At 40.6% G+C, this 131289-nt stretch overlaps 6 protein-coding genes across 7 annotated transcripts; 3 read left to right on the top strand and 3 right to left on the bottom strand.

Annotated features, from left to right (window-relative positions):
- Positions 1-26543: 26543 nt before the first annotated feature.
- olig3 (oligodendrocyte transcription factor 3) lies at positions 26544-27414 on the bottom strand. Its single transcript, XM_034152596.1, is given in 2 exon segments — positions 26544-26723; positions 26725-27414. Coding segments are annotated over 2 exon segments (870 nt in total).
- Positions 27415-43019: 15605 nt separating this feature from the next.
- On the bottom strand, positions 43020-45233 carry si:ch73-52p7.1 (uncharacterized protein LOC100321084 homolog). The gene has a single exon (XM_034151829.1). The coding sequence runs from the start codon at positions 45208-45210 to the stop codon at positions 44434-44436; it is 777 nt and encodes a 258-aa protein (XP_034007720.1). The 5' UTR covers positions 45211-45233; the 3' UTR covers positions 43020-44433.
- Positions 45234-54132: 8899 nt separating this feature from the next.
- On the top strand, positions 54133-72675 carry ifngr1l (interferon gamma receptor 1-like). Its single transcript, XM_034152547.1, has 7 exons — positions 54133-54404; positions 66234-66351; positions 66945-67126; positions 68074-68264; positions 68662-68827; positions 70121-70236; positions 70332-72675. The coding sequence occupies exons 1-7, from the start codon at positions 54338-54340 to the stop codon at positions 70650-70652; spliced, it is 1161 nt and encodes a 386-aa protein (XP_034008438.1). The 5' UTR covers positions 54133-54337; the 3' UTR covers positions 70653-72675.
- A 2812-nt stretch (positions 72676-75487) lies between these two features.
- il22ra2 (interleukin 22 receptor, alpha 2) lies at positions 75488-81074 on the top strand. Its single transcript, XM_034152546.1, has 6 exons — positions 75488-75576; positions 76961-77081; positions 77321-77502; positions 78129-78271; positions 79142-79299; positions 80429-81074. Exons 1-5 carry the CDS (start codon positions 75513-75515, stop codon positions 79289-79291), a joined length of 660 nt encoding a protein of 219 aa, XP_034008437.1. The 5' UTR covers positions 75488-75512; the 3' UTR covers positions 79292-79299; positions 80429-81074.
- A 79-nt stretch (positions 81075-81153) lies between these two features.
- map3k21 (mitogen-activated protein kinase kinase kinase 21) lies at positions 81154-102716 on the bottom strand. 2 transcript variants are annotated; one of them, XM_034152544.1, is made up of 11 exons: positions 101008-102716; positions 91428-91608; positions 91136-91284; positions 90052-90227; positions 88417-88657; positions 87889-88011; positions 87234-87329; positions 86373-86523; positions 86080-86174; positions 84897-85730; positions 81154-84792 (listed from the first exon to the last, which is right to left on the bottom strand). In XM_034152544.1, exons 1-11 carry the CDS (start codon positions 101795-101797, stop codon positions 84443-84445), a joined length of 3186 nt encoding a protein of 1061 aa, XP_034008435.1. In that variant the 5' UTR covers positions 101798-102716; the 3' UTR covers positions 81154-84442. The 2 variants fall into 2 exon arrangements, with proteins under 2 accessions (XP_034008435.1, XP_034008436.1); XM_034152545.1 differs by lacking the exon at positions 87234-87329.
- A 1018-nt stretch (positions 102717-103734) lies between these two features.
- Positions 103735-130663, top strand: pcnx2 (pecanex 2). The gene is made up of 40 exons (XM_034152542.1): positions 103735-104186; positions 105383-105585; positions 106401-106518; positions 106638-106674; positions 107935-108437; positions 108561-108755; positions 108908-109405; positions 109495-109690; positions 110289-110439; positions 110543-110685; positions 111071-111149; positions 111349-111484; positions 112139-112281; positions 112640-112793; positions 113120-113152; positions 113490-113661; positions 113838-113948; positions 114458-114549; positions 114833-114942; positions 115321-115429; positions 115904-115996; positions 116134-116284; positions 116906-117047; positions 117133-117310; positions 117956-118064; positions 118329-118458; positions 119811-119869; positions 120150-120365; positions 121082-121335; positions 122574-122807; positions 123379-123482; positions 123741-123885; positions 123987-124217; positions 124916-125073; positions 125765-125881; positions 127615-127793; positions 128384-128550; positions 128635-128709; positions 129441-129617; positions 130259-130663. Exons 1-40 carry the CDS (start codon positions 104034-104036, stop codon positions 130430-130432), a joined length of 6429 nt encoding a protein of 2142 aa, XP_034008433.1. The 5' UTR covers positions 103735-104033; the 3' UTR covers positions 130433-130663.
- Positions 130664-131289: the final 626 nt, after the last annotated feature.

The following is a 131289-nucleotide window of genomic DNA, read 5'->3' as shown; positions in this document are numbered from 1 at the left end:
GAGTTTTCTTTTGTTTCTCTCACCTCGCATGTTTTAAAGGTGTCTGGATCACGAGTCGTGGCTGTACCTGTTGCTGAGGTCCTTACTACTTATTACTCTTTTGACGGCATCCTGAGGATTGTTGACATCAACCTGGATCCATTTAGATTTTCTTCGAATTTCTTCTCTTCTCATTGTCTTTTCTAGCATTTTTTGACTGTCTAAATGTATTGTCTTTTGAATTTAAACGACACCCATTGCACGTCTGTCCGTCCTGGGAGAGGGATCCTCCTATGTTGCTCTTCCCAAGGTTTCTTCCATTTTTCCCCATTAACTGGGGGGAACTTTGGGAGTTTTTCCTTGTCCGATGTGAAGGTTTAGGGACAACGGGTGTCGTATTCTGTGCAAACTGTAAGGTTTAAATAGTTTTTATGGTATTTTTGGTAATTAAGAATAAATACACTCACTTTAACTATAAATCCTTCAAGGTATTGGTTCTTGTGTTACTGTTTCCATTTTTAACACTAACTAAAATGGTTTGATTGAAGAAAACCGCTACTCTGAGAAAAAACATGGGTTTTGTTTCCTCTATTCTTGTCTTTTACAGATTACATTTTTTTTTCAATGGTGGAAAAGAAGTTAGCAGCAGATCATTACAGACAGGTCAATTTCTGACTGAACGGGTATATCAGGGGTCAAAAACATGCATTTAAAAAAGTTTTCAAGTAGAAGATGTACAGTACAGCTTACCTCTGCACCTGCACCTTGGAGATAAAAAAATAACCATTCCTAAAATCAGTTCAGCCTTCAACTTGACCACACTGTCACTAAAACAGGGATTAATTTGTGTGAGGACCTCCATCACGGTCAGAAGACACATTTTACAAACATTACAAAATATAGGATGAGAGGATCTTTCCCGAAATAACCAGGTGTGTTTTCTCCTTAATAAAATAAAAGCAGAACTTGTTGTTAATACCAAGTGAATATATGCTTTTTTAGTTATTTGGGCAACATTTAACATGAATAAATAAATGATCAATTAACCATAGAAGCAGTACAATACATTATATAGTGTGTGTGTGTGTGTGTGTGTGTGTGTGTGTGTGTGTGTGTGTGTGTGTGTGTGTGTGTGTGTGTGTGTGTGTGTGTGTGTGTGTGTGTGTGTGTGTGTGTGTGTGTGTGTGAACGGCCATTATCAAAGGTCTCTCCTATTATTTACGGCTTTTGTAGCTAGTTAATGTTTTAACCATTTATTTTATGTAAGTGTCACATCTTCACATTTTGCTTTCACTAAAGAGTTCAAGTTTATCGTCATAGTTTTGAGTTCAAAGAAGTTGAAGATGAATATAGGCATTAAATACGCTTAGTCATTGTGTTAGTTTTACACCTCTCGTCTAGCCAGGGCTTTGATGAGCCATCAATAAATCCGCCGGAAACAAGTGACTCTTTTTTCCAATTGAACGGTCAAGCATGAAGTTCAGCCCTGGGACAGCCTTGTGCCTCACTGCGCCAGTATTGTCAATTTCCTGACTGCGCGAAGACATACAACCTACATAACTTATTTTTTTAACAGCAAGGCCCTTTGAGAGTGTCCGTGGCTGAACCATATTTAACCTTTCTGTGTCAGACCACCCGCCAGTGGCTGGGCCTCTGGACGCCATTCACCACCGCAGTGGCACAGACAAGCTATCCGAATATGATATAGAGCTGGAACACAGACGAACAGCACAATTTATATCCCACGAAACGCAAACATCTTTAGAAGATGTGTTGTGTGCCGCCTCACAAAGGCTCTGTAGGCCACAATGCCACAGCAGCGGTATAAATTACCTTCAGTTAGAGGTGGTGGGTTTTATGTAGAGAACATCTACACCATGCTCTTCCCATGATAAAAAAGAAAACTTTTCCCAGGGGGGCTTGCTGAGGAGCTATATCAGTGATTATTGTCATTTTTGATAATGTTTGGTTTGGATAGTGAAATATTAAAAGCACAAAACTATAAGTGACATTTAGAAGTGCATTTGTAAACTCAACGTGAACATCTATAGAAAAATAAAACACAAACACTACAATTGTACACGCCACTAATGATTGCATATTGTTTTCTCAGCCATTTCAACTTTTAAAACATTTAAAAAATAAAGATTTTTGGAAGCCCATGACATCTTTAAATGTTTCCCCACAATTGATAAGCAATTAATTGATTAGCAAGAAAAGTGACTTAAAGGTGGGGTATGTAATTTATTTCAGAAACACTTTTTGTTATATTCCATGGAATGCTCTTAACATCCCGATAGCAATGAATATATTAAATGCTTTGACAATAAATCCATACATTTAATCTGTGGAAGCTGTAAAAAGCACGACCAATCATCTGAGCCGGCCCGGCTAAAATAACTGGATGGCCTACCTGCCTGTCAGCCTTCCATCTCGTGCACAAACTTATCTCGTGCCCTCATTGGTCATGTGCGCGTTCGTGTGTGTTGGAGGAGGGGCTCTGTAAGGAAGTGGCAGATTTTTTCCGGTTGTGTATTTTCCAATTCTAGCGCACTCGAGCTGGTTTCTCCAAAATACCCTACCCCACCTTTAAGTCAATAATTGATTGTAAAAAATAGTTGCCAATTAACTTTCTGTCACTCAACTAATTGATTTATTTTCATTTGAAGACACATTCAGATGTCAAATTAAAAGTATTTTATTGACACGCAGACTCAATCGTTTCCTGCATTTGGTCAATGATTATGAATAAATTAAAAATAAATAGAGATTCAATAGGTTTTAGAATCTTATATGACTAAATTATTCACTACTAAATAAATGGAGCTATTCCAAGAAGAAATGTTGAATGGCAGTCTCCTAATATTTCTTTACTTTCCTACCCAGTCTATGGCACTAAGCCCAATTCTTTTTTATTAGAGATATAAATAATCGTCTCTGCACATGGCAAACGTTACGCAAACAGGAGTAAGCAGGATGGTGTGTTCATTTCAATAACACAAGATATGACCATGTGCAATTGTGTGGCTCATGTGTGTGTGTTCAGTTTTTGGACCACAATGCAACAGTGAATTGTATTTTTTAATCAAATGTTGATAAATATATAATAGTTACATCACTCTTTACTTTTATTACGCAGCACCACTCTGTCAAAGATGCCTTTAAAAAACAGATATCCAACAACCAGAGCGTTACTTGGATTAGTGTAATCACTAAATTGTAATCCTTTACACTAATTATTTCTAAAAAGTAAAACAATTACTGTGACAAGTTAGTGACTCTGAGGTACGAAGTAAAGCCTTACTGCCAAACACTGCGGATGCATACACTCTGTTATTCTGCTTTTAGAATCAATGTATTGTTGGTTTTACTCTTTTCATGGGATTTGTTGACCATAACAAACAGAAAAATGTAATAAAAGCAGATTATCCTTTAATGCTTGTGCAGAGAAAAGAAGTGTGTAATCCATGATCCACGCCTCTTGTTGTGAAAGTGGTCAAATGTTCCAGTTTGACTTTAATTCATCAGTCAGTCGCTCTCTCTCTGTCTTTTTCTCTCTTTTTTTATCACCGTGCTGCCTTGTCATGACCTTTGCAGATTGACACTCAGCAGTCCCAGATGACCACAGGACTGCGAGACAATCCCAGTAGGTTAATAATTACTCCCAGGCCACAGTGAGGGAAGCTTGACCCCAAACACGGCACAGCAAGGCATGGGCAGCCCGCCGCACCGCTGATAGATGAGCGACAGCTACCGTGGCGTCTCTCAGTTGTGTGTTTTGAAAAGCAGAGTGGGCAACATACCTTCAAAGTGTTCCCAGATTTGCACAATTGTCAGAGTACAAAGATGTTGGGAATGAGTGGGAATGTCTGAATATAGGTTCATAAGCGACGGCACAATGGAAAGGAATTTAGGGCGTTAATACCTTCAAAGTTTCGCACAATTATACACAAGACATTGGGAATGTGTTGGAGGCACATTAGTAAGGAATTTAAAGATACTTTTATTTCTTTGCATCATCACAATTTTCAGGAGTTTGGTGCTAAAATTGTCCTGAAGTACAAATCAAACACTAATACATGTTAATATTAAAACAGGTAATGTGGAATGAAAAAAGTGAAATCTTTCCTTTGCTGTTGTTTATGTGCATGTGTGTTTTACGGAGAGACTACTGCATGGAGATATCAGAGCTGCATGGAGATGAAAGTATGACAGAGAGAAAGTCCAGCAGAGAGAAAATGACAGAGCGACGCAGAAGCAGTGAGGCAGAGGCCGTGGCTTTTCTCAGAGATGAACATTAATAATACGAGGAGCCACAATAGAAGCCCTGAGATCAGAGAGATCACCTCCATTGTCCCGCCATCTCCTACTGACACCGACCGCTCTGCTGAAGGAAGAATAAGAAGAATAGAGGAGCATAACCTGACCGCTCTCCATGCCCCCCTTTCAAAATACATAATGGCCTGTGGTCCTCTGTGGTCTATGCCTTTTAAGAGTGTTGTTTAAGACGTGGTGTGCAGGGATGCAGAGGTAAAGGCCTCTTTTAAGCTCAAAGTCACCACTGACTGATCTCTGTCTGCAGACTTTGAGACATATTGCTAATTCACCACGGCAATATCAGAAAGTATTACTATAAGTTTTGTTCACTTTTAGTTGTGCTTTGATTGATCCTTCTACAACACTATACAAATCTATGAAGAGAAAAAGCCTATGTCATAACTCTCCTACGAGTGTAGGAAAATACAATGAAATTAAATAAAGATTTTGGGTACATACATACATTGTACATTTTACATTTTGAGTTTGATTTAATTTGACAAAACATCAACATTTCCCAACTAAATGAAAAATGCATGACCAGATTCAAATCGTGGTTCCCACCTGTTATTTACAAAGGGTTGTGGCAGCACATCTGCTTTAAAATAACTCAATGAGGTGCCTTTACGCCTGTTTCTAATCTCTGAGCGAAGATTAAGAGTGTACATTTAAACAGTTTGGCGTGGGAAAGCTGGTATATTTTCAGGTAGGCAGCTACTGCATCTCTGTTAACTTCTGTTTTGGTCGATTGTGTCTTTATAATAAAGACTTAATAACTTGATAACTCGATCAAAGATGATATTTCCCTCTGAGTGGGGTAGAAGTATTACATATTTAAGGACAGTACAAGCCCCTGAAAACTGTGCTTTACTTCACATAGGCCTATTTAATTTAAATCATGTCTGGGGAGATGCGTACACTTTTGAAGTCTCATTGACGCCCTGAGGTGCTGCAGAATATCACCAGTGAAAGGTGGAGCAGTGTCGATAGAGGGTGGTTTAGCGGTCATTAATCATACGAGCGGACAGTCTCAGATTCTGAGTTAGACAGGTCTGAGCCACTGAACAACATCCTTGACCCTATCTCTGCTTTTATTCACTTCATTTTCGTGATTTAGAAAAATAATTATAATTTGTTTCTGCTCACACTTGATGCAGGTTTTTCTTGCATCTTCATGGCCGAAACATATAGTGTGGATACATTTTGATTGATTGATTAATAGCTAAAAGAAGACATGTGTTTCTTCCTCTGACAGGACCCCGAATTACAAAGGGCAGGGTCCCAATTTAGCTTTTATCACGTTATTGGCGCCTAAATCAGTGTGAGGCCTAAAGCAATGTTGTTCTTAGATTGGGTCGTGACCTCAAGGTGGGTCACAGGAAGATTAATATGGATTATTTTAGAGTGGTTAGCATCCGCAACAAAGATGGAAGTGGCAAATACAGTTCTCATGTTGTCAAAAGAAGTCCATTGTTAGAGAGACATAAAGAAAGTTGAATAAAGAAAGGAGTTGTCACTTGAGTTTGGAGCTGGTGATGCTTTCCTGTCCCCTTTCCATTATTATCTGTCAGTCTGCATCTTTCTTCCGTCTGTTTCCTCTCCTGATGCTTTCATGTTTCTATCTTTCAGTGTTTATTCAAAGTGTGTTGGACCTAAAGGCCTCCACACTCCAAGTGTTAAAGCTCAGCCTTCCGTCTAAGCATATACACTTTGGCAAATAAAGAAGATGAATGTGTACAAATCTGAAAGCAAACAGCTGAGGTTGTCAGCACCGCGGGAACACGATCGGGGCCGAGTGAATGATGATGTCGCTTAGCTGGCTGACAGATCACTTAGCGAGCTTGAGGAGTCTGCGTTCAGATTCTCCGCTCCTCTCTCCTCCTCTCCAGGGACGCAGCGTTCGTCCAGAGCCATTTTTCAGCCAATTTATTTCTTGATGTGGTCTAACCTGGGGCAACTCCCGCTGGGGAGGCTTTATGTGGTGATTAATGACGGGTATTTAGCCCAGGTACCTGAGGGAGCTGGAGCCCATCTGCACAACACTGACAGGTACAACACTGCACTCCAGGAGCAGACAGGACAGGACAGGCCGGCAGCAGACTGCAGAGTGGCAGGCCGGCGTGATGGGGGGTGTCACTGTGCCACCACTAACCATACATGTTACACAGTTTATTATCAAGTGGTTGACGTCTTGTTTAAACAGCTAGATTATGATACAATGCAACTATACTTTATTGTCAAGTGCAAAAGTCTTGTTTTTGCATTACTGCAGCTCCATTTGCAGCATCAACAATATTTAAGACAAGGAAACAGACATTAAAAATGACATTGCAATCACCAAAGACAATATTTGTACCTACATTTGATCTGGAATATAACTCAGGATAACATGTCACTGGTGCACAAAACAGTGTTTCAGTCTAACCTTATAAAATTGTGGGACCCTGCACATCTTATTAGATGGTATTCATTTGTGTTCACTGTTTTGGACATCCTTGAGGTTGGAGACCATTTTGTTTAAACAAAGTAACACCAATTCCAGATTTGTTTCCATTTCTTTCGTTCTTCTGTCTCCCTTTATCTCGGATGTTTTAGATAGTTACCCCTGCATACTTCCAGAGCATCACATGAAAGAGCAAGAGGACCCGCTGGATGAGGCCAGATGATTTAGACATCCATTATACGCTTGAACGCCTTGTCTTCTTCACTCCATCATGGACCGTCCCTCAGCAGAACAGGCCCAGATGCCAGAAGGACTCTAATGAGATTAGGCTGCGGACAGGTTGGTGGCCAGTAGCTGTCACAACTACTCTGTCTGTGTGTGGAGAGATTAATGTGAGTGTTTGTGTGTGTGTGTGTTTGCATGAAGGCATACTTGTGTGAGCTCATATCAGTGCATGTATGCGATACACCAGTGTGTGTGAGGGAGTGCGGCAAGCTGCCACATTGATGGTGATTAATGAGCGAGGTAATCCATAGTCTCGTTCTGTCAATGATAGACACATCAGCAGACCCCCAGAGCCTGATGAACAGACTGTGCAGCTCCATCAGACACACACACACACACACACACACACACACACACACACACACACACACACACACACACACACACACACACACACACACACACACACACACACACACACACACACACACACACACACACACACACACACACACACACACGAGCAGGTAACACAAATATGAAGAACAAACTCCACGTCAGTGTTTGTGACAGACTCCTGGTTGTCCTCCAGCTTATTATTGGATCAGAAACATCTCATTATGCCCAGATAATTGATGATTTATCTTTAACAGACAGCTAGTTTCACTTTTTTTCTCAGCCATTAATTGTCCTTAACCCCTGCATGCAGCCCTGTGGATGTGTACCTCAACACTCACAGCTAAGGCCATGGTAATACAATGCTAACGATAGGCTGTCCATAAAGCCAGCAGTCTGTGTGCACAATGCTTGAAGCCCTGTGGCCCCAGACTCCTTTGAAGCCCACTGAGATCAAAAAGCAATGCTCCATGGAGCACGGACTAGGTGAGGAGTACGAGCAGAACAAGAGACCAATGGTTGGAAGCGAGGAGGGAGGGACGGAGGACAATGCCTGCAGGACAGGGCTGCTGACTTCCGAAGATAAAATCATATTTTGAGGGCAGGCGTCCAAAACTCCCCGTCTGCCTCCGTCTCCCCTCCTGCCTCCTTTCCTTTCTTCTCTGAATATGGACAATGACTGTTTGCGTTTACAGAACCATAAATCAGAGGTGCCCATTGCCACAGAGCAGCTGGCACGTTTGCCAATAATTATAATTATTAATCATGCTGATTTCACGGTCTTCAGCGGGACGGCAGGAGACTGCACGGGACAGGGTGCGGCTGGCGCCTCCGGGATTGCAAAGCAGGCTGGGAAGGGAAGGGTGGCCTGCAGAAGAGTGGGGGAGGAGGAAGAGGGGGAGAGGAGAATAAGATAGGGATGGAATAGTAGCAAGGAGGGGGAATAAGTAAAGAGCAGCCACACAACATCTCCGAACTGATATTTACTCAGCAGACACAAAATATTTTAGAAGTCCTCAAAAAGAACAACAGCGATAGTCATTCCAACAAAACAATTTAAATTCAAGTCATGAAGAAAGAAGTCAGGTGAGGTTATGGAAGAACCATCAAACTTTAACTCATTGTTTCCAACCAATATGCAAATATTTTAATAAAGTATTTACTTTCCCAAAATCGCATCAAGTTATTTTTATTGCTGTCAGATCATCAAACACATGATTTTTTTTTAAATGATTCGTAACAGTTTGGGAGGGCATTGAAATGTGATGTCATCTCCGTGAGGCACAATATTTCCTTATTTTCCAAGAATACCCATCACGATATCAACTTGCTGGATAAACAAATAGCCAAAAACTGCAATATTGCACTTATTATTTTATTGATTAATTCATTAGAGATTATCAGAAGAAACTGCTCTTAACTTTTATCTAATCATTCACTCTTTATTGTGGCCTTTTGTTCCATATTCAATAAATTAATACAACACACAATTGGTGGTATATTAAATAGCAGAACTAAATATCACTTAATAAGTATATGTTTATTTATATGATAGTATCACCATATTCAACGTTTTTGGGATCAGAATATGGGTTTAACTTCAAGCTGTTACAAACAATGTATTTTGTTTAAAACTACTCTGTGACTGTTTTTACTCCCACGGCTCTCTCACTTCAGGTGATCGCTCTGCACATCGAGCCTCTGGAGGACTTGTGTTTTACAACTTGCCTTCACTCCAACAGCTGTTGTCATTTCCCTCCTCCTACTCAGGCCCTCTGCTAACCAGCTGCCTCACAGAGTCGGTAAAGCATTGTGAGGAACTGCCAGCTTGTGTCATCTGCCTTTCACTTCCACAATACTGTAAATACGCATACGATTGTATAATGAGACGGTTAATTAGTGGATTATGGTGTTTTTCTTGTTAAAATGTGTGCATTATCCGAAGCTAGCCCAGCTGGTTCCTAAACTTGTGAAAGAATTTGTTAATGTGCTTATTTCTGTTTAGTGTATTGTCGTACGTGATGTTCTCATCAGTGTTTTTACATATACATTACATATTGCACGCTGGACAGATGGGCGCTGCATAGGTGTGATCAGAGGAGACCTGAACCCTGTTGTCCTGATGGCCGGTACAAACTCAACAAATACCAGGAGACTTGAAGGCTCTGCTCAGAGGTCAACACATGTCCGGGCTGGCACCAACACACACTGAACAGATGTGTGATTCAGATCTGGGGACAAATAGCATCCCAGCAAAGTGCTTTATTCTCTCTTTAAAGTAGCTTCACAGCTTTTGGGTTGGTTATTTGATCCTTAAAGACCGCTCTGAAATTTAGATTCTCTCCTTTATTTGAGTATGAAAATAAAAGTCATACTGCAGCTCTTGTTCATATACTATATTAATGTATCAAAAAAGATTACAATGAGTTAATTAAACCAACGTTTACTTTTGGTTAAAGTTACATCAACATCTGTTGAATCAACGGCTGCATCACTTCCAAATCACTACATAGAGTATCGCATTTATAATCATGTCAAAAAAGTAAAGCTCCTTTTGAAAATCTTTGCAAACTCTTGTAAAATTGCCCAATTAACTATTACAACCTTGACCATCTCAAAGAAAATCCAGATTGAGGATTACCCTCTAGACATGACCTGTCACCTGTCTGAATTCTTAATGTTATGAATGTATCCAGAATATAGAGTATTGATGTCACAAAACCACAGAAAATGCCCATGGCATGTACTATACTTTGAGCTAACAATGCTACAATGGATTTTATCGAAGCCAAAATTACCGATGCAAAAGTGATCAGTGATGACATAAATTATTATGATCTTTTCCTGAAAATCTCTCTTACTGTTTTTAAAAGGTGTGTGTCCATTATAGAGGCAGTGTTAATTAACAAAGGGAATGTTTTGAGACCAGGAGAAAACTAATGTAGGGAGCCCTATCAAATAAAACGTATTTATTCCGTCATAATCAAGAAAAAAAGTCACAATAACACAAAGAATACATACTCTGATTTCTTAGTGTAAAAAAACAGCTTGATTGTAAAGTCAAAGTTCTCCTGGCAGTTTGTAATCCCTCCCTGTACCTCTCCCGGTGTCTCCACATGAAGGGAGAAAGTTGACAGCAGCTTTGATGGATGACCTCCAGTCAACTCTCCTTCTCCATCTCCTCCTCTCTCCGTCCCTCTCCTCTGGCTCTCCTTATCCTCTCCATGCATAACACAGCGTCCCCTGGGCAGACCGGGACAGGGGGCCGGTCTAGGAGGCCAGACCCGGAAACAAAGCTCTATCTGAGCCATTCGAATGCCCCCCCCCCCCCCCGGGACCCTGTCCTCCAGGGAGAGTGCTCCGCTGTTAATAAGCTGCTAATGAGGAAACAGACCTTCCTTCACTGCTAACATCAAGACAGATGGACGCACCCGACATGTTGGTTTTACACTTCCTACTGATATGACGGATTGGAGCACAGAGATGCTGTGATTGGTCCGTTTGGCTGGATTAAGAGGCATTGGATTGATTGGTAGTGATTTTAAGTGCTATTATTAAGAATTGAAGTAACTTAATTCCAAGAAATTAAAAAAGCAATATGATTGTGTGGTTGGTCATGGCTAACAGGTTTTTCTAAATGTATGTTTATTTAATTCCTTATGCTGCTGTATTGCACAAAATAAATCCAGAGATAAACAGGTGCTGAATCAAACCAAGGCAAAAAGCACACAAAATAGCTGCAAAATAAAACATTAAATGTGAAATGTTTGAATCTAATCTTTCTGAATCTTGCCGATCATAATCACCTTGCATGTATTGCTTGTTCAGCTTTGAAATGGTTATTTGACAATTCATGTGGAAGGTTTTAGCTGTTGCACAATTAAAATTGGTGTTAACTTTTATTCAATGTCCAAATCATTTATTTGCCTGATTCTTACAAAATACAACCAGGGCTGTTGTATCATGGAAAAAGGTATGTTAGCACCTTATACACTTCATAGTGTCCATTTCTATACCAACAGCTACTTCTAACACCTAAAAACGCTCTAGCAGACATCAACAGAAATACAAGTTTTAAAAATATAGCTACAGTCTGACTCTCTGACATGTGACTTGATTTAGGATGATAGCAAAACTATATATAGTTAAGCATGATTAGATAGTGATGAACAGAACATGGTAAAAGACTGGTGGCAAAAGCAATCATACATTCTACATCAATTATCCTGCATGTTATTAATTGTATGGTATAATCTGTTATTTCAATGAAAGCATAATGAATCACTGCATATTTTACAGACTGCTCAACATCACAGTCTGTCTCCATGTGTGTCTTTGCCCTCACACACTTTCTCCTCGCTGCAGCCTCCTTTCTCTCAGCTTGTTGGAGGAAGTGGCATGCTGTAAACTCTGCAGGCCAGATGTGATCCAAAGAGACAACTGATGGTATTAAAGACACCAACAGGACTAGGAAGTGTGCCTTTTCAAACTCTGCATTGTCTACTGAGGTCCATCAGTGCAACAGGAGGACTGACAGGAGGTCCGCACTCAAGTGGCACGCTCGCATTTAAACCCCTTCCCCTCTCTGAGGCAACAGGAGGCCCATGCAGTGCTGCCTGTGCCGGGCAGGCCGCCTGGCTGTGTCTAACGGTGGGAGGTGTCACAGACAGGTATTCATATGGATCTCTCTCCAGTAGACCCCAGCAGAGCGCCTGGGGACCGTTAATGGGCCCCTAACGGGATGACCAGCGCAGGGACGGCCCCCTCCGACCCCCCAGCACTCACAGAGAAGAGGAGAAGATAACAGATGGAGGGGTTTCTCCCTGTTTGACGGACAGAAGGAGAAAGGTGGTGGTAAACAGTGGGTGGGGCAGGGGGTGAGTGACAGCTCTTGGTGAGGCATCAGAAAGTGACACATCAGGGAAAGTGTTTCTTTCGTAGGCACCTGTTACTTTAGTTTGGGAAGTATTGCATAGGTTGCTTATCAATATTTCAGATCAGCACTTTTACTTCTGATTGTTTGTCTGTTTCCTGTCTGTTTTTACTTGTGCACAAAATAAAAATGGCTTTTTTGGATTAAATAATTTACATTTGATTGAATTTAAATGCATTGCTGGTTCTAATACACTTCAGATACCGTAGTAGTATCATTGGTATCATTTGCCAGTTTTCTGCTTGTGTCTAATCTCCTCAGTCCATGTTTTAGTTTCTTCAAAGTGTGAAATTTCACAACCAGATTTAGAGAAAGGCCTTGTTCGAGTGAAACTCCATTGTCTGTTTACAGTTTTTGTTTTTTTATACTTTCACATTTATGAAAAGGTTGTAAGTAGCTTTTTGGGTCTCTAGAGGAAGATGCACAAATCCTGCTTTGGGGCTGCTGAGGAAAAACATTTGGGAGTGTGGAGGATAGGTATAGTATGAGCGTACCATACTTCTGAGGCCCACCTCTCAGGTCTGTTTGAAGCCAGCATATTAACGCTTTATTAGCCACTAGCATCATTCACCAACTCTAGGTCAAGTCAGGTCAAGTGACATTGTTGGAAATATAGGTGCCAGATTTAGAAAAGGAATACAAATGTATGCAATAAACAATGCAGGGTTCTGTTGCATCGAGCAGGTCTGACACTGAAGACCCTAAACAACACTTTCAATGCAACACTTTTCTCTTTGGCTGTGGTTTAAGCCATTTCGCTCAGCAAGTATAAACTGTGTTTTATGTGTTGTATTGCCCCGAAAAAGTGTGAAAAAGTGTTGTGTGCTGCTCCTTGACTGCAACAGGGTTGTGCATAACTTGGCCGTTCTCCCTGGTGGAAGTTAGTGTCATGGTTACCAGCTGCTGGATTCCAGTGCAGCATCCAGCGGCTATTAGCACAGCATCTGCTGCCGCTGACATCCTCAATACAGCAAATCAGAGCAGTGCTGCTTTTATGACACTGTGTACTAGAGAAAAAGATTGCTGCACAAAGCTACTTTCCCTTAGTTATGCAGAGCAGGACTGTGTGTGTATGTGTAAGGCAAGGTAAAGCAAGGCAAGTTTATTTATAAATCACCTTTCAACACAAGGCAGTTCAAAGTGCTTTACAAGAAGGAAAGACATTTAGAGCATTAAGGATTAGTGCAGCGGAAACACATTGTAAAATGGTGTATGTGTTTTATCACAATTTATTCTAACTTGGATTAAGATTAAGATCCAAACACTGAATCGCAAATGTCATATAGTTGCAATCGCTTTGCACAAGGGAAGTTTTTTACTTTTTATATCATGGAGTATTTACATGTACTGGAGCTGGCAGACACGTTGTTCCATCCTTGAAAGAATTGCATATATTTGCTTAAAATTCAATGTCAGCTAGACCTATTGCATGTTCCCGTAACCTTAAAAAAGTTTGAAATCTGAAAGGCAGGGTTTTTAAGTCTTTGGGCCTCTACGTCGTAGATTGCAAAAAAAAGCTTTTTGCCTTACTCTCCACAACATCATCATACTGAGGGACTACCTAGCTTGCCTTCATATTAAGCACCAGAAATGAATGGAACAATGTCAAGTGTACAACTTATCTGACTGCCTACTTTCGTCAGACTCATCCTCAGTATCAAAGCTAGAATATTGTAAAAACCAATAGTGTCTTTTAGTCAGATTATAGTCAAAATGGCAGAAAAGACTAACAAAATTAATAACTTTTCCGTCAGTATTTGCTACTCTCAAGCTAGTTTCAACATAACAACAGGCATTATTATTGTGATAATAAACATCTTTGATAAGGAAAATAAAATAAAAAATCTTCCATATCCATTGAGGTGTACAGTAGAGCAACAAGCTGTTCAATCATCCAAAAGAAGCAAACTAAAAACTGAAAAAATTATTCAAATTAAACTTCCAATCATTTTGGGGAGAGCTTTTTTTGTCCCTCTTTAAAACAATCAAGTTTTTCATTGCTGTAATCATCTTTTAGTTGATTTGTAAATGTGTTTTGGTCCCCCCTTGTTTGGTTGATCATTTTGTTTTACAGAACTTTGCAGTACAAATCTAGTTATTCTTTGAAATATGCCGTAGTCAAGCATGAAATTACTCTCTGCTAGCAGAAGGGTTCCTTTCACACACACACACACACACACACACACACACACACACACACACACACACACACACACACACACACACACACACACACACACACACACACACACACACACACACACAGTTTAAATGTTTTTTCCAAAACCTCTGATTAAAGTGAGACACACAAGATTCAAATATTGCAGACATGTATGAATTTGAATATGAATTATCGTTTCTACCACACTACTACCTACTGCAGCACACACTTACACATACACACACACATCTACTAACACACACAGACACACACACGCTCACGCACACACATCCCCCGGCCTATTCCTGTGTCCTGTCTGATTGGGTGAGGTCTCGAGGGAGTCATTAAGTACAAAGCGTTAACATCTGCCAGACATTACCGAGCCAGAGCAGTTTTGATTTGTCCATATGATGACTCTGGCCCATACAGACGTTTGGTGTGTGGGTGGGTGTGTGTGTGTATGTGTGTGTGTTCCTAGTTGCCCACTGCTGCTGTCACTTCTGGTTTCACACCCATGATAATGCCTGTTTATAATTAGAGCTGTGCTTGTGTTTCCCTCTCCTCGCCGGCGCTGCGTTCACACTGCTTTGCCAAGGATGGCCATCTTCAGAGCAACACGGGGATCTCAGTGATTTTTGTGTTGAAGTGCTTTTTAAGGAAACTAAATGTCTTATTTCCCTTTGATTTGTGTAGAGCTGATGCCTTTCCAGCTATAAGGATGCTGCTGCCGCTGCTGCTGCCGCTGCTGCTGCCGCTGCTGCGTATTAAGCTATTAAAATGCTCAAATATTGCATCTTCTTTTTCCAAACACCAGATTACAGAATCAAAGAAACCAGAAGGACGTTTAACAAACATGACTAAAATAGCACATTACAGTTAAAATAGAAAGAAGCTCAGAGAGGTATAACGTATGACCAGAGTTAGCATCTTCCTTGTTGGCTAACATGTTAGCAGTTAGCTCACTAGCTAATGTATTTGCTAGCTTTAAGAAGTTCCTATAGTGCATCACTCTCTGATTTATTAAGGATCAAACCATTTCAACTTCGAGATAATGGTCAGATTGAATATGAGAGGCAAGCTTCCTTAATTTAGGTGATCCTTATTCGACATTCTAGGTAAATTAATAAACTCTCGTAGAAGTCAGAAGATTGATGCTTTCTGCACAATATTTTGATTAACTTTAACAGACATAGTACGCATAAAGTACAGTACAACTAGTTGGTTAAAACAAAACATATATAATTGTTTTACCTGGTGTGTCCACCAGTAGATCAACCTTGATTAAAATATATTTTTCCACATCTGCCCTAGGAAACTGAACTCAAATCTGGAAAGTTAAATCGGACAGAAATGTTATGGGTTTTTTGTGTTAGGTCTCCATAGGTCTAGCTTGTTTGTTTTTCATTGCTTTTATGTTTATTTTATGCATTCATATACAATATTAAATATCTCTTGGTTTGTTTTTTATTGGCTACTAAAAGGTGAGTTTCCCTCAGAGAGGCAATAACATGAAGTGACATCAAGTGAAGTGACACCATTTGTATCATATGTAGATGTACACACACACACTGATATCCGAGGTAAAATAAATGTGTTTTTCTCGCCCTCTCCACCTATAAACACCCCGTCCAGAATGTCAGAACGTGTTGACGCATTATTTACATGTTTGTTTGTTCTCCAACAAGCTGTCTGGGTGTTGTTAACGTTGATATTGATCAAAATCACCAACTGTGATGGAGTCCGCCTGGCAGCGCCATCAATGAGGTCCGAACGTGCCAGCTGAATCCAGGCCAAAGGGAGGAGGCTAATGTCTGCCTTAGCTTCAGCGCCAGATCGCAGAGAGGGTTCGGTAGCGGGCTAACGCCTGGGTTAACAGAACTGCCAGATCACATACTCAGACACAGACCTGAGGAAAAGGTTTGAATCCTCTGAGAAACCCTAAAGCTGATTGAGTTTCTTTGTTGAAGACCTTTTCATATATTTTTGATCAGGTCAGCTGGCACGTGGAATTGTAACATCTGGACAGACTGAGACCAGTGCAGAGGTGTAATATATATGTTACTTCTGCTGCCAACTGATGCACGATAGACAAGAAGAAGGTTACACTGGCTGTAGGGTGTAAACGTGTGCCGATGCCAAGCCACGTACCTCCAGTTTGAGGGGTGTAATGTCTGTTTTTAAACTGCTGCCAACAGAGATGTTAGTGCCATTCCCAAAGGGCTCTTTTTCAGTTCAGCTACAAAAGAAAGAAAAGCTAAAAAAGAAGGGTCACGTCAGGCAGTCATTCACTTTAAAAACAATGTTCTCCTTTTTGCTAATGGTGCGATACCATTAAAAAGTCAAAGAAATAAGACTAAGATGTTGTTATGATATAATTTAAATATAGTTAAATAAAGTAACCGTTTGGTATATTACAGACTATGACACCGAATAGTTTTCTTTGCTTAATTTAAATTGTATATTTGCCATGTTCACAAAACGTCTTATATTTTCTGATCAACTGGAAGGTATTCTTCATTAAACCCCCAAGTAATGAAAGCAACAGCACTGTTTTGACAGCTAAACCAGTTTACTGTAAATGGTCAAACTGATCTAAACAATAGGCTAGGTGAGGACAAATTAATTTTTAAATTAATTTTTGAACACCGCCCCTTACAGCTGTTGTACAGATGTGATTATAAATCTGAGATGATAACTAGCTTCAAATCCATGTTTAGAATAAAGACTGGAGGCAGCAGAAAACAGATAGCTAAAGGCAGCTGGCACACACTAAGATCATTTAAAAAATCTTAACTGATGTTGAAAATGTGATACAACCCAGTTCAATGTATTTTATCCACTTTTTTTTATGATTTTACAGTATGGTTCATACTGTGTGTGGAGCAGCGACGTGCAGTCAGGGGAGGCAGGGGAGGCAGAGCCTCACCTGTCATACTCCAATGTAACGGAAAAACAACTAAAGAAAAACTAAATAGTAATAATAATAAAATGTCTCCACTGATCTGTGTTGTAAGTGTGATTTCTGTATGATTCCAATCGCTTTTTATAGTCAAAATCAGCTAATTTGCCGAGCTCCGCTACGGGAGCGATGAGAAGTGAGGCAGGGACGTGCTCTGCCTCTCGTAAGCCCACAGTAACTTGCTGGAGCACGGGCACTAATTTAGCGCGGGCACTTATTTTGTGAGCGCGCTCAAGCCAGTTACTGTGGGGTAAGGTGAGGCACAGATGAGCTCTGCCTCACCTCAGAATGCGTCACCCCACAGAAACTGGCTGGAAAGCGGGCCCTAAGCGCATGCCTGTTACCATCTCACTGTAGGTCACCAATGTAATGTTTGTAGATCCCTTTATTACATTTATCCTCGCCATCCATAGTCTCTAAATAACTTATTTCACGTATATATGATATTTAAGCTCGCTGGTCTCATCATACAACGGCAATGAAAAAAGCACCAGGGGAGGCAGCCATAACCTCTGCCGCACTGAAGGGGGCGCACGTGAGCCCACAGGTTCTTGTTGCTACTGTAATTCTACGCAAACAACAAACTAGACTTTTGAAACTACAGGAAGATAAGGAGGACTTTTACAAAAAAGTAATAGAGATTGTTGTCCAGAAGGATAGCATGGACTTCATCTTCAAGTCAAGGTAAGACCACATTTGTAATGAAAATGGGATCTTACTAAGAAAGAACAATCCAATATTTAGATTTTGGGTATCCTTTTGTTGAACGGTCTGTTTAAAATGAATCGAAGCATCAGACTAAAAAAGCTTTTGAAAATAACCGAATATTTCGATTAAGGTCAAAATATAATATTTGTAAATCTGACTCAGTGAGTCAGTGCCTCACCAGCCATGAACCTCACCGCACATCACTGGTGTGGAGAGAGCAATGATATTGCCAAAACATGCACCAAACACAAACTGATTCTATCACCAAGTTAACAAGGTACCGATACGAAAAAACAACCTTAAATCTCGCGGTATCTCCCGCGATCAAACGTGACTTTGGAGTAAACAAACATGGCGGACGCCAGGCAGGAATAACGCGGTAGTTTTTGAACTTTTTTGCTCTTTCATCTCACTAAGAAAGAATATGAATGAAATAATAGAGATGTTGTGAACATGGACTTTACATGCTACAGGTGAGTAAAATCACAAACAAAACGTCTACCTTTTGCTTTGCGTTTGCTTCTATGGTTTGCATTTACCTGCGGTTTGTTGCTCTTCCTACCTGCTGGTTCCCAATTGGTTGTCGTTCTTTCCGATGGTGTGAAGTAATTAAGTACATTTACTCAAGTAGGCCTACTGGACTTAAGTACAATTTTGATATGCTTTTACTTTGAGTATTTCCATGTTTTGCTTCTTTGTACTTCTACCCCACTACAATTCAGAGGAAGAATAATACAAAGAGTTATTCATAAACAGGACATCACTTCGACCTTGAGCTTTGGGTGAACTCCGCTCCCACACATAGCTAGGAAGCAGCATTATGAAGACTCCACATTTTCTGTAGAGACTTTAGCGAAAACAAATTACGTATGATGGCGACAGAGTAGGGAAGGACTTCCACAGGCTGGCCCAATGCTGATTGGAGGATCATGTTGCCAAGAGACTTTTTTCAAAGTCTGTGCACCTACCAAAGAGAACCAAGTCTAAACCATGGTATCTCTTCATCTAGTCTTGACCAATCATAAATGTACGGGCAACGCCCTGTGTAATAAAAATGTATAGAGAGGCGAAGTCCCTCCCCTTCCGGTTGAGCTCCATGGGACCTTATTTCGGAAAAGTTATGTATTGAAGTCAATGGAGAGAGAAAGATTATCTTTCGATCCCGTTTGAATTGTGCCACGAATTACAGATATTTGTCAATTTAAAAGATAATTTTACAGGTCAAAAAAATAAAAATGTGTCGTAAAACTGTGAAGTAACATTTTTTTTGTGTGAAACCGCTCAATGAACTAAATCTCCCGTCTCGCACCACACACCAAGACGGCCGTCACGTTGGCACATTTCACTTCTTTCTTTCAGAATGAGGCGAAAAGTATTAAAAGAGGTGAAAATCACTACAAGTCTGGGCATGTTCAGAGCTGTACATACACACAAGGGGAGTTAGTCGGTTCTAAGAGCCAGCATGCAGGACCGGGATTCTGGGATTTGTAGTCTTTCTAGTTGCGTATTTTTGTAGTCTTATATTTCAACAGTTTTAAGACAAACTGTGACTTTTTGACATGGAAATTATTTTTTAAGATTGTCAAACATCATATGTGTAATTCGTGGCACAATTCAAACGGGATCGAAAGATACGTTTTCTCTCTCTATTGACTTCAATACATAATTTTTCCGAAATAAGGTCCCATGGACCGGAAGTAGATGGGCGTGACTTCGCCTCTCTATTGTCGCACGAGGCTCTTTTCCGGAAATAGTGGTTACAGATTACAGCTCTTCTGTCAAGTCTTTTTCTCTTTGCTTCTCTTGTTGAATGTCCTCGTTTTAAGTCACATTTGTTTGAAAGCGTCCATAATCAAAGTACTTACATGCCAGGCAAAGGCAAAATGCGATTTTTCTGCTCTAACAACTGACAACCTCTAAAAACATTCACTGTATCAACCACAGAAGGGCGTCATGTTGCCTTCAATGCCAAAACAACTTGGTCCACATTCAAATTTCCCTTCATTCAGGAACTTTTTGTTGTGTGCCATGTTTTCATTTTGTCTTCAGTGAAGGAACATAATCAAACAGGTTTTTTATTTCATTTTGGACTGGACCGTACAAAGAGGTGGACTGATCTCTCTATTTGTGTTGTCTGTTCTTGGCTTCAGTCGTGGCTCGCTCTCCTCACGACCATGTTTCACTTTGTCGCCTGACTCTCCCCGCTGAGAGAGGACTGTCACCCAGCGCTGTGCCAGGCCTGGAGCTGGCACACACACACACACACACATACATACATACATACATACATACATACATACATACATACATACATACAGACATACACACAATCTTCTCTCCGTCTCCCATATTTAAGAAAGGCAAAAAACGGTTCTGCTGTGTTTTCCCTGTGTCATCTTGCTGAGAGACTTGTTCCTCCGGGCAGATTTGAAGCATGTGGTGGCCAGAGATTTAGATAGATATATCTCTCGCATTAACACCTGCTCCCCTGGCCTGCTATGCTCTCTCCAGAAGGCCACCGCACACACACACACATACACACACACACACACACACACACACACACACACACACACACACACACACACACACACACACACACACAACTACGCTATGGTTCAGCCATGGTTGACAATCAAGGACAGTTGGTTTTGAGCAGTGTCAGGACAGTTAGACTCTCACGGGGAGTCTCCAAACTACAGGCGACTGGCACACAGACAAACACTCAGAGAGCACATTTACGGCCAAACACTGAACGCCATCTGTCAGTCACTGTAGGAGGACATTACTGCTGACACACACACACACATTCACATGCACATTCACACTCACATTCACACTAACACACACACACGCAGGCTCTTTCTGTCTGGCTGAATCTGTATTTGTGACACAAAATTCACACCCAAACTGGCTTGTGTCTGTATTTGTGTGTACACTCGTTTGTCTTCTTGTGCATATTTTGCCTGCTGTGTAAACACAGCATGTGGGTTTTGTCAGGAAGGTTGTCTGTGTGTTGTATTTTCTTTATTTTACGTGGCCATAATTAATAACGTTGACAGCGATCATGCTCACATGGTAATTTGCTTGATAAAAAGTAGTAAAATCCTTTATTCAAAAAGTATAATCAGCAAATTATACTTAATTATATAAGCAGGTAAGATTGGTTTATCTGATATATTTTCAATAAGTTCATTATATATTTTTATATTGAACATCTCGGGAAATTGCTAAAAAGGTTTTGTTTGACTAACAGTCCATTAACCTCAAAGAAATTAAATTGACTTTTTTCTTTTGAAAATTGAAATCCTCATAATAGGAAGCTGGAACAAGTGCAGGTTTGGCTTCTTCTTTCAATCAATCTCCTGTCATTCCTCCAGGTAAATGATTAACCAATCGTTATACATTTAACTGAAAGCAATAGACACATCTTACTGGAGATTTACCAAATAGTAGACTATAGGTCAAACTAGCCACAAGCAAATATTGATATACATTGTGCATCATAACCGACAGTTAAAAAATGTAAGTGGCAATTCTGATCCACTATGGTTCAGTCGTTTTTAAAGTACTTTTCCTTGTATTATTTCACAGCTTTATTTCTTTTTTACTTATGTAGGTTACGGACTGAAATCGTTTTTTAGAGTTCAAATACCTCTACCTCAGAATTGTATACAAGTACGAAACTTACAATTGTTGGAATTATATATTTAAGCCACTTTTGTCCTTTTCACATACTGAGAAATGACTTCATTACAACCAACTTACAAACAGCAAAGTGGTTTATGTATGTATATTTTGATAAATCTTCAATCATAAGTAATCAAATTAACTTCATCTTGTTTCCATTATGTATAAGTCCCATGATAACAGATGGAACAATAACACACACGGATGTCATTGTGCAGCCCCATCCTCTCACTTCCCGCGACCCTGCATGGACAAAGAGAAGTGTCAACACCACCTCTCTAACTGCACAATTAACATGCAAATGAGCCCAGTCGCTAATGGCGAAGGCAAAGCGCTCTTATGATGGAAATATGCTTTCTGTTTTGGCAGTATGGGTTAAACATTAGTCTGTGGAATCAGCTGAGGACAGGAGGGCAGAGGGCCCCGAGGCTTCCCTGAGGGCAGGAGGGGAGAGAGGGATAGAAAGAGGTAGAGACAGAGAGGGAAAGGCCTCTGCACCTGCTTCACTGACTACAACACACACACACACACACACACACACACACACAAGACCAGGCAGTTATAATCAGCCCTGTTCAGGCTGTCAGCCCGCTCAATAACTTATCCCCTCAACTGCTTTTGTTCTAGCAGCAGCTCGGCTGATGCGGCCGCTGCCCCTTATTCAACTGACATTTATTTTCAATTTCTGCCCTCAGGCACCGCTCACTGACCGAGCAAGTAAACAAACCAGCAGTTCACACACTCCACACGTCAGGACTCTTCAGACTCAATGCAGCGACAATCTGCCGTGACCATATCAGATGTTTATACAAACTCTGGAGCTTTAAAAGTATGAAATAGTCCTTACTGTTTGTACACATCTGACTGAAAAGCCTTATATTTGAAGCTTTGAAAAGGTGTAATGGAGCTGGATAGCATCTATCAGTTTTTTAAATGTAAAACTACATATATTTTTAATTCAGTTTTTTTTCCATAAAGGCAGGCTGGTCACAGGGACACGATGGAGGCTGACAGCATTTCTTGCCTTGTTAGCATCCCTGTCAAAAGGTGTTTGTGTGTGTGTGTGTGTGTGTGTGTGTGTGTGTGTGTGTGTGTGTGTGTGTGTGTGTGTGTGTGTGTGTGTGTGTGTGTGTGTGTGTGTGTGTGTGTGTGTGTGTGTGTGTGTGTGTGTGTGTGTGTGTGTGTGTGTGTGTGTGTGTGTGTGTGTGTGTGTGTGTGTGTGTGTGTGTGTGTGTGTGTGTGTGTGAGCTGAACAATGCGTGGCTCTAAGTGATAAACCTTGAGTGGCTCCCAGTAACAGGTGTGTGCTCTATAAAAGGACCAGTCGTTTGTCAAACCTCATGAAAAGAGGAGGTGACGACCATGAGTCCATTTAGTCATCGCTAACCGGCCTGAAAAACCAAAACGCACTCTCTGAAGACATTAAATCTATTATCTGTCTGTCAGTATTATTTATGCAGTGTGGACAACTCTGTTAAAAAAAATAAAAAGACACACCCTGAAGCTGTGAACAGACTGGTAAACTAGGGACACTTAAGGTATTATAATTGTAGGTTTGTCTCTGCAATTATTTCCAGTATGTTGTATATTTTACCTCCGATTTATATCTTTCGTACTCTTATGCACAATTTTTTCAGACGATTTCTTTTCTGCTACTTTCTTTATTTTGATAATTTCTTATGGGTTTTGTTAAGCTGCTGTCATTTGCACTATAAGATCGTATTGCACTGGCAATAAACTGGACTAAACTCATTTATTTCGGCTAATTTATTCACGTTTGAGTTTTGATGCTTGCTGCAGACTTTTACAAAGCAGGATAAGTAAAGAGAAAGCAACAGAAAGAAAATCCAGAAGTGCAAAATAAGTTCTTATTTTTATTTAATTGCCATTGGTAGAATAAAAGGTTGCTTGAACACCTGTGAAACAACAAGTATTCCTGCATGTTAAAGCCGTTTTTCACAGCTTTCTGCCTTTCCCCTATTTAATATAGTCCTTTTTATATTCAGTTTAATTTGTAATGTTGCATCATTATCACCAACTTTCTGTCTTTGCTGGGCATCTCTTAATGAAAACCATGCAGGAATCTCAGTGGGATTTACATGATTATGTAAAGTATAAATACAAATTGGAGTCTCATGAGGATAATGTTTGTGAACCCTGCTAGGAAGATAAGCCGCACCATTATGATAAACACAGTGGCAGAAAAAGGTATAATTCAATCATTGTTTGCAAGTGTTTGATTACTTTTCCATTTACTTGTGGAGCTTTTGTCTTAATTACAGTGGATACATTTTAATTTCATAAATACTCCGGTTGCCACATTTGTAACGTAGCAGAAAAGGCAGTGATTTACATGAATCTCTTTAACATTCAGCTGGCATGGTGTGCATGTGTCCTCTGCATGTTATTTGCATGCATGAGTGTTTTGTGCATTTTGTGTTGGCTTACTTACAAATGATCCCCTGAATGTAACAGTGCTTGATGGCGGCAGCAGCAGCAGCAGCAGCAGCAGTTGTCTCTGCTTTCCTCGGCTCCTAATTAGCCAGAATTAAGAAGTATTTCTCGGCCCATTGAAGAGTCCATTTCCTTTGAAACCAGAGCATAATAAACCTTAAGTAATTACCCCAACTCATGACTATTAACTCGCAAACCGCCAGCTTCCCTTGACAACATCCTCCGCAGTGTTGTGTGGTTAAAAGGCCATTGCCGCTACCCAGCTATTTACATCCCATCTGGCAGGGTGCGAGCGAGAGACAGGCTGAACTCATTCCTAAAGACAAAACCCGAGACCCCTTTCACTCTTTCTCAACTTGTGTTTTCTTCCCTCCAAATAAGTTACAAAAGGGCTTCTGATTTTCTTTTTCTGTCTTTCTTTCTTTCTTTTTTTTTTAATCCACTCACTCATTTGCATGCACCGAGGCCGAGGTGGGGGTCTGAATGTATAATCTTCCTGCATTTAGTAGCCTGTAATCCCGACGCTTTTCCTGTGATGTGATTTTCTCCTCTTGGTCCCCCATGAACAATTAACTTGTAATCTCCACAAACATACATTCTGTCGCTGCAGAGATGAGACGGAGGAACCCCCACGGGACCCGGCGTACAAACTGCTCTGCGCTCCCCGAGGCGGAGCTCCATTCAGCCGGGCTCCATTACCGCAGCCCCGCGCCTCACCTTCCCTTTCGTTAACATTCTGTCAGCTGCTCGGAAATGTTGAGTAAATGCTGTGTGACCCTGTATCTGTTTTGGTTTATCATGAGCTGGTTGGGCAACATGGGCTGAGACACAAGAGAAATTAAGTACCTGATAATATGATATCAGATTTGGGATTTTTTTCAAGTGGCGTGTGCGGTTGCAGGAAATTGACCTGAATAGCTTTTAGGGATTTACTAACTAAATTGTAAAGTTGTTTCCAAATATATATTTTAATATACATTTCCTTAAAATCCTTAAAGCGCTGCTTTTCCCTTATTTATCCAGGGAAATTCAATTCAAAGGAGGAATAAAGTAAATTATCGAGTATACATTTCGTTTTGGGGTTTGAGTTTTAACTAATGTGTTAATAATCAACATCAACAAAAACGACTTTATTCTATTATTTAAAATGTCTTCGTTTATTTAAAAAAAGAAATGAGCAAATAAGCTTCAACATATTGTCTGTAAAAGGAAACTCATAATGTTTTTAAACAGAGGAGGCCTTTGAAATAATACACACAACTATTTTAGATATTTAAAAAATGACTTTTTTGCTGAATTGAAGTAATAGATTTGGTGGAATAAAGGTTTGCTTTTATCAAAATAAAGACATTTTTTTCATATAATGATAATATAAAATAAATCGAAGGTTGTATGTTTGAAGGGTTTAAATTAGCACTTTTGATTATACAAAATAGCTAAAGTAAAGAATAGTACACTTTAATTAAACCAGACTTTAAAAGTATAACTCTTGACCTGATAAATATGTTTTTTAAATGTTTGAGTATCCAGTAATATGAAAACCAGGGGAAGACGGTGAGATATGATCCACAATTTCAGTTTTATTGAAATTTCAGCCAGGGACGCTGGGCGATAATAAATATTTCATCAGTCATCAACAATGTACAAAAATAAAGACACGGGGTCTCTTGGCATAACAAATTAAGTTCAGCAAAAAACAATCATGCTGTGATAATTATACCGTCATGCAAAAAAGAAAACCGACTGACGATACAAAATGGAAATCGGAGCACAAATTGACACACAGTGAGCCACCAAATAAAAATAAATGTACAGAATTTAAAACAAATATAGCCAATAAAATAAGCCAAATACATAAATGTCATTATTTTCATTTACAACTCAAGTTTAAAATCCTTGGTACAAGGCACAGAGAGCATTCTTCGTTTTCACAAAATGACGCCTGATCCAAAAGAAAGGAAAATCAAATCAAAATGTTCATGCAGCCTCCTTCCACTTTTACACTGTGGCGTGAGACTATACAACTCAGACACACGGAGATGTGGCACCTTGTTGCATGACACACAACTTTTCTTTTCACCTTAGATCGGCAAAATCAGCAGTCTTTAAAGTCCTTGTTACAAGGAGGAAAATTACTTTTTTTTTTCTCATACGCCAAACAAGAAAACAGACCAAACAACAACATGCACCAGTGAGACCAAACCCCCCCCCCCTCATGCCCTGAATCCTGTATTTACAAACACCATCACATGGCTCAGTCTCTGCGGGTCTGCACGCATCATTTCATCAGGTCCTTGCCCTCCACTGAGAGTCTGCTGAGGCTGGATGAGCTGATGGGCATGTGTGGAGGAGTGGGCACCTGGCAGATGGTGCAGGGGCACGGCAGCCCGGCCCAGTGCTGGAAGCCGGGGCCCAGCTGCAGGGGCTGGGGAGCAGACGGGACGCCCTTCATCAGGGGGGTGGGGGGCTCGGATAGACGTGAGGCCCGGCAGCGCGCTGGACAGCGAGGAGGATGTGGGTGTTGACAGCGCGCCGCCGAGCAGAGGGTGCACCTGGTGCGCGGCTGCGGCGGCGGCTGCAGCAGCGTGGGCAGCAGCCAAGGGGCCACCGGCGTGCCCACCCGGGCCCCCGGGGTGACCCACGGAGCCGCAGTGGAAAGCCGAGTTGTGCCCTCCGTAAATCTCCCCAACCAGCCGCTTCATCTCGTCCAGGGAGCTGTTGAGCATCAGGATGTAGTTCCGGGCGAGGAGCAGCGTGGCGATCTTGGACAACTTGCGCACTGAGGGCCCGTGCGCGTACGGCATCACCTCGCGCAGGCCGTCCATAGCCAGGTTGAGGTCGTGCATGCGCTTCCTCTCCCGGCCGTTGATCTTGAGTCGCAGGTGGTACATATCTTCTTCTGTGACTGGTTTCTTTAGCTTGAACTTGTTGCTGTCGCCGCTGCTGCTGTCGCCGCTGCTGCTGCTCTCCACTGACTTCGGGTCTTCGGATCTCAGGAGGTCGCTGGCGCTCAGCTTCTGGGTGGAGGAGGACACGGAGGATCCGACAAGGTGGTGGAGGTGGTGGTGGTGGTGTGGATGGTGTTCTCGGAGTGACATAACGTCCATGTCCGGGGAAGAAGCTCTGCTGCTATCTGAGTCTGAATTCATTTTATGGGTTGGCTTCAGAGGTGGTTGTAGGAGGTCTCTCTCACTTTCCCCCTCTCTCTCTTTTCTCCCTCTCTCTGTCTCTGGTCACCTGATGTTGTCCCTCCTGTCCCACGCTTTTGTCCCTCTTATCACATCGGTGTCCACTTTCTCTCTATCTGCCTCCCTGTGTCTGCGGTGAGGAGGACACTGATAGTGGGTATTTATACACGCAGGGAAACAAAAGCGGCTTTCCTATTCATAACGCCTTAGGAGGATGACGTGCCCGTTAGAAAGGGGGCGGTGTGCTTTGACTGTCCCAGTGACCGCGGTGCGCAACCATTCACTGCCATTGTCAGGACACTGCTGGGGGGCACAGCGCGCCTCTCTTCAGTTCTTCTTCTCCTTTTTTTATTCTCTTCTTCCCTTTCTCTTCTCCTCCTGGGATCAGAAAAGTTGCTCCTCCGGGGACGAACATGGTCAGTTTTGAAATTGCTTCTTTTATTCGATTTTTTTAAAAGACTAATTTATGTCATAGAAGTTGTTTTTATTAAAATACGTTTTTGTTGTATTATATTTTATCCATAAGCTACCGAAACACCTGTAATGGTCTTGTCTGAGCATTTTATGTGCTACGTAATTTGACTTTTACGCACAAAATCCTTGTTATAACATCGACAAAAGTGTTGCTTTTTATTTCAGCTGTTTCAATACATATTTGTTTGGTAATATGCAGCAAGAAAAGTGAAGACTGTTCTCTAAAATACCTCCCCAGCTTCTCACACATTGCTCATTTTCAGTGTTTTTCGTACGGTCAAATCTCAAAGCAAACTCTCGCTGGTTGCCTGAGGGAGTGAGGAGGAATGAAGGGAAATTGCTTCCACATTCAGCAGCTCCTGTGCCGCAGGGAGCCGGCCTCCGCTGGGACAGAGAGGGAACAGGCCGCTCCGACACTCCGCACTCTGCTGGCCATATGGCAGCATGTGGGCCTCGTGTCTGGACCTCCATAAAACCTCTCATAGCTCCCACGTCTTGTACTAAAATAACATTTTCGTTTAATTTCTTTCATTTTTTAATATCCGATATTTCATAACTTACAACTGTGTTTTCCCACAAATCATTCAAACAATGTTCTCCCGAAAAATGAACAAGGAAACTATATTTGGATTAATAACATTTAGCATATAGTTATACATTTCTTTTTAGATTTAATGACAGTCAAAATACTCATAAAACAGCCATTATACCATTTTCAAAAATGTCATTACAAATACTTTATTCTTCCCTTAAGGTGCTGTTTGAGGCAAACACCACACACAGAAATCTACAAGTACAAAATAAGGAAGAATATTACAAAATGCCATGCTACAAATATGTTTAAAAAATAAGGCAATAAACGTTATACATTGAAATCACATTGAACTATATTTCACAATAAACCGATTAATGAAAATAAAGACAAAACATTTACCCTCTTCAAATATATTTTATTAAGCAATCAGACAGATCTCTAAAGGTGTTTTTGTATTAAATTAATAGAAGAATACACTAAATTGAGTCAGCATTGTCTATATTGAGCTGCTGAGAGTGCTCTCTCCACTCTGAAGAGTCTCCTCCAGATCTGTTTTGTGAAGGTGGAGTGGAGGAACAGGCCTCCAAACAATAACATGTGGAAGTAACTCAAGCACGACCACCTCAGCCTCCATCCCTCCATCCGTCTGTCCGTCCGTTCATCTAACCGTCTGCACACCCACCCACCCAGCACTTCAAACCCATAATAAAGTATGTCTCAAACTCTGCTCTCTCTATCCTTCGCCAATGAGATCCCCCTGGTAGAACAGTAAAAATGAGTATTCACGGCCTCATTGTTGGCCCTGCAAAAGAGCCCTTCTCATAAAGGTGCTGCCAATGCAAAGAAAAGCGCTGGTCGGCTTTGCTCTCTCTTGGTGGCATTTGAAAGTGTAAAGCTTTGAATACCAATTGCTTGAACTGGACATATGTGAATCCGCTGTAAGCCTACTAATCCTGTCCCCAAGTGTTTCTTTGTGTGCGGGGCAGCCTCGCACACCCAAGAGAAAGTGTTCCTAATCCGGCCAATGTGGAGAAATGTGTGAATGAGAGGGCCAGCGAGGAGGTGTGTGAGCATGAGTGTGTGTCAGGTATCAGTTTGTGCAGGAAACACATGCTTTTTGAATGAGTTTATTTTGCTTTATGCGTGTGTTTTTGGTGTTTTTGAGTGTGTGTGTGTCCATCTGAGGCCCCTGGCTCCACACCACCAGGACACTGGTCTAAATGGAGGCAGTTATTCACCGTTCCCCACAGCACTGTCGCAGCAGGTCGCCCCTAATGTGCTCTTTTCACTGCGTAAGCTCCTTGCTTTCCCTTTATTCCTCTGTTCGTATCTTTTTTTTTTTATCTCTCTCCTCCTCTCAAACTGTTCCTCGCTTACTCTCGCTTACTTCTCCTTGGTTTCTGGCTGCCTTTTCTCTTTCTCTCTTCTTATAAGTGGCTCTTTGCCCTCACTTCAGATTTTTTTTTGGCAGCAAAAGGACAGCTAGTTAGCTGCTAATAGCCATTAGATCAAAATGTGGGTCAACACTGGGTTAACTTTACACTTTGAGAGGGGAGTTATCTTTCAGCACAAATTAATCAGACAGCAAATTGGCAGAAAGGATATATGGGGAATGTGATCTTCCTTTAGAGAAATACTTTAGGTGATTCATAACATGTTGCTGAGTTACAGTGCATTGTTCTGAATGCTATGAGTAAATGACCTAATGTCCAAAACAGTGAAAAACAGTTACATCTGAAAAAACGACTCATCAGAAACTTTGCATCCTTATTTAACATATACCTGAAGTCATTTTGCCACATGCCACACCCTTTCTATTCCCCTCATATTCTTATTGTTTGAACGTCATTTTTTTTTTTACAATTCACTGTTTCAAAGTGTATCTCCGAATTTGTGTGTTTTATTTTCCAATTAACCCGATAACTTTGTGTTTCCTTGTTTATATCGGTACTTTATACGAACACAAACAAAAAGACCAGGATGTTTTTTTAGTTCAGCTTACGCTCAAAGTACATGATGTCTTCAAAGCGAGTTTGATATTAACAATGAAGAGACTGACAATGTGAAAGGTGTCAATAGTATTAATGATCCAACAGAGAATCTCCTCTTTAATATACAGCTTCCCTTATCATTTATAATATAAGTTTCAGCTCATTGTTAAAATGTCAAACCCACATATTTACTGTTTTGGCTCACTCTCATGGCTCTAATAGCATCATTTCTTGCCACAGCATGCAACTGTTTTCAGTAAAAAAGCTCTAAAAACCAATTGTACTCTACCTGTTCAGCACCAAACAGTAGACCGGCACAGTCAGGGACACTTATGGTGAACATATTTAGGCATTTAGCAGCTAAAGAGCCAGATATGTCCATCAGGCATGTCTAAAGACCAAAGCAAATAGATTAATATTGGACTTAACTGTCTCTTACGCGACTCCAAATGAATTATGATGTTACTTTGTCACATGAAATAACTTTAAAGATCCAAGGTGAGTACAGTAGTAGTTTGGTTACTCACCTGTGTATTGCAGTTTTAAATTCCTCACAGAAGTAAATCAACACGTTCCAGAAGGCAAGGCAAGTTTATTTATATAGCACCTTTCAACACAAGGCAATTCAAAGTTAAGAAACATATTATAAAATGGCATTTAAAACACTCATTTAAAAGCAAAGATAATACAACATGAATATCAAAGGTACATGAATTGAAGTTACAGCAGTGTGAGATACACGCATCTGAAATGTTTAGGTCTGACTCTCAATCATTGCTAACTTTTTAGCAGAAATAGTTTTCTTTGACCTCACTTTCTTTCTACTTTCTTTTTTAACTTATCCTTTAGTTATTTCAAGTATTTTAATCTGCAACCCAATATTCTGAAAATTCAACGGATCCTGGCCATACAGTATCTGTGTCAAATTAATTTGCACCCAGACATTCATGTGGCTTGCTAGTTTTGGACCCCATCTGTAACCCCAAAACAAACTATCTCCTCCCCGTTCCTCCCTCCTGGGTGGGCCACTACCCCCCCTCTAATGAGCTCAGGGCCGTAAACAGTCAATGGAGGCGTCCCTCCAGCAGCATGGGAGGACAGTAGTCGGCTGTTTCACCATCACTGAGACACAAACGGTGTCATTTAAACATCTCTGGGTTGAAAGGAGCAAACACAATATACACTCAGAGGGAGACTCAAGGTCGCAGCCAAAGGTTTGAAGGTCGATATTCAAGTAAAACATTATCTCTTGCAATCAACCGTAGTATGCATATTCATGTGAAATCCACAATAATAGGTACGTTTTAGTTACTGTTTTTTAATATCTGTTGCAAACGGAAACCATATCCTTTTATATTGCAATTTCTATTTTATTATTTGAATACTGGACATCATAGAGATTGTTTTCGGTGTCAGTTTACTGAAAATAGCTCCGATTTGTTGCTCCGTCTAAAACATGCCGGCACCTTCTGAATGAACAGCTACTGTTCACATTACAATTTGTGTCCACCTGTTTTTACATCAAGATATCATAACTACAGTTTTTTATTCTGATTAAGTGGGGGTTTAAGGTCATGTAGTTAAACAACGAGTGACAACTGTTTGAGTTTACCAAAAATATATATGATTATCATCCCCTCAAAAAGTGACAACCTCATCATAAATAATTGAATGAAAAAAGTCAAAAATAGGTATTGTTGCGTTGTTGTTGGTGCTCTGGGGACTCAGTGTCAATTAGGGAAAAAGACATCTTCCAAATTATGAAATGAACTGCATGTATTCAGGATGACTAACTCATGAGGGACTCCAAAATGCCAGTTTGGCTTCGGAGAGATTCACTTACTTAACTGTGTATTGTCAAAGAAATCAACACAAACTGTGCCTGTTTGCTTGCACCATGTTGATTTACAGTATACAGTATGTTTGCCAAATGCACGAGTAACTGCCGATCTATTCTCCTTTTATTTTGCCTGTCAAAGCCACCATTTGAAGTTGCACAAAGAGAGATTTCACAAAGGTTGCAGCATTTGAATGGCAGATGGAAGACGGCAACACGAGTATAGAGATCTGAGAGTAAAACCCTCTAGCCATCTTCAAAAAGTATATTTCTCAGATTCATATATTTTAAATTAAAAGCATAAAAAAGTAAAAAGATGTGCTGCACCTCTCAGAAATGTTTGGGTAACTTTTTCAATTTTCCATCGCTTGGTAAATTCTGTGTAAAAGAGAATATCAATAAGATTTCTGTCTTTCTTATTCCTGTTTTGTGAAAAAGTAAACAAACCTTCATATTACAGCAAGCCTTTAATTAAGGAGACGATCAAACAATTAAAAGCTCGTTAATTACAGACCTCACAAGCGTCTCCGCCAACATGAATATTGAGGTCCTAATTAATATTTGTGAGGCTGTTTTGTTCTGTGAAGACATTGGCGTTAATTAGGCAGAAACAAGTCAAATTAACATTTCATTAATGAAGAAACATACCTTCATGTTCTTATTTCTCTCTGTCTCAACACGCTCTGATACACAATTGGCTTCTCAAAGCTTTCTGAAGCATGTTGATGAAGAGTTTTATCAAACAGAAGCAAGTTTTCTGTTATGGATTCATTTCCATCCCGATGCATACTGCTCGAGGTGGGTTTTTCCTTTTGAAAGATAAATATTTACTGCTGTTTGAAAAGTCACAATTTAATTGAAACTTTGCTTTCTTTGTATGCGAGAGATCTCAAATCCTGATTTAAGGTCAGATTTTACACATTTGCTTCAAAGACAAATGTCACTTCATCTCAAATTGTGTTCACCTAATTCATAAAGTGAGTTGTTTAAGTTTATACAAAAGTTCAACACTGTTTTGAGGGGCAAGGCCGATACGCTTATCCACTTTCTGGAGGACAGATAGAGAAAATCAAAACTACTAATTTCTGTCCATAAGATTGATGATAAGTCGATGGACAATGTTTCCTTAATGTCAAGTTGTTGATTCTGAAGCTGCAGCCAACAATAATCCCAAAGACTGACATCTAGTTTATATCTTGTCAGTTTATTTTAGAAGCATTTTGTTTAAATTATCTTTATATACTGATAACAATATAAAAAATGTGGGATTGTCACAGGTCTGTAGTAAGCATTTTCAATTGATTTATTGTGCCTGCATTCAATTATTGCATGGTTAACCTGTTTTTCTGCACACACCCATTGCCATGATCTTCTACAACAAGGCAGCTGTGAGTACTAAAAATAGCCATGTTCTTATGATAATGTTAGCTGGTGGTTGGATATGGTTAGTGATGATAACAACAATGTGCCCAGCAGTAGTCCGGCAGTGCACGTCGTTCATTTAAATGGGTGGACTGTCTTTCGAGGAAGAGCCTGGGATGTTTGCATACTTTCAAAATAGCCTTACTTTTATCTGAACAAAACTGAAGTGGGAAAATTATGTTTCTCCATTTCCCAATTGTTTTGGCCATGATTGACTTTCTTGGTTGTCCACTGGTTGTCTTGCAACTGTTGAGCGGCAGGAAGTATTAATGTAATTATTTCTAATTGCTGTTTTTGTGATTTAGCTTTTATACAAATAAACAAGAAGGTATTCTGGATTGATTGGTGAGATTGAGAGGTGCTTGAAGGCAGATTTGGTTTTCTCTGGACAGAGGCAGGCTAGATGTTTCCATTGTTTATACTAAGCTAAGCTAATCAGCTGCTGGCAGTAGCTGCATCATATTTAACAGACCAAAGGTGGTATCAATCTTCTCAAAAACAAAAATCAGACTATTCCTTTAACCTTTGTGCCAATCATCTCCAGTATCATCCTCACCTCGGTCACCCTTCTCCTCCTCATTAGACTCACACACACACAAGCACACAAAGACACACACAGAGTTACAAACACCACCAGCACTTAACCAGCCTCCAGCCCGGCCCACCAGCTTTTGCAACAAGGTTCTCCTTTTAACTGTCCCTTTCAGCGCGGGACAATCGAACACCTCCCATCGCCTCCTTTCAGGCTGCAGCTCCTGCCTCGCCCCTCCTCCCTCCATACTGCTCCCTGTGTCACTTTGTGTCCGCTTCGCCCCCTCGCAATGGGTGCACATGACCAGAAAATGAAGCAGGGGTCTCTGCAAGCGGAGAATGAAAGTGAGTATGTTTGTGTGCGTTTCAGAGAAAAGAGGGAGAAAAGGAGAGAGATTAACATGTAGGATTTAAGACGGCGTGATGGGGTGCGGGGTGCGGGGTGAGGTTACGTGTGTGTGTGTGTGTGTGTGTGTGTGTGTGTGTGTGTGTGTGTGTGTGTGTGTGTGTGTGTGTGTGTGTGTGTGTGTGTGTGTGTGTGTGTGTGTGTGTGTGTGTGTGTGTGTGTGTGTGTGTGTGTGTGTGTGTGTGTGTGTGTGTGTGTGTGTGTGTGTGTGTGTGTGTGTGTGTGTGTGTGTGTGTGTGTGTGTGTGTGTGTGTGTGTGTGTGTGTGTGTGTGTGTGTGTGTGTGTGTGTGTGTGTGTGTTACATCTCAATCTTTCAAAATCCCTAATCCAGATGTTGTGACCATGCAACAAGCATACAATTGTACATTGACTCAATTACTGTACTTGACTACAATTTAGCATATTTTTGCTCCTTAAAATATATTTTAATGCTAATACTGTTGTCTTTTTTCTAAAGTAAAGCTTTAAATGCGTGCTTGTACTTCTTACAGTATTTCTGAACTTCACTAAACTAAACGTGTTGTAGTTTTACTTTTACTGTAAGTACAAACGATGAATGTTGGACTTCAAACCACACGCACACACTGAGAGTAGTGCAGCCTACAGGGTGTAAAGATTGGTTACTGTAAGAGGGATTATCACTTCATTAGCTGCTAATGAAAAATCAATTCAGGCAGCTCTCCTCCTGCTCGTGTGCTTTGTCTCGCATCGTCTGACGTTTTCTCACCAATCATTTGATTTATTCCACACTCAACTGCAAAAAACCCACTGTATGTGTAAGGTAGCCATATTGCTCATGTAAATGCATAATGTAAAGCTTTTTAGGCACTATATATAAGGACAGAGGATGTCATATGCTGTACAGATTGTAAAGCACCTTGAGGCAAATGTGTGATATTGAGTTACATAGACATGACTTGACTATTAATTCAATTGTTAAAACAAACCTCTTTGACCTGCTTATTCACGGTACCATTTAAGGAAGTGTCATACTTTCTTGAATCACTTTTACAGGGTTTTTCGATACATCCAAAGGTCAACACTCCTCTTAAATAGATCACCAGCATGCCTTGTGTGCAGAGACAACAGCAGTTACTGTTAAATCAGATTGTTCATCATCGATGCTCATCAAAGCTGATACCAGACCTCCTTTTCTGGGGCCTGAAGGATGAATCGTTAAGGAAATGAATCGTCTGCATATTTTAATGCTCTGAGAGAAACTTTATGGCGTGAGAGAGAAAGAGACTTCATCAAACACATCATCTGTCCTGTGACGCTTTGCCTTTTGACACCAGTTTGCTCCTGTGTACAGCACTGTTTATTTATGTGTCTGCTCGTGCACACTGTTCTGTACGTGTTTGAAGGTATGTGTGCCGTGTGTTTGTGTGTTTTGACTGCATGCAGCAATAATAAAAACCGCACCAGCACAGGCCACATTTTTCAAGTTTGTTTGACGCATTTAAAATGCTAATAACCAGTTTATTATGTGCTACATCAAATGCAAATGCTCTGTTTTACTGCCGTGAAGTTGGGCCGACGTTAGCATTTGCATATCTTATGTCTGTCTCCTTAGCATGCATGGAGGAGCTGGATAGCGGGCAGACTCTCAATAAATAACATTAACAGGCACATTAGATAAACAAGCTCCAATGATGCTGCTATTAGGGAATGCAGAGCCATAGCCCGTTTAAATGAAGGTGTTTGACACAGCAGCATATGGTGTGCAAATTCCCCCAAATCAACCTAACGCCAACGTTATCTGGAAATGTCAGGGAGAGCAGACGGATTGAAAAAACATCGCTTTAACGGCAGACGCTTTACGATGTTGAGAAAATGCTGCGGAAGAATTTGCCTCTTTAAGACCAACTGGCGGCTGGTGCCTCTTGTGTGTGTGTGTTTGTGTGTGTGTAGGAAAAAGAAAGCAGTTTAGGAACAGTAATTGTAAATGAGAAACTTTGTCTGGTTTAATGTTTGGTTCACTTTAAGTCTTAATCACCTTCAGGCTCCATTCAGAAACCCACTAAGATGTGCATTAAACATTGTATAAAGAAAGTTCATACGTTCACATTAAAGCATCTTTGACTATCTAGCAGCAATTCATTATGAATATGAGACGGGACATGGTGACACTTTAAGGAGCTTGGTTTTGTTTCTTTACAGTGAGTTTGTGATGGCATGTTGACAGATGTTGCCACTAAGGAACTTTGTTGATACAGCGAAAAGTTTACTTTTTATCACCAGTACAACACAGTCAGATATGAGAAAACACAATTTAAGTTCATGACAGCAGCATTAAAAAAGTATTGTAATACTGTATATCCTGATGGCACATGGAAAACTCTTCTTGGTGCATGCACTCTTTGTTTCGCTGCTGCTGTTTTTGTGCATACAGAGAAAACATACAATTCATATTTATGAATCTTGTGTTTAAACATGCATGCATTAAGTCATTTACATGTTTTTTACATTTCATAAAGTAAAATTACAAATATTTTAGCTAATGGTGATTAAAAGAATATCATTTTGGTAGAACGCATTTGCCTCATATCATGTACTGATGAAATGTTTATTTTACAACAGTAAAAGTTCATATCGATTTCAAATCAGTATCAGGTTTACCATATTTTTACATACATTTTTTTGTAGTATTTTGGTGGCAAAAAACATAATTCATAGGTGAAGAAATGTTCAAACACAACGTTCAATATTAAATGTTATAAGAAAAATGGCTGTTCAATGTTCAAAACCAAAATGATGTGTGCAGGATGTAATATGATCACCTCAACCTCCACTAATGTCATGGATATTCTGCAGCATTTATTGAGTTCAGCACGTTCAATTACAGCAGGAAACATAATCAACCTGCACAACTCAATATATAGTTGACCTGACAGTTGGATGGAAACCTTATTTCCTCTCTTTTTTAAGTGTTGTGGTATAAATATGTATTTATAACCGTGTTAAGGACTGTCCCAACATAATCCCCTCTTTAGCCCTTCTCTCGTCTTTGTTAAAGGCCACTTGTGCCGAGATGCCAGCGTTCACTTGTTCCTCCATTTGTACTCACTGTAAACCGGTCACTGCGGACGAGTGACAGCTATACCACAAACAAATGCTGAAGTGTAGATGCTAATGCTCTCTTTTTGTCGTTCTCTCCTTCCTCCTTCCAGCCTGCCTCATAATCTCTCCTCCTCCTCCTCCTCGTCCTCCTCCTCTCCCTGCTCCTAATCCGCTTCACAGCCGTGAAAACTCTCCATGAGGGAGAGATGACCCGTTCTAATGGGTGGAGGCAACCACCCACACACACAGCCGCGGAGGGTCCAACCAACACACACACACACACACACACGAAAACATCAGATCCACTAAGCTGGCCTTGCTTAGTAGATTGTCTGAATAAGACGCAGCGAGCCGGGAACACGCTACGTGATTTAAACCCCCATTATAACCCATTTCAAGGTTGTTGAGAATCTGCCCTGCTTTTTCAGCAAAGAGGGTCAAAACACGTGTCTGGTGCTGAAACTGTTAGTTCATTAATTGATTAATCAGTCGACAGATCAGTTGGTATAAGTCAGATTTTCTCAGATATTTTCCAGCTTCTAAAATGTGAGGATTGATTGTGTTTCTCAGATTTATGTGATGCAAAGACAGAAAACAAGCTATTTGAAGACACGTTTTTTTTTCTTTCTGACATTTCACAGATGGGTAATTATTCACAGATTAATCAGTAATAAGAAAAATGTTTACAATTTTAATGTGCAATGGATCAAGCATTTAATTATCTTTATTCCTGTTGGATTCACCAACAAATTACTGATGCAGGTTAGTCACACGTGAGAAAAGTCGAAAAACTGGTAAATGCTGATGTAAGAACATTCAAAGTCATCAGGTTTCAGTGCCCTACAGATTATTAAAGTAAACAAATATTTACTGAGCAGCAGTTAAACATCCCAGTGTATCAGAGCAGCTGTTTGTGTGAGCTGAGTGTGTGCAGGTGTTGAGCTCTCTGTGGGATCATTCAGCCATTTTCCTGCTGGTTCCCGTACACTTGTTTATTAGACGCTATAAGGACCATACAGCTGCTTTTGAATGTTGTTGACCAGTTAGGCACAGATTGCGTAATGTTTTACATCCCTGCTGACCATTTACCAGAGCTTGCCAAAAAATGTTCCCTTCACTTCACCTTTAAACTATCAATGATGCAACTGCAAACTTACTTGAGAGGCAGTCAGTAAACACGATTCCCCATTTTGTCAGTCACATGTCAGTACCTCAGGTCGGAGAGTTGCCTGCAACAAAACAGTTTTGATTTAAGTGATCGTTTAATGTACAGTATCCTTTTTCACGATGCCAATGTTCTCTTTTTTAGTTAAATATTTCATTGTTAAATTGACTCAGATTAGTGTACTGTAAGAAGGTATATGTCGGAGAGGGACTGGATTATAGAAAACAAGTATAGGTTGCTGCTAAATTGCTTATAAATTAGGCCTCTTCATATATAAGAGAGAAATAATGTGCTGTTTCTCATTAATAACTTATGAAGGCTCACGTTTTTATTGGTGGGATCGTTTACGACCAAGCTTAAATTATAAAAAGTCCCCCCAAAAAAGAGACAATCATTTTCTTTTTGTTGGACAAATGTGCCGGGGAACATCTGCCCTGGGATGCCCTGACACACACCCTGCATCCAACAGAAGCACACACTCCTGCTAGTTAGCGACAGCACGGCTAGCCACAAAGCTACAGTAGCATTTCCTCTAGACCAGCTCCTCGGGTCCTGCTTCAACAGATGGCCCAACTGGTCCCTGGACAGGCCTGCAAGGAGGGGGGAGAGTGGGAGGATGGGGGAGTTAAAGGGGGATGGAGGGAGGTTGTGGGGGGTTGGCACCCTCTTAGGAGGACTGAGGGGGGGGGGGGGGGGTGTGGGGAGGGAGGGAGGGAGGTGGAAGACATATGTCCACAGCCCTGGCCCCTGCCGACCGACTGTCTCTGCTGGATGCCTGGCACACACACACAAACACACAAACAAACACACACACACACACACACACACACACACACACACACACACACACACACACACACACACTCACTGTTTTTGTAACCAAAACAGTCACCAAAACACAAATCTTAAAAGTCAACCATGTGGGGACAAAAAGACGGTCCCCATAAGGGAGGTCAGTCATCGTGATGTGACTGTGTAAACAGACTTTGGTCCCCGCCATGTCAGTAATATAAGTTTACACACACAGATACACAAACTTACTCCACTAAACCTGGCACAGCTCCTCTCCCTCTCCATCTGCACCTAAAAGACCCACGCGCCCCGACAATGAGGTGACCATGTCACTGCCTGAGCCGAAGCAGAGGGAGAGAGTGAGAGAGTGAGAGAGGAGAGGGAGGGGACGTGGGAGGGACACATTAACAAGCTATAATCTCAACTGCCTTATCCATAATGCATTGTGTGGGCCAATTTACATGGTGCTGGTCCCTCTGGGAGAAAGGAGATCATCCATCACATTACTTTATTAGCTCCCTCACAGTCTCTCACAGATGCACACACACACACACACACACACACAAACACACACACACACACACACACACACACACACACACACAGACGCACACACATCATTATTTGTCCCTGCCCGTCCTTCTCTCTCTCTCCCTCTGTTTTGTTGGCCTGTTTTGTCATGGTTGTTGTTTCAAACTGCTGCTGCCTCTATAAAACAACTCCACACCGTGTCGTGTCGTGCAGACTGTGACAAACAGGCAGGGATTTTTCTTTTAAAATATACAACAATAGATTATTTTAAAAAATACGACAGCCTCGGGTTTCAGGGTGAGTCATGGAGGAGTTTGGAGTCAGAGGATTTAGGTAAATGTCAAGAATCTGATGCCAGGCTTTGTTTTTCTGAACTAAATGTATGAATTAATAAATCTCGCAATAGTAAATCCACAAAGTACCTTTAATCCCCGATAATTTTTCTTCAGATTAACATAAATGTAGTCACTTTTTAGGGGAGATTTGAGGACATCTAAAACAAAAACAAACCTTTTGGGACAGCAGAGTTCTTAATATTGTGTACGTGAATTTTGGTTAACTTTTCTTCCCCACTGACTTATAGTAAACACCCACTTTGTGTTTGTATGTGGTCATTTCGCATCAGTAGTATCAATCTGTCCATCTGGGAAAATATAACTCCTTTTTCTTGAGATTTTTGAGATTATTTATTTTATTAAATGAAGACATTATCAACATTATACCGAATAACAAACAATCACATCGTACTTTGTACATACATACATGTTGTAATTAATTCACTAGGGTTTTTTATGCAGATTCTAGTTAAATTGAATTGAACTGCACTTTTGACCAGTTACTGAATAGTTTAGATTCTAAAATCAGGATTAAAAATCATAGTTTCAAATATATAGTTTTATATATGATCATTTATAAGATAAAAACATGTTGATCTTTTTGCACGCGTCCAATTTAATGCATATTTTTCAGATTTGATAGTCCATAACAAAATAACTTGGAATTGTATTTCATATCTCAAGGCTTAGCCACACTGTCTATTATAACCATTCAGTTAACTTTATTTGTATTTGTTTTTATTCAACCAGTAATTATGATCTAATTATTATAGTGAATGAGGAACTACATTAAGGTTTAAGAAGTTGAGAGGAGAAATTATTTCCTCTTAATTCTAAATCAGTCCAGATGATACAGATACATAAAGAACACATTAACATGTCCATAAAACTGTCCTGAGTTCAGTTTGTATGTGATGCGTGTGTGTTTGTTTGTGTGTGTCTAATGACTGGGTCGAGTGAAGTCTTCCGTGCATGTGTCTGAGAAATGAATTGTTGGCACCTTAGCCACACACATACAAACACACGCGCACACACACACGCGCGCACGCACGCACACGCACAGATCCATCAGTAGTGAATAAAAGAGATGTAATTGCAATCATATATGTGGGGCTTCAGCACTACGCGCCATACCGTACCATTAGTATCACAAATAAGTAATAATTTGCTAATGACAACATTATGTTGAGTCAGTTTAGGGGCAATTAAAGTGAGTGATATTTACATATGCCCAATGAATCACCGAGCGTGGCAGTTCAGGCGGTCTCTAATGAATATTCATCCAGGCATTTCTCCCCTGCGCGCTGCAGTTTATAAACTGAATTATGGCTGATTTGCCCTTTTAAAAAATGAACATGGGCGCATCTCCCACAAGGAGGCGGCGAACAATAACGTCTGATTATAAAAATGTTTTACTGCTAAACTGCCGGTGAGGAGACGGTGGCAGCGTGGTTAAAGGAGGGACCTAAAATCAATCCGGTTTAGTCCCCGCCTGTCCACCTTTTAGACACACATATTACGCATTCAGAATATCAGACTGAATGTAATTGATTTGTTTTTTTTAGTAATCAGATCTTGTACTTAGGGAAACGTAGAAGTAGATTGTTGGAATACTCTGTTACAAGTAAAAGTCCTGCATTCAAAATGTTACTCAAGTAAAAGTACAAAAGTAGCCTACTAGCATAAAAATGTACTTTAAATAAAATTACTTATTATGCGGATTGGTTGGGTAGAAGCACAGCAACAAAAGTAAATACTCAAATAAAGTACTCTCATAATTGTACTAAAGTACCAGTACTTTTTACACCACTGGTAGTTTGTCTTCACATTATCCCAAGTGAAGGTCACAGTTTCTCCCCAACCCTTTAGGTTGGATTTCCGTAAGGAGAGGCTGCCTCAACAACACATCCGGGGATTTCTCCGGTAATTGCCCCGGTGTTTGTCGGGGGCGGGGCTGACCTCTCAGGTGCAGGATCAACAGGCGACATCAGTTTACATTCAGGGCGCTTAACAAGATGGGCTGCACGTTTATCATGCAAATAAGCAGCTCTCTAGCAGGTGTCAGCACACACACACACACGCACACGCACACGCACAAGCATGCAGCGTCTTTAAACAGGACTGCAATCATTATCAAATTAACAAATGAAAACAAAGACACACACGTCTTTTTTTAATGACCAATGCAGCTGTACCTCGTAATGAGTAGATTTTAAATATGCAATGTAAAAGCAACAACATTTTATTTGTGTATAGCTTTAGATTGGTCACACCTTTAAAATGTGAATTCACAGTTTCTTTATGAAACTCTAAAATCAACAAATGGTTTATATGTATAATATTAGATATGCCACTGTGTATCACACATATGGACATATATTGTATATATTTGCAACAATTCCCTCCTCACGTGTCTGATGGTGGAGTTGATTTTATTTGGACAGACCAGGTTTTGGACAATATTAATGATTGATTTACAAGTCATGAGTTAATCATTTATTTTTGTTTTTGTTGTAAACAAGTGCAAGCGATAACATTGTTAATTTCACTTTTGCAAACCAATAAATATCATGCCACACTTCATTTACTCTTAACAATGTACCTCTATCCTATGTCATTCATCACAAGCTTTTAAAGTGCTGAAATGCTTCATGACACATTTGTTGAATTTAATGTTTACTGGATTTTTAAAACAGTTAAGAACAAAAAGAAGAAAAACATGTTTTATCTCCTGCTGTCATATTTATATTTATTATCTCAGTCCTTCCTCAACACTTCAGTTTGCTTCTTCCTCTTTTACTGAGATGTATCTGCTGCCATCTTGTGGTTTAAACCTGCATACATTTCAAAACAAACTTCAATGTCCCAGAGGAGATATCTGTGCTGTTACACAGGGACCAGAGGTCAGTGTCAGCTGGAGAAAATGAAAAAAGCAGAGCTGCGAAGAATTCATTCTGTGTCCAAATGTGTGGAATGTCCTCCCTCTTCATGACATTTTGGCTTAAATACTAAACCTTCCTGTTTTTCTCATCTGATAAACGTGGCTTCCTGAACCGAAGAAAGAACAGCCAGCAGCTTTTCATTCAGTCTGAATTCAGACGTTTTGTTGGATGAATTTATTGATGGAAGTTCTCATTTCTCTTTTTGGTGGAGAGGAAAAACAAGAGGAGAATAAATGCTCAACTCGTTCTCAAAGCCACCAGATCTCCACTATCATTTCATATTAGCGATTACACCATTATCTAATTTCAGTATTTAGAAAAAAAGGACTCGTCAGCTGGAGGGGGTTGGCTACTCCCTCAGAGGGTCTCTCATTAGTTAAAATATGTTCTTCTATCATGCTGATAAACAGCTGAAACAGCTGAAAAATATAATTAAAGCTATTTGACAATAAAATCGTATGTAGTTTTCTTGTTTTTTTAGTTTTCGCAAATGCAAATTTAGTTGAAAAAACAGGTTCTTAGTGAATGTCCCTATGAGTAACTTAGGGAGTTTGTATTTCGAGAGCCTCCTTATTTATTCATCAAAATATTGAATAATCTCTCCTTATTTCGGTATCACGACTAAGAAACTTTCCCTTTATACGTAATTATCTATCTCAAATTTGAGTGTCCATTGCTGTTTTTGCTCAATCTTTGTATTTGTCAATGTATGTTATCGTATGTGACAATGATAAATACAAAGTAGTTTAGCCGGGCCATGTGAGGAAAGATTGGTGGCCATTGGTTAACAGGAATGTTTGGTAAGCAAGGGAAAAGCAATTGGGAAAAATCCTACTTTAGATTCTCCTTAAGAAAGAGAATAGTTTGTGAAACAGGACCCCTGCTGAGCAAGACAGAGATTGTTTGCAGGTCCTGAACACTGGATCCTCTTCCCTCTGTTGTTCTAAGTTACTCAGTATCAGTACACAAAGCTGACATATATGACAGAGGTCTCTGGTAATTTCGGCAGGTGGAGGTCCTGAAAGGGCAGCATGCCGTCATTGTCTATATGAGTTTGGACAGTGTAGGCTTTGGCCTCCGCCCCCCACTCCAGCACGGAGCTGTGGATGACCCCCAGTCGGGCCTGTTCATGAAACGCTGCTCCCAGCTCCCTGCCCAGGAAGATGTCTTGGATCTGGGATGGGGAAAAATCAAAGGAATCTCTCTGCAGGTCCTCAACCACGTCCATGTTTGTGTCTTCCTCCCTGTTGTATCTATTTGAGTCAAAGTGAGCTCCATTATCCCTGTCTGGGTCACTGTTTGAGGTTCTAAATCTGTTTGCATCTGGACTTTGATAAACAGGCCTCTGCGCTATGTTCACCATGGTCAGTCTCTCCAGGTGCTGCACAGAAAAATGTCCCTCCAGGGAAGAAGAAGGCGTCTCTCTGGATCCACAGTGGATGAGAGTTAGGTGCCTCACCTCAGAGTTGTTGAGCAGACGTGCCGTGTTTAGCGGCGACGTGAACCAAACTGTTAAACGTCTTGCCCCGAGAACAGGGGTGGAGTATGACTGGATGTCCTTGCATCTGCAGTCTGTGAGGGACGACAGGCTGCAGGGCTGCGGGAGCTGGCTGCAGGAGTAGTAGAAGAAGCTGTTGTGGGTCACATAGGCCAGGCGCAGGTCAGAGCGCTGCAGAGCCACCGACACACACAGCAGCACACAGAGGAGCGGGGCGGGGGGGCTGAGGGCCGCCATCACTGCTGCAGGAGGGTCTCAGGCAGCATGTTGACTCATGTGGGGGGGGGGGGGGGGGGGGGTGTCTTCAGAAACACACCTGAGCCTATAGAAAAGAGAACACAATATCAGAGAAGTACTAAACAACATTTTACACACTATATACTGTATATATATTAAAGGGGACCAATTATGCTTTTGGGGTTTTTCCCCTCTCCTGTAGTGTTGTGTAGGTTTCTGTGCATGTAAATGGTCTACAAAGGCTAACATCCCAAAGTTCCCTCCGATGGGAGTTTCTCTCCTATACATTGACATCATAGTGACATCACTATATAACACCAGCGCTTCTATTGGCTAGCGCTCCAACAAATTGTACAAGATAAGCTAAGCTAAGGGACGGGACATCTTTAAGCAGTTTACCCATCACAACAGAGCTGGCGAGCTAACCAATCAGAGCAGACTGACTGGGCTCTGGTTTCAGACAGAGGCTGCGTCTCAGGTCGGTTATTTTCATTTCCTCGCTCGTCGGTCCTCGGTATCACCATGGCGCTTATTTCTGCCGGAGGACCGAGGATCGAGGAGCGAGGAACGATAATGGAGGAGCGATAATCGAGGAACCACCAGACCATCCTCCGATGAAATTCTCAGATACTCGCCCCGCCCCCTTACTGTGTATCGCTCACTGATTGGACGATGCAGCGCATGCACTGATCTGATGCTTCTTGACATGAGAGCAGTTTCCCAGCGGAGTGAAGAAAACTGACTCACGAGAGTCACTCCTCAGTTTATACTGTGTTTTGTTTCAATTAATGTATAATTTAGTTACAAATATGTGATATATCTGAACAACAAAGTGCTCAAAAATCATTTTATTAATTTATTGGAAACATTTTCATGACCGCTTTTTTCGTTTATACATTTTAAGAATGGCGTTTATCTTTTTTGAGAATGAGTTCTTATTTTATTTTATTTATTTGGGTCTACAACAGATGATACAAATGTTTGTGTCAGTAAATGTATACTAACAGAGGCGGGGGTGTTTGTGAAAATAACGGGGACAGAGCTGGCTGCTGTCAGAAGATCAGCTGTGCGGCGTCATCACAAACGGACGTCGCTTCACGTGACGTTCCGGAGGAAAGGACGTCCCATTGCTCTTAAAACTCATTTCCCTGCTTCTCGTGGTTTCCTTGCATCTCTACATGCTTCCCTGGTGGGAGGGACTAAACGCAGGGAAACGACGCAAGTGAGGGACGCAAGGATTCCATTTACTAATCGACCTGAGAAACAGCCAGAGGGTGAAAAGAGCAGCATGGAAACATGTCACAAATACCAATTTTAACCTGAAAGTGAGCAGAATAGGGCCCCTTTAAGTGAAAGATTTGAATATTTTTTCACTGCATTCCAGCAGTATTATTTATGTTGGTCCTCCCCATGTCCGATTCTATTACTTCGGTTAATGATTTACAACAACCCCGGGGTGCTGGTGTGAACTTTCATTTCATCAACACATAATAAAGTTACCTCGACATAAGATAATAATCCTGACATTTTTGTGGCCAAAGTTCAACTGCTGTTCAAAATCAGCATTAGTGAGAGAAATGTTTATATAAAAATAAAAATGCTTGGGTCTTATAAACAAACTCAGGACTCTTTCAGCGCAGGTCAACTTTCATACAGGAGATTCATGTTATTGGATAGCTGAGTGAAATGCTCCGAGGTCGCTCCCCTGTGTCTCTCATCCACTAAGTATGGCCTTACCAAGACGTGAAGAGAGGGGATGTGGACACACTGACAGCTGGTTTGGATCAGCTCTCTGACCCACACGCACGCACGCACACACACACACACACAGGCACACAGGCACACAGGCACACACAGGCACACACACAGGCACACACACACAAACGGGTGTGTTCCTTCCTGCTCGTTTCTTGGCACTTGGAGCCCTCATTGAATTTCCCACATACACACACATTTAGAAAATTATAACTGTGAAGATTGCTTTGAGATTCCAGGGAAAACATTGTTTAGAAATCTTGGCTTTCACAAAGGTCTGGGCCACGAACACGACTCTGCCTGGTTTTGAAGCCAGGGCAGAGTTGACCACCACATTCTTCCTTCCTGCCTCATGTGACTTTAAAACAGAAGTGAATTATCTACAGTACATTTAACATCCTGTTTCTTATCCCCTTTTTATGCCTTTAAAGTTGTACAAATATACCTATTTCACAATGTCTGACAGTATTAGTATGTGCTTTATGATTTTTATGGCTGCACAATTCAATAAAAAGGCTTGTGCATCATTTTTACGCACATGTCACACTGATATATTTGGAGACACAGTTTGGAGGGTCTGAACAGTGTTCGTTTTTACTTACTGACCACAGCAGGCCAGAGACTTTTAGGATTCTTTACTTTTCAGATTTTGCTTGCTTATAAAAAATATCTCAGTAAATAACATACTGAATGTGTTTAGGGATGAAAAATAAGCTATTAAACTAAATACGTTTGATGACCACAGTGTTATTGACATTAGGTATAAAGCTGTGCTTAAAGGTACATCTTATGATGCTCTGAATTTGTTAACTAACCCTACAAAAACATCAAGACTCTTTTGGTAACAAGCGTTTAGACCTCCATCGTTCCCAAAATGATTACCGTCTAAGCTCAATTGAGCCACACCATGACATGTTTTTTCAAACCGCTGAACACAGGAACCGCTGTTTAATTTGCGTCAATGGGTCATCCAACACATTTCTAAATTACCAAATCAAATACAACTGCAATATTGAATTCTGTCGGCAGTTGCTTTCTTTGTTATCTTTAAGAATTTTAACAAAACAAATGCAGAGTATCACAAGACGCACCTTTAAGCACAGGTTCACACACATGTCAATAACACTGCTGTCATCAAAGGCATTTATTTTAACAACGTATTTCTCATCACTAAACCCATTTATTTCGACCTGTATGTCTTTATATATAGGCTTAGGGCTTAGAGCCTCAGACAGGCTGGGGAAGTTGTAAACTACACTTTGATGGCTTAATATCTAAACATGTACAAATATCAGCAGTCCTTCAGTAAAGCTTAAATTGCTTCCTTCAAAAATGTATTTTCTCATTAAATACAATTAGATTATTTTACAGTAGTTGTTTGAGTTTTCTAAACTGTTGTTATAAGTCTATAAAATGCTGCCCTCACCACTTGAATCAATTGCAACTGATGCAAATCCATACTGACCACAGTTGCCATGCTCAGCGACAAAGCAAGTCACAAACTTTGAAGAGCCACCTTTCAAGTGTGCAGACGAAAGGCTTTGGATTCTCATGAGGTACAGAACTGGTGGATTATCCCTTTGAGATGAACATCCAGGAATAGTTAAGAATGTCCTTCGAAGAAAAGCCACAGCTTCCTTGATTTCAGTGTCCAAAAAACAACAAAAGTCTGAACTGACAAACCCCTCTATAGCAGCCGTAGTAATTATGACGGGAGCAAAGACCGCGAGACAATGTTGTTTTGTAAAGCTTGACCACAACCGTTCCCGAACCTTAACCGTTTATTATTGAAGCCACACTGACAGAGGTTGCCTGGCAAAAACAAAATAGTAATTTTCAAACCTTAGACATATTATCACAGATTTATTTTCAACTCTGAAAGAGTGTTCTTCTAGAGGTCATGGACAAACAACATGGTTTGCTGTTGGAAGACTTTATATGAGTCACTTTCAGGCTACATTTTGGGAAACAAACCTCATTCATTTCTTGCTGAAAGATGGATGACAAGAGATACAAGGTAGTACTACAGTATATAAGCAAACCACGAAGCAAAATCACTTCACCAGCACCTGTAAATATCACTTTTTACATCTTATATTTAATCTGTACAGGACAAAAGTGTAGCAAATTAACTTTGTTTTCTATTTTGGATGCTTTTTAAAAAACTTTTTAGATTTAGATTTTTACATTTAGATTTGACAATTGACATCTTTTATTTATTTTTTTGACATATGAACATATTTCTAAAAGTTACACAAAACAAGGTTAAATGTTTTTCTCAAATGTGAGGGAAATTAACTATTACGTTTTCACTGGAATTTTGCACCACATTTTTTTTATTCAGCGCCTTATCATCTCGGTAAGAAAGCATATGCCCCAAATGATGAGGTATTCTTTTTAAAACGATAAGGTTTTTGTAAAAACAAATGACTTAAATAACCATGGCCTCTCCATACTGAAGCTATCCAGGGCTAATGCACTCGAATTTACAAAAAAACTTTTTAGACGCCATAAGAGGCAAGACATGAAGCGAGTTGAATGTTTTTTTTTTAAATATGAAAATCATATTTCTGTTATGCACATTGATGCTGAGAACAAAGGGAAAACCAGGAGGAAGATGTTTTCATCAGCATTATAAAACACTTATTGACAAAAGCTCAGTTTCACGACCACGTAGCTCTGCCCAGCTTCGTGGAAATGTGTGAAGATTTACTTTCAGGTGGCCACAGTTTGGTTACACCCAGGGAGAAAGTGGTTGTGTCCTGGCTTTACAATACTTTCCACCCACAGCGATTACCATGAATGAATGTCTGAGCACATATCTGGAGGAACTATGATTCACTCACTTGAACATGAAGTGACTCAAACCTCAAACATTTGGATAAAGAAAAATGTTTGCTCTGTAAGACATCTATCATTTATTCTCACAAGGTAAACTTTCAGAAGTTCACAGTGGGATTTAACGGTCAATCCAGCATCATAAGCAGCTGCAGTGTTTCTCAGTGACACATTTTACACTTTTTCATCACAACAGATCTGCGGGAATGTTTCTATTACATAAGTCTCAGACACAGGAATGTAAAAGCTCTGTAAAGTAATATGAGAATATACAGCAATGCTTGGCTCTCTGTCTCTTTTACGGTCCAACTGCAGGGAACATATAAGCTGTTAAAGTACAGGAAATTATCACCAATACACAGTTAGAAAGTGTTCCAGATTTCTGGGGTGTAACTCACCTCAAGTTGCTGCTGAAGAGCTGATATGTGAATGCGTCAGTTTGAGGCTGGGATGGGGAGGAAAGCTCACATCCAGCTGACGTCATGATGGGGGAAGTGTCCCACAGAGGAAGCTGTAACTCACATCAAGTGCACATTTAGTTCAGCCTCAAGAACTGCAGACGAACATACCATAAAAGACCTGAAGCAAAAAGGGTAGGCTACCCTTCATAGTCGATCTTTATGGGCCATTTTATGTTTGCAGGTCCATTTAGTATGTTATCTTTTGATAGAAATCCCATAATGTTTACAAAAGTATATTTGGCATTTTGAAAACTGTAGCCTACCTAATTAAAAACATTTAGATTTGTTTGTTAAAGTATCATTTATAACATTGTATGTCTACAGGTCCATTTAGTACATTATCTTTTGATAGCAATCCAATCCCATTTTTTATATACATTTGTTTCTATATTCGGGATTGTGGGAAACGGTATATTTCGATCTCTCTGTCTGTACACACAAATTGGAAGATTGACTTTGATGCAGATATGTTAAAGGTGGGGTAGGTAAGTTTGAGAAACCGGCTCGAGATCGCTAGAATTTGAAAATACACAACCGGAGAAAATCTGCCACTTCCTTATAGAGTGGCGAAGTCCCTCCCACTTACTTCCGGGATATGGGACCTTATTTCGGAAAAATTATGCATTGAAGTCAATGGGGAGAGAAAACTTATCTTTCGATCCCGTTTGAATTGTGCCATGAATTACACATATGATGTTTGTCAATCTTAAAAAATCATTTCCATGTCAAAAAAGTCACAGTTTGTCGTAAAACTGTTGAAATATAAGACTATGAAAAAATACGTAACTAGAAAGACTACAAATCCCAGAGTCGCGTAAGTGATGTCACAATTGTTTACCTCCACCATTCAGATACCTAAGATCAGCGCAATATAGATATAATCTATCTATATGGCGCTGGCTAAGATAAGATAACTTTAACAAGATGCCTGTGTGCTTAGTACCAGGTTGTTATTATACCAGCAATGGGTCTTGCTCGTTCTTTTGCTTCCCGTCTGATGAAACGACCAGGAGTGGCTTGATCAAGTTAGCTACCTAGCTAGTAGCTAGCACGTTAGTTAGCATTACAGCCTTGTCATTTTTATTAGCCGTAACATTAAGTAACCCAAAATGTTAAACAGTAAGAGTAGTAGTCATATTTCGTGAACCCTTTGAATAGTACTGTCACCGGTGTGATCATTCTATAATACACCATTTAATTCCGGGGGAGAAATGCTAACGCTAACGTTAGCATCGGCGATCTTTTCTACTTCATGCTATCTGCACAAATGGTTGACATTAAACATTAAAACGACCAGGCAGTTCAGAGAGAATCAAAGGAAGGCAGGCAGGCAGCTTTGCATGACATTCTTCAGGACGTGTTTCATTGTGGTGATAGTCAATCGTTTGTTGACAAGACAGTAGTGACGGCCATCTTGGTGACGTGTGTGGTTGACCAGAGATGTAGTTCATTTAGCGTTTCACACAAACAAATGTGTTACTTCACAGTTTTACGACACATTTTTTTTTTTTGACTTGCAAAATTATCTTTTAAATTGACAAACATCATATGTGTAATTCGTGGCACAATTCAAACGGGATCGAAAGATAATCTTTCTCTCTCCATTGACTTCAATGCATAACTTTTCCGAAATAAGGTCCCATGGAGGTCCACCGGAAGGGGAGGGACTTCGCCACTCTATAGAGCCCCTCCTCCAACACAGATGGAAGGCTGACAGGCAGGTAGGCCATCCAGTTATTTTAGCCAGGCCGGCTAAAATGATTGGTCGTGCTTTTTACAGTACTACTGCTTCCACAGATGACATTTTTTTATGGATTTTTTGTCAAAGCACTTAAAGGTAGGGTAGGTAAGTTTGAGAAACCGGCTCGAGATCGCTAGAATTTGAAAATACACAACCGGAGAAAATCTGCCACTTCCTTATAGAGCCCCTCCTCCAACACACACGAATGTGCACATGACCAATGAGGGCACGAGATAAGTTTGTGCACAGATGGAAGGCTGACAGGCAGGTAGGCCATACAGTTACTTTAGCCGGGCCGGCTAAAATGATTGGTCGTGCTTTTTACAGTATTACGGCTTCCACAGATGAAATTTTTTTATGGATTTTTTGTCAAAGCACTTAAGATATTCATTGCTATCGGGATGTTAAGAGCATTCCATGGAATATAACAAAAAGTGTATCTCGAGCCGGTTTCTCAAACTTACCTACCCTACCTTTAATGTTTACAAAAATAAATGGTCATTTTGAAGCCTAGGTATTTAAAAACATTTCGTTCTTTAAAAGTTACGTTTATAACTCTGTTGAATGTATTTTTTAATAATGTATACATCCGTAAAGCTAACACAGAAGTGTATCAATATACTGCCATAAAGAGTAAATCTTTCTCAACAGGAAATACAGAGGCATTTGTTAAGAAATCTTCCTGGGAAAACCTGGTTATTTCCCGACAACGTGACAAACTGTCACAGCACACAAGCCAACTTTTGCTGCATTCAAGTGCTGTCGGATATACGAACTGTAGGGTGTTCACGTTATATTTTTATATTCTCCTTCAGATTGAAGTCATTTTACTGTCCTGGGTTATATATAATCTATATCTCATGGATACAGGGATAAACATTGGAGGGGTTTCACCAAAAAAAAAAAGGGTTATCACTTTTCAAATATTTATTTTAGGATTGTAACAAAACATTGATGGCAGGGAAACAAAAATCCAATATAACATGTTGTGTGTCCATTTGTCTCTTTTTTGGCATACACAATAGCTTTATTTGTAAGCAAAGGTGGTAAGTAACCAAGTACATTTACTCAAGTACTGTACTTAAGTAACAAATGTAGGTACTTTACTTGAGTATTTCCATTTTATGCTACTTTATACTTCTATTCCATTTAAAAGGGAAATAATGCTATTTTACTCCACTACATTTATTTAACAGCTTTAGCTACTTTTAACCAAATGCATCTCTAAAAATGTAATAAGTGGACTAACTCACAAAAGAGTCAAATTATTTAAATATTTTACAAAAATTCAATCAGAAAGTTATTTGTCTCCAAACGTAAAATACTATTAGTATTTGATGCAACAGTATTATCTAGAAATGTCGCATATTTAAATATAATTTGTTTAACACAAGAAGGCCATTTTTCAGCACAATGATTACTTTTACTTTTTATACTTTAAGTACATTTAGCTATTTTTGTACCCTTACTCAAGTAAGATTTTGAATGCAAGACTTGTACTTGTACTGGAGTATTATGACAATAATGTAATGGTACTTAGAGGTAGAAGAAGTATTTAGATCATGCACTTAAGTAAAAGTAGAAGTGCCAGGGAGTAGGAATACTCTGTTACAAGTAAAAGTCCTGCATTCAAAACGTAACTCAAGGAAAAAGTACAAAAGTATTGGTTTCAAAATATATTTAAAGTACTTGTTTCGCAGAATAGCCAATTCAGTGTTATATATATTATATGTTTTGATTATAATTATTGATCATTAAAGTGTTATCACAGCTGGTAATGGTGGAGCTCCTTTTGAGTATTTTGTATGCTGCAGGGTAGCTTGTGTTACTCCAGGTGTAACTAAAGTATTATTCAAGTGTTGTTTATATTTCACATCATCATTAATCAACATCTGCAAAGTAACTAAAGGTATTAAATAAAGGTGGTGGAGTAAAAGTACACGATTTACCTCTGAATTGCAATGGGGTAGAAGAACAAGGTAGCACAATTTTGAAATACTCAAGTAAAGTACAAGTCTCTCAAATTTGACTGAAGTACAGTATTTGAGGCCTACCATTTAATTTCTTAAATGAAGCAAAAGCAACATTTGCATCTGTATCTTCAGAAGTCCAAAATTACGAGGTTTGGGAAAGGCAGCATTAAGGAAGGTCACATCCGCTTTTGGATTTCCAGCGGATCACATTGACAAAGCTGCTGATTGTGGGAGACGTCCTGCTGCTCACACTATAGCTGTTTCCCTGCAGCTTCCCAATGCAACTTTAGATACGTTAGATTACACATTTTACGAACTTTAATAATATAATAACAAGAACATTTGACTACCAGTTAAGTATGGATTTGGCGACATTTCATCCCGTTATCCTGCTTCTCGCCTTGGTACATGTTGTGTTGGCCCTGGGTAAGTTGTTGCTACATTACTAGCTTACGTACATCCATTAGCTAACTTACATCGTTATGTTTGTTTGTTTTCAACACTTATATGAAGCCGAATTATTAAGAAAGTGTAACAATACACAATTATGGAAGTTCTTTACTGAATATCGTGGTTTATGTGGCATTTAATTAATGTTTAGTATAAATAGGCGATATGAGGACGGGGCCCTGGATGCAGGAAAACGGCGAATCACTGCTAACTAAAAGCGCTCTACGTGCTTGTATCGGGGAGAAATTGTTTTTTCCCCCCTGTAACTTCTCAATAATCAAGATTATTATTCTGTGTTAGAGTGTTATTTCAAATCTTTAAAATATACTTCGATACCCTTTACAACCAGAGAGAACCGGCTAGCGTTGCGCACATCCATTGTACAGTTGGCTATGTTTGGGCATGTAAACAACTGTAAACAATCTACTTTGATAGGAGAGGAGTTGTAAGGGAGAGAATTACATCTGTAATGGTAAATCTACTAAACTAATGTATACTGTGCAGAGGTGGAAGAAGTACTCAGATCTTATATACAAAAGTATTAGCATCAAAATATTCTTGAAGTACCAAAAGTAAAAGGACTTGTTATGCAGATTGGCCGATTTCAGAATGATATACATTACACGTTTTATTTTACCCTTAGAGTGTTATCAAAGCTGGTAAATGTGCACCTAGTATTAATGACTTTTTATGCAGCAGGGTAGCTTGTGAATGAAATACTAAAAGTAAAGTACAAGTACCTTAAAATTGTGCTTGAGTAAATGCACTTAGTTACTTTACACCACTGACACTGTGTGAACATTTGACCCCAAAACACAAACATATACTCTTGTTAGATCACATGAGGCGGATTGTTTGATCAAACCGACTGATAGCTTTGTCTTCTGTTTTCGGGGGGGTTTCTTTATTTCCTCTTTGTACCTTTCAGTATTACCCAAGACACTGTGTTTGTGCAATTCCTGTATTTTGTTCATTGTTAGAAGCACGTAAGCAGACTTTTCACTAAGTAGCCCAACACATTCACAGATCAAAACCTGCAGAAACCTACCATACATCAGTTCTGAAGTAGATTGTGAACTCTGCCATACCTGCACACGTTAAGTTTCGAATTTGATGAAAATGGTTTGCAGTTCTTTACTCTTTTTGGCATTTTTACACACACAGAAAAGACCGTCAAAGGGGGTAGGGTGGGTGACAAATGGTGTCAAAAACAGGATTTGAAACTGGCTGTTGGAAGAACCACAGACACTGCTCTGCTGCAGGATGATTTAGTGTCTGTTATTCTTTGTGCAGTGTAGCTTACATCAGCTCTATCCTCTCATATTAAATGTTGTTCACAGACTAATGTACTAGTGCCTCTTTTGGCCCTCACTGATGGAGATGAGTGGCAATACATAACGCTAATGACCATTTTTGGAACATATCCTATCATCAATTATTGCACTTTAATCAATGCATGGTTTCTAACCTCTACAGTCTGTGGGAATTTCTGCAAGACAATGAAAGCTTAAAAGCATCTTCTTGGTGCTATCAGCAGCGAACGGCTCTAAACTCAAGCATTAATGCAACCAGACTCTATAAAGAGTGGAAAACACTCATTACTTTCAGCTCTATTATTGATAAAGCAGTGATTAAAGGTAAGGTAGGTAAGAATGGAGGAACCAGCTCGAGTGCGCTAGAATTTGAAAGTACGCAGCCGAAAAAAATCTGCCCCTTCCTTACAGAGCCCCTCCTCCAACACACACGAACGCGCACATGACCAATGAGGGCACGAGATAAGTTTGTGCACAGATGGAAGGCTGACAGGCAGGTAGGCCATCCAGTTATTTTAGCCGGGCCGGCTAAAATGATTGGTCGTGCTTTTTACAGCGCCACGGCTTCCACAGATGACATTTTTTAATGTATTTATTGTCAAAGCATTTAATGTATTCATTGCTATCGGGATGTTAAGAGCATTCCATGGAATATAACAAAAAGTGTTTCTGAAGTGATTAGCCGCGTTCACACCGCACTACTTTTCCCACTTTAGTTCCGATATAGTTCCGAAATGTCGCGTTCACACCAAAAAGAGCCGGAACTCAAATTAGTTCATCAGAACCTTTTTTACCCCCTTTTCCGTCCCTGCTAGAGAGCAGGTACTTTCGCGGGAGAAAATTGCCCCGTAAAACTCCAAAAAGTTTTGTGAAGCCGCCATTTTATTATCCTTGCATTAGCATTATTAGCATTAGCATTAGCCCAGTGCACAAACGCAGAGAGACTAACTTATGGCAACACAAAAGAAAACATGGGAGCGGTGGAGATGAGGAGGTGTCGGCGTTCTGGCGATTTACTCGGAAGGCTTCAGTAGAAGCTGCTGGGAGCTTCTACTGAAGCCAGTCCCCAACTCCGGGGACTTCCGGTGGCAGTATACGCTGTGAAGTTGTTTGCGGCCTGCCAGTAAACCCAAAGCAGACGAAGTGACGTCAGCGGCTTCATTTGCCTAATCCTTCCCCAGGAACTTATTCCGGTGTGAACGCGATCGGTACTTAGTTCATGAGAACTAAAGAGTTCTCATGAACCTTTGTGGGAAAAGTACTGCGGTGTGAATGCGCCTAATTACCTACCCTACCTTTAATGATGAAAATGGCAACACTGTTTATTTGAACCCGTTGACATTCCCCACATATAAAGTAAAATGTGTGAGGGGAGTTAAAATCCTTTCATACGAAGCATTTTAAGCATCTTCCTGATATATCGGGCCTGTTTTGCTCAAACGTCTGAGGATTACTCCGATAAATGACACAAACACTTTTAACATCAGACTGAAATCCTACCACAGAGCAGGATTTGACACTTAATTATACACTTGTTATGACTTTTACAGCTTCCTAAAGATGCCAGTATGCAAACTCTAATAAAGAAGTTAATGTTTCAGTACATGGGATGTATTGCTTTTTTTCTTCAGTGGTATCAAGACTCAAGTAATTACTCTGTTGTTTTTAATTTCAAAATGTCTGGCAAAGTGACATCCCCAGTTAGGAGTGATTTCCTTCCCTAGGAGGTGGGAAATGACAGGCACAGGACACAAGGTTAACTGCTTCTTATTCCTGCATAGGTGACTTGTGGAGCTACATGAGGGATTGAAAACCCTCACATTTCCTTAGGTTGAGAGTTCATCGACATCCTGTCATTCAGAAACAGGAGGCTGTGTAATGTGGTGAAGGTGTGTTTCATGTTGTCGTCAGAGGGGGGGCTTGTGGGTGTGAACTGCTGGTATGGATGAGTTTCCACCGCAGCTTTCACAAAGTCTAGGTGTGTTTATACAGTAAAGAGTATCGTCAATCTGTCGTAAAACACAACTGGATAGTAAAGATCTCCTGTTGTCTTGTGTCAATCTTGACATATTGCCATAATTCCCCTGAATTTAGACAATTGTGATGAGTCAACCAATATCATCACACTACTTGTGTCACAACAAGTTGGGCTTTCCAAAAAAATATACACCTTACCTTTGAATTTGCTTTCGTTCATACCTTAGAATAGATATTTCTCATTATCTCGTTTCACCTTCAGTATGAGATCACCACTGTGCCTGTTGTGGAGACCTTTAGCTTGAGACACAATGTCAAATATATATTAGTCCACTAGGTGACAGTTAAATATATATTACATTACAGCAGGAATCAAACATCTACTGTTTTTGTAGCATAGGCTGAAGTATGTCCGTAGACGATTTTATTCTAAGTCAGTTGACAGACATTTAAAAAAAAGCAACTTTTACGACTATCAATGAATCATTACGTTTCCTTTTGTTCAAAGTGAAACTGCCAACAAATTACCAAATTCCATCTTTTAAGTTGTTCAGGATGTGCCTCTTTTCTCAGTTTCCTTTTTTTGTTTATTTTGAATGTTATTTAGTTGGCTTTTTAAAAAATGTTTTCCAAATGTCATTATCAGTCAAATGTTTGGTTACATTTGTAATCTTGTTGGTGTTCTTTTAGATTTGATTGCTCCTAATTTAAGATGACATTTAAATGTAATCTGTCTTAAAATAAGTGTTAGTATGCAAGGATCTTGTGTGACTGATTGTGTTTAGACGGTTAACATTTGAGAACTTTGGCTCTGTCTGTTTTTTGTTAGAAAAACATGTTAATATTTCTTAGACTTAGGCAAAAAAAGCATGGACTAGAATGGAAAAAGGATCCCAAGACTGAGACAACATGGGTATTCAGTGTTTCCCACAGAATTTGATTCTATTTGTGGGGGCACCCCCCGGCAAGAAAAGCCAAAGGCCCCTTAACCTATTCGGGTGGCCCACGCATCCACCCCCTCCTCAAATAACAAAATACGTGCAAGTTCATGGCTACTGTAGCAGACAACGTTCTTGTTGCTCTGTGTTGCGTTGTTAATGAGACACACCGGAGTTGAGGATCTGTGGGGTTTATTCTCCCAAAAATATCATTTACAATTTAGGCATTTAGCAGACGCCTTATTCCAAAGCGACTTACAGTACAATGACCAACAGGGACATTCTCCCTGGAGTAACTGAGTGCCTTACTCAAGGGCACACTAGTGGTGGTGTTCCAGGCGGGATTTGAACTCGCAACCTTCCGATCATCAGCCCACCTCACTATCCATTAAACCACCAAAGAATTATTTAACCCTAACGCACAAATTAATCAATGTATGGGAAACACTGATCAACATTTAACAATTCTTGAAATGCCTGTATTACCTTACATTGATTGTGATCTGAGCAGAGCTTGTGTTGCTTGCCAAGTCTTTATTTACAGTGCAGTGTTATTGTGTCATGTGTCTAGTGTATATACCAACTAAATCCCTACAGTGAAGGCAGCCATTACTGATGTCAGTGTTTTGTAAACACTCTTCATGCAGCATGTGGAAACGTCTGCAGTGAGAAATATTTCCGGCTCACAGATTAAATCTGTCCGAGACGCTGCACCGACAGGAAAGCTGTGTTTAGCTGTCTCCTCTGTGTGTTGATGCATGGTTTGGGGGTTTTATAGATTTTAACATAACAGTTTGTATTTGTATCTCCTCGTCCATCTGCTCTGCCCTTCCTTTTCCCTCCTCTGTGAAGCTGTTTCACGTCCGTGTCTGTTCTGCTTCTGACTGCAAATTTCAAGAGAAGCTCCACTATCATGGTCACAACAAAACTGTGATCTGTTGCAAAGTCATCCAGAGTTATACAAATATATACAAAAAGATATCAAAAATATAAGCAATGTAGAAAATGAAAGTATTAAAGGCATGATTTTACAAAACAAATCTAACTATAAAGACAGACAATCAATGTAAACTAGGAAATACTATTCCATTAAATATATTATTATCAAGAACTAAGTAGAAACTTACTGTACCTCCATACTTCTATTTTATCTACACTTAACCATTTTGTTGCACATTGAAACAACCCAAAACAACAACTAAAGAAATGCTTGCTTTCACGTGTCACTTTTTAACATCTATGATTTATTTTGTAAGTTTAGAAAGTAAGATATCTTTCACATCTTACTTTCTGTGCAACATAACAGTTTCTTGGGGTAACCACATGTTTTTAAACTCAGTTTGAAAGTGTTTTGTTTTCTCAAGATCTCAGGAACGTTGTCAGTTATTTTGTGGCGATAGCAGCACACGTCAACAGTGACCTCTTTTTTTATGTCTGATAGGCGGAGCTCTCTCTTCCTACTTTCTGAAATATGTTTTTTGCTTTGTTTGCACAAATCTGTCTGCTGCTGTGGCTTCTGTAGTCGGTCCCGCTGAACTCGTATGAACCGAGAAACACGCTCAGTGTCGAGTAAACATTACTGAACACTACTCTACCTATCCTCAGCTGGAGGATTTAAATGATTCATAAAGTTCACCTTCTGCCTTTTTTGTAAATCAATGGCTCCTGTTCACTTGCTGCAACATGTTTGTGTTATTTTTATTTTAACACCAGACTTCTTTTTAATATTCCCTCAGTCAAGTTCATGTCACGTTTGATTTTTGTAGACCTACAATTTGGTAACTCGGATTTGGCATTTAATCAATTAGATTCGAAGATACGTTTTAAACATATATGAATAGAACCATAGTTATAACTATATAACATAAAACCCAAGTTTAACACAACAATTTGTCAAAAAACACACATTTCAACGTGGACCCACTCCAAAAACTCTCCTGAAAAAATGTATGTTTGGGAGGGGGATTAAACAAAGACTCAATATAAAGAATTTGCCTCTATACATTTTCATAATCAAGTTTCTTTTGGCAAAGTTCAGCATTCATTTAAATATTATTTACAGAACATAAAGTTGTGCATTAGCCACTGGATGTCCTCGGTCTTTAACCCTTAAGAGTCCCTTTTAAAAAAAAACGTATTTTTCCTAAGGCCATAAAATGCCACCTTCACAAAAACTGCTATAAAATTATGATATATTAATATTTATTTTCACTTTGAAAGAGTCAGTCTTTTAAAACTACTCCAGCCTGACATACACATAGGAAATATGAATTATATTTTGGGGATTTTAACCCTTTAAATGCCAGTTTGTTGAAAAAACTCCACAGTTTTTTTTTATTGAAAAAAACTAAAAACTAGAATAATTTTCAGAAAATACATTTCAAGGAATATTTGATTATTGTTATTATTAGGTCCCTAGATTGGTCAATGATTGGCAGTGACATTGATTTGAATGCATTGTTATTTTTTTTTGCAGTGTTAGATTTAAACAAAAACTCACACTCGTGTTCCTAAGGCCAGAAAATGCCACCCTCACAAAAACTGCCATAAAATTATGATATATTCCTATTTTTTCCCACTTTCAAAGAGTAAATCTTTTAAAACTACTCCAGCCTGACTAAAATGAATAATACAAGATCATTTTGAACCAGAAAAACATTTATTTTACAAAGATGAACATTGAATGAACACTGTGTGTCTGGCTGTGAGAGTTCAGCTCAGGTCGAGCAGGCTGCAAATGGACAGACTGTGGTCCTTGCATATGAATTTCCCACATTTGCAGCAGGTGCTGCAAACTCTTCTGTCCATGCAAAAGTGGCACTGCCTCCTGCTCTTCCGTTCACTGATGAGAGAGGGGCCTGCAGCAGCACCCTGCAGATCTGACACCATTGTTGCAGCCGCTGATGAGCGGGGAAGGCGCCCTCTCTTCTTGATGTGTGGGGTCACCAGCATTTCTCCCACCTCTTCAATGAAGAGCCTCCTCCTGTACGGTTTCTGCTGCTGCCAGGATGGCTCGATTGATGTCCACAGGACGTAGGCGTTGTAATGGGAAATGTCAACCAGGTTGTGGAAGAGGGCAAGTGGCCAGCGATTTGTTCTCCTCCTGCAGGAGTAGGTGGCAACAACCTAACAAAAACATAAAAGACAATTTGAATACATGATTCCAAGCATTTTCTCTCATGATGCAAATATTAATTATTTTATAGGAAAATGCTCATTTGAAAAAAACCTACATATATTTCAGACAAGAATATAAGAGTAAGAATACATGTGTGCATAACTGATGCCTAATGGCACCTACCTTATCAATGTTGTCGACACCTCCTTTGCATCGGTTGTAGTCTTTGATTATGACTGGCTTTCTCTTCATTTCGTCGCTTACGTCTGGACTGCGGTGTTTCGTGCTTGGAAGCAGCACATTCCTGCCCCGTCGAGGGATGTAAGAGACCAGTGTGTGGGTCTTCGTAAAGGCAAAGGTGGAGGAGAGGATCACTCTCGCTCTTGCCTGGAGCAAAATAGGGGGACGCTCAGGCTTGTTTCGGCGAATTGTGCCAACCAGGGCCAGTTTTCTCCTGAGCAGCTCCTCAGCCAGTGCGAAGGACGAGAACAAATTGTCACAGGTAATGATGTCTACCTGGAAGCCCCTCTGTCATCTCCAGGACCACCCTCATCCCCTGGTTGACTTCAGGACGACTGCCAGCTGCTTTGCCTGTATACACCTGCAGTCTCCAGGCGTAGGATGATTTTACATCAGTTTCCCCAAATCTTTATACCGTATTTGGCCGGCTTTTTTGGCATGTACTGCTTGAAGCTGCACCTGCCTCTGAATGGGACGAGCTGTTCATCCACGCAGACGTCGCTGAATGGGCTGAACAGCATCGGCAGGTGGTGTGTCCACATATCCCAGATTTTGCTGAAGGCAGCCAACTTGTCATCACGGCGCCGCGGTCGGGATAGCTTGTCGTCGAACCGCAGTGTTCGGCTGATTTGGTGAAACCTCTTGTGGGACATCGTGGCTCGGAAAATGCTCCGTCCCGATTTCTCACTCCAGAGGCTGAGGGTCGATTCATTTTTTTGACCTGTAAACACCGGCCAAAATGAGCAGCCCCACGTAAGCCTGCAGTTCCTCTGTGTCCATATCTCGCCACTCTGCAATTGACCGTCTCCCATGCAGGTTTGTCATGGACACAACACGCTGCAGGATGTCATCTGTCAGCAGCAGTGCAAAGCTGGATGACAGCATAGTGTGTTGGTCCCGGGATCAAACTTCTGGCTGCTGGGACGTAGCGGAGCTTCTCAGTGTTTGTGGGAGACCAAAACATTTTTTGAAGTCCATCCTGCAGCTGCTTCCTCCAACTCCCCTCCGCTCTCAGTTTCAGATGAGTCTGAGTTGGACTCTAGCTGGTCTGTTCCCACCTCTGAAGCGTCCTCCGTGGACTCTGAGGCCTCTTCTGTGTCAGCCTCAGGGTCCACGGAGGAGGATGAGGAGCCATCCTCGCAATCAGAGTGCATGATGATGTCCAGAGCCTCCTGTGTGCTGTAATGCCTTGCCATCTCCAAAAAGACTACTCCTGCACTAATAGTAATACTTCTAACCATGGCTGCATTGCACCTGTATAAACAACCTGAGCGAGAACCAAAACAAAGTCCAATTTTGTTTTGGTTCTCGCAACTCATTGTTTTTATTATTGAATTAGATTATTACGCAGTGTGGCCTTCTAAGAGAAAAGTATTTTGAAGTTGGACACGCACACACAGACAAACACGCACACACACAAACACGCACACACATACCATTATCCAAAATCAAAAGCGACACACGCATATAATTTCAGTAGCAAGTGACCCTTACAGAAAACAGTAAAAAGGGTGACATTTTGCTACAGGCTTCAAAGGGTTAAAATTATCGCCATCTTGTAGACAAATGTGAAAATTGAAAGCTAGAAGTCCAAAATGAAATCTTAACATAAAGGAAATCAAGAGTTTATGATAAGATAAATGTGGGGTCAAAAAAAGCATTTTCAATGGGGCATTTTTTGCCGCTAGGAACAAATGTGTCGGTTTTTGTGTAGCTTAGCCATTTTAGGCTAATTTAAAAAAACTGAGACCACAATTCAATATACAACTAAAAAAGAATATCCTCTGGCAAGTTTGAGCAATATTCATTCAACACAGCCAAAATGGCATGAACATGAAAACCCGAATGGCTGAAAAATGGCCCCAGGGACTCTTAAGGGTCAAGCCAGTTTTTCAATATTTTAAATCATTTTTCTCAGACTAGATTTAATGGTAAACACTTATGGCGCATTTCCACTGTGCCAAACCCGGCCCGTTTTTTTGTTGCGTTTCCACTAGGGGTAGTTCCGGCTAACGAGTAATGTTTTTCTGGCCCTCCAAAATCCAGGTTCTTTCCGGGCCAACAACCGGGCTGAGTATGCTAAACTAGTGAGAGAATCGCTGGCAAGGGGGCTACAACTACAACAAAATGAACATATTTTACCGTGATTTAATTGTAATACACGTTTCAAAACGATGCCGAAGTAACAACATACTGATACCGGTTAGTGAAAACCATGAATTAATGCTTTGACAAGTCTGCAGACAGACGGCAGGCAAAAAACCTTTTAAAATGCGTGTTTTCTAAATGGAGATCGGCTAAGCTAACGCAGTATATGCTCCGACCGTCCACACTCACAACAACGGCCTATACAGACATAAATAAACCAGCGACTGTTTTCGCCATGACACAGGCAGTCTGTGGTTTGTACTTGTTTAACTTTTGTCTAGTTTCTGAACAGATATGAGGAGCTGTGAGCTCTGAGGGCTAACGGCTGATGTTGGTTTTCTGTGGTTCGCGTATTGAAGATGACGTCACGGCTCCGCCTACACTGCGTTACTATAGTTACTGCCCCAGCTACTAAACTGTAATGGAAACGCAGCATGAAGTGAGCCTGGCCTAACCATACCATACCGTACTAAGCCGTGCGAGGCCCTGCGAGGCCCTGCGAGGCCCAGCAGTGGGAATGCGCCACTATATGCCTACTTTAAGTTCGGAGTCATTCTTTTTCTTTTGCATTTTCAGATGGTGTTCAGAAAACACTTATGAGAAGTTGAAACGGAAGTTAAATGCTGAAGTGAAATGGCGTGGTTACACGTGTGGCCCCGTGCTGCAATGTGGTGAACGCCTCAGAGACCGACTTCACTGCTGCGGTTAGCACTTCTTTAAACTTCACACGCCCCATCTGAGATTTCCCTTTAACACCTTCTCACGTCTCAACCTAGATTTGAGGCTTTGGTATTTGTGTAGGCGTTTGTTATCACGTGCCTGAACGCAAATGTTAGTTGACAGAAGAATTGAAACTGAAATGGATGATAACGGGGGTGACTCATAACAATCTGTTGAAGGAGTGTTAAGGAACACATCCGAAGATGATTTGAAGCCTTTGTCTTTTTTATTGAACTTCCTTAAATGACCTTCCCAGGCCAAGGTCATTGTTCACATTTTATTAGTAATTGTTTGTGGTGTGTGTGGACAGTAGTTGTGCAATGCTCTGAGGCATGGTTTCCTGTAACAGGTCACCACAAATATTTTCACAAGTATCCACCACAATGGTTGAACCTGCTTTTACAGTAATTTGGTCTCTTGTAATGTACATTCAGTGAAAGTGAAAGAGCTGAAGTGAAGATCAGCCCACTTTTCAAAGTGAAATCAATGTTTGTTTTTTTAAGTACCGGTATGTGCAGGCTTTGGGGAGTTTCTTTTTTCTCAGTGTCAGAGGAGACCTGCATGAAGTTTCTTGTAGATTATATGTGAAAAAATATACAAATCTGCAATTTCCACATTGGCTTAAATCCTTAAATGTCCTGACATTACTTCCTTTTTTTAGCTTTTGTGTCTGTGTGGGCAAAGTAGACCCACTCAAAGAGGTTAAGCAGGAGTATATCATATGAGTTTGAATGCAGTTCCCTCTAGTGGGAGGTTTGTGTTAGTGAAAATACCCATGGTCAATTATTACTATGAGCAAAAAGTTATATTGGAGTAAGGGAACTTCTCCTTTGGCATAATTTATTGGACTGTGTTGGGAAAATACTGAATGTACTCTTCCAATATCAGAGTACACATGATAATAAAGGCCCTACGTAGCTGTGTACGTAACAGGATGTATGATTACCTAGAAGAGCGTCAGGACACACTGTTTTAGGCATATGATAGCTATGTGATTAACATGATGATTCAGCCCCTATGGAGATAGACTTATGACTGTCATGTTTATTGCTTACGTAGGCCTTAGCTAATCTAAACTAAACATTGTATACTGCTTTGAACCGGTATACATGTATCTTGTCACCGTGTAACTCCCTCTCTTGTATATCAGCATGTGAAGGACACTGTTCAGGAACTAGGTGTCCCATATGCTCTGTGTGTCATGACTACTTCCATTCTTGCAAGGATAATAAATAAATGTATCCTGACTAGTGATATTTTCTTAACAGACTGATATTAATTTTGAGGTGGTGTTCAGTGTGAATTTGAAAGCCTTTAAAATCTCCTCACCCTGGTGTTTGTGTGTCCACAGTGGAGCCGCCGGCCAACGTGACCCTGGAGTGCCACAACATGCACAACGTGCTGCGGTGGGACTACGACCAGCTCGTCCCCGGGCTCAGATTCAGAGTCAATATCGGCTCGACGGGAGGGTTTGTGCATTTCCTTTGTACGCATTATTCTGTCTTTGGCTGTTAAAAGGTGTATTGTTTAGGTTGATCTCTGCTTTAAACTCTGCAAACAAACACTGCAACATTAAAAAAAAAAACATTTATTCAGATAACAGCAATCCTGGATCAGACTTTGTTCTGCATATACAGTACAGACTTCACCAGAAAATACCCCATTGACTTAGTTTTCTAAATAGTCTATGTCCAACAGCACACTAATGGAGAATGTGTTAAGGGGTTAGACTAAAGGATTCTGCTCTTTTAAAGGGTATTTTGATCAAGACTCACAGTTTAATTGTTCATAAACATGGATATTTAAATTAAAGATATCCTCGCAATAGTTTTTCACAATTTTAAATATAGTCATGTTCAAATCAAATTTTAGGTTTGGCTTTGAAATAGTTTTCTTTGAATTAATACACACATTTTTTATTATTGGCTCCTAACAAAAAGCATTGTTAGTAACTACTTTTATAAAACTTCTTAAAGTTCTTCTTAACTTAAAACTTGAACACATGATTATAGTCTCTGATTTGAGATACTCATATTCTTTTCTCTCTTATTGGTTTCCACAGATCTCCCGATGTAAGATGGGTGGATCCGCCAGCGAAGCAAGCCGACGTGTCGTTTCTCTCTGATCCCAGGAACGAATACAGAATTTCCGTAACTGCTGTGATTGGAAAGAATGAGTCTGACTCCGCCCCTCCGGACTCAATAGAATTCAGCTATTTCAAGGACGCTCTAGATATAAGAACATGTGAGCATTGATGGCATTGTAGAAGAAAACAAGCTGACTTCACTAACCCTTTTTTATATATTAATATTTGAGTTTTGTCCTGGGGGTTCTGTTGGGCTGACAGGTGAACAGTTACAGGAGAAACAACATGTTAGTAACAGACATGTTAAGATAGCTATCATTGTCAGAACACTGTTCAGGCATTAATGTCAGGGGTCGCCTTCATCATGTTTCACATTGATACAATTCAGACACTGAATTGATTAGTTATTTTTTAATCGATCTGTGGGGTATTCAAGTTTCAAGTTTCAAGGCTTTTATTGTCATGTGTGCATAGCTACAGTACAGTGTAGTTAAAATCTTAGGTCACAGGCTCCTCCAACAGTGCAACACAATAAAACAGATAAAATAGTACAAGTAAATACAATAAAATAGAATAGAACCTCTCATCACCTCTCGCTGCTTTGCTAGCGCCATATTTAATGTGATTAGCATGTCGCTTCTTCCCACCCGTGCTCTGCGTTCGCTCTTATTGTCTAAGCTTACTATCAAGATAAGAAGTACTTTATTGATCCCAATTTGGGAAACATTTTTGAAATGTAACTTTTTTTTAAATGAGTTTACCAACATGTCCAAACAATATTCGGACATCTCTAAGCGGTTGACCAATCACAACAGAGCCGGCCAGCTAGCCAATCAGAGCACACTGGGCTCTGGTTTCAGACAGAGGGTGAAAAGAGGTGCTGCAGCATGAGAAAAATAAAGACCTTTTTGAACATTAAAGCATGTGAAAATGTCACAGTAGAGGCACACAATACACATATGAACCTGAAAGTGAACAGAACAGGTCCCCTTTAAAAGTAACATGTGAAGGTTTTCACCTCTAGCGGAGCTATGGAGCAACTAATGTGCTAAAGTCAACATGAAAGCTAAATTACAATTCAGAAATGGTGATGTTTGTTTTTCAGGTTCTCTTGACCTCCCTTCAGTAAACGTCACGACCCTACATGATGGCAAAATCCTGGTCCGCTTCATGCATCCCTGGCTGTTGTATGAAATCAAGAGGCCCAGCAGTCAGAAAAGCAAGAAGAACAAGGATGGCCAGATCAGCAAAGAGCTCCCCGTATTTGGATACATGGTCGAGGTGGTCCACCACCAGGTCAGACCTTCTATCACCTTCTGAAGTTTCTTATGGCATTGATAAAGCATGAGCAAATATCTCAGGGTCATAGCAGTTAGCAGGAATTATCACTTCATATTTGTATTTGCTTATTTGATGGTGACTGTGCAACTTAATGAACATCAGTATAAACATACATGATGTGAAATACAGGCGTTAGCTTAAATGCTCATCTACATCCGTATTTCATTGGAAGATCTCAAAAACAGATTGTTTACAAGTCAGAATAAACTAGAATATACAAACAAAACCCAAGTACATAGATGAAATACATTGCACTACATGTCAAGTGAAAGTAATCCTACTGAGTTCTGTAAATGAAGTATTTGTATGAATAGTTGCACACCTGCTTACCATTATAAGTGTGTGTGTGCAGAAGGAACACCACCCATCTGTCTGTGAGGAGAGTGTGTGTGAGATGAACTTCACAGTGGCCGCTTCTCAGGAGAAACACTGTGTGACAGTCGAAGGCGAGCTGAAGAAGATGTTAGTGAAAACCCTCCGACCGGTCTGCGCCGCGCCATACAAAGAACCACCAAGCTGTTGAGTAACATTTTCTTATTTTTTTTATTTTGTTAGTTTCCTACTTAAACGTCACCTATTATGCAAAATCCACGTTTTCATGTCTTTTATACATCATGTGTCCCCTCTGTGTAAAGAGATTCTGAAAGTTTCAGGAAAAAAGATTCGCTCACTTTTTGTCCTGATCCATTTATATAAAAACCTGTCTGAAAATGAGCTGATCAGATTTCGGCCACTTTATGATGTCATAACGATGTTTTGGGTTGTGTAACCATTAGCCAATCACTAACCAAGGTAACCCCCCCCCACACCTTATCACCTGAATCTCCTCCTAGAGCACCATTGTGTTCTTTTGAACCAAATATCTCTCAGAGGGGCGTGGGGAGGGGCTCCTTATTTTCATCTAAAGTGACAGACAGAGAATCAGCACTTTTGAAACAGGGCTGAAACAGAGGGGATTATGGGTAATGCTGCAATGATCTGTTTGGTGTTTGGAGCCAAACACTTCAGAGACATGTTTTGTATATATCTGAGACCTATACTATATTAATGCAAAACAGTATAATAGGGGACCTTTAAGATGCACATCAACGCATTATAGGAAAGATAATTGTCAAGATAGTATTCTCCCAAATTCATTCTGCTTCAATTCATATTAGCTGGAATTAAACTTTTAAAAATAATGTTTTCAAAAACTCACGCCTTAAGGAGGCGGACTATTGTATAAAAGTGTACTTTTATACAGAAGAGCTTCCTGTTGAAGCACTTTGAGCTGCACCCTGTGTATGAAAGGTGCTCTACAAATAAAGTTTTTGTATTATTATTATTTCTTTGTCACCAGTCCTCCCAAACCTGTGATATATTCCTAACCCATTTTACCGTGCATCACTCCTATGCAGCCACACCTGGAATCTGGAAAGTGTTTATCTTAATCTAAAAAAAGTTTGAACAGAATGTCCAAAAGAAGCCACGCAGCATTCGAACGTTTAGATCAACATTTGATTAAAGCTTCAATCTATTTATATTCCTCTGTTTTACCCGACAGAGTAATATTGGTTGGTTTGCCCTCCTTGCTTCTTTCAGTACAACACCTCTGTCAAGAACCCATTACATCAAATGATTTGGTATTTGGTTGACGCTTTTAAACATCGTTATGATAGCAACTTGGGGTTCAATATCTTGCACAAGGACACTTTGTCACGTTTACTGCAGGGGTTGGACTGAACACAGATTCAGAGCTACTGGTTTCTTTGCTAAAAATGTGTGTTTAAGTGAGTCTATAAATATATTGACTTCCTATCTGTTTCCTCTAGATCTCGTCCATATGTGGGTGGTGGGCGTCCTGCTGATCTCGAGTGCGGTTGCTTTTGTCCTCTTCATGGTCTACCGAAAAAAGACCAATGCAGCAACTTCTATACCAAAATTCTTTGTGGGCTTTGTTCTTATCATCAACTCCTATTTTACTTTAACAATTGTATTTTTAACCCACACTTCCATCTAACAATTTCTGTTTTCGTCTTAAAGAAATTCGCAGCCAAAGGAATGCCTGAGAGCAAAGGATACCTGCAGGAGAAGATCTTTGTTCCTGAAGTGGTGCCCTGCTCTCCCACACTGATGGACGAGGAGAAAGACGTCACATCTTTCATCAATCCCTGCGATGACTCCGTGCTCCGGATGCGCTGCGGCGTGTCGGCAGAGGCAGACAAAGGCCTTTCTGACAGCGTGGAGGTGGCGACCGATGAAGGATCCGGCTACACGCAGGGCAGAGACTTGGAGCCAGACGAGCCGCTGGAGGTCGCTGAGGCGCCCTCTGGGTATGAGAAGCGCGCGGGGGTGGTGTCGTAGGCTCCGGGCGAAACGGCGGAGGGATACCGCGGCTGAGGCTGTAACTTCCGAACATTGTGGCACATCGAATGTTTGAAGTTGGGTCAAAAAAAGGGAACTCGTCTGCAATCACCTGTCATTCAAATTGGAAAATCTTAACCCTAAACAGCGATTTTCAGTCGCGGTTACAAATTCCAGGTGGTTTGGGTTGTTCCCTTGTCAGACCGTCTCCAAGGGAACAGAGAACCAGGAACGTCCCTCCTGTAGGTGCACTCAGACATCAGTTACATTTGACTTTGCACTAATGTGTCAGAGCAAGCAACTAAGGTTACAAATTAAAATGGCCTTACAGATGTGTTGTATAATATCGATCAAATGAATTGCTAAAATCAGATCAGTCACCAGTGTCAGTGTCGTAATGTTGTTCATTTAAGTTCTTGATTTCTGATATTTGTTTCAAATGTTGCATCCTCTCATGCCTGCATGCTTAACATTTCCAGTAGCTGCCAAATCAGCTGAATTACCTGTGATTGGCTTAGTAATAAGTGCATGCAACCTCCACAGGAGCTTCATGAAAGGAGATGTGAATGATTCATAGCTGCCATATCTGAGAGAAATGTGAAGATAAGCATCTTTTCTGCAGAGCTCTTTAAAGTGCTTCTCATGACGGCATTACCTCTTCACTGACTGTTGCATTTACCTCTGAATTTAAATGTCACGGTTTCAACTGTTACTCAAAAACAAAAGCGTCACTAAAACACATCTTTCAATGAATCCTAGTTTAGTGACTTAAAGGGAGTAACTGTGCTTTATATTCTGTAATGCGCATGGAAGTAAAACTATTAACGTTTTCTGTAAATACTGTTATATCCTAAGCATCTGTTAATCATGCATTATTATCTGTTGACCCCATGTTCAGCAGTAACTGTGCTGAGTAGTCACAGTACTGTTTTCTCTGTATTAGCGCGTCTTTTCTACCTGAATCCAATCCTTTAGTCTCTCATTATGCTAGTTGCACCTTAAAGTCACAGATATACAACAGTGACTTGTGACATTTCTTTGACTTAAATGAAATATTCGGGGGGGTTAGTTGATGCAAGTCAGATTTGATTGGATCCCAGAGTGAGTGTGATAGGGGAAAGAAGAGCAATATGGATCTGTAGAGGAGAGTATTCCTGCTGGTCGAGGGAGGGAGAACTACTGATGGATCAGTTATTCACTAAAAGCCAAACACGCTCCCTCCTGTTAACAAACTGCTCTATTAGCTGCTCTACTTACAGACTGAACCGTGGTTTGGGCCATTTCCCAAAGTACATTTCTTAAGATACTTTTATGTAGACACCCGCCAAGTTCAAGGCGAGTTGTCAAAAAACACTATTAATACGAAAATGTATTAAATTATTGCCAAATAAAGGCTGTTAATTGAACAATTAACACAGGGTTACAAAATGTTTGAGTTATTTTACCCAGCCTTTAAATGAATTTATGGAATTCGATGAACTCATTTTCTCATGAAAGGAGAGGGGATTTGCACCAGAGGAACTGAAGTGATGTTTTAACATTTTTACTTGTGCCTTGTTACCGGGCTTTAAACGTCAGCTGTTGAGTTGCTTATTGTTGTTTTGTGTTTAACTTGTTTTGTGTTGCATAACTTGAGACTGTGCGAGTTGATGAGCCTTCCCAGCTAGATCTGTTATACAGAGGCTGGATGCTGACGCTGACTTTGAAAAAAGGAAATGGTGCTTTTGTATTTGTGTAAAACATTCAGTTTGCAATTTTCAAAGAGTAAATGACGGGTTTGATGACCAGCCGGAGTGATTGTCTGATGATATTTGAATGTTAACGTTTGATTTGGAAAAGTGGCCGGCCCATTAACCTCGAGCACTTGTTTTTATAATTTCACTAATTAACTCTTAATTATGCTTCCTCAGTTTCTGTGCCTATGTCCTTTATAATGATTCATTTTCCGTCTGAAAACCGCTGTTAATGTTTATCTCGTGTGAGTTTTCAGTATTACTTCATTTCAATAAAAGTACAAAAAAACCTTTGCTCTTTTTTCTGTTTGTATCCTAAAGGATGTGGTTATAAAGCGGATGTTGTACACACTAAATTACTTTATGTGAAGAGTTACATATCAAGGAAGGGAAGTTGGTATTTCAGTGCAGTGAAGCAGCTAATTTACATTTAATGAGTAATACTAAAATATGTCAGATTCTACCATGTCACTGTGGAAAGGAAGCAGCATGCACGTCCTGTTTCATGACATGCTATCCACGTTCCTTCCTCTAGATCAGTGCCCAGGGAGACCTCGTGTGTGTGTGTGTGTGTGCACTTAGATGTCTGTTTGCAATGTTTCCTTCCTCTTTAGTGGTTGTGTGTGTGGGAGTTGGATTTGGAGACCTTTTGGGTTCCAGTAACTGCACTACATACTTCACTATTACTGTAGTCACATGTCCTCAAATGCCACCTTGCAGGTAAAGAGTTTCTGGTAATCTGCAGCAGCTCTGTCCGATATTTCCCACCGCCCCATCAGAGCTTGTGTGTTAATGTCTACTCAATTTAAAATGGATGTTACTTAGCATTCTTAACTACAAGGTCTGAAGGCAGAAATTGGTTAAGCATGACCTTTTAAAGGTCCCCCCCCCCTATTTAAAGTGATGAGGATTAGGGCTGCACTATATGAAGAAAGTATGTGCTATGCAATATAACCGCAATAAATAAACATGACAACGCAATGAAGGTAAATAAAACCTATATATTGCAGACCTGAAGTTGAGTGACAGACCAAAAGCAGTTAAACATACATACAAAGACAGGTAGAATTACACAACACTAAGATAACTGAGATAAAGCCAATGTCATTTTTAATAACTATCATATTATTGAAAATATGCTAAGAAAACAATTATGTAAAATGGATTATGAGGCACACCTTTTCAGTTTACTGATGTATCATGAAAAAAATATTTCAATACAAGATCATTGCATCTGACTGCACTGTACATCTTTTAATTAAATATCTAATTTATTTTCAATAGCTCCCATGTCATGTGACCAAGTGACTCGAAATGAATGCAGATTTGTATAACTACATTGGACAAGTAGGACACTTCTTTTTATATTGGATTTAGTGTTGTTTTGTATATATATATATATATATATATCTAATATTTATATGAGTATTCAGCCTTTACATAAAAGTCTAATTTCTGAATTTAAAACAATGTTTTAATAAAAGATAGATAAACAGTTAAATAGAAAAGACGTGTCCTTGTTCAGTTTAGTATTAACATCTGGACTGGATTTGAAGTCATTGGGTCACATAACATGAGCTATTGATATTCAACTTAAATATATTTGTAAGCATAATTTCCCAAACAATTTGAAAGTTAGCACAGAGCCAGATATTCTTAAAGCCATTAAAAATATTGTTAAATATTAACACAAAGCGTTAACATGAAATGTGATAAAACAAGTCAATCATTTGCTTCTCTCCTCTCTCTAATGTCACAGAGGTCATTATGCAACACGTTTCCAGTAAACTGCCAGTTATCATTTGTTCCTGTAGCTGTCACCCTGAGGAAGCTCACCCACTCACCTTACGAGAATACACGTAATATTTATTCTTTTGAAGAATCTATCAATAGACCTTTTTTTGATGAATAAAAAAACCTATTGATATGAAAATCACAGGTCAGGTGTGAAGTTAATGATGGATAACTTATATTGCATGATGAACAAGATGTATTAGCGTTGCATCGATGCTGTGGAAGCGACACCTATTTATTTATTTATATTCATAAATTGTATTTATTTGTATTTATTTGTATTTATTTATTTTATTTATTTAAACATTTTATCTTCACATTTTATTTATTCATACATTTGTATTTATTTTTATCTATTCATACACTTTTTTTATTGATCTATTTATGTATTTGATTTATTTGTATGTATTTATATGGGAGGGCGTGTGGCGCAGTGTATAGGGCCTTGGTGTTGGGATCAGGGGGTCACAGGTTCAAACGCCACTGCAGTCAGCATGTCGTTGTGTCCCTGGGCAACACACTTCACCCCAAATTGCTCCTGTTGGGATTGCCCACAGTATTGAGTATGTAAGTCGCTTTGGATAAAAGCATCTAACAAGTAACATGTAATGTATACATTTTATAGATTTTTATGTATTTATTTACTTATTTATCACCATTTATTTATTAACTTATTTGATTGTTCATGTTTGGTCTTTTAATGTGATGGGTTACTTTTTTTAGGATTTGCTTGTCGTCTGTGTTGTTTGTGTCACATGTCACGGTTTACTGGGACACTTGAATTATAGTATTTGAACTTTTTTCCCCTAGTATAAGTAAATCATTCTGACTTGAAAAGCGACTTCAAACTTAAACTTAGATGTGTGCTTTGACATTAGTCATTTAGATTTACGTAAAGTAATGTCAGTATAGCAGGAGAGATCTTATTTTAATTCAATTAAAACTAGATTTAATTTCTGACTAACTTCCCGATAAATGGTTAACATTTTCATGAGTTTATGTGGGCATGCACTTATTTGATCTATTAGAGAGATTCATGTTTTGTAATTGTGGCATATCTTTATTTGATCCACACCATCACACCTCAGTGCTCTTTGATTTCTATAAGGATGGATTTCAAACAGCTGATGAAGGTCAACCCTCTCACTACGAGTCAGTGAATACATCCTCATGTGTAGGTTTGTGTGTGTTAATGTACTTCTGTGTCAAAACATGTGTCACAAAGGTCATCATGGAATTTAAAAGGGGAAGTTGACGGGACGTTAAAGGTCTGCGTGTTTTCTGCAGCATCAGTTCAGCAGCATTGTGTCTGTCGTCCTCCAACCTCACCACCATGAGCCGTCTGCTGCTGGGAGCCGTGCTGCTGGGGCACCTGGGAGTCTGCAGTGCCGCTCAGGGTGAGATATCATTTATTTGTGTGTGATTTATGACATAAGGATTGTTATTGTCCGGCTAGATTTATTTCAAAGTCACATCGAATAAAGGTTCAAGGCTTTTATTGGTCATACGAACATAGCTACTGTACAGTGTAGTTATGACGATGAACATCTTAGGTCACAGGCTCCTCCAACAGTGCAACACAATAAAACAGAAACACAGAAAAAAAATAGTCCAAGTAAATAGTAAATACAAAAAGAAAAAAAGTGAAATTGTGCAATAAGAGTCTATATACAAGTTATTGGAATATGATATATTAGATACATCATTTCTAAGTAGCAGCCAGATTCTATCTCAGATCGCGGTTAAAGTTTTTTAATTCACAGTGATGAGTGTAACTTCAAATGTATTGCTCTTTGATTAAAATAAACCAACCAATAATAACTCACTAATACTAGATTAAACGCACTTGAATAAAATATAATTAAAGGCAACATTTAAAGGGAAATAATAAGGGTTGATTAAAGAGTCAATTAAGTGAAATGGTGTCAGATACTGAGTGTCTCTTAATCATTTTCAGACATCAGTAACAATTTGATTTTGTTATTTATTATCAGTAAGCAACAAAAACGGAAATATATTTGTTTAGATTAGGAAAATAAATGTGACGTGTGTTGGTTCTGGCTCAGGAGCGAATTACATCAGCGAGTAATGTGAGTGTGAAATGAACTCTGAGATTTCGAGGAATTACATTTCAGGCCAGTGTTTCAGGAACAATGGTGTAGAAGTTTTTGAGTGTGAAAGTCTTTCTAAGGAAAAACAACGGCCTGCTTCATACCAAACGGATGACTGAATTCTTAGAAATCATTTGCATGGACAATTATTTTCATTGAAACACGAATTATCCCAGAGTGTGAAATAAAACACAAGAGGAAACTTCAGTATTAATGTGGACATACAGTTTAATTCCCCAATAACATATTTAACTTGTTTGTTAGTTGGACATTTTAGCTATAAGACAAATGACCAGGATCAAAGTCAGTTTTTCTAAAAGGTGAAAAACATCTTGCTGATACATTTTCTTAAAGAGTCACTCAATGGCTCAGAAAATCTCTTCTGTAACACAAAATAATAAATGTTCTGTATTATTTCAGAGCAGTTTTGGGAGCTAAATTGTTTGGCTGCACCTCATTAGTTTTTTTTCAATTTGGAGTTTCAACTGTCATGCACTTTTTTTTACTTCATTTCTTGTCTTTGTATTTTCTCTGTGTTCTTCTGTCCTGTTATATTTGTAGTTAACATAGGAGCTTTTCTTGAATAACAAACCAATTACCTCCTTTTATATTCATGCACTTGATGCTCTCATGTCCTAATAAACCATAATGTAATCCATTCCATCCTCAGCTCCAGAGATGCTCTCCAAACCCACCGAGGTGAGGTTCGACTCTGTGGACTACAGACACGTTCTGCACTGGACTCCGCCCGGCAACAGCAGCTCTCTGCAGTACTCCGTCCAGTGGAAGATGTGAGACACACACACACACACACACACACACACACACACACACACACACACACACACACACACACACACACACACACACACACACACACACACACACACACACACACACACACACACACACACACACACACACACACACACACACACACACACACACACACACACACACACACACACACACACACACACACACACACACAATCCGTGCTGAACAGGATCCTCTCTCTGCTCCTCCTCAGTTATGGCGAGTCTGATTGGTTGGACGTTGACTTCTGTCAGAGGATCCAGAAGCCTCAGTGTGACCTCAGCGCCCTGACCTCTGACCTCAGAGAGTGGTATTACGCCAGAGTGCACGCCTCCTCTCCGCCCGCCAGCAAATCAGCCTGGACGCTCTCCCCGAGGTTCAGCCCGCGGTCGGACAGTGAGTGTTTAATGTTTTCCTCTTCATCATCATCATCCTCTTCTTCTTTGTCCTCTGGCTTCACCAAACTGAAAATGATAATATAAGTAGCTCATGTTTTATTTCCAGGAGAGGAAATGTGTTTCAAATATTTAACTCAGGGAGAGGTTATAGTAAAGATTTGAGAATAAGATTTTAGGTGTTCAGATTTTAAATAGGAAATTCAATTTACAAACCTCTAATTACGATTTGCTAAATAATATGTACATTTACTTTGTTAAACTATCAATTGTTTCTGGTACCTGTCTCTTGCTCAGTGCAACGGTATTTCTTTGCCCTTTTTTTCTGGAGAAATTCAATATTTTTATTTTTAAATGAAGAATACGTTTGACATATCTATGATGTTGCCTGGTATTTAACCCCCCATCCTGCAAATTGAAGTCCTGTTCGAAGCAGTCTGTCTAAAATGTGAATGAAGTACACCATGTCAGGTGATAAAGATGTCAGAAATGCAAAACCAACTTGAAAAATTATCTCTTCTTTCATGTCTTTTTGTAATCTGTCTCTCTTTTATGACTTTGAATCTGTGTTTCAACATTGTGTAGAAATATATTAAACTAAACCACATTATTCTATTGTATCTGCAGCCAAAATCAGCTCTCCTTTTTTGAGGCTGAACCGCACGGTGCAAGGCATTGTGGTCCGTGTGAAGCCCCCCAGGCTGCTTGTCAGGAAGATGCACAACAGTCTGCAATACAAGATCTACCTCATACACAGCAGCGGAGAAGAGGTACACACACACACACACACACACACACACACACACACACACACACACACACACACACACACACACACACACACACACACACACACACACACACACACACACACACACACACACACACACACACACACACACACACACACACACACACACACACACACACACGCACGAACACCAGGTGGTGATATAACACTGAAAAACGAAATGGTATTTGTACATTTTTAAGAGTCTGCAAACTAATCATAAAAATATTTGTTGAAGATTTATTTTCTGTCGATCGACTGACCAGTTACCTTTCAGCAAGGAAATCACTGTGGTAACAATCAAAATGGATGATTTTTCGAGCCTGGAAAGTAATAACATTTAATATTTCAATGTGTACACTATAAAAAAAAGTACATCAAAACTCTCACAACTAATAGAAGAGGAAGAAGATGAGGGAGAGAAGGCGAAAGGGGAAGAGCAGAAGAAGAACAAGAACAAAAACAAGAACAACTAAGGGCACTCGGAGGCACAGACATGTGCCGTTTCCAATAGAAACATCAAATGTCCCCTGATTCAAATCCATTTCAAAAGCTTAATGGGTCAAATTGGTTCATCCAAACCAATCCAATAAGTTTCATTACAATTGGGCAAGCAGGTTTTCTAAAAGACTAACAAACCAAAAACAAACTCATAATAACTCAAATAAAAGAGAAACATTGAGAAACCAAACCTACATTTTTCATACATATATTTCCTAAATGTCTTCTTTAAGGTTACATTTGCCGTCAGACTCCTGAAATCTTTTGTTGAGATAGTCTCACTTGAACCACTGTGCATTAAAGTCCAAACCAAACGCCCTCTCACGCTCTTGTCTCCTCTCCTCTGCAGACGGTGTTTGATATGGACTGCTGCTCCAAGAAGCTGACTCTGAAAGATCTGAAGCACAAAACCAAATACTGCCTCCAAGCCCAGACCCTGATCCCCGCGCACGCCAAGAGCAGCGCTCGGAGCGCCGTGAAGTGTGTCACCACCCTCTGAACACACAGGTATGAACACACACAATAAACACACATTTGGAAGTGTTAACCTCTGTTAACCTCTTCCAAAGAAACAGATTTTTCCTCAATATTTGTACACATTTTCAGTTTATTTAAGGTTGTTTGTTGAGTCAAAGTGCAGATCACTGCGGTAAACAGCTACTCTATCCGTGAGAATATGGTGCAGGCAGTGTTGGAAGAAGTACCCAGAACCTTAACTTTAGTAAAGTACACAATGGTCTTAAAATACTCCACTACAAGGAAAAGTCCTGATTTCAAAAGGTTATGTTAAAGTACAAAAGTATTAGCATCAAAATGTACTTAAAGTACATAAAGTAAAAGTGCTCATTCTGCACAATGATCCACTTCAGAATTACATAGTACAGTAAAGAGTACTTCAAGTACCAAAAGAAAAGTACTTGTTATGCAGAATGGGTCTTTTCAATATTATATTGTTATGGTTATTTAATGATCCTGTTTGTATACATGTTAGAACATTTAAGTATTGTAGTTTATCAATGTGGACCAACTTTAGATACTTTAAATACTGTGTACATTAGTAGTACTGCATTATACCATATGAGCACATCATGTGTCTTATATGCACAAAGTAACTGTGAGTGTGAAATAGATGTAGATGTAAAAAGTGGGGTATTCGCCTCTGAAATGTAGTGGAGTAGAAGTTTCAAATAGCATTAAATACAAATACTTGAGTACATGTAGTCACGTTCCTCTGCTGGGTACTGGTGTCTGCGACTGTGTGTGTGTGTGTGTGTGTGTGTGTGTGTGCATGTGTGTGTGTCTGTGTGACTGTGTGTGTGTGTGTGTCTGTGTGACTGTGTGTGTCTGTGTGACTGTGTGTGTGTGTGTCTGTGTGTGTGTGAGTGTGTGTGTGTGTGTGTGTGTGTGGTATCCACGGCCTGAGGCAGCGAGACAGAGAGAGGGAGCGGACATGAAACTCCTGTGAGAAGAAACATAAGAGTTTCTCCACAATCACTATAATTACCTGCGCTCACCACACCCTGCGCTATTTTTAGATCTGGGTAATGGATGTGTGGAGCGCAGACAATGTTACCTTGACAGGTATTACTTTAGTTTCTGTCTCACTGCTCTCTGTTCTTTCTTCTCTTTGCTGTAGACTACCAACGTGACACTGAATGACTTTTCATCCATCACTACCTCCAACGCTGCTGCCATAAATACCTGCCAATAAAAGTTGGGCTCTATTCCTGAAAGCATTATTGATCCGGCATGTTGAAGTGCATATGACTGAAATATTCTAACTCAAGTTACACTCACTAGCTTTTCACTGCAAATGAGTGAGATCACGCTAGTCAGTGGACCCTTAGTTAGGATTATTTAGTTTTTATCTTATTTTATTTTTTGATGTAGCACAGTTTATCTTTCAATAAGGACACACTACAACACACTTGACGTCAGGACACCCGTGAGTTAAAGGTGAAAACTAATATGTAGCAGTTTAGTGTTGTTTTCGCTTGTTTTCATACACATTTCAACATATTGGTTACATTACAGTTCCATGTATTCAGTTATAGGAAATGTGTAGTTTTCATAAGTGACCACACAGTGTACTTTTGTATGTAATTCACACATGCAAATAAATCTAGCCGTCTTAACATTTCTTTAAAGTGGACAAATATTGTGCAAAATGATTACTGTAGCATTACCTTGAAGCCATGACACTATTCAGATGCAATACTTTGAAAATGTAACCTGTTTTCTTTTGTACATGTCATGTTACAAATAAAGCCAAAGACACTGTTTACACTGGTCATTCTGTCTCATTGGGTTTCAGCTGTCCTTCTTCAGTTGTTTGAAACTATAATGATAAGGCTGTTGTTATTCTTCCCATATTATTTATCCCATGAAAGGATGAAAATAAACGTATTTATACTGTTGCTTAATACTTTATGTCTTCCCTACAGTGATTGTGCCACTCAGCCCCAAGCTCATTGAGCTTTAAAGTAATACATTATGAAAAATAACACATTTTCATTGCTTATGAACGTACATTTGTAAAGCCTACCAACACACAAACTGCCACAAGACAAGCTGTGATTCTAAAAATTAGTATGAAAAATGTATGAACATTAAAGCATGTAAACATTGTAGTATGAACCTGAAAATGTCAGATTTAAGAAGAAAACAGCGTGAAATAATTGTAGTAATTATACGTCAGAATAAAGAAGAACAAAGACCTGTCATTAGTCTTGATTTAGACTTTATTCAAAATGTTGATAAACTTGATACTCTTGATCAATCAGGCGTGAAATAACCAATACTGTAATGATAACAAAAAACGCTCACTGAAACAGATGTACTCAAAGCTAACCTGACCGAGATGTTCAGTGATTTACAGGAAGTGTTGCATTAAACAGGAAGTCGTGTTATTTGATCGGAAGGTGGCGGGCTGCACTACGCCTCTGAGGTTTTAGTTTTTTCGTACGGAGTTGTTTTCTGTGTAAGAACTCCTTGCTAGCAGCTACTTCATTTAGTGGTTTTGGTCCTGAAGACAGAGGCCTTAGAGCTGGAAGAGTTCAATTTGGTCCCTTTAGCCAGACGCCTGAATGCACCTTATGGAGAACCGCCATCACACACATCATGCTGCAGTTTGTCAAATGAAGTGGAATGTCTTTTTGGGAATGTCCAGTCATCGTTTGCCTTCAAAACCTTTCTTTTTGTTGCTGTAAACAACCTGTAGGCTTTAGACTGTAATACAATATGTTTAGGGGAATATACAGCACCAGTGCATCATGGTATTTACAGATAACCCTTCATGTGTAAAAAAAATAAAATAAAAAAGGGTAAATCCAGTGATATCTTGGCTTGTAAACTGCCCCTTTGACAGCTTGGTGATTAGTAAGGCCTTTACAGTGTGTTGCTCTGACAGTCAGTGGTCATAAAAACGCAGAACATGGGGTACTTCACATTCTAACCCATCATCAGATGCCACAGTAATATACACAGCAGAATCACAATTATATTTACAGCATTTGGAAGTTCGTACCTTTCTACAAATGAGCCCTTGGTTCGTCCTTCAAAAGCGGGACACATTTTCTATTGAACTTCTCCAAAACAGACTGAAGGAGGAAGACAGGGATAGCAGTCAGGGGGATTCAAGAATCAGTCAGTTTTAACGAAGAAGAAGTTCATTTGTTCAATTTGAGGAGAGAAAGCCCGGGAGTGACCATAGGAAGAGGTACAGTATATTTCCTGCATAGTCACACCTCAGTTCATAGAGGTTTGGAGAAAACTAAATCAACTTACCATGAATTAATCCTGAGGAAGCCGTTCACTTGGCTCTAAAATCATAGTATGTATAATAATAGAAAACTGTCTTCAATGTCTTTTAGTGAAATTCTGTTCTCAAATGTCCCTCCTGAACGTGATGAGATGGACATGTGGCTTCATGGGAAAGCTGCTTGTTTAATGCTACAAAAGTGTAAAAATAGAAATAGAACACTTAGATTCTGACTCAACTCGATATCAAGGCTCAGTTTAAAGTTTACGCACGTTATTAAAAAAAAAATGTGGATTTCATTTAGACATTTTGTTCTTAAAGGCACAGGGTGTGTTTATAGTAAGCCATTTTGTGCACTCAGTGTTCTGTACATATTTCTCCAATGTGGCCACTCCCGGGCTGCTTAATAATCTGAAATGATGCTGTGTCTTTACAGGCCTAGCCAATCAGAGAGGTCCTTTTGAGTTTTGAACGTAGAAAAGATTCCATGTGTGCTCTGTCGGACTTCCAGTGTTTTCCTACCTGCATGGCTAAAATCGTCAGGGCATTCTGGGAAGAAAACACACTTTCATCCTCGCTCCGATCCAGTGTGCGAGCCGTCTCTAGAACACGAACGGTACTGCAGCATGGGTGACTTTAAAACACTCATAAAACAGCATATATGCAATACAAAACAACTGCCAGCATTAGGCTGATACTGGGAGAAAAGAAATATTTACAAATTATTTTTTTTGTTCAACATTTTAAGGGTACATGCATGCATGATTCTCAAGTCAACAAATCTAAAAGCGTGATCGCACAACTCTGAAACTGACATGGAATGTATGTCCTGCTGGTAGCTAAGGTAAGGTCAAGTCTCTTCATATTAAATTACCTATAAAAATATATATATAAATAAAAAGGTGAGGGTATTGTGTTGCGAAAGCTGCAGCAGCGGTCAACGTTTAGCTGCACCGACAGAACGAGAGAAGAAGGTAACAAAGGGGAGAGAGGAGCACCAGAGGATGCTGGGAATGTTCAGAACTCCAGAGTGTTCCCAAATGGGACAAGGCAGTGTGTTGGACCGGGAGGGAACATCGTAGACCTGCTGCCACGCCACGGTTCTAGAGCTCAGGCTGCGTCCAAAATCACTCACTGCTCACCGACTGACTTTAGTTCCTATGTGCCTCAGAATGTAGTCGGGATTCATGGACTCAAAAGTATCCCACAATGCATCGTGAATCTAATCGATAGATTTATGATTCGAAAATGATAAAAGTAGGGTAGACATGTGGTTTTTGTCGAAGGAACCGGAAGGAGTTTACTTTCTATACTGAAAATAAAAAATTGCTAATACAATTTTATGTAATAACATTTGAAGTGGCCGCTGAGTATTTTCTGCTAAAAGGTGTGCCTTATGTAAACATATGAGTAGTAACTTGGCATTACCAAACTTGAAGTATTGGAGCTAAAATTCTCCAACCTAATATTATTGTTTTTGATGGTTTAATTGTTATTCTTCTCATTAACTGTTATCTTAATCATTTCACTTTTTTTAACGTTCTGCATCAAACATGCTGGATGAGGAAAAAACACCCAAATATGTTTTTGTACTTGTGTTTCCACAGAGCTCTAAAAAGCTTTTATAGAAAGACTATATAGAGTATTTTCAGTGGGAGTGTGTTTACATACAGTATAGTGAGCGAGTGAATGATTTTGGACACAGTCTCTGCTCTAGAACAAAGACACAGCGGGGTTCTAAGTGATAGAACCTTTTTTAAAACATAGAAAAAAGGCAGCCAGGTTCTAAACCCTCCAGGAGTTTTAGGCCAAAAATCTATCTAAACGTTCTGAACCTCTCTAGATTGTACGGGATGAGCTATGACCCCAGCAGATCACTTCATACAGCTCCTACGAGAGGAACTCTTTCTCCAGCTCGAAGACGGAGGCCCGCCCCGGGGAGCTCTGGATGCGGCAGAGCGGCACCGTGCAGTCTCGTTTCTGGCCCTCCGTGTCCATGTCCAGCAGCGAGCAGCCCATCCCCACGTCGGAGGACAGCACCACGCTTATGTTTTTAGCCGCCTTCTCCCCGGAGTAGTGGCCCAGGGAGTAGCTCTTGTTGCGCCCCCGCAGCAGGGCCCAGGCGTGGGGTTTGGCCCTGAAGGACACGGGCCGGGGTCTGGAGAACGCCTCCCCTTTAGAGGGCTTCTCTGAAACCTCCTTCTGCTGCTTCTTCTGCGTGGAAGGAGGAGGCAGAGTGGCTGGAAACAGAAGGAGGAGATACATTTGAGCATACATTCGATATTTTAAGGCCATATACACATGCTTATTTCCCTTGCGCTTCCCCATGTTTTGTGATACTCACTATTGTGGTTGGTGGAGTATTTCTTCCTGCGCAGACGTGGCCCTGTGTTGTTGTTGTTGCTCTGCTCTGTCGGCTGGCTTTTGGTTTGCACTGGTGTCTGTGTGTTAGCTGCAGTCCTGTCATTCTGGCCTTCTGTAGGAACTGCTGCGATGGGTCCGGATGTCTCTGTGTGATGATTGGCCGCCACAGGCTCCACCTTCCCCGGGCTGGTCTTCACCGCAGCCGCCTCCTGTGGCTGGCCGAGACACTTGTTGGAGTTGCATTCCATAATGGCCGACATGGAGATGAGATTGACCGGCAGAGCGGCGGTGGGGTTTGACGATGCCTCGTTTTTCTGGGGTCGTCCGCTCGGTGGCGAGGTGCTGCGGCGGAACCGTGTGGCCCGCTGAAAAAGCCCCTCCTTTTTCTTCTTCTCTTTCTCCTCGCGCTGGGGCTCGCAGTCCTCCACGGGAGCCGAGTTCTTGAGAGCTTCTCTGATGTCATAACCGAGCACCACTGAAGCCAGCAGCGCGCCGCAGCCGTAAAGCGCCGAGTCGGTCTTACGGCGCGTCGATGCCCGCTTCAGGCTGTTGGTGGGGGTGAGCTGGGGGGTGGTGGAGCTGGACGAGGTGGAGGTGGTGGTGTACGGGTCGTCCGGGGTGTCCGGAGCGCCGCCCTGACCTGCTGTGCCGATCCCAGAATCCCCCGACCCACAATGCCCGGCGGGGCTCTGAGGCTGCTGCTCGTCCCTCCACATAGGTAGATCAATGTACACCTGGTTGGGGAACTTGAGCTGCTTTGGCTTGGAGCTGTCAGGAGAATCCTGGGAGAACGCCTCGTCTTTACCGCCGCCCGCTGGACACAGAAAGAGGAAATCAGTTATAAAGTATATATGATAGGATATATTCTCAAAACCCCTTGGTTCAAAGACATGCAGTACGTGGGAATACTGATAGCATTGCATACATGTGTTTTCCCCTATTTAGGAATATCTTATGGCAGAGTAGAGTTCCCTGCCACTTAACAACAAATTAATGAATTGTGTTTGTTTGATAAACCTCAGGGACATTACACAATATTACAAAAAATGTAAAGTAAACTAAAAGTAAACAAACACTTAGATTTAAAAATATGTTCAGTCAACAGTTATTATTCACTTGAGGCATTTTAAAATGCACATCATCACAATGGATTTCCAGCGGACCTTGTTCAGTAAACAGGGCGGCGAGGGGGACAGACTTCTGGGATTTGACCAGGCTGGTGGACCAGGGGTTACTGCCGTCTGACAGAGGGCGCACTCTGAAAACAATTTGGACAAGAAAACATGAACATTTGAAAATGTTGACTTGTAGTAGCCTCTTGCTTGTGGTACGATGTTACTTTGTATTGTATATTTCTGTGTAAAAGAAAAACATATCAAAACGTATCACTTCCTATCTTAACATTTAGACATGAGGATGTTTAGGGTCAGGAGCCAACAATGTGTGTACACTGTACCTCTCAGCAGCAGCAGGCCTCTCTTTGCTCTGGACTGAACTGGGGCCCCAGGTTCTTCCTTTCTTCTTGATTCCCTTTCTCACATCCTCAAACTCCTCCGGCCTGAAGGGGGTGCTGCGGCCCCATGTACGGTTGCTCTCATCTTGAGTTACTGTAAACACAGGACCATAAATGTTACCATAAACGAAAAACTACTGAAGGAGGATATCAGATCTATCTCACTGCAAATATGTTGCAAAGATAAGTTAAAAAGTCTGATTACGCCAATCTCTCTTCAAAGTGGAGGGAATTAATGCCATTCTACACTTGATTGATATACTCTTTTAATTATTTATTAACAGAGTCTCATTCAGGGAAGATTCAGATTTTTTGTGTATTAATTTAAGAACATTTCAAACCAAAAAGCTGAAGACACCAAACCCCCAAAAGCTGTTGTTATAAAAGCTTTTTATAGCTGCGGGTTAGTCATTGTGAAAGTGTGAGTGAAAAGATGATCCACCAAAGATTTCCGGGCAACAGACTCGGGCCAGTACATACCAGTATGTTTTTAAAAAAGGGCCAATTATTTTATTCCAACCAAATAATATAAAAAGATTAAAGAACAAATATGAAAGCTGACGGCCCAAGTCTGTGGCAATAACCTCATCATTAGAGTACCTGTGGAACCATTTTAAACAGCAGCAAAAACACCAACATTTTGTTAAAAGGATCAAATCAGGGAAACCTTGTCAATCATCACATACAGTCCCAGTGAAAGCTGTTAGGCCTCAAACCCTATTACTGTCAGTGAGCCGAGCATCACATGCAGCGCTTGGTGCTGTTAGCCACACACGCTCTGCATGTGGTTAGCCAATAGCTTGCCTTTCCTCCTGAGCCCACAGGAAGTTGTGAGCTCGCTGGTCAGATCAACTTCCTGTTGGTAAACATACAAACTGTCCTTTCGCATGTGGGACGTCACTGAGGAGGAAAACATGCATGTTACCTCTGACCAACTTCAAGGATTCAAGGCTTGTATTGTCGTTGGTACATAGCTACAGTGTAGTGACAATGAAATTCTTAGGTCACAGGCCAACATTAACTATCCAATGTTTAACTAAGCTAGGAGCCTACCTCAAAATGCGCTGTGAAACACAACATGAGGTAAAGATTAGTTAAACAGAAGGTCTGTGAATTGTGATTCATTGAGGCTAATCATAACAAATACAGTCTAAAGACCAGCATCAACCATTAATGCTCAAGAGGAATTTGTTCCAGTTATTGCAAGGGCGTTGGTGCGAGACTAACAACATCATCCAACTGTTCAAACAACTGGCTGACAACTTGCGGCTCTGGAGCTTTTGTTCACACGGCTCTAGCCATTGTGACACGGTTCCCATTTTCCCAGTTCACATAGCACTCTCAGAGAGCTGATGTGATTTATTAAGAACACTAACATGTGTTTAATAAAACACTGATTTGACTTAATCCAGGTGCAGGAGAAGATCAGACCTCACACTGAGGTAAACTACAGACTTACGCTGAATGGCTCGTAGGCGGGGGATGAGGGTGGGACTGCTGGGGGGAGAGGTGCTGGCGCTGTGAAGGCTGCGCCTCTTGTCCATGGAGGGCGACGCCTGCACCGTGATCTTATGCTGGAAGTCTGGAAAGCAAAAAAAGAACAAGCACATATGGTCATTAAAATCACAGAATAGGTACAATTTGATAGATTACACACAACACTCTTAGTAAAATGCTTGCACAATCCAAATGTTGCACCACTGGCACACAAATACTATCCAAATGTGGGGACGGGGACGGGGACGGGGACGGGGACGGGGACGGGGACGGGGACGGGGACGGTGCGGTGCCCCCACAAATAGAATCAAATTCTGTGGGAAACACTGCATACTATAAGGATTTGAGATAATGAATTTCAATAAAATGACAAGAAAACACCCCGGAATGATCAAAACATTGGGATGGTCTCTAACTTTGTCTCAATGTCTGTACATGAAGGAATAATAAAATAATGAATAAAACCTGGTCAAGACAACTATCCACTCACCTGAGGGCAGGCTGATGCGGTTTCCATCCTTCAGTTTGAGGCGGGAACGTTTGAATTTGCCTTTCCTCTTCTTCACGTTGGGCTTATCTTTGTTGAGCTGGAAGATGAGGATGTTGAGCTCTCTCTCCAGCACGTTGATCTCTCGCTCCGCCAGCTGCTGCTCCCGTCTCTTCAGCAGCTCCTCCTGAGACTTCTGCTGGAGGGCGGCCCTCGTCAGCTCCTCTTCTCTGGAACGTAGCTCCTGGAGGAACCAGGTGTTAAGACACATATGGTTAGAGAGAGGGGCACACAGACTTCTGTTGTCATGGGTACACCGACACACTGACAGGCCCAGGGAAACAGTCGTTTACAACTGAACACAAAGACAGACTTTCTTCAGCTCCAGTGAGCCCTGTTACAGGTTACAACAGATGGGTAAAGTCTTTAAAACAGAGGCAGTCACGTTGCATGATGGGTAATGTAGGTGTAAACACAATTCATGCGCAAAAAAAACACTTTATGTCTGGTTCTACTACAGTGGAGTGCTCTTTTGATTTATTTTAAATAATATTTACATTGCTTATACAGAGAGAAAATACCGTATGGATCCAGAAAGTATTTTAAGGCCCACTCTGGATTATTATTAAACTGTGAGGTACTTAGTCATGTTTATGTATGATGTGTGCTCCTTGTCACAGTTTAGTTTTCCTAAAGTCCATACATGGCCACGTGGATATTCAGGTTTACAAATATTCCCACAAAACGAGAAAAGCTCTTGCAGACAGACGGCTGTGAGGCGAGCGTGAGTGTTAGCTGTCTGCTCGATAACCCCCTCGATAACATGTCGGTTTCAGGAGATTACTGCCTGCTGATTCAGGCCGTGTTACAAAGCTAACCAGTCTCGTCTCCTCCCATGGCTTACTCTTTCTTCATTCCCTCCATTTTCCTTTGAATTGCTCTCAGCTGAGTTATAATAATCCTTACTGGATGACTTCCATAAAGCAGCTTTACAGTGAAGCCACTTCAGCCACCCACCTAGAAAACAGACTACTGTGTGACGTTTACAGGAAATGTGCTGATGTAGTGGATTTATTTATTCCCTTAATCTTTGGAAATCTTTAAAAAGCGGGCAAACTATTTAAGGTTTTTATGTCATTGTGAGGCATATAACTATATCATTGTTAAGTGTTTAAGTAATAAGTGTAAGTTAGTGATAAAAAGGTGGTTTAGCATCAGGTAGAATACATACATTTATAATGCAAACACAAAAAACAACACCTGTAGAGTTTTCAGTATCTGTGTCATTCAGTTGACCATGCGTTGATCCAGCTCTGTGTGCTGATCCTGCTGTTTTCTACAAACACTAATTAACCCCCCCCTCTTTAATCCAGCGATGGGGGATTTAAACAGGAAGCAGATTAAGGTCTTAACAAGGGGAAGTACACCAAAGCACCTTGGCATTAATCACTTGTTTTTATAAATGGCGATTAGCTTTTCCACTGAAAGTAAACAATTAAGGCTTTTAGTCCGTTAAAAGCTGTCCCTGGCAACTCTGCATGGTTAGACTAAATGCTTATGATAGATAATTCAACATGTAGAGAAAGGTACAATAAGGATAGGTTTCTATGGTGTAATGTCAGTATATGGATGTCTGACCTTCTCTTTGGTCCTGAGCTCATCAAACATCTCCTGGATCTCCACCCGCCAGTCGTCCTGCATGCTGTGGAAGGAGTCCTGCGGCATGGTGGCCATCACCGCCTCCTCGATGGCCGACAGCTGCTCCAGGATGCAGGAGAAGGAGGGACGCACGTGGGGGTCTTGGTCCCAGCATTCTGGACACAAACAATGCAATGAAGAGATTGACACATATATATGTATTGTTCCAGTAATGGGATATTCCCAAATAGACCTGGAGGCAAGCTCTGACAGTTATTGACTAAGAATATGCCTAAGAATAAGAAGTCTACCCAAAATCTGTAAAGGAAACATTTCACCCAACATCCCACACATATTGACTAATGAAAAACTAGTAGAATAATTGAATTGAAAGTAAATGAGCCCTGTGTGTACAGCTACCTTAATGTATAAACAATAAGTAATAGAAACAGGCTAGTTTAATGGCTGTCCAATGTTTTTATAAGTATAACTAAAGACAAGGCCGATTTTATGTTTTATTGATAGTAATATGGGTAATTAAGGGATAATGTTTTTGTCTATAGACTTGTGTACTGAGAAAAATACATTTTTGATGAATACGGAACTTTGTTTTCAACGGATAAAAACTTTAAATGTACCACAAATGGTATAATCTATACATTATAGAGTGCCACAGTGACGCGTCCTAAAACCCGGAAGTAAGTTAGCATTTTACTCCTTCCGGTTCCTTCGACAAAAACCAATGCAATTTCTCCATAGGATGTTGGAAAATAGCTCAAATTAAGGTTTGTGGTTGACACAAATTGAAGAGAGAGATCACGTTTTGTTCAGCCGGATAATATCCTCATGTCTACCCTACTTTTATAATTTTCTAATCATAAATCTAATCGATAGATTTATGATTAGAAAATTATAAAAGTAGGGTAGACATGAGGTTTTTGTCGAAGGAACCGGAAGGAGTTTACTTCCGGGTTTTAGGACGCGTCACTGTGGCACTCTATACTCCTCATGCAGTTGGTCTAGTGTGAAATTCAAATAAAACAATAAACTAAATATATTTGAAATTCTTTTTTAACGTATTTACCTTCCATTAGCTTGGCGAAGGGTTCTGGGCAGGTGGAGGGGATTGGTAACGTTAATTTATTGACCGCCACACCGTAGGCAACAGCAAGGCCGTCTATCCCGCGATACGGCACCTCCCCTGTCAACAGCTCCCACAGCAAGACGCCATAGCTGGATGACGCACAGACAAAGGAAGGAAAAGGAAGAGAGAGTAAAGGAGAGAGGGAGGGATATTAAACAAAATTAATTGGTAATAATGTCAGGCAAATGACTACCAGAAGGTATTTTATTCTGCAGTATGCTCTCTGTCATACCTCCAGACGTCACTGCCTTTGGAGAAGAGTGATGACTTGATGACCTCGGGGGCCATCCAGGAGTACGTGCCTGCAGCTGACATTTTTGTGGTTCTGTGCCACTCCCTGGCAAGGCCGAAATCTGTGATCTTCAAGGTCTTCCTCCCGATGTCGTCATTCTCAATCGTTTCAAATAATAAAACTGAAAAGAGAGAGGTGTACGTTAGGGAGGGGCCATGGGAGAGACTGGGAGTGGGAAGGAGGCAGGAAGGGAAGATAAAAAAAAAGATAGATGAGGGCATAACAAGCGATGAGTGATGAGGAAGGGAAAAGTGGAAAGACAGGATTGGGATGAAAGTGACACATGTGAGGGGGGTTAGAGGAGAAAGGAGAAAGACAAGTGAAGAGAAAAGGAGATACAAAGAGGGAGGGACAGAGAGAAAGATGGCTGTGCAGGGTGAGGAGATGATAGTGGATCTGGAAAAGGGTCAACACAGGTATGCAGGTCGTTTATTATTGTAGAAACAGAAGGTTGACAGCGCCACAAAGCACCTGTCCTCCGGTCCTAAAACTGTTTAACACATTAAAGACAGCCGGAGCCCTCCAGAGCGGCCGTAACACTATCCTTTGAGCTTTGTCACAGCGAAGCTACACACATTGACAAGTTTTATTCAGCAATAATATTACAGCCACATCATGTAAGAGTTCCTGTTATGTGTTAAACCCCCCTTTATGTTCTCATGTAAACAGCTGTATATGATTTTAGACCAGTTTTAACTCAGTTGGATACACATTACTGCATTTAGTCATGATACAGTATTATATATACACATAACATTTCATCTAACTGATGCTTTTATCCAGCGGCATACAAAGTCAACCATTAAGATACAAACTCAGAACAGCAAGAAACCTGTGAGTACATTCACTTCAAATGAACAATGACGGGCTGCCTGCTCTAACTATTGGTGTTTTATGAGCAGACCTTCATCAGTCCATGAAATCAATGGGGAGCAACAACAAAAAAGTTTGCCAGTCAATTCAAGAAAATGCTCAAAAAGGAAAATGAATCGAAGAGAAAGCAGTGTAACTAATAAGTCAATGTCATAATGAAATACGGAAGAGTGAATATTAAGCTTCCACGTAGAAGAAGAAAGCAGAAGAAAGCAAGACAAAGGAACTTGTGCCTTGCTAGGTGACGAGCGAGTGGGTAGTATAACTATTGTTTCAATGTCCAATGTTTCTTTTCAATAACAATAAACCTTCTCTCTGTGTGCTGATACAACAGCCACATTATATCCTTTATATCTCTGACAACAAAAACATCCCTTCCATGAAGTGGTGCATCACAGCCTCAACACTCTTGGATTTTGTTGATCCTCTTGGTATTATTTTCAACATTTGTTTTTTCCTCTGCCAAGATCTCCTTACGTTACAAACCGTCTCATTTCATTATTTACATGCAGACCTAACACTTCAGGTCAATTGGATCTCGTCCTATCAGCTGTGTTGTGTGCAAAGCTAGCAGAAAAACTTCAACTTGAGAGACTCAAGAGGCACTCAGGATTAAAACAAAGCTTGCTGACACATACACTCCCTTGGTAATATTCCCATGGGAAAAAAGAGGTAGAATGATAAAGATACATAGTGCAAGCACTGGAATAAACTTCCAAGGCATTCAAGTATCATACTGTATCACAAGGGATACTTGAACAAGTTTATCAGTTTCAAGGCTATTTGTTAACAGCTTTTAACAGAGGCGATGTGAAGTGTGTGTTATTATCAATCACTGACCTTGGACTTCCTCCTCCACAACAGTACCAAACTAAAAGCTGCCAAAGTATATGCACAGACAAACCTTTTCTAAAATTCTCAATCACAGCCATACATCTACTTCTTTATTTAGCCATCTGTCACCCTGTTGGTACAGTATGGTTTACCTACAATCAGATCTTTAATCCACACAAGATTCCTTGCATTAATAACACAACAACGGGTCAAGACTGGAACAGGACTACTGAAAAGGTGTAGGAGGGGTAGTAAGGAGGATAGCTGTTGACATCAAGAACAGATAGTGAGGGAGAAATTGGCACAGAGACCTAGAAACAGGCTCCACAGGGATATTTGTGTGTGACGAAAAGTAATAAACTTGTGCTGATTTCCAACTTTTCAGTACGACACCAAATACATCCCTGAACGTATATCAGTGGTCGTTTTTTTCTACTATAAATATGTAAACCTCCTTCTCCTTTGTAATAAAGCAGATTCTGATTTTGCAACAACCATCATCCACCTTTAAACAGTAACACATGCATGGAAAATTCCAACTTAGTGAAAACAAGTTGTTGTCATTGAAGACACTGTTTCAGATTGTGAACTGATTCCAGGCAGTATGTTAGCTGTAGTCTGACTGCGATGGGTCTCCACTAATCGCAGTGGTTTTGGTGCCATTACTAGCCCAGGGCACGGAGGGGATCCTCTACCCAGGCGGCAACAATAGGAATTCCATTACAAACAGGTTTTACTACACCAATGATATACTTCTACTTCCTGTTGTCAAGTCCTCTCTCAGTGATTCCATAGATTCCTCCCAGCAGGCTCTGTAGGTTTAGAATGACTTATGATGGGTTGGTTACACAACCTAGAAGAACAGTGGTTTTGGTGTAACCCCGTCTGCGTTGATTGGCCTATAGAATATCATGCCAAATACTTTCTTTGTAGTGCCATGATACTTCAGTGTCAGCCCTCTAGAAATGTATGATAAAAGACCTTCTCTACCTGACTCCATGCTGACGTGATGCTACAAAACCAGCTAGCTGTTTTGTTTGGCTACCGAGTCTTAGCAGTGTTAGCATCAAAGCTAAGATCTTCACTACATAGCCAATGCTTGTTTACCTGTGTCTAGGACTGCAACTCAGAGCTAAGCGAATGCACAGAATCAGTCTTTGGTATTATTGTGCTTCTATAGAGAATCCAAGGCCTGTTTGAAGAGAGAATGAACGGCACACTCTCACTGTTACATGGAAGCAAATAGCCATAGGTTATAGCAAATGGTACCAACGTAGGACGAACAAATTATTTCTGATTCTGATGCAACAAAAGCCTTCAAATTGTTGGTAAAATAGAGTATTTTTTAAAGTAACCTAACTTGTCAATTGATGAAAAAGCTTATTATCTCTTTCATCCAGATTTGCAAGATAGGTTTAAGTTAAGTTAACTGGAATAAATGTAACGTTATGTAGCCGTCAATCACGTTATGATTATGTTAGATTATTAGGTTTGCCAGCTGAAAAAGTGAAACGTGTTCTTTGATACCTGTTTAGTTTCAGTATGATTTAAGATCATTTTATCCATTGTAAATTGCATTTACAAATGTCTTGTGTTATTTTCCGTACTTTTCCCTTACTCTGTATTTTCTCATTCTTTTGAAAAGATAATGTTTTTTTTAGCTAATAACAGCTCAATGCAATTTGAGATGGATATGCCTCGAAGGCAGACCCCACCCTCAGTCCAGCCCCCATTTAATTCCCTTTTCCAACAGTGGATCTTCAGGCAGTCCCATCCTTCATGGGGAAACAGGGGGAAGATCAGAGGCAGAGCTGCTGCCTTCAAAGCAGATCCCACGCTTCTTCCCATTGCTTTCTACCCCTCGAGGTAAAACAGTAAAACAATACTCTTTTTGGGAAAACATGGCCATTTCTTTTATCTTTAACAAACTAAAAGTACCTACATTTTAACGCCCTGCAACAGTTAGAATCCCACTAACCATAAATTATAAATGAAAGTGAAGAACATGTTTAAAAAAGGTTTTGGAAGATATTTGCACATTTGCAGTCAGTTACTCAATCAGAAGACAATACATCTCTTAACTCTTAAGTAAGTAATTTCCCTTTATAAAAGAAGTCAGCTAATCCGTTCCTTTAGTATTTCATGCATACTGTAGGATACATATATCAAATAGGCACAGCTAAGAAAAGCAAGAAAGTCTTGTGTACTGAGGAATGAATTAAAAACAACCAAAACGCTATTTAAAATGGTTAAACTACTTGTATCTTTAGCAACAGGCAGAGCTCTGTGAACTATGCTCTCTATGTTATAACTTTAAAAAAACATACTTTAAAGTGGTATACTAATCTATTACTCATTTCAAATCAAAGCATCAATTCAGCATAACATTTTGTGGCATAACTAAGCATTGATGCAACATGGTTGCTGCAGAAATCCTGAGTGATTCCTCCTAACTTGACGTGGCAGTATTTTGGTAACTGTACCAACAGACTGAGCATGAGAGTAAGAGGGCTTCCTGCAACAAGGCTGCAAAACATTCCCCGACTGGTCCGTCTCTCCCGGCTGCAATGAGAGCGCCCCCAGGCATTCTGGTTGATGGGAAAGGATCAGAGCTAATGGCTGGCTAAATCCATCTATCATGGTCACGTCTCTCTGGGCCACTTGCTCTTTGTCTGGCCTCTTCCCCTGCTAGTTTAAGCTTGACCCATAACTAAGCAAATGAAAACATGACAAATGTTAAAAGGTGTACAACCAGTACCTTTTGCTGTTGTAAGCATCTATCAATGTGCTAGAGAGCTACGGAGGGGATTGGTTGCTTTAGAAGGCAGCTATTCTCAGCTGTGGGCCCTTTTCCTTTTCACCCTGCCCTGCAACAATAGGTGCAGTCAGGGAGAGGTCATAAAAAACAGAGTGAAAGCATCTCCACTCCTCCTCTCTCCCCTCTGCCCATTCTCTGGTCAGAGAAAAGACAGGCAGTAACTGTCTGTGTGTCACCAGGGGTAATTGTGGGAAGCCTGAGAAAAGTTGCCCTGCAACACCTAGTCAAGCCTTGGTAATGCTTCCTCTTAAATTCAACTTATTACAGACGTAGAACACGACAACGGAGAAATAACAGGAGGAAGATGACCCAGTAATTAAAAACAGGGTTTCCCCAACAGGGAAACACCAATATACAACACTTTAGTATTTTAATACATAAGGGTGCAGCAGTAGGGGAACAGGCTAAATGAAATGAAGGAGGCATGAAAATAAGCTAGCACTGATATTAACCGATAGTAAGTGCCTGTCTATTCTCTTAATTTGGGCATGAGGAGAGAAAATGTGTGTCTTAATTAGATTTTAATGTGCTTCATATATTAATGGAATCTGTATTAATTTTAGTGCATTGAAAAAAGAAAAGAAACCCCGTTCTGTGCTTCTACGACTTCTGCCATACAAATCTACAGAGTGATGGCTGAGTAAATAAAGACCCAGGGAAGAGGGAGGGGAACACCGATGCAGCGTGATGAAGTCTAACAATAGCTAAACTTGATGGGAGAATGCTGCTGCACACGCTCCAAACTGAACGCCGTCAGATTCAGTAGCGTTTGGCACACATTCCTGACATACTATCGCAACAAGATGTGAAAATCCAAAGTTGATGTGGGTTATGAGTGCTGGCTCAGGGCCAGGTTTCAGTGAGATTTCTTCTCTTATCTACTGCTCTATGAACACTTCTACTCTTAGGGGGAGTCTTTGAATCAAAGTTGTAAGATTGCAAAGAAGGAAGGATCAATGGAAAGATGTAATGAATATGACTAGGATAACAAAACAAATTCCTTTAAAGGCTGTTTTCAGAATGTATATGTAATGTTTTGTGTCCATACATCTCTGCTGACATGCTATTGTATTTAGGGGACATGTTTATTTACAAATTATCATAGCAAGTCTAGTATATTCGAAGCTTACCAAAATCGCAGTCTATGGTCAAAATAGTAAAAAGTTGAAAACATGGATCCACTACTTTGAGCATGGCATACATGTAGCCATTTTGGAAACATTTCTAAACAAACTACATTGCTAATACTTCTTTTGATGAATTAATATGATAATATACCAGTACAACAATATTAGTAAAGTCATTTTGGTTGACAATTGAGCTCGACGGCACACAGGAATTTGCTATATCAGGTTGCAGCTACAACGACAATACTTTTTAGCAGGATAAATTCCTTGGGTTGAACTTGTTTAGTAAGTTTCATTCATATTTAAAAAAAAAGTTAATGTGCAAGCATTTAAAGTTTAAAAATTGCATTGGCCAAAAAGTAGACATGAAAAATAACAAGGAGCAAGAGGGGCATAAAGGAACAACAGGAGAAAGGTAAGTAAGGAGAAAAATAACGAAGTAAGAAGGAAACCCCCTCAGTTTGTGGCAATAAAAGAGTACCGCTGCTCTCTGGGAGATTAAATATGAACGGAACAAAACAAAACGAGGGCTTTGAGACCCTCCGAGTCCTAGCCATTCTTCTGGCCACAGTAGCCTAGCAACCGCTGCTTGACCAGTCCATTGTGCAAACGTATGTTAAGCTTTTATCCCTCATTAGCAACATTCCTCCCTGCAGGCTGGGATTTTACAGATTAGGTTGAAAAACACAAAAGAGATTGAACAAATCTTGCTGACTTCCAACATATTACTTTACAGGCTAATCATTGATCAAATAGCTGTATGTTTTTACTGTGTGGAGCATGTGTACACTGCGAGTTGATAAATGGCAGGCCGAGTGGTTGAGTGAAGGTGCAGAAGTGTAGATGTATGTATGTACCTGTCTGTAGGCTGGTTAAGGAAAAACACTGAGAGAAACAATTTTATACCAAAATAGAAAAGACACAAAGCCAAGCCAACAAACATGGTGCTCATTAAATATTGAAAAGTGACAGATTGCTGATAAACAAGCGCTTATTGCAATGTATCATTTTTTTTTTTTACCGCCTGCGTAGATAATTCTCAGTCCTTTTATCTTTTTAGACTGATGCACACACAATGCCAAGACAAACAGACAACAGGCCCTAACCAGCAGATGCAACAACTTCTCTAAGCTGCATTATTCTAGGTTTTTACTGGGAAAACAACCCAGCACACCACAGGGTGCCATTTGTGTGTGTTTGTGTGTAGGAGAGTCTTTTGTGAACTCACTGCCCTGATTCAAAGCAAACACATACAGCTTCTTTCATTCTTTCTTTATTTATCCGAGACCGTATATTTACTACAGAAACTCAGACTTCTGACCCTGGGACGAGCTACAACCTGCAACTAGGAACAATGTTGGTAGAATTGAACTTTGTTGGTCTAATTCTGTGGTTAACAGCTTAGCAGTGGGGACAGGTGCAGTAAAGACAAGAATGAACTCATAAAATCGAATATTTATTCAACAAGCCTACAAACTTAAAGTGGACCTATCATGCTATATTTGAATAATATATTGTAGGGCCATACCTATATAAAAGGTATAATTATACGTTTTCTTTTTCAAAATACCAAACATATCATGCATTTTAGCCATGCCTCATTTCGCTCTATTTCGCTCTACACCCTGTCTTTGCATGTGCTGCAGCTGACCACAGCCCCCTGCAAAGGAGGGGGGTGTGGTCGAGTGTGTGTTACCATGCTGTTACCATGCCACGGCAACCTCTCATTCCCCTGATAGGTCAGCTCCTCCGTCCTGACGTCAGAGAAATGTTCAAATCTGGATCAGTCTGTATCAGATCCGTTGCAGCCCCGTTTTTAGAGATTTGGGTATGGAGGAAAATAGAGAGGGTTGTGTTTTCGGACACTTGGTGAGTTCCCTGGAACACCGGGGACACATATTCATGTATAAAAGACGTACAAAAGTGCATTTTGCATGATAGGTCCCCTTTAAGCTCCTAAGCTTTATTTTAAGGTTTCCCTCTTTACCTAAAGCTTATGCTGTCTCTATGTCACAGTGAAGTGGCAGGACAAACACACTGACTTGTGTTCGCAGGCAGCACTGTGCCTGCTCGGGGGAGTTTGTTTGTGTATGTTCACCAAACATCCGATTAGCTTTAACAGTCTAAATGGTAATTAAATCCTTTCTCTCCATCTGCTGTAGACTGTAATTAACACAAATCTGCCATCTTAAATAAGACTATAGGGTTGGGCTCCTCCTCTGCACTGTTCATTACATGGCATCATATGTATATCAAATGTATTATTTCCAAGTAATATATAATACAAAAATAACACTCGACACAATGACTGTTTGTCCACAATACAATTGTGTTAAAGTTTCATTTGAGAGTTAATCAGTTTAAATCTCATGCATACTCACTGTATTCCAAATATATTAGGGTTTGGAAGGCGTTATTTGTTAGATCTATCAGAATTTACATACTTTTTCTGTGAATATAAGTAGACTGTAAACACTGCATTCACTATCCCTGCTGTTTATTAACTGAGAAGATAACCATGTGTTCAGGACATGTTGCAGCACATATAATCACTGGGCATATGCGTGTACGAAGTGGGCGATCAAAACAGGATCCTCTATTGAAGCAGTGGTAGGATTTTGTTTTGTTTTTCAAATCCAATCCAAATATCTTGATGGTGATTAAGGTTGGTCTTTTCTGTGCACATTTCACATGTTTTATCTCTACATGCACACACCGGCACTCAAAGCTAGAGATGAACAGACAGCAGGGTGGTTCCCCACATGGCCCCAGGTTGATAAGTCCCTGATCACAAAGGGAGAAATAGTCTTTGGAGTCATATTTCACACATAAACACACCTGAGTTGAAGTGGGTAGCCTGTGTCAGTGGGTATATGACTCAGACTCTTTTTTTCTCATCGAGTCCTACCCATTCATTATTCAGTCCTGGGAAACTAAAGTGTGCTGGCGTGTTGTCACTGAACAGCTCATGAAGGAACAAGCACAGAACCGAGTTCTTACAACATGACTATTCAAAAGGCAGACAAAACCTCAAGAGTCTCAATCTAATTTATCATTCTCTAATTATAAACACTTGCATTAATTGTGAAACTACACTCCTGGAGTGAAGGGGTTTCTCTATAATTAAACGTGGATAGTTTGTCTGCCTGACTTCTTTTTACCCTATGACCTCTGGTATTCGCTGTGGTTGGTCAAGCACATGGCCTGATAGTGTGGACTGAGTGTGTCTGACTATGTGTTTGGTAAATCACTGACTTTATTTGAACAACATTTCAGCTTGGATTTGAGAGGGGGCTGGGAAGGTGTGTGTGTGTGTGTGTGTGTATGTGTGTGTGTGTTTTAAAGGAGGAGAGGTTGAATGCAGGGAGGTGGGGGGCATCCCAGCTGAGCAAACTCTTTATTTCACATCCTCTTGATGGTATCCCCCACCACTTCATACACCCACACAGACCTTTTACACCTCTTAAATCCATCCTGAGTAAAGGGCAGTGCTGCAACAGCAGTGTTGTGAAATATGTGAATTTCAGCAGAAATATGTTTTCTAATAACATATGAGCATGAGGTAAATATTTCCAAATGCCCCAAGACATTAGTATGATATTGAACAATCTTATCTGTGACAGGTTGACATGTAGAGTTTTTCTAAAGGAGTTGTCCTTAAATAATTGCTATAGTTACCTAACACTAAAGGAAACTTAAGCAAACATGAACAAACTATTAATAGTTATAGTATGCCTAAAATAGGAAGGGATGCATGTGCAACAGGTGGATTCCCCCAATGAGGACTTTCTTCTATAAGTAAATAGGTTATTCATCATGATTGATGTCACAAACACATACAATCAAGCACACTTTAATCTTGGCTTACTGTTGCAAGACTTCAGGTCACGGTGGATGATGGGTACCACGGCCTCCTCGTGTAGGTAGAGCATCCCGCGTGCAATCTGTACGGCCCAGTTAACCAGGATGTGTGGAGGGATGCGCCTTCCGGTCAACGCCCGGTTCAGTGTCCCGCCTCGGGCATACTCCATGACCAGGCACAGGTTAGGCTCCTCCAAACACACTCCTTCCAGTTTAATAATGTTGGGGTGTTGCAGCATGGAGAAAAGTTTCCCTTCTTGTTTAACACCGCCCGCGGTGGCTGCTATGTCCTCATCAGGGTCTTGCCGAGCCGCTTTCACTGCGACCTCCTGATCTTTCCATGTGCCCCGGTAAACTTTGCCAAATCCACCCACGCCGATGATCTCCTCTAGTACCAGTTCACTGAAGGGGATATTGATGGGTGCGCTTGGGACTTCTCGTGTCCCCACAGACCCACTCGTAGTAGGTATACGGTAAATAGCCGGCTGGTAGGTGACATAGTTTGAGGGGAAAATCCCAACACGGTGGTTGATTTTACCCGTCCACCAGCCCTCGTCCCCGGAGATCGCTGCGTCTTTGGACAGCACCTCCACCACGTCCCCTCGCCTGAGGCTGAGCTCGTCCTCGCCGCTTGCCTCGTAGTCATACGCGGCCGTCCATAGGGACCGGGTCGGGCACAGCGGAGCAGAGTGAGCCCACGCCCGGGCTGTGGGGCAGTCTGTCCAGGCATGTTCCCCTGTCTCACCGCCGCCCGGCCGCCCTTCACCGTTTGGGAAAGCGGCCTGCGAGACATCCATTTCTCGGTGGCCGTAGCGGCACCATAGGGTGCAGAGCTTTTAGAGCAAAACTTTAAAACGGTAAAATGTAACTTTTTGAAATCCTCATGCTGTCACATCTATGAGACTAGCTGATGAGAACAGAGGGGCATTCCCTGCAGAGAGGATCAAACCGTGTCCAAAGTCCTGTGGGAGAGAGCGTCCACAACCCTTATCCACGTCGCCACTCCGGTAAAAGTATGAGGGTCAATAACTTGCTAGCGAGGTTGCTGGTTAGCCGAAATATGTTTCAGCTATTGTCAGCACTTAAAGGGCTGACGGTTGAACAGCAGTATAACGTTTGTAACTAACACCTCATGGCTTAAATCTCAAATAATCTATGCAATGAGAGATAAACTGGTCCACAGCATAGTATCTGCTTCTTCTGAAAGCTAACAAGCTAAGGCTAGCTCAGTACCGATGGAGCTAACGTTACCGCAGGTGCCGCAAGAGGTGCACCTGCACCGTCCACTCAGACCGGCGAAAGCGAGGCTCCGAGAGGCAGGTTTCTCTCACAAAGTCACCAGCAAATCTCATCTAGTCAACGAATCCCGAAATATAAAGTTATCTTGCTCGTTTGAGGACTTTTACCACGTTTTTGAGCTGCTTTTGCTGGCGGGTTAGCTTAGCATAGGTCAGTCCACTGACTAGTTAGGCAGTTGAAAAAAGTTTTAAGATCGGTTATTCCAACGTTCGTCTGTTTGTCCTTTGGCGACTTGAAGAAAGACCAACGGTTGAACACCTAGAAAGAACCAAAAACATCCTGGACTTCAACGCAAGAATGTGGTAATAAAAACTTGATTAGGAAAATCCATCAACTTTTATCAAAACAACCCCCCCATCGCAGTTGTCACCAGACGAAGTCGGACCCAGCATTGCTGTGCGGAGGATCAGGGGGACGCTGCTGTTGCTGCTCACACTGCTGCCTGTGGGCCCTCTGATTGGTGGATTACAGGACACGTGACCGCAGCAGCAGTAGGGGGGAGGAGGGAGGAGCTACTATAGGAATGTGTGAGGAGAGCGCGCCTTCAGGGAAATTATGGGAATATCGGACTTTATAAAATGACAAACATATACACACACATACACCACACACACGAATGCACACACCAGCCATGTGAAAAAGAAAACAATTTCAAAGTGAAAATATAACTACTACCCGTACTACTAAAGCTATTTTGGCCTTATATTGAGGTAGCCTACACAAAGAATTTCACTCTGTTGTCAAGTGGCTCTCAGTATAACCCCCTCACACACTGTGACAAGAACAGTGCAGACCTACAGGAAGATGGACATGCTGCTAGACAAAGACAAAACAATCCTAATAAATAGATCAAGCATCAAACATAAAAATATACTAGGCCTATATGCTTTACTACTACTGCTGATAATAATAATAATAATAATAATAATAATAATAATAATAATAATAATAATAATAATAATAATAATAATAATAATGCAATATAAAACCACTTTTAATCACTCCACCATTTGTTGTGCTTTACCTTGTAGGCCACGTATCATAGATGCTATCTGTTTTGTAGGCTTTCTTGTACTTTATGTGTATTCGTATTCGTTCATTCTTTTATATTGGACTCGATCAGACAAAGACATTTATCTGCCTTTCCTTTATAGCCTAATATCGTGGTTTCATAATGAATTCGGCTGTTTCCTATGCATGTCATACACAACCTTAACCACAACAATAGGCTACAGAAAAACAGTACACGTGTGCATGCGTACACTATAGTCAACACACAGTCTAGCTATTATTCACAGATTAGTATATGACAGAAAATGACAGATGTATACTGAAAACTGTCAGCGTGTGTCAGACAAACACTGAAGGTTTGATTCATATAATAGCAAAGGGTGGAGGGGGAGGAGGCGGGGAGGGGAGGGGAGGCGGTCGGAGCTGCGCATCTGTGCTGGAGAGAGGAGAGGGAGAAGGAGAGAGACGAACAGGACAAGATGAGGACCGCGGCTGCAGCAATGGACGAATCGACAATGGGATGTGAAACGGCAGACGACAGGACACCACCGAGGAAGAGCGAAGAGGCATGAGAGAGAAGGATCAGGAGACGTGCTGCATCGCCCCAACATGGAGGCGTAGCGACAGTAGCATGCATTAAAGGAGATCATACCATTGTAGCCTAGCAGCAGCATCATCCGTCCTTCCAGCCTGAGCGGAGGAGAGGAGGAGACAGCAGGAGAGATGGGCTCCCAGGTTGTGCAGACCCTGCGTCAGGGAGTGTGGGCATCTGTGACCGGGGGCTGGTACCACGACCCGGACCAGAATAAATTCAACAACTCCTGCCACCTCTATCTGTGGATATTCCTCCTGATGTTGCCCCTGTCTCTCCATCTGGTGAGTCTATTATGGGGGAACATGACGTTCAAGGCCTCTCAGGGGGTGTGAGATGTTCACGGTGCCATAAGTAGCGTTTTTTTCATGCGCGTTTTTATCCATGCTTGGATTATCCAACATCCCTCATTGTCTGGATGCTGCTATGGGGAAGTACTATAGGCTAAAAAAACAGCACTGTCGCAGTATTTTCCTCTGTATGCAGGGAACGCATGGCTGCTCCTGGATGATGTGAGAGTCAGGAGGCACAACTGATATGTACATCGTATACATAGGATGGTGTGGATGAAAAATAGAGTCGCTGTTATGGGTCAAACAGCTTAACCTTAGCTGTGTAGTATGATGGCAACAACAGCCATGTGCAGTACTAAAAGGGTGATTATCTGATTGCAGCTTGTCTGTTATTGTTTGTGACAATGATATACAATAACATTCTAATGGAACAATGTCAACCAGTTAACCTTTATTCTCCATATCATAAAACAGATTATGTGTTTGCTCTCAATATCCCTGCTTTCCGGTGTCAACAGAATAACCCATGGGCTAATTTGTAGGAACTGTGGGCTACCCCAAATTGGATACCCATTTATGAGAGTTAGTGAGGCAAAGTAACTATACTCTGGTGTGAGAGTGACACATTTAGGAGCGTTGCCACCATTAAAATGTTGTCACTAACACTTTTCAAAGTCTGTTTGAAAACACCCACTGCTTCCCGTGCAAAAACAACACATGCTTTCTGAGAGAGGTGTTTCGAATTTCAAGTTTACAAGCAATTTTATCTGAAGGTCGCATGCAGCACTCAGCAAGTATTAATACCAAGTTGAATAACAAAGTAATGTAAGCACAAAAGACACTATGCATCTGTAACGGAAGATACAAGTGTCTATTTTAAACACAGCAAGCATCTCTGTAGATCAGTATGACACATGTATGAGCATGATGCAGATACTGGGTCTTTAATCTTTCTGTTTTTCCCCCCCATGGGCCATTCCTCCCTTGGGGATCAATAACCTTCATTAATCCACCAGTTAATCAAATTAGATCTTCTGTTTCACTGAGCATGTAATTCACTCCGGGAACTGTGTGGCTGCAAATAAGCTTTACCTTTTGCAGAAATCCACCAATAAGAAGAGAAGTGATGTTCAAACATTGTTTTAGTGGACATATGATGAAGCTCTTGTCTCCTTACCTCTCCACAGGCCCTGCCCCCTACCACCATGGCTTTGAGCATCTACTGCAGCTCCATCACCGTCTTCTTCATCCTCATCAAGGTGGCCAACTATCGGCTGCACCTGATGTTCGACGAGGGCGAGGGGGTGGCCCGCAGCAGCCTCTCTGATCTCAGCAAGGCTCCGGAGAAGAAGAGTAATGCCTCGGACTCCTGCCTGCCCACCAGCATCAGGTAAACCCTCACACTTATAATGCTGAAACTACTGTCCAGTCAGAGGGATCCTTTTAAGGGAGCTGAAATATTCTTTCACACTATTATAGACATCTGACTTTACCTCATATTGGAGGCTTTTGAGAAAGATATACAGCAACATAAGTTCAACAAACCAATGTTTTCCCTTTGTATCTCAAGCTGCTCCCCTGCCAAGCTAGTCATTACCATATCTAGGCCAGAGGGCTAAATCCCTAATGATACTACTTAATAATTTAACATAAAATTGTACATTTGGGTCTGAGACCTCTTTTTAGACTAATTGCACTCATACTGACTGAGTGTGTTACAATTGTTGACATACTTTTTTTATTTAATCAGTTTTAGTCTCCTCTTTCTATGTCTGTATTCGTATTCCCTTTCTTTGAGCTCATATTGGCTTGGTGATCAAGTGTTTTAGAGAGGGATATAGACTCATTCCACTTCAGTTCAAAGGCTCAGTACAGCTTTGGTGGATGAGGTAATGAGGGGAGGTCAGGGATCTTCACCCCGCTCTGACACACTTGATCTACACAGAGACAAATGTATCACTTCCTGTTCCCTCTGCGACTGTATTTCTTTTATATTTCTAAGCCTGTGGAGAGATGATACAGCAATAGCAGAGGCACATATTTCTACTGCTTTCTCATCCTAATTTAAAACATCAGAGGTTGGGAATGAAGGTCAGATGATTTAATTTGAAAGTGTTTATGTATTGACTTCCACAAACTCCCCAACTTTGAATCCTCCGCCTCATCGTTTATTTTCTCCGCCCGTCTCTTGTCCTTGTCTCATAGGAAGAGCAGTACAGTCCCAGACAGTGTTGCCATGACGATGTTGGCTCGGAAACGTACCAGTCCGGTGATCCAGGTGACAGTGAAACAGACTGAAACGGACCCAGGACTAATAGGGGTGGTGAGTGAAGGTTACAAGATAGACACCTGAGAAAATAATCACGCTGTACAGAAAACACTGGGTTGAAAAACATTATGTCTGAATGTTAATCAGGTGTTTTTGAACCCTCCTCCATACAGGACTGTTCGAAGTCAGACGAGGGGAAGACTGCAGAAGGTGATGTTGATTATTCTCTCTACCAAAGGAAATATCTGAATAAATGAGTGGGAAACAAGACAAGCCACTAAGTGACTGTGGAAGAGCTGAGACAGCTGTGGCTTCTTAAAGGGATATATTATATTTTTGGAAGTAGGGTTGTATGAGGTATTCAGTGTAACACAAACAGCAAATGGCAGTCTTCATGCCCCCAGTTTAGAGAAAAAGACAGAAGTAACGTCTTCGAGGCTAAGCAATGAATCGCTGTGGACGCTATTATTGAGTGTTTTTAGGTAGCTATTGCCAGACTTAATATCAGTTTAAGTGTTCACCATATTTCAGGAAGTTTTATCCATCCATGCTATATTCAAAGCCACCAGACCTTATTGTTTGTTTGTAGCCTTTATTTAACCAGGTTAAAAAATCCCATTGAGATCAACGATCTCTTTTTCAAGGGAGACCTGAAAGAAAACAGTAATCTTACCAGGTGTAACTCAGATGTTGTTGGTTTATCACTAACGTAATCTTCTTTTTCTGTGTTATTGTTTGTCTTTGATGAAAAAGAATCTTGAAAACACCATGATAATCCTGGCATCAAGGCAAATATGATTGGGCTACTTGGAGCTGTTTCTTTAACAGTTTCAGAGAGATGACATCCTGTTGATTTTGTGATATGCTTAAAATAACACTGACAATATTACAAGGTGGTAAGTTAACACTTATAGAATGAGTACAGGATGTAGAAAGACAGCCACTTGCACGCCAGTACTCCCAGGTCATCTTCCTAATGGTTTTTGTCACTATTGAGGCCCTGTATGTCATTTGGGGTAACATGTGTTCTGTGTAGTATCAAGTCAGTTAATCTGTGCTGGAACACATCATTAGTGTGAATATGCTCGGCAAAGTGCAGAACTAATAGTCAGACAACAAGATTAGCTGCCTGCTTCCTGTAAATGTATGACCTAATGCACTGGTGATGAGTCAGAAAAAACGTCAGCTTATTGATAAAAAGGATGCAAACTCTGGGGTGAAAAGCGTCAGACGACAACTGCACTCAAGTGTATCCGTTTTTAAAAGCAGGAGGAACGGTCCCCTTTGGCACTTGCAATTTTTCTAGGATGTGATTGGCAAATACTGCTGTAGACAATAGGGATGTTTTTGGGTTGTCACTCCAGAGAATACAAAATGTCCATTTCAAGTATTGTAGGATTGTCTTGTGCATTGTATTATTATTACATCTTAAATCAAATTAATTTGAATTTTCGTTTTGTTTTGTTCCAGGACAGGGTGATTGTGCAGCAGAGGAGAGGCCTGTGCAGCGAAGCCTGAACCCGAGCCCTTCTCCAGATGACCTCTCCAGCCCCAATCCAGACCAGGCCGCTCCCCTGCTGCAGGCCCAGCAGAGGACCCCGTCCCGGGCTGAAAGGGAAGAGATGCGGCCTAGATCTGGGAGCGGGACAGGGAAAATGGACGCAGAAATAATTGAAACTGAGGAAGAGGGAATAGACATTCAGGGCTCTATGTTCGGGATTGACAGAGAGCAATTAGAGAAAGACTTTGAGCAGGACAGAAAAGACGTCGGTGAGGATAAAGAGACTGCAGACAGGGAAACAGCTGATGAAGGTCTGCCGCCCTCCAAGGGAAGTGGAGATGAGAGCGAGGAGGAGAGTGAGGGCCAAAAAGAGTCCCAAGATGCAAACAACAACTCACTTGAAATTGAGGGTAACCCATCTACCCAGGACCGTCAGGAGGATTTCATCGACATCCAAGAAGCTCATGCACAGGTAGGCCTCGAAGAAGTAAGTTGTTATACATTTTGGGGGGTAAAGAAGCGATTAAACTATCATTGCATTGTTTTTATTTTGTACACGAGTACAAATCCATCTGTCCTTTTTGTTGTCTCTAAGGCTGTGCCAGTAGAGGAGACTTACTGTTCTGATGAGATTGAAGTGGTTCTGGTAGACAACTCCGCCCCCGGGTCTGCATCGGTTCGGCTGGTCGATAGTGACACAGTCAAGATCATCATCACCATGAGCTGCGACCCTCACACTGCTGCTCAGCTGGAGGAGAGTGTCAAGCAGAGCCTTTTAGAGAATGCACAGGTAAACATAATTTCAGACCAACGTCAATGTCTTATTCTAATGTTTTCAGCTTATTTTTCATGTTTAACATTCATCTAAATGATAACCTGGTTTACGTCTAGGTGTTGTTACATTTATATAATACAGTGTGTGTGACATTTGTGTCCTCCCAGGCTCAGAAGGATGCAGGAGAGTGTCACATCAAGATCCCCGTCATCACCTTCGACTCCCCTGAGAAGGAGAAGCTGGCGGATGAAGATGAAGGAGAGGAAGAGGACGAAGAAGCAGCTGGCTCAGAGGCCGACTCCACCCCGAAACAGCAACCGACAGCCAGCCAAAGTGAAGAGTTTCACCTGTGTAGAGAAACATCCACCTCTGAGTTCACCACACTGGAGGGTCCGGATCCAGAACTGGAACACCTCGGTGTGCAGATCACTGATGACAGCACACAGAGCCCGCAGCTGACCAATGATAACAGCTCGTCAGGTATCGACGTCCACTCCCACCACGACGACACAGATCCTCTGGACCCTAATGTGGATTCACATGGTTTCCTGCGTTTGCCGCCAGCTTTGGGTCGTTACGGGCCCGGAGGAAGAGCTCACATCCGTGGCCTGAGCATGGACAGCGGGAAAGATGCTGTGCTGCTTTCAGACCGCTCACATAACACAGTATGTTGGATGTTTGTCTCTGTTTCTATTTCTAGTTATCTCCATCCATCTGTTCATTCATACAGTTCAAATCTGTGTCTCCCTATCAGAACACCATGACCAGTTCAAAGTCAGATCTGGAAGCGAAGGAGGGTCAGATTCCCAACGAATCCAACTTCTTGGAGTTTGTTTCCCTGTTGGGGTCGCTCAGTATCAGAGCGGGAGGGGCCAGCTCACAGGAAGGGGAGGGGCCTGAACCTAAAGAGGAAGCAGAACCGGCAGACGAATGGGAATCTCAGAAAGAAGGTTTGTTCTTTTACCTTTCATCATCTACATGTTATTCAGTGTTAATGCATAATTTTATATATGTACGCAAAACTCATTGCAATTTCAGCAACGTTTTATGAGCTGCAGTTCTTACTGTTTCTCTTTGTGCATGGTCCCATCAGTTATATAAGGTTACATCTTTATACTAATACTATCCTTATAAAGATATGTTATAACAATGCATTGATTCTAACTATTCTTTCTAGTTCAAATGACTGTGGTGTTTTTAGCTAATACTGCATGATGTCACTCAGTTGCTCAGTTCTTTTTTTCACTTTGGTCAAATTATATAAATTAAGAAGCACACATTTTCGTTAGCATGTTGTACTGCTCAGTAACAACTTATAGCGGCATAAAATACCATGCAATCATAAGTATTTGGTTAATTTCATATACATCAATAGGCAAATTAGCTAAAAAGCAAGACCCATGCTAGGAAACCAAAGCAGATTGTGTTGGAACAAAGGAAAACATGTAGAAAACAGAAAACGTAAACAAATACATTTAAGCTTTTCCCAATTGAAGATCAGCTCTGTTATTTCAAACCAAAAACATTTCCATTTTTCTTTGCTTGCAGAGAATCTGAGTGCGACTTCCAGACAAGAGAAGACGATATCAGAGAGCGTCACGGAAAACAAGCCAGAACGACCCAAACCACCCACCAGTCTGCCTACCGACACACTGTGGGCCATACCACCCACACAGATCCCAATAGTCTCCCCTGACAGGTGCACATGCCTGCACACCCACACACTTCAATGAAAATATGCACAGTGCTGAAATCAGTCATCCATCCAGCATCTCCAGTTATAGTGTTTCTCCTGTGTGCAGTCCACAGACGGACAGAGAGAAGGATCCGGACTACGACTCGCTGCCTTCACAAACATCTCAGTCAGAGAGCTCCATGCTGCAGGTCATCTGCAGACCAGAGGCCACCAACAAAGAAGATGCCTACACCTTCCATACTGTACACAGTAAGCAGCCATCAAAAAGAAAAATCAACAGTTAAAATGTTATGTAATGTTGTGTGTGCGCTGGAAACAAAGTGAGATGAGTCACATGCAGCAGTTCCCTGATCAGTTTTAGCAGTCTATTTGAGCTGGCTCCTCAGACTGTTTGCTGGGGTGGTCTGACAGATTTTTGATATTTCAAACAAATTCACAGTATTAGTGACAGCAGCTGATGGATTCACTTTTAAAACAGCTTAAAAAGATTGAATAAATGATAACATATTCAGTTTTTTCTTTAGATGTTTGTCTGTAGTTCTAAAATTGAAAATAAATCCTGCATCACCCGCTTGTTCATTATCTCACATTAATGATACACTGACACGTGTTCTGTGTGTGTTTGTCCCACCAGGAGACCGTCCTCGTAAGCTGTACGCAGAGAGAGCTCTCAACCTGCCCCTAGGAGCAGAGCTCATCACTGGCAACATGTGGTACTGCTGACACATATTTCCTTCTACTCTTCATTATTTCTTCCTTAAAATGATCTTTTACTATCAATGTTCCGTGTGCTTTTCTTGGCTTCCTCTTACCATATTGCCTCCTTTTTCATCTCATTCTGAACTACCATCACTGCCTACTGTAAGTAGAGAGGTCACCCTCTTCTTTGTGTGTGTGTTTGTGTGTCTCCAGTGACCTGCTGTCAACCTCTTCCAACTCTGAGGGTCAGGACGGGCTGGCGGGGGGTCACGCTGACTGCCCTTTCCAGAGACGCATCATCCCGGCACACCGGCTCCGGCCCCGGAGGACGCACCCTGAGATATTCCAGGTGTCCATCTGCTTTCACATTTTCTTTCTTTTCCTGCATACCAATGATCTCAAAATCCTGAGTTACTTAGACTAAAGAAAGGATTTGTTTATTTAATGAAAAATGCATGGAAGTATGTGTTATGGGTCTTTTAAATCCTATGGGTTTTGACCAGTAGTAGTCTGGGTGACTTGATACCCAGCTCTCCGGGTTGTTTAAGCTATTGCACTACACAATAGTTGGGGGTGGTAACGTGCCAAGAATTGTAGCAATGTGTCAACAAAGGAAGCTGTTAGCAAGCAAACACGCATACAAACAATGTGGGTTTCAGATTCTTACTATTGTGTATTCGCTCTGATAAACAGAACAAAAGGAAATAAACTGCTGATGTTTGGAACAGTGGCCATATGAACACATCTAAATCAGTTTACATCAGTGCTGCATACAGACCAGCAGGGGGGACAAACGCTGCCAGGATCAGTTGTTTAAGATGAAACTACACAGACTCTCTGCTGAATCATTAATGCGCCACTTAGTGTGTGTTTTGCACATTGTGAAAAATATGTTGTTATGTCTTCTTATGATGATCCCGACTGTGTTTTGAAGTATCCTACATGGAAAATCATGTTGCATATGAATTCATGTAGGTATTAATTATTTGTGTTTGTGTGTCAGGAAGAGGACTCTTTGGATGAGTCGTCAGAGACCTCCACTCAGGAGAAACCCACCAGAAAGATTTATTACAAACTCAAACTGTTTCCTGGGAAGTGGATCAACATTTTATATGACAGACTCACCCTGCTTGCCCTTTTGGACAGGTAATCCACACAAACTCTTTTTACCATTATACCTACTTGTATTGAAGTCTAAAAATCCAATATCATACATGTTATTCAGTTCGCAAATGTATATTAGACATTAGTATGTCAGTTTTTTTTATATAACTTAGAAAAAAATTCAAAAAATTCTGATTTTCCAGTTGATTTGACCCAAACTGTATAAAGCCAGTCACCAGATGTGTGGTTGGTCCATTTTGTCATAATTCAGTGTCATATATGTTAAATGTAATCATCAGTTGAGCATTAACTCAATCCATTAATATATGTCTATCATCAATACTATGCAGGAATGATGCTCTTCATTAGGTATGCCTTTGTTTGTGCTGTTTTTGTATAGAAACCAGGAATTTCTTGAAAATCTAGTGGCAATCTTCATGGCCTTCATGGTGGCCTTCCTGGGTTTTGTGCTCCTCAATCACGGCTGCTTCAAAGACTTCTGGGTCTTCCAGTTCTGTCTGGTCATCGCCAGCTGCCAGTATTCATTACTGAAGGTAAAAACCACCTAACCATAGCTTTGTGTAGTTAACCTGAATCTTAACTGTTCGACTGAAGTGTGTGATCGTTTTGCGATGGTTAAAGTTTTAAAACCTGTTATTTTATTTCAAACATTTCATTCCTAAAACTATCTTGGTTAAGGAATAATTCATGTGTGAGCTTAAAATGTTTGCTACCTAATGTAGATTACATAAAAACCGATCTCATACATTGCCAGTTCCTTTTTGCTGATGGTTACTTCCTCTCAGATGTGACAAAACTGTTTTCATGTTAATTTTACAAATACTAATTTAGTATTGGCCTCTGTGGTTTTGTTTTACAGAGCGTTCAACCGGATGCAGCTTCACCAACACATGTGAGTTTAATGTTACCTTGTCTTTGACTTCTTGAGGAAATAATACATTGTAAAGATAAAACTAATTAATTCAAATAAATATTTAGCCCTGCATTATAATTACCAGTATTTAGGGTAATTAATTATAATTTTTGCTGGGTTTTGACTGATGCCCAAACAATGTGACCACAGAAGATATGACCCCTTATAGTGCTCTTGTGTCATGTTACTGTGAAAAGGCATAAAAAGGACTTAAGATTTGCCTTATGTGACCGAAAATTGTATTCATATTGTGGTTATCATTAGCTGTTGTTATTATCCTGCTGTTACTAACATCCTAACCTCCTACTCTCTGCAGGGTCACAACCAGCTGGTGGCCTACAGTCGAGCGGCTTACTTCTGCATCTTCTGTGCTCTGATCTGGCTGCTGGAGCAGATCCTGAGGAGCAAAGACCTGCCCGTCTCCACCCTGTACGGAGTCACCATCGCCTGTCACGACGCACTGGGCTTCTTACGAAACCTGCTAGTGGGTAGGGATAAATGAACCAGGAGATAAATACAATTCACACAGACACATATAGCTCAATTTGAGATTAGTTTCAGGCAGCTTTGAGGCTGCTAGTACATATTTGATTTCTTGGTGTTTATTGTTTGTTTTAATGCCTGTTCAAAATAAGCACTAATACATGTTTTTCGCCTTGAACAGGTTTTACTTACTGCTTCCCACTCACCTTCCTGGTGGGCCTTTTCCCCCAGATCAACACCTTCACCATCTACCTGCTGGAGCAGATCGACATGCACTTATTTGGAGGAACAGGTTGGTGAAAGTGTTTCTAATCGTTGGATTTTTCAGTAATGCTTCTGTTCATGACTCAAGATCTGAATTGGATGTTCATTTTCTTTCTGTGTTTACTGTAAACGGTCATTTCTGAATGCATCAATGGATTTAAGGCTCAGGTTTGTAATCTGTGTAAACTGTATACAAGTCGCTGAGAATCTTCTCTATAAGATTAAATATTTGTCGATGTTAATCAATAAGAGTTTAAGATGTCCAAACTACCATCCATTGATAAGAGGAACAATATATCAAGTGTAAAGTCCAAAATGGTTCTTACTTTTTCCCAAAAGTGTATTTATGTGTGAAACCAAAAGGATTGAGAAATTACATTTTCAGGGCCTTTAAGTAAAGATAAATAGTTTTAGTGATTTAACAAGAGTAGTATTATATAAACATAAGACAAATACTAGAGTACATACTTATAACCTTGCTCTCATTGTTTAATCCTTATGCACATTTGTTCATCCTCTCTCTAACTTGTGTTTCAGCTGCTACGAGTCTCGTCTCTGCGGTCTATGGCATCCTGCGCAGTCTAATCGCCATCTCTCTGCTCTACGGTTTCTGCTTCGGAGCTCTCAAGGTACAAATGAACTGCATGTAAAACAAAACAGAGCATATAGCAGTTAGGAGATGTGAGTTTAGCCATTTCTCCTCTCCTATTCTCATTTTATGGCTCATGGTCATCCAATTAAAGAGGAGGCTATTTCAGCAACAAATACAAAGCGCTGCTAGTCATTCTTCAAAAGTGACAAGATTGCAACTGCGGGAAGAAGGTCTTAGGGGTGAAGAGCTAAAATCATTTGGTGGTGCATGGCGGTATTATTCACAGTGTTTGTGTATATATATGTGTGTGTGTGTTACAGGAGCCGTGGGATGAGCAGCACACACCAGCTCTGTTCTCTGGGTTCTGTGGCCTTCTGGTGGTCTTCTCCTACCACCTCAGCCGACAGAGCAGCGACCCCTCTGTGCTAATGTGAGTTCAGAGAGTGTGTGTGTGTGTGTGTGTGTGTGTGTGTGTGTGTGTGTGTGTGTGTGTGTGTGTGTGTGTGTGTGTGTGTGTGTGTGTGTGTGTGTGGTGTGTGTGTGTGTGTGTGTGTGTGTGTGTGTGTGTGTGTGTGTGTGTGTGTGTGTGTGTGTGTGTGTGTGTGTGTGTGTGTGTGTGTATAATGAGAATACTTTTCAGACATAAAAAAAACCTGAATTTCATGTGTTTTTTGTTGTGAGGAAAAAAATGTAGTTTATAAAAGATCCGTTTTTTGCTTTCCTTAAGGATTGGCAACCAAACATCTCTTTATATTATTCAACAAACACTATCTTCTTATTTTCTACATGTGGCATTTCTTATTTACAGATCTCTGGTCAAGTCAAAGATAATGCCCACTTTGGTAGAGAGTGAAGAAGAGGAGGAGGAAGACACGGAAAGTAAAGACCCGCTGCCAGAGAAACTGCAAAACTCGATGGTAACTAAAGATTGTTTGGTTTATAATCAGCAATTGCCGTTTTTATTGTTTTGAATTGCTGCAGCCCAGAGCCATATTTAGCTCTATCAACTTACAATTATCACATCAGGAAATCAATACTTATTAGCACCATGCATGTGAGTTGTTGAATTCTTACATTTTGTGTGCGGGTACGAGAGTGTTTTAAACTCAGATTTGCAGGCGAGATAATGAAACAATGTCTGCTGTCGATCATTCAGTGTGATTAGAGGGAATTATGCATCAGAGAAAACAAGCCTCCCGTCGCCTTGTACAGTTTTAATGTGGATTGTAAAAGTGGTCTCCAGCTGCTGCATCTTTGATCTCAAAAGTGAAAGGCTCAGTACGCTTATACAGAAATAATCTCACACCTAAATGAGTCTGATTAGGGGGTGGGTTTTCATTCAGTGTGGATTATTAATGATTGCAGCTCTCCCTCTCACTTGTTTTCTGCAGAAGGAGATCCTGCTGTCGGATGTAGTCGTGTGCTCCGTTGCCTACATCTTAACCTTCGCCCTCACTGCGAGCACCGTCTTTCTGTCTCTCAAGGTGAGATATAATGTTCCCTCTTTCTGTCCCACTTGTTCTTTTACTTTTGATCTCTGTCACAGTTTGCAGGAAGTGATTTGGCTCATAAGTATGTATCCTCATGATGTTTCTTTTATGATAAACCAACTTGTATCCAGCCCTTTGTGACCATCGTGCTGTACGCTCTGGCGGGGACGGTGGGGTTTGTGACCCACTACCTGATCCCCCAGCTGAGGAAGCACCACCCCTGGCTGTGGATCTCTCATCCGGTTCTCAAGACTAAGGAGTACCACCAGTTTGAACCCAGAGGTCAGCATGCATACTTTATATAGTCCAGAGGTTTCTGTTAATAAATAAGTACTTCCTGCAAAGAGCAAACATAATCGCCAAGGCTTTAAAGGTGTCTACATTTGTCATTTGACCACACAGTAATGAAATGGCTTCATATTTTGCATGAATTCTAAATTTCAAAATGTACGGAAATGTTTTCAGCAGTGATAGGGATATTGTTTTAGCCAAGAGACGGGTAAACAAACTTAAATAAGATAAGATAAGATAAGATGGACCTTTATTAATCCCCGTGGGGAAATTCAGTGGTTTATACAGCAACAGGGTGAGAATGAAAAACAGGACAGCCCAGATTAAAGAAGATTAAAGATTAATACAATTAAAGATAACATTAAAATGATATACAGTTAAGTCACTTTTAAAATGAGAAATGAATTAAATGCACATATTTGGGTCATATATACATGTGTATATATATATATAGAGGCAGAAATAACAACAATCAACAATTATGAGTCCTCTTATGACCTCGTCTACTGAGTACATTAAACCCATCCTTGTAGAAACCTTGAACTAGTTCTCTCTGTATAAAACTGTGATTATGGTCTACCTGTGTTATTTTTGTTATTTCTTGTGTTACAGAGGATGCCGTGCTGATGTGGTTCGAGCGACTGTACGTGGGTCTCCTGTGCTTTGAGAAGTACGTGGTGTATCCCGCCATCGTTCTGAGCGCGCTGACTAATGACGGCTTCGCCCTCAGCCACCGCAAGAAGCTTGGAATCCAGTGAGTGTGTGTGTGTGAGTCTGTGTGTGTGTGGTGAACCACCTTTCGAATCTGTTGTCTAAAGTATTTTCTGTGCCGCCTCCAGCTGTGACGTTCTGCTGACGACTGTCGCTGGACTGAAACTCCTGCGTTCCTCCTTCTGCGACCCCAGCTTCCAGTTCCTCACCCTGCTTTTCACACTCGTCTTTTTCCACTTCGACTGTCCGCACGCCTCCGAGAGCTTCCTGCTGGACTTCTTTGTCATGTCTATTATTTTTCACAAGGTACAAGAGCAGGGATTGTGTTTCTGTGTGTGTCTATGTGTCTGTGAATGATAGAGACAAACAGTTATCTCTTTCTAACACCAAAAACACGCTCACACGGTCAACACAGAATCCAACAGCTTCTCAGAAATAGAAACAAACTTATTGGGTAAAGTTCATAAAGAAAGAAAAAGACATGAGGATAATGCACCTTGGCTCTGGCGTGAGATAGTTTATGTTTAACAGAAAGTCTGTGTTGGAAATTAAATGTGAAGAGTTTCAAAGACATGTGCGTATACTTGTCATGGAGGATCAGTAATGATCAGTAATACAAATCTTCATAGTCAGCAACAGATCTGACAAAACTGGATGTTGATATACTTTTTGTCATAGGAGAAGATCATAAAATATGACCTTCTCAACTGTACTGCATTATGTTTTGTCTGCTTTTGCCACTTACATATAAAGGGGAATACATTCTTTTTGACATGCCTGTTGTTAACCATTGTGGACTTAGTTTTCACTTTATTTTGCCATGGGACAAAGTTAGTTTGAATTAAGTAATAAACTCCAATGTCAAATATTTCAGTATCCCTTAAATGCTGCTTCTGCTCTGATGAGGTTTGTTTGTAGGCGACTGACTGTGTGTTGTTTGTGTCTCTCCAGATGCGTGAGCTGTTGCTGAAGCTCCATTTCATCTTGGTTTACATCGCTCCCTGGCAGATCGCCTGGGGCAGCGCGTTCCATGCCTTCGCTCAGCCGTTCGCTGTGCCTCGTATCCTTTCTCTAAGACCTGTACAGTGTGTGTGTGTGTGTGTGTGTGTGTGTGTGTGTGTGTGTGTGTGTGTGTGTGTGTGTGTGTGTGTGTGTGTGTGTGTGTGTGTGTGTGTGTGTGTGTGTGTGTGTGTGTGTGTGTGTGTGTGTGTGTGTGTGTGTGTGTGTGTGTGTGTGTGTGTGTGTGTGTGTGTGTGTGTGTGTTTGTGTGTGTGACTCCATCAGTACCTGCTTCTCTTTCCTTGACTGCTGTGTGTGTGTCTAGACTCTGCCATGCTGCTGCTCCAGACTCTGCTCACCACCATCTTCTACACTCCTCTGGCTCCCTTCCTGGGCAGCGCCATCTTCATTTCCTCCTATCCAAGGCCCATCAAGTTCTGGGAAAGAAACTACAAGTAAGACCCTGACGATGTGTGCGAGTGAGCGAGTGTAGTATGAAATCCCAAACAGCCTGGAGGTGTGTGGAAACCGTTTACTCGCATTGTGAATCCAGATTGAGAGAATCCTGACACGCTGCTATTTGAAGAATTGTCTCAAGTGTCGACAAATCCAATGAAAATACTAAAACCAATATTGCAACAAGTTAATATTAGCACATGCTTTTAGCCAGGCTGATTATCTTATTTATCTGTGCCACAGACCACAACTGTTAAAACTATTGAAGACATTAATGAGCCTCACTGTTGCATGTTCATTCATTTACTATTAACACACACTGCAGTTTATTTTGTAATCCCATCCTGCTGCTGTAAATAGTCACTAGCAAAATAAAATTACTTTTTCATTCAGTTTGAGTTTAGTTATCAGTGCCCAACTGTTTCAGGAACCTATTGAACCTTTTATATAATTAAAAGCATATATGTTTGACATGTTTTAATATACTTACAGCTTGAGTAGAAATAAATGGGTCTGGTTTTGAGAGCCACTGGCACAGCAGGGAAGTTGAAAAGTATTTAGAAATTGTAACTAATGATTTCTTTCATATACATTCAAAATATTAACTATTAACATTACATATTTTTTGGAGAAGAAGAAATCGAGCCAATCCTTTTGAGCAGAGTTAGTCATGTTTACAGATAGACCGTCTTCTTCTTCTCTCGCTCACACTTACACAACGTACACTATTCTGTTCACTGTAACTTATTGATGTGAGAGGCTGTTTGTAGTTCAGCTCACTGAGAGCTTTCCAAAAATACTCCTGTAGGTTTGTTCTCCAAACTTCAGTGGTTTGACACGAAGCGGTCTGTGTGATTATATTTAGATGTTGGTGTCTGAGACTTGTGACAGTAAAATCACTGACTGATTTGAGTGTTTTAGGCAGCAGTTGTACAGGTTTGTTGATGTGAACCTCTGCCAAACACCAAGAGAACATGACAACCAAGGAATAAGACATGGAAAAGAACTACACAATAGTTGAGTCTTAAAATATTTAGTTGCAAGATTATCTGATGGCTGCAGAGGTTTTACAACTAAAATGATATGTATTTAATTGAGTAAGAAACAGATTAAGATCTTATTTTTCTGACAAACTTAAAAATGGTTGTAAGGGAAACTTCAATAAGATATATTTTCCTAATCAGCTTTTTTTTTAATGTGATTTTGTTGTTGTCCGATCATCTGCCACATTTTGACCCCAAGACACACTCTTGGGAAAGCTTTTGGATTAAAGCCTTTTGTTTGATGGCTTTAAACCTTTTTTGGGTTCTACAATCTATATGATTTTAACTGTGTTTCTCGTCTCTTGCAGCACAAAGCGTATTGACAACTCAAACAGCCGACTGGTGTCCCAAGTGGATAAAGAGACAGGTGAGTATTCTTTACTACATCAGATACAGGCTGCATCCTTTTTTAGATACCTGGCTGTCTCCTATAAATCAAGCAATTGTATATGAAGTGTTTCTTGTGAAGCTCTGGAATAATTATTTGTTCCATTACTATATTGATATTCATTTAATATATTTACATTTTCATAGTTTATAATCAATTAGAGAAGGAAGCTACCAGACTTTTGTGCTCCATCTTTGTCCTTTCTTTACACACATTCATCTATCTGTCATTACATTCTCCTGATGTATTTCTCTTGCAGGGTGTGATGATAGCAACCTAAACTCCATTTTCTACGAGTACCTGACCCGCTCGCTGCAGCACTCGCTCTGTGGCGACCTCATGCTCGGACGATGGGGAAACTACAGCGCCGGGGACTGTTTCATCCTGGCGTCTGACTACCTCAACGCCCTGGTCCATCTCATCGAGATCGGAAACGGTCTGGTCACGTTCCAGCTGAGGGGGCTGGAGTTCAGAGGTACAGTCTGACGCTCTCTACGCAAAGGACGATATGGACATTTAAGGTCACAATAATCCTGTCGGAAATGATGCTGTTTACGATACTATCCTGAAAATCATCCAAATATATTGAAAACGTTTAAAGTGACTCTATTCACTCATTGTAAGTCTCATTGAATAAAAATGTCAGAAATATATGTCATTTATAAAGCACCTAGGAAGTAAAAAATGCTTTACAAAAAACAAAAAACCTTTAAAGCATTAACTGAATTTCCCCCTCAATAAAAGTCCATCTTCTTCTTTCTTCTTCTTAAGATATAGTGCAATAGAAACACATTATAAAATGACAGTCATTTAAAAAAGCCAAGAGAATAAAATAAAAATAAAACAAGTTCAATTAGAATAAGACATGTAAAAATAAAAAATAGAATACAAGTCAAACTGCAGTGTAAAATATGAATAGTTGCATAACAAAACGCCAAAATTATTATCAACATGTCTTATTGTGATCCATGATAACATCCTTTATTCCTCCTTGGAGTTTAAAGGAATGACAAGCTCACCTTCAAAAAACGTACAAAAACGTACCTCTTCAAACTGGCTTTTAATGTCTGATTGTTGTTTTATTGCTCGATTTTAATGTGACTTTGAGCACCTATAAAAGCGCTAACAAAATGAATATATTATTATAACTCGCTCTCTGAATGATCACCTTCATCTCTGTCCATCTCCCAGGAACATACTGCCAGCAGCGGGAGGTGGAGGCCATCACGGAGGGGGTGGAGGAGGACGACTCCTGCTGCTGCTGTGAGCCGGGCCACCTGCCCCACATGCTGTCCTGCAACGCCGCCTTCAACCTGCGCTGGCTGGCCTGGGAGGTGATGGCCACCAAGTACCTGCTGGAGGGCTACAGCATCAGCGAGAACAACGCCGCCACCATGCTGCAGGTGTACGACCTCCGAAAGCTGCTCATCACCTACTACCTGAAGGTACGCTGCATTTGGGTGTAGCTGTTTCTGTGTGTGCATTTTACAGAAGTAGTCAATTATATCACTTTGGTAAAGTAAAGAGTATAGAAGACATATTGCCTCTTTACTACGTCACTAGTTTTAATTCTTTAAACATTATTCTGATGTAAACATTTAAACTGCAAGGATAGTTAGTTAGTTGGTTTGTGTCAGTTGAAAATATATGTTCTTGTTACACCGGACCTGACTTCTAATTTTTACTTGGTTGATTAATTTGAATTACATTTGAACTCATATTATCTTATTTCATTCTTATTTATCTCTAATAGTGCCTATTATTTTTTCTTCTTGTTGTTGTGTTTGTTTAAGCTCGGCTATATTGTAAATTAGGTCCCTATCTTAACGTATTTCAGAGGTAAAATTTAGTTAGTTTAGTTCAGTTTATTTATTTTTTTCGAGCGTGTAAAACCAAATAAAATACAAATGAAACAAAAGGTGATACAGACATGATACAGTACCATACAAATGAATGCAATAACAAAACGAAACATTTATTTAATAATTGAATAATAAATAAGATAATTACACGTCCGAAAAGGGGTCGGAAGAAGTTTACACTTATTTAATCCGACCCCTTCTCCCTTTTTAAAAAAAGATTTTACATCTTAATTTCATTTCATTTCAAACCTTTATTTATCCAGGTATATGTTAACATACAATATAAATGTATACTTATAATTTTGAATAATTTATATAATCATTCATATAATATATACAGGCAAGTATATATTATATGAATGATTATATAAATTATTCAAAATGATAAGTAATACATTTGTTTTTCATATAGATGAATGTGAGCCTAGCTTAATGTCGATGCCGAGACACATTTTGCAGCAATGTCAAAACACCTTAGCACACTTCACGCCCTCCTGTTATCTCTTTTTGTTGTTTATCAGATGATATTTTAATACACTGAATTAACTGAGTCTCTGTTACGGAAGGTAATATCGTGCAGCTCTAATAAGGCATCGACCTTTGACATATTCAATCACCCGGTCTTGTCTCAAGGGCTCTTAAGTATTCGCCTGCCAAAATGTTAAATAGATAGACTTGTATCTATGCATTAATCATTATTACACACGACAGTTTGCCAATAGTTGCTCCAGATGTGTCCAGCATCGACAACACAGCCATCTCTTTCTGTTGTGCTCTCCTTGTGCTGAGTGTTTTGTTTTTGATCTGGTCCCTCCCCCCAGTGTATCATCTACTACCTGATCCAGTCTCCCAAACTCTCCACCTGGCTGAAAGACGTCACGGTGCAGGAGGCGCTGCTGTCGTACACCAAGTGGCACCACATCGAACGCGACCCTCAGGTCTTTAGTGTGAAGATCGATGAAGACTACGTGCACTGCCTTCAGGGAGTGACGCGCGCCAGCTTCTGCAACGTCTATCTGGAGTGGATCCAGCACTGTGCTGGGAAGATGGAGACGGTACGCCACTTAACGATTATTCTATCAAGCCTCATCATGGGTCTCACTGAACTTTTTTTTACCTGTTTTTAAAATATCAGAAAATAGTTTTAAAAAATGCCTATCAAAATATTTACATTGATTGTTTTTTCGTACCAGCAGTTCAAAGTCTGACATTCTTAGTTTAATGATCCAGCAAATATTCTCATTTGATTATCTGATACTGTTTAAAAAATAATCTGAAATACTTTAATAATCCCAGGGGGAAATCGATTTTAATTGACAGGTGTTCAATTTAGAATGAATAATATAGAACAAAATAAAAAAAATTACATAACATCTGTGGTGCATCTCGGAGGAATGAGTCTTTCACTGAATAGTTGTTATTCTATCATAAAAACATCGTCCTTTTTCCTCTTTTGACCGGCGAATTGTTTAAAACAAGAGTAATTACTGTACAGTGATAATTTATCTCAGAATACATTTTAAGGTCATAAGAAGACCAACATTTGAGAAGGATCTGTTCTTGTTTTCATATTTTCTCTGTATGCCGGTGTCTTCATGTTTCCCCTGTCTTTGTGCTTGTGTCCAGCCTGTGGACAGTGATGAAGACTCTCCTTTGGTCACTCTGTCTTACGCTCTCTCCGTCCTGGGGAGGAGATCCCTCGGCACGGCATCGCACAACATGTCCAACAGGTAAACCTTATTCAAGCTAAAGAGCAATACAAACAGTTTATTCAGAGTATCAGTAGCAGGGGCCTACTATTTGCGTTGCCTGCAGTTTGATAGATTCACCTGAGGGGGGCGGTAGAAACCAACTTTTTATCCAAACACTGAACTCATGACTTTCTGTCTTTGAGTGGTTTTATAATCTAAAAACAGAGTTTCATAACATCTCCCCTCTTTCTCCTCTATCTACTTTTTCCCCACAAACCTCTACCTTCCCCCACAAAGTTTGGAATCGTTTCTGTACGGTTTCAACACCCTGTTTAAAGGTGACTTCCGCATTGCCACCAAAGACGAGTGGGTTTTTGCTGACCTTGACCTCCTGCAGAAAGTGGTGGCTCCTGCAGTCAGAATGAGCCTCAAACTGCATCAGGTAAAGTACACCATGCTTTTTTTAAATGGCTGATGCTGTTACTCTCGGACTGTTTTCTACAATCTGATCAAAATACTAAAGTGCTCCATTATGCCTTTCAGGATCACTTCACCTGCCTGGAGGAGACCGAGGAGGCCTCCATCTTGTACGAAGCCATCACAAACTACCGCAGCAGCCTGGTCATCTGCCATGAGAGCGACCCCGCCTGGCGTAAGGCGGTGCTGTCCAGCCGCGACACGCTGCTCACTCTGAGACACATGATCGACGACGGCACGGACGAGTATAAGATCATCATGCTGTACAAACGCCACCTCAGCTTCAAGGTCATCAAGGTAAGAGTCCATTTTTTGAGTTTGAAAATGTTGTTAAAGACTTTTTAGGGTTTTCCTATTCCTGTAGTGTGTCCTTCAGAGGGAGTGTCTCTCCATTTTACTCGTTTATTTACTTACCTAATATAATGGCATCACTATGTAACACTCACGCTTCTATAGGCTAGCGCTCCAACACATTGTACGTGATAGGCTAAGGGGCGGGACATATCGAAGTGGTCAGTGATCAGAGTAAAATGGGCTCTGGTTTCAGACAGAGGGTGAAAAGAGGTGCTGCAGAACAGGCAGTATGAGAAAAATAAAGCTCTTTTCAACATTACTGTGACATGTGTCCATGCTTTAGAGGCACAACATACACATATGAACCTGAAAATGAGCAGAATAGGGACAAAAAACAAAGTTTATCAAGCTATCACAAATACCTATCTGTCTTTCTTCTCTCATGGATTAAGCCAAAGAGAATAGATGATAAAATAGTTGTATTTGCTTCCAAGTTTAGCGCTCCTCATATAAATCTCTGTACTGTCTAGGTGACATTATTAGAATAGGGATTTATATACCGGCTATCAGAAGCTGTCGGAACATAGTTTATGCCATTGCCAATCAAATATTTTTGCCAATGGAGGATGATAAAACAGAAGTTACTTTAAAAAGTATTTATATATTATTTCATATGATGTAATCTGATTCTCTGTCTGCAGATCAATAAGGAGTGTGTGCGAGGTCTATGGGCAGGCCAGCAGCAGGAGTTGGTGTTTTTAAGAAACCGTAACCCGGAGCGAGGCAGCATCCAGAACTCGAAGCAGGCGCTGAGGAACATGGTGAACTCGTCCTGCGACCAGCCGCTGGGATACCCCATGTACGTGTCGGTCACAGCTAGAAGTGTTGAGCATGACACCAACATTACAAGCTTTCATTACTAAATTTAAAGTGGACCTATCATGCTATATTTGAATAATATAGTGTAGGACCATACCTATATAAGGCATATTTATACTTTTTTTTTTTCAAAATACCAAACAGATCATGCATTTTAGCCATGCCTCATTTTGCTCAATTTGACATTTTTTAGATCTGTTTTAGCAAGGGCTGATTCAGTGAGCAACAGCACCATCTAGAGGCCTGGCATATGTACTACAACGTCTCCAGCGCTTTCGAACGGCAATGGCCGTGGCTGTCTCCTCCTGATTGGTGGAGTTGGCCCAATAGCCGTAGCGCCACCGTCCTGACGTCAGGACAGTGTTCAAATCTGGATCAGTTTTTATCAGATCCGTTGCAGCCCCTTTTTTAGAGATTTGGGTATGGAGGAAAATAGAGAGGGTTGTGTTTTCTGACACTTGGTGAGTTCCCTGGAACACCGGGGACACATATTCATGTATAAAAGACGTACAAAAGTGCATTTTGCATGATAGGTCCCCTTTAAAGTTTGCATCAGTGTTGCTCACTCACCCTCTGCTGGATGCATTTTGGATATGACAAAAAGAAAATCGTTATAGTTTTGTCTATGTGTAGGGGTCTCTTTTCGCTGATGTTTTTTCTATATCTTCTAGGTATGTGTCACCACTGACAACATCGTATGCAGGAACACATCGTACGCTCCGCAGCATCGGAGGAGGCGCTTTAAGCTTGGACGCCATACGATCCTGGCTCTGCTCTAAATGGTTACGGTCAGTAGAGAATAAATACATTTCTGCATATTTAAAAGCATATATTATATTCCCACCACAGTCAAAAGCAAAGTCCTTTCCTCCTTGCCTATTCGGACCTCCCTTAAAAACTCTCCCTTTGAGTGTACTGATAACTTAACATTCCTCACATGCTAAAGTCTCTCATCATTTTTTATTAAGTTCGGTCTAGTGGGTAATAAGGCAGTGCTGTAACTGAGAGGTCATGGGTTCATTTCCTGGAAAAACGTACTTGAATTAGATACCCGGAAAGCTCAGAAGTTTATCTCAACATTTGATATCAGCTCGGTTTCATTTATTTTGCATTTTAAAGCAAATACATATACAGTATGTCATATATTTAATCACTTTCAGCCTGGGGTTGTTGCTCAAGTGGTATTTGGGTACACATAATATTGTTTCCCTATTGCCAACATCGCTTCAAAGTGAGCTGTATAAGCATTAAGCACACAATGTAATGTAATATGTCTTACACACTGATAGTGGTTAGTTTCAATTTGTTGTTTGTAAAAAAGAAGGCTCTTTTTGACATTGTCAAACAACCTAATTATAAGTGGCAAAAACGAGTACAATATAATTTCCCATTAGAATAACTGTTATTATTGTATTAAAATAATGGAGTTATTGCACTAAAATACATTTAAGCGCTGCAAAAGATCCAGTACCCTCTTGAAAAGAAAGTCGATCACTTGATAAGCACTCATTGTGAAATTAGAAAAGTTTATGAAGTATTAAATTGATAAAACAGCAATAAGAATGTTTTTTTTTTTTAGCTGTTTAAGGGGGTCTGGGACACCAAAACACAACATTGGGTTTAAAATCCACGAGAGGGATCTTAACCCCAATGTAGTATAGTAACTTCAAAGTGTTTACTTATTATTCAGCTGGTGTAAATCACTCTGGGTAAGGTGCAAACCGCAGTGTAATGCTGAGTCAGTGCTTCTCTGTGCATTTACAGTTATTGACTTAGTGGAAGTCAGTGCTGAGGAGGGACTGCCAACTTAATGTCGTTTTAAACACAGACACAAGGTCAGTGGGAGAGAGAGGATTGCAGAGTGGGAGGACAGCCAAAAATATTACTCTTGTTGCTCCTTTATTCCCTCCGTCCCTCTATCCTTTTCTCTTTCACCCAGTCCCTACAGCATAGCTTATTGTATAGACTCTGCATTAACCTCTGCAGGTCAGCTAATGTGTGTGTGTGGCTCTCTCTTAAGCTTCTTAGAGGCTGAGTTTTCCTTTCAGATTAGATTAGTTTGTAAATCAGGTTTCATCAGCCTCGAGATAAAGGTGTATTCTTAATTTCAGTAAGTAGCCGAGGAGCCAGGGAGACGGGCTGTGCCTCGTCAGCTTGAACACATTTAAGTAATTTAAGAGGAAGGCTGCAGTAGTGTGTGTTCCGTCTGCCAGCAGAGTTACGTAACATCTCCCTTGATGGATATTTATGTATGTGTGTTAAACAAAGCTAGAATACTTAAGAGTTGCTACATTTTTGATGGCCAGTTTGTGTCCCTTAGACTGATGTGAACCAAATAAGTATGTGTGTGTGTGTGTGTGTGTGTGTGTGTGTGTGTGTGTGTGTGTGTGTGTGTGTGTGTGTGTGTGTGTGTGTGTGTGTGTGTGTGTGTGTGTGTGTGTGTGTGTGTGTGTGTGTGTGTGTGTGTGTGTGTGTGTGTGTGTGTGTGTGTGTGTGTGTGTGTGTGTGTGTGTGTTTTCAGGGTGCGTAAGGACAACCTGACCAGCTGTAACAGTGGTGTGAACATGGAGGATGTGGACTGCGGTGCTGGTGGTTCTTCATCGCTGAGCAACAACCGGCCGTCCTCCGTCGCGTCCAACAGCCTGAGCCTCTACCAGCACAGAGCCAGGACCACACACAGCCGCAGGCACCACAACGCAGGTACACACGCACACACACACACACACAACACAGACACACACACACACACACACACACACACACACACACACACACACACACACACACACACACACACACACACACACACACACACACACACACACACACACACACAAAATCTCTATTGACTGCATTTAATACACCAACCAGAACCTTCAAACCATAACCCTAAAATGTGTTCACAAATCTGTCAGCACCAAAAAAACATTTGCATCGAACAGTCCATGTTTATGGTGACTTTGAAACAGGGACTACAAAAGTAGCCTTGTGGCAAACTCTTTTACGGCAATGTGCATTAATGTGAAGTGTCCCTGGAATAAATAAGTCAACCTTAAAAAATAAACTGCATATGTTTGCAGTAGATATTGTGTAATAAATACAATGAACAATAATTACTTTTACATCTAGTGCATTGAAGTTAAACAGCGATCTGATTTAATGTTATTTTGTATTACAAAGTATTAAAAAGTACATGATTCATCAGACTTATCACAAATAAAACATCTTGACAAACATTCTTGTTTTAGATTATAAAGTTTTTGTGTGTGTGTGTGTGTGTGTTCCTGCAGCTAGGAGAGAGTACCGCAGTCGGTCGGTGCAGCCTCAGAGTCAGCGCCCCCCCGTCACCAGCCAATCAGGGCCCATCCTGGACTCAGGCTCCACCCACGGCCTCGTCCAGCGTCTGTCCAACAGTCAGCTGTCCTTCAACACTTCCATAGCCTCTATATTCTCACAGGTATTCGCCCACAAACACACACTCTGAAGCATGCATCCTCTAATAGGAGTATAAAACAATAAGAGGATGTTTCTCTCTCTTCAGGTCCCCCGTCTCTCAGGAGCCGGTGGGATCAACTCGCAAATCCAGGCAGCGCAGCATCAGCAGCGCAGCAGCCAGGTTAACGCTAGTTACACTTCTATACATCCACACCTTCTGTTGACAAACACACGAGAACAGATGAAGATATACATTTTTTTTAACTCACTTGGAAATGATACACTTGCAGTTTACCCAAATCATGATAAAGGGTAATGAAAACCCTGTATGAAACATGTTTAAATGAAAGAATACTGTATTTTAGACTTAACATACACAGTTCCTCTTACAAATGGTTGCTTATCCTATAACTCTAAATATAATGTTTGTCTGAGAAGTGTAATTACTATATTGTACACATTATGAAAGATAGAAATAAAGGGAGTCTAATACTGTAATCTAAGAGGTCAGAAAATTGCTTCAACTTGCAATAGGAACATGTATACCCCCTCCATTCAAACTGAAATGTTTCCATGACAGGATTCTCATGCCACACCAGCTTTCTGTATTTTAAGTGTTGAGTGTTATGTTGAGCAGTAAACCCCCTGAATTACACTGCATATTGTTTGTGCAAATGTTAAATTGTTTATGTAATTATCATTGCATACTTGAAGCAACATTCAGCGTTTTATCTCTCTCATTATAACACAATCTTATCTAGGAAACATTTCACACCTTCTGGCTAAAGCGTGTGGTTATAGTGTAATATTGACTTAAAGTTATTCTCAGTTACAGATCATTGTTGTGCATGAGCATATTTGTGTTTTCTACTCTAATCTTAGTGTTTACTGTACACACCTATGTCTTCCCAGGTCTCCTCGTCTTCGTCCACTCTCAGCTTGCTGTTTGGGAAGCGTAGTTTCTCCAGCGGCCTGGTGATCTCCGGGCTGTCCGCTGCTGAGGGGGGGAACACCACGGACACGCAGTCCTCGTCCAGCGTCAACATCGCCATGGGCCCCTCGCACAGGTCCGGCAGCAGAGCCACGCAGGTAGGGAAAATCAACAGGTGCATGTAAAGGTCCTAATGCAAAATGTAGTCCCCTCATTACAGCATTCACTCGGGCAAGCTGGAATATATACAGAACAATATGTAGCTTCATATTTAGCAAAATTCAGAGAGTGGTATTGATGGTCCGGGGAGCGTATTTGCCAAAAAGGTCAAACTTTGCCGAAGTATTCAAATATAATGGGCAGATCAACACGCATTTTGCAAATTGGAGGAACCCTCTGGACAACATTTGCATTTCTAAGCAACTTTCTGGTAAAATGTTCCACGAACGTCAACAATGACTGTATTCCCTAACTTGAATTTGAATTGGCGATGTAATCAATGTTGCAGCCTCTGGGAGACACTAGTGATGCTTCTTTATTTAAAGTCATGTCACATGGGAACTTACATCATTTAAAAGTGCCGGTTAAATTCAGGAATGTGTGTTTTGAAATCCAGTCAAAATAGGCAAAATAATTGTATCAAAACATAGATAGAATATTTCTTGTAGGGTGGGAAAATACAATTCCTTCTTGCTAATTTGACTTTAGACACAGATGTTGTGATTACAGAACAGGCGATAAACAAATGAAATGTAAATAATGCTTCTGTTCCTTGCTTCCTCATTTTCTCCTCTCTCAGTGGACATCAGAGCCATATGAAAGTATCGACGCGAGCTACTCCAACACAGCTGTCACAGTGAAAGACGGCGAGCAGTCAGCTGAGCGAGGCTGCAGCCAGGAGTTAGACGAGACCCAGGAGGACTCCAAATCTGCTTCAACAGCTCCGGAGGCCACGGATCAAAAGACTGTCTGAAAGAGAGACTACACACACACATTCTCGTGCCCATATACAAAGAGGACTGTAGGAAAAAGTTACACATATCCACAAACACATACAGAAGATTGTATGACAGAGCACCCATGCACTCGAACATGCCTCCTCTCCTGTCCTCAGCATGTGCTCTCACCTTGTTGTCTGAATGTAAACAAGTCTGAAAAACATGATCCCGGATCCGGTTGATGAAATAAAGACGTTTTTAAATGAGGCTGTAACTCAGGTTTTGTTTAAATGTGTGTTTTAAGATGGGAAGTTATACCTTTGTTAAGAAAAGGCCTTATTGTTGATTATTAGAGTGTGAAATGCATAGTTTACATCCCCATTTCAACTTGAAATCATCCTTCATTTATACAAACCTCTCCAATGCTGTTTCTGGCAATGTCTCTGTTTCCGCTTTTGAAGAAAATCTCTATATAGTTTTTTTTAGGCCAGCATGTGATCCCTGAAACCTTTTGGCCTCGAGTCAGCACTCTGAGCTGCTTACTCTCAACGGAAACACAGTTTGGATCACTTGTGATGAGTAGTTTCCCACTGTGGCTACTGAAACAAAAAAAAACATCATGGAGGAATTTACTAACTATTAAACTCCTAAAGGCCTTCAGAAGCAGGCGCGAAGGTTTGTGCTAGCATTTCAAATTGAACAAGTTAACACACATACAATGGATATTTTATGTGCTGCAAGTTCTTTTCATTTGTTTAAACTTGACTACTTTAATTATAATAATACATTTTATTTATCAAGCGCTTATCAGGTGCTCAAAGACACTTTACAGAGGTAAGAAAAAAACGAGATAAGATAACTAAAATATGGAAAAAAAATATGGACTCATATT

Source organism: Trematomus bernacchii, unplaced genomic scaffold, assembly GCF_902827165.1.
Source record: "Trematomus bernacchii unplaced genomic scaffold, fTreBer1.1, whole genome shotgun sequence".
NCBI lineage: Eukaryota > Metazoa > Chordata > Actinopteri > Perciformes > Nototheniidae > Trematomus > Trematomus bernacchii.
Note: the sequence above shows the minus strand (reverse complement) of the source record. Positions and strands in the feature narration are given on the sequence as shown.

What these genes read in the sequence shown, in the direction of transcription:
- si:ch73-52p7.1 (XM_034151829.1), bottom strand. Translation starts at nt 45,210, where the DNA reads ATGGCGGCCCTCAGCCCCCCCGCCCCGCTCCTCTGTGTGCTGCTGTGT.
- ifngr1l (XM_034152547.1), top strand. Translation starts at nt 54,338, where the DNA reads ATGGATTTGGCGACATTTCATCCCGTTATCCTGCTTCTCGCCTTGGTA. An exon ending in AATATCGGCTCGACGGGAGG is followed by an intron (nt 66,352 to 66,944) that starts GTTTGTGCATTT and finishes TGGTTTCCACAG; the next exon opens with ATCTCCCGATGTAAGATGGG. An exon ending in CTTCTATACCAAAATTCTTT is followed by an intron (nt 70,237 to 70,331) that starts GTGGGCTTTGTT and finishes TTCGTCTTAAAG; the next exon opens with AAATTCGCAGCCAAAGGAAT.
- il22ra2 (XM_034152546.1), top strand. Translation starts at nt 75,513, where the DNA reads ATGAGCCGTCTGCTGCTGGGAGCCGTGCTGCTGGGGCACCTGGGAGTC. An exon ending in AGTCTGCAGTGCCGCTCAGG is followed by an intron (nt 75,577 to 76,960) that starts GTGAGATATCAT and finishes TTCCATCCTCAG; the next exon opens with CTCCAGAGATGCTCTCCAAA. An exon ending in TACTCCGTCCAGTGGAAGAT is followed by an intron (nt 77,082 to 77,320) that starts GTGAGACACACA and finishes GCTCCTCCTCAG; the next exon opens with TTATGGCGAGTCTGATTGGT.
- map3k21 (XM_034152544.1), bottom strand. Translation starts at nt 101,797, where the DNA reads ATGGATGTCTCGCAGGCCGCTTTCCCAAACGGTGAAGGGCGGCCGGGC. An exon ending in CCGCCTACGAGCCATTCAGC is followed by an intron (nt 87,330 to 87,888) that starts GTAAGTCTGTAG and finishes TTTCCTCCTCAG; the next exon opens with TGACGTCCCACATGCGAAAG. An exon ending in CGCCCTGTTTACTGAACAAG is followed by an intron (nt 85,731 to 86,079) that starts GTCCGCTGGAAA and finishes TTCTGTGTCCAG; the next exon opens with CGGGCGGCGGTAAAGACGAG.
- pcnx2 (XM_034152542.1), top strand. Translation starts at nt 104,034, where the DNA reads ATGGGCTCCCAGGTTGTGCAGACCCTGCGTCAGGGAGTGTGGGCATCT. An exon ending in TGCCTGCCCACCAGCATCAG is followed by an intron (nt 105,586 to 106,400) that starts GTAAACCCTCAC and finishes CTTGTCTCATAG; the next exon opens with GAAGAGCAGTACAGTCCCAG. An exon ending in GTGCTGGGAAGATGGAGACG is followed by an intron (nt 122,808 to 123,378) that starts GTACGCCACTTA and finishes GCTTGTGTCCAG; the next exon opens with CCTGTGGACAGTGATGAAGA.